Source organism: Salmo salar, chromosome ssa07 (genome assembly GCF_905237065.1).
Source record: "Salmo salar chromosome ssa07, Ssal_v3.1, whole genome shotgun sequence".
NCBI classification, from domain to species: Eukaryota; Metazoa; Chordata; class Actinopteri; order Salmoniformes; family Salmonidae; genus Salmo; species Salmo salar.
Window position 1 is genome coordinate 55,420,812 of NC_059448.1, and position 144,179 is coordinate 55,564,990.

Genomic DNA, 144,179 nt, shown 5'->3' on the forward strand with positions numbered 1-144,179 from the left:
GACGGACATGTATTTATTTACATGGGGTATTATTTACTGAGCAATATTACACAGAAACAGAAGACAAACTGGAGCTCAGTGGTTTATGGGTCAGGTCAGTTGGCTTACTTACCAACTTGTCAATGGGTCAAGTTGGGTGAGAATGGAGTTGAGCATCTTCTCTGTTTGCGCTAGCCGCTGCTCCAGCTCTGTAAGCTGATTCTCTATGGAAGGAGACAAAGCCACCATGTAAAACAAACAGCTGGTTCTCTATGGAAAGAGACAAAGCCACCATGTAAAACAAACAGCTGATTCTCTATGGAAAGAGACAAAGCCACCATGTAAAACAAACAGCTGATTCTCTATGGAAGGAGACAAAGCCACCATGTAAAACAAACAGCTGATTCTCTATGGAAGGAGACAAAGCCACCATGTAAAACAAACAGCTGATTCTCTATGGAAGGAGACAAAGCCACCATGTAAAACAAACAGCTGATTCTCTATGGAAGGAGACAAAGCCACCATGTAAAACAAACAGCTGATTCTCTATGGAAGGAGACAAAGCCACCATGTAAAACAAACAGCTGGTTCTCTATGGAAGGAGACAAAGCCACCATGTAAAACAAACAGCTGGTTCTCTATGGAAGGAGACAAAGCCACCATGTAAAACAAACAGCTGATTCTCTATGGAAGGAGACAAAGCCACCATGTAAAACAAACAGCTGGTTCTCTATGGAAGGAGACAAAGCCACCATGTAAAACAAACAGCTGATTCTCTATGGAAGGAGACAAAGCCACCATGTAAAACAAACAGCTGGTTCTCTATGGAAGGAGACAAAGCCACCATGTAAAACAAACAGCTGGTTCTCTATGGAAGGAGACAAAGCCACCATGTAAAACAAACAGCTGGTTCTCTATGGAAGGAGACAAAGCCACCATGTAAAACAAACAGCTGGTTCTCTATGGAAGGAGACAAAGCCACCATGTAAAACAAACAGCTGGTTCTCTATGGAAGGAGACAAAGCCACCATGTAAAACAAACAGCTGGTTCTCTATGGAAGGAGACAAAGCCACCATGTAAAACAAACAGCTGGTTCTCTATGGAAGGAGACAAAGCCACCATGTAAAACAAACAGCTGGTTCTCTATGGAAGGAGACAAAGCCACCATGTAAAACAAACAGCTGATTCTCTATGGAAGGAGACAAAGCCACCATGTAAAACAAACAGCTGGTTCTCTATGGAAGGAGACAAAGCCACCATGTAAAACAAACAGCTGGTTCTCTATGGAAGGAGACAAAGCCACCATGTAAAACAAACAGCTGGTTCTCTATGGAAAGAGACAAACCACCACCATGTAAAAAAGCATCTGCATGATGGGTAAGATAAACATAGGTATGCAAACAGACTCTTGTGGTACACCACATGGACACAGCACACACCTGTCTCCTCCGACTTCTTGGGACCTTTGGCATCCTTATTCTTTTGGGCTTGGGAGTCATCTGCAGACTTGATCTTAGAGATAGAAGGGAGATATCAAAAGTCTGAGCCGTATGTGTGTTTAGTCCACTCAGGCTCAGACTGACAGTATTACCATAGTTCACACAATCACGTTTGCTCTGATTAGCAATCAACTTTACTCCAATCCCGCTGTCTGTCTGTCTGTCTGTCTGTGTCTGCATGCATGCATGTTTAGATATCCCCAAGCAACCCCATCACAATCATCACTGCTACAACGTTTTTCGATGGTGGAATTCCTGCTCCAGCCTATACCTTCAGAAATTTGTACGCTGCAAAGAGGCCGACTCCGATGGCGTAGAGCGGCATCAGCGTGAACACGTAGCCCTTGTTGCTGTTGGTTTTGTATTTGTCACCCTTCATCTCCTGCTCCATCATCACCTTCATCTGCTGCATGTTCTCCAGGGTCTGAGCTTTGTTCATGGAGCCAGGCGTGTTCTTGTTGACCGGCTGCCCTCTCACTGCACCTGGTCCTGGTCCTGGTCCCGCTGAGAAATAACGTGACAGAATTAGACGATGGTGATGATTATGATGAACAGGCCTATTCATGACAGTTGTCTTATTGCTAAATCCTTAAGAGGCTACGATGTTGCACACTTTTGCAAATAGACAGATATCTTGTTTTAAATAAGTTTGACAATTTTGAACATAGTAAAACGTGAGGCTACTAAACAAATATGCCACGGCAGGAGCAACACATTGCATAGGCTAGGCCTACACAATATGACGGTGCAGTCACATTGCCAATTCAAATACTATTTTAAAATTCATGCTACCTTTTCTGTTGTAGCGAGCATCAAAACCTCTTGTTTCCTTCGCTCCGGATCCTACGCCGAACATTCTAGGGAACACCACAAACGCAAACAACACCGCCGTAAATGCGACAACCACTTGCTGGGACGATGAGAAAACCATATCCTTCTGCACCGTAAAGCACCAGAACAGCGACGAAATCAACCGGAGCCTTTGGTCCAGACGTGCAACACCGAATCTTTAGCGTTTCTAGGCTATTACGCAGAAGGGAAACTGACTCATTGCCACTTCAAGCTGAAAACCACGTAAATCCTGTGCTGACTATTGAGGTACATATGAACGGTGCTGACTGAAGATAAACAGCTGCTTCTTCTTCGTCATCTTCTTCAGGATTTGGTTGACGGATCGCATCCAACTTTTAGGTGTATACACCGCCTCCTATTGTACTGGAGTGTGAGGCCAGTCACGGCCTATCTATTCTGATACAAATATATATGCAACATGTAAAGTGTCGGTCCCATGTTTCATGAGCTGAATTAAAAGATCCCAGAAATGTTCCGTAAGCACAACAAGTTTCAACTTTTGTGCACACATTTGTTTAAATCCCTGTTAGTTAACAGAGGAGGGGTTTCTCCTTTGCCAAGATAATCCATCCACCTGACAGGTATGGCATGTCAATAAGCTGATTAAAAAACATGCTCAATACACCGGTGCACCTTGTGCTGGGGAAAATAAAAGGCCACTCTAAAATATGCAGTTTTGTCACACAAAACATGCCACAAATGTCTCAAACAAATGTCTCAAGTTTTGAGGGAGTGTGCAATTGGCATGCTGACTGCAGGAATGTCCACCAGCGATGTTGCCAGATAATTGAAAGTGAATTTCTCTACCATAAGTCGCCTCCAACATCGTTTTAGAGAATTTGGCAGTGTGTCCAACCGGCCTCACAACTGCAGACCATATGTATGGCGTCGTGTGGGTGAGGGGTTTGTGGATGTTAACAAAGTGCACCATGGTGGCGGTGGGGTTAAGGTATGGACAGGCTTAAGCAATTGCATTTTATCGATTGCAATTTCGATGCACAAAGGTACCGTGATGAGATCCTGAGGCCCAGTGGTGTAAAGTACTTAAGTAAGAATACTTAAAAGTATTACTCAAGTAGTTTACTATTTATATTTTTACTTAACTACATTTCTAAAGAAATGTACTTTTTACTCACATTTTCCCTGACACCCAAAAGTACTCGTTACATTATGAATGCTTAGCAGGACAGGAAAATGGTCCAATTCACGCGCTTATCAAGAGAACCTCCCTGGTCATCCCTACTGCTCTGATCTGGAGGACTCACTAAAGACACTTAATTTGTAAATTATGTCTGAGTGTTGGAGTGTGCCCCTGGCTTTCCAGTAAATAAAAATAACAATGAACGGTGCCATCTAGTATGCTTATTATAAGGAATTTGAAATTATTTGTACTTTTACTTTTGATAATTAAGTATATTTTAGCAATTACATTTACTTTTGATAGTTAAGTATATTTAAAACCAAATACTTTTAGACTTTTACTCAAGTAGTATTTTATTGGGTGACTCACTTTTACTTGAGTCATTTTCTATTAAGGTATCTTTACTCAAGTATGACAATTGGGTAGCTTTTCCACCAATGTATTATCATGCCATTCATCTGCCGCCATCACCTCGTCATCACAGCATCACACTGCATGGCCCCATGTCACAAGGATCAGCACATAATTCCTGGAAGCTGAACTTCACACAGCCATTGAAGAGGAGTTGGACTACATTCCACAGGCCACAATCAACATCCTGATCAACTCGATGCGAATGAGATGTGTTGCGCTGCGTGAGGCAAATTGTGGTCAGAACAGATCCTGACTGCTTCTCTGATCCACGCCCATGGCTTTTTTTTTTTTAAAGGTATCTGTGACCAACAGATGCATATCTGCATCCCCAGTCATGTGAAATCCATAGATTAGGGCCTAATTTATTTATTTCAATTGACTGATTTCCTTATGAACTGTAACTCAGTCAAATCTTGGAAATCGTTGCACGGTGCGTTTATATATTTTTTACATTATTACCTTCATTAGTCCTCTTCCTCTAAGGATGTGAAATCTAGCCCTAGACACCACCACCTACACTCATTAAAAACCCACTGCCCCATTCCACTACTTTCACCCTATCTGCTCCTGCACCATGCCAACGGCCTGGGAGGACGGGACACCAGCCCTCAACACACCCTGGAACTCTTCTGAAGTCACATTTCATATAGCCAAATATGTCTCTGCAGCTGCCACCACAACATCTATTTTCTGTGATTTACGTTTCATTTCTGTGGTACAGTTGATAACCATTGATATGAACGCTAAGAAGCCAACCTTACTGAAGCATAAATCACTCGTTGGCCTATCCCTCCCTCTGTGCTGGCACAAGTTTCCTACTCACCTCCTTCCTACACACTGCTGCAACATGACCATAAACGCAAGATTAACAGCTCTTATTGTGTGACTTCCTTGATTGAGAATATGTTTATTAATGCGGCTTCTTCAGTTACTGGAGTTGAGTTAACCTAGTGAATGTTACTGCCACCCATTGACCTGGAGTGAAAACACACACACACACACACACACACACACACACACACACACACACACACACACACACACACACACACACACACACACACACACACACACACACACACAAAACTAGTTCATCCACTTCTTTGTTAACAATAGTCCTAGATCGCACATTGTTTAATTATGATATCTTAGAACATTTTAACAGGATGATTTAATAATATTGAATTTCGCCCAAATCCAAATCCAGTCAGGATGTTCCCCTGCACTACTTGGCCAACTCACAATAGAAGTAAATACAAGAAAATCTGATAGCTGCTACTTGGAAGGATTAACTACAGAAAGGAATTTGAATGTAACCTGACTCTTTATCATCAAACCCACGGGCCCTTTGGAGAAGGTGATAGATAATTAGGGCTACAGACTGGTGACAGACATCTCTGGAATAGGTTGCTTACATACAGGTTTTTGATACCATTTATACTCTTTCAACTATAACCACGCTGAAATGTGCAGACTGACTGAACTTAGATTGCTTCAACACAGATTTTTGCAACCATTCATACTTTATACACTGTAACGCTTGTTGTATCCCCATTCATTTCAAAGATGGAATGCAGGCTTCAACATTCTTAACTGAAATCGCTGCCACAGAACTTACAGGTTGTTGAAACTAAAACATTTTGAGAGCTTAAAAAGACATTCTATGGCTTATAATGTTATAGTACTCACTCTAGCCTACAATACTACTCCATTATAACCCATTATAATAACTCCACACCTACAAACCACCCCAAAACAACTCACTTTAACTAACCCATAGCTAATGACAACCCTATTACTACCACTACTACTTTTAATTCACAACCTTCAATACTTCCCTGCATGTCAGGCACTGCTTCATGACACCAGCCAGTCATGTGGAAAACATAAAATAGCTTGAGGCAAGTCACAAAACCTATCCCGTGAGCACACACACACCTAGGTCAAACACCTGTTCCATGAGCATTCACACACACACACACACACACACACACACACACACACACACACACACACACACACACACACACACACACACACACACACACACACAGCTAGTACTAGTGCATAACTAACACCCCTATTGACCTTTTTGTCTTAATCTATTTCCTTTTACTTTGTGTCACAGTTATTATATACAGGCTATTTAATTCTTGAACAAAATGTTTTTCTCCTAAAGTACTTGATGTTAAAAGATGCTCTTGTTTCTGTTCATTTAAAAAAAAGAAGAAGAACATGTTTGTTCACTTTCTGGATTTCAAGATAATTTGTTACACAATGATGTCACTTTTGTATAGTAATACATTCAGATTCAGAAAACCTTAATGTCCCCAGAGGGGCAATTTATTTTGCAGCAGTCATAAAATATATCACATTTAAAACATTTTTAAAAAATATCAAAGGATATTTCCAAGCAATTAGGCAGGGTAAGTGCAGTTTCATAGTGCAAGTGCCAAGTGCAATTAATCCAATATTTTATTAAGTTGCAGAATTGCATTTGGAATAAAAGTACTTGGCCCTATTTTTTTTAACTTTCAGTAGTCTGTACCTGCATCCAGAGGGAAGGAGCTGGTATACGGAGTGGAATGGATGGGAAGAGTCAACCGCTATTTTATTAGCCTTCTGGAGGGCTCTGCCCAGGTAGAGAGATGACAGTTCCTGCTGTTGCTGCCCCATGATTTTCCTGCAAGTCCTGACTATCTTTCAGAACCTATTTTTCTATGCAACTTTGATATTCCCAAACCAGCAGGTCAAGTAGTAGGACAGAATGCTCTCAATGAATGATTTATAATAGAGAACCATGATGGTTAGATCAACATTAGAAAAGTACAGTTTCCGTATGAAATACAGTCTCTGTTGGCCTTTCTTCAAAATAGCGCCAGTACACTGATCCCAGGACAGCTTGTTGTCAGTGACTAGCCCAAGGTATTTGTACTCCTCCACTATTTCAATGGGCTCACAATGGATCAGCGATGGTGTGTGCATAGTCGTGTTCCTTTGAAAGTCAATCACCAAGTCCTTTGTTTTTTTTATGTATTTAATTTTAGATGGGATGACTCAAACCAAACATTAAAATCATTCAGAGCCGGCCGGGCTCTGTCTTATCCCCTTCAAGTAGAGTGAACAAAGTGTCGTCAGCATATTTGATCAGGTGGCGGCCTGGGAACTGGCTCCGGCAGCTGTCTGTATACAGTATGTATAGTACTGGTGAAAGAACACTGCCCTGGGGGGTTCTAACTGAAGCAGTGCGCACCTCAGAGAGTGTGTTGCCAACTCGTACCTGCTGAGACCTATCAGTTAGGAAGTTGGTGATCCATGTGATAAGCATTGCATCAAGTCCGAAGTCTCCTCTCAGTCTGTCCGCGAGGACCAATGGATTAATTGTGTTAAATGCTGAGGAGAAATCTGTGACCATGATACACACATGGGTTTTACTGCCCTCCAAATGCATGTTCACCAGATGTAAAAGCTAGAGGTTGGCATCATCTGTTCCTCTCACTGACCGGTGTGCAAATTGGAGGGGGTCAAGAAGGTGTCTGGTGGTGTTGATGATGTATGTCTTGATGATCTTTCTAAGAGATTTAATCAAGATAGAGGTAAGAGACACAGGTCTGTAGTCATTTGATGCAGATGGATGAGAGGTTTTTGAGACAGGTATAATAATAGATTTTTTTCCATAGAGATGGAATTTCCAATGTATCCAGGGACCGCTAGAAGAAGAGCAGAAGACACTGCAGAAGACACCTCTCAGCTGAGTGGAACAGTGTTTCAAGACACGACCACTTATGTTATCAGGCCCCGGGCTCTTTCGTGCTCCGGTGCTTTTGAACACTGGTCCTACTTCCTCATTGCTGACATGGGCGCTCTCGGTTGCCATGACATCCTCCTTCACACAGGAAGGGGGAGCGGGGCCGCCCCCTGCTTCAGGGCGGGTGAATAACTTGATTAGTTCATTGGCTGTAGAGAGGCACACCCTCTCATCCGGGCGGGGATCGATACGTTGCCTCCCTTTGAAGGGGGCATTTGCCATATTCTTAATGCCCATCCAGGCAGAGTCCCCCTGTGACATTATCTGTTGCACCTTATCCTTCTACTGGAGAGTCTCCCTGTGACATTATCTGTTGCACCTTATCCTTGTACTGGAGAGTCTCCCTGTGACATTATCTGTTGCACCTTATCCTTGTACTGGAGAGTCTCCCTGTGACATTATCTGTTGCACCTTATCCTTGTACTGGAGAGTCTCCCTGTGACATTATCTGTTGCACCTTATCCTTGTACTGGAGAGTCTCCCTGTGACATTATCTGTTGCACCTTATCCTTGTACTGGAGAGTCTCCCTGTGACATTATCTGTTGCACCTTATACTTGTACTGCAGAGTCTCCCTGTGACATTATCTGTTGCACCTTATCCTTGTACTGGCATCTCACCTTTTTTATCTCTTTCTTCATCTCTCTCTGTACCTCTTTTCTTTCGAGTGGATTTCCTGAGGCAAACACTTGTTTCTTCTTGTTAAGTACCAACAATTCGTTCACTGCTCAATGCAAATGCACAAAGAAAGACTCATCTGGGTCTAAACTTCAAATTCCAAAGTGTCAAGTCAACATGACAGTCTGCACAAGGTAATGCTCTTTATTATTTATGATTCTCTCTTAATATTTGCTATGTTGTGACTATTAAGAAATGTACAATGTTTAAAGGTGACAGACAATAGTTGTTTAACAGATAAATTCTTTGTAATATTGAATTTCATTTATTTCGCAACGAACATATACAGCGAGATGTACATTGTATTCCCAGAGGATAGCACTTAATAGCATTAAAACATTTAGCCAATTTATATATTTTGCTCATGGTAGTTTACACAAATTAAGCTCTGTGAACTCTGAAACTGTTAATTGAATTTCAAGTTTACAAGTTAACTTTGGATGAGTTTCAGTCATATGTGAAATAAAAAAAAAACTATGAATTGAGGATGATTGCTCTTACAACCAAAAAAATAGTCTCCTAATCAGACCCATGTTCAAATTTGAGGTATTTCAATAACTTTCAAAGACATTTCGAAGTAAGTACTTACTTGAAAATACAAGTAGTTGAATATTGGAATGTATTTGGAAATACACTTGAAAAGCATTTTTCTGCATTTGAAAATATTGAAATATAAAAATATTTAAATACTCTATGCATTTGAACCCACTTTCTGTTTGTTCCTAGAGTATTTGGAAGAATGTGTTTGGAAACAATATTTGAAAATATTTTTCAGATAGTAGGCTATTTGTAGGACATGTTAAAAGAGGTAGCGAATTTTGACCACATAATTCTCATATTCACACATAAAATAAGTATTTCAAATATAAATACGCATGTATTTGTACCCAGGTCTGCTCCCGATCCTGATAATTCCATGTAATATTTAGTTCCCAAAGTGTCACTGTACTCTAAGAGGAACTGACATTTGTTTGAATCTAGATTTTAGTCATTTGAACTAACCATGAACATGTAAATATAACGGTATAATGTTTGGTTCTTTCAATCTGTGCTATTGTCTAAAATGTAGGTTCAGGTCTCTTGCTCTTTCTCTCTCTATCATATTTTAAACAACTTGTAGAAAATACACTTTATGACACTGTCATAAAGAATTATGACCATCATAATCATATAAGCCAGATAGGCCTATCACGTACATGCCCTTATATCAGTCATCTGTCAAAAAGAGGATGTCTTGTCCTGCATCTGCTCTTGCACAGAAAAAAAATGTATGAAATGTATGCATTCACTACTTTAAGTCGCTCTGGATAAGAGCGTCTGCTAAATGACTAAAATGTAAATGTAAAATGCATTCATCCCAGTCATCAGCAACAGAGCATTGGGGTAAGTGCATGTCTGACATCATTTTGTGCGCAATTACAATGATAATTTAATATGGTCAATTTTAAAAAAATACTATGGACATGTAGGCTATGGTGTAATGGAATGTTTTGCCTTGAGTGGTAGGTTTTGTGGGTTTTGAAACTCTTATGTGTCATAACCACCCATAAAATATCGTATTATATGTCACAACAAGTCTAAACATATGTAACAGTGTTATGAGCATATTATGACTGGTTATGTCAGCTGTTATGACATAGTATGACATGGTTATGACCGTGTCATAATGTGTTATGACACTAGGTGTCAAGCAAAGTGTTACCTTATATTCATATATTTCCCCTTTCTGTAATACACGATTTCCAGTGTTTTGTTTGGGATACTCGGGTTGATGGTCACTAGCCTCGATGCTGTATATTATGGAATAAACTCATATCTGTTGATAGTGTTTGATGCCAGACTGGAGATACAAGGACCGAGGACACACTGATTATTATTGTATTGTCTGAACACTGTGATTCTGTAGCAATGTCACTTACTTGTTTGGACTTCCCACAAGCCTCGTGGGCTGATGTTTACAGAACAGTTGTCTGCTGATTAGGATATAAGGCCAGACATTTTCTCTGGTTCTGTGCTGGAAGTATCTCCCTGTTGCAACTTGTAATAAACTGGATAGATTTTTTTGTTGCCTTTATCTATTACTTCTGTTTTGTTCACCTGTAAATTCTTCTTACGAGTACCATCCACGTATACTCCTCTACTTTTCTCATCAGCACTTCAATTTAACCACTCAAATGACAGCCCAGTCTTCAAAGACAGTGCTGTCCCTGAACTCTGAGGCGGTGTTCTCACTCAAAGATGGCATCAACTTTAAGAAAATGGAGAGCTGAAGGCCTGCAAGAACCAATGCAAACACCAAGGAGGCCTGTTCATCAAAGACATAGAGGACTTAGATGGAAGGTAAGTAGACTTAAAGGGGAAGTTCAGGACTCTACAACTAAAGATAGCTGGAGTTTGTAGTGGCTGTTTAGAGAATACCGAACCATGGATTACAGTTTCTCCTGGCCCATAGACTACTTTCAGGCTGAGGAACCATCTAACATCAACATGGTAAAATCATGAACTTCCTCTTTAATACCGAGGCTTAGATATAACATATCTATTCAATGGGACTTAAAGGTTTTTCTGATACAGGACGGTCCGATGTACAAAACACTACTGGAAGCTGAACGTCTCAACTATGCAGTATGTGAACCCTCCCAACAGCTTCACACAGGATGAGCTGGGTAAGTTGAGCTGCCATTTCCTCAACCTGAAAGGTTATTGAATGGCTTTTGAATTAGTCTATTTGCCATTTTAGCTCTATTTGCACATCTGTAGGCCTAGGCATCTGTTTCATGGCTGTCACTTTTCCTGGGTCCTCTTTTAACCCCTCTGATGTTAGCAGGTGGACAATGTAGGGCACTTCCTTCTGCCTGAGCTGCAGCTTTTTCGGATTCAGCTTGATATTGAGCTTCCTGCATCTGTCCAGGAGCATTTTCAGGTTTTTGTCATGGTCCAGAGTCGCCGCTTCATCGTTGTCTCCTTCTCCCACAATCAGGATGTCCTCTGCAATGATTTTGACTACTGGAAGACCTTCCATTGCCTGGTTCAACTTCCTCTGAAAGATCTCTGGGGCTGGACTGATTCCCATTGGCATGCACAGCCACCTGTAGCGTCCCGTGGGAGTAGAGAACGTGGTGAGATAGCTGGATTTCTCCTCCAGTTCCACATGCCAAAATCCGTTTTTTACATCACAGAGAACACGCGTGCTCTGTTCAGATCTGACAGCACGTCTTCAATTGTCTCCTCTTGAGCACCTTGTTGAGAGGTTTCGGATCAATACACACTGTTAGTTTTCCAGATGGTTTCTTCACTAAGATCAGGCTGCTAATCAAATCTGTGCATTTTTCAACTGCTTTTATCATCCTTCTTTTCTCAAAAAATAAATAAATAAAATAGACCACTGAGCTCCTCTTTGAGTGGTTTATATAGTGCTACTGGCACTCTTCTCTTTGGCAGCTGGACGGGCTCCACTCGCTCATCCACTTCCAGCTTCAGTTTGCCGGGTAAGCATCCATCTCCCTGAAATACATCAGAGTACTCCTGTTTAATTTGCTCTTTAGTCCAGGATCCTGTTGTTTTCTCGATGGCCAGGATGTTGTGATGCTGCACATTAATCAACTCCATTGCCTGGATAGCCTTACTGCCTAGAATGGGCCTGTGCACATTCTTGTTGAATACGATGAACTCAACTCGGTAGGTTTTCTTATTGCGTGGATTGATCACTTTAAGTGTGCACTTCCCCAGTGGCGTCAGAGTACTCTTGTTATACATCAACAATACCTGACTGCAGGGTTCAAGGTGACTGGCTTTTATGGGGTTTGCAGGAATAACATTAGCACCACAATCTAGCTGAAATCTGACTGACTTTTTGTTGACCAGCATGATTGTAAAGAGAGCTGCATTAGGCACTGTGGTTTTCTCCTGCACCACGTTGATGCTCTCTGACTTTGGCCCTAATGTGATGCAGAGAACATCCTCACCGCTCTCTCAACAGAGAGATTGTCTTTTGTACTGACCACACATAGGGTCTCACAAATCTCTCTGCCTTTTTCCTCAATGAGATAATACAGTAGCTTCACTTTGTAATCCTCAGGTTTTTCTCTCATTGTAAGAGCCATGTACAAATTGAATTCCTCTTTCCATCTTTTCCAGGTCAGTGCTAAATTACAATCATCATAGTACATTTTTCACAGAGGTTTCAGTGCATTTTCCATGGTGATTTATTTGTAGAATGGAATGTTAGCTACTCACAAATCTTTTTGTATCCAATAGCCAGCTAGCTTTTAGCATAGAGTCACTCACGATAGCCAGCTAACGTTGACGTTCGGTGCGATGACTAGCCTGTAAATGCGGCACTTTTTCAAACTGCCGCCTGGGATGTATTCTTCACTGACATCGATGAGATCCAGGTTCTTTTAAGTACCGTTATCACCCTGTTTCAATATGCTTTGTGTTGTAGTCACGACAGACAAAGATATAAAGTTAAGCAAACTTTACTAGGCATGTTGTCAACAAGCACATTAATAAAGTAAGTAACAACTGGTTTCCGTTTCCTGTGTAACATCAATATTGCTACAATAACTACGAAGCAGCTCTCCAAACATACTCCCAGCAGAACCAAAAAAAGTCACTTTTGTTTCCCGGACAATGACCGGCCCGTCATGGGATCCTGTAACAGCTTGTCTGTTGTGTGGCGGAAAGAAGCGCAGGAAGCAGCGAACACTGTGTGGTAATTGTAATAAACCACAAGCACAAAATAAAAGGTTTCCCAACAACAGGGAAAATACACTCGACAAGCACAGTCGAACAAAACGCAGTCGACACACAGAAAGACAATCCCGCACAATAGGGAGCGGACCAGCTGAACTAAATAGCCCTCTTAATGACTAACTCAGGGCAGGTGAGAAAACATAAAAAAAGGGAAAAACAAAAAGGGAATCGGTTGTAGCTAATAGGCCGGTGACGACGACCGCCGAGCGCCACCCGAGCAGGAGGGGGCGCCACCGTCGGTAGGAATCGTGACAGTACCCCCCTCCTGACGCGCGGCTCCAGCAGCGCGCCGACACCGGCCTCGAGGCCGACCCGGAGGACGAGACGCAGGGCGATCCGGACGGTGGCGGTGGAACTCCTTCAACATGGATGGGTCCAAGACGTCCTCCGCCGGCACCCAGCACCTCTCCTCCGGACCGTACCCCTCCCAGTCCACGAGGTACTGCAGGCCCCCCGCCCAGCGTCTCGAGTCCAGAATGGCCCTTACGCTGTACGCCGGGGACCCCCCGATGTCCAGGGGGGGGGTGGAGGGACCTCCGGCACCTCATCTTCTTGTAGGGGACCAGCCACCACCGGCCTGAGGAGAGACACATGAAACGAGGGGTTAATACGGTAATAGGAAGGGAGTTGCAACCGATAACACACCTCGTTTATCCTCCTCAGGACTTTGAAGGGCCCCACACACTGCGGCCCCAGCTTCCGGCAGGGCACGCGGAGGGACAGGTTCCGGGTCGAGAGCCAGACCCTGTCACCCGGTGCGAACACCGGCGCCTCACCGCGGTGGCGGTCAGCACTCCTTTTCTGCCTAGCACTGGCCTCCTTCAGTGAGTCCTGTACTGCTTTCCAGGTCTCCTTGTAGTGCTGAACCCAGTCCTCCACCGCAGGAGCCTCGGTCTGGCTCTGGTGCCATGGGGCCAGGACTGGCTGGTACCCTAACACACACTGGAAGGGTGACATGTTAGTAGAGGAGTGGCGAAGTGAGTTCTGGGCTAACTCCTGCCCAGGGAATATACCTCGCCCACTCCCCTGGCCGGTCCCGGCAATACAACCTCAGGAACCTGCCCACCTCCTGGTTCACCCTCTCCGCCTGCCCATTGCTCTCGGGGTGATAACCGGAGGTTAAACTGACCGAGACCCCCAGCCGCTCCATAAACGCCTTCCAGACCCTGAATGTGAACTGGGAACCCCGATCAGAGACAATATCCTCCGGCACCCCGTAGTGCCGGAAGACGTGGGTAAATAGGGCCTCCGCAGTCTGCAGGGCCGTAGGGAGACCGGGCAAGGGGAGGAGACGGCAGGACTTAGAAAACCGATCCACAACCAGCAGAATCGCAGTGTTCCCCTGAGAGGGGGGAAGATCTGTCAGGAAGTCGATAGACAGGTGCGACCATGGCCGTTGCGGAACGGGGAGGGGCTGTAACTTCCCTCTCGGTAAATGCCTAGGAGCCTTACTCTGGGCACACACCGAACAGGAAGAGACATATGACCTCACGTCCTTAGCCAAGGTGGGCCACCAATACTTCCCCCTTAGACTCCGCACTGTCCTCTCTACACCAGGATGACCCGCCGCAGGTAGCGTGTGCGCCCACCGAATCAACCGATCGCGAACATCGAGCGGCACATACATGCGCCCCACAGGCACCTGCGCAGGCGCAGGTTCCAACACCAGTGCCCGCTCGATGTCCGCGTCCACCTCCCACACCCCTGGTGCCACCAGCCTAGACGCTGGAATGATGGGAGTTGGATCGATGGGTCGGTCATCCGTGTCATACAGACAGGAAAGCGCGTCGGCTTTAGTATTAAGGGAACCCGGTCTATATGAGATGGTAAACCTAAACCGGGCGAAGAACATGGCCCACCTTGCCTGACGTGGATTCAGTCTCCTCGCTGCCCGGATGTACTCCAGGTTTCGGTGGTCGGTCCAGATGAGAAAGGGGTGCTTAGCCCCCTCAAGCCAGTGTCGCCACACCCTCAAGGCTTTGACTACCGCTAGCAACTCCCTGTCCCCCACATCGTAGTTACGCTCCGCCGAACTGAGCTTCCTTGAGAAGAAAGCGCAGGGGCGGAGTTTCGGTGGCGCACCCGAGCGCTGTGATAGCACGGCACCCACCCCAGCCTCAGATGCGTCCACCTCTACTACGAACGCTAAATACGGGTCCGGGTGCGCCAACACGGGCGCGTCGGTGAACAGTGTCTTCAACTTCTTGAAGGCTCCGTCCGCCTCCGTCGACCATCTTAAACGCGCCGGCCCCCCCTTCAGCAGTGAGGTAATGGGAGCCGCTACCTGGCCAAATCCCCGGATAAACCTCCGGTAGTAGTTGGCAAAGCCCAAGAACCGCTGCACTTCCTTCACCGTGGTTGGAGTCGGCCAATTACGCACGGCCTTAACGCGGTCACACTCCATCACCACCCCCGTGGTGGAAATGCGATAACCCAGAAAGGAGACGGCTCGTTTGAAAAACTCACACTTCTCAGCCTTAACGTATAGGTCATGCTCCAGCAGTCTACCAAGCACCTTGCGCACCATGGACACATGCGTGGAGCGGGTGGCGGAATATATCAGAATGTCATCGATATAGACAATCACGCCCTGCCCGTGCAGGTCCCTGAGAATCTCGTCAACAAAGGATTGAAAGACGGCAGGAGCATTTTTCAACCCATACGGCATGACGAGGTACTCATAATGGTCTGATGTGGTACTAAAGGCGGTTTTCCACTCATCTCCCTTCTTGATACGCACCAGGTTATACGCGCTCCTGAGATCCAATTTTGTGAAGAACTGTGCTCCGTGAAATGATTCCACCGCCGTAGCGATAAGAGGTAGTGGGTAACTAAACCCCACCGTGATCGCGTTTAGACCTCTATAATCAATGCACGGACGCAGACCTCCCTCCTTTTTCTTAAAAAAAAAGAAACTTGAGGAAGCGGGTGAGATGGAGGGCCGAATGTACCCCTGTCCCAAGGACTCCATAGCCGCCGTCTCCTCTTGTGACAAGGGGTACACGTGACTCCTGGGAAGCGCAGCGTTAACCTGGAGATCTATCGCAAAATCCCCTTGTCGATGAGGTGGTAATTTAGTCGCTCTCTTTTTACAAAAAGCGATCGCCAAATCGGCGTATTCAGGGGGAATGCGCACGGTGGACACCTGGTCTGGACTCTCCACCGACGTGGCACCTATGGAAACTCCTAGACACCTCCCTGAACACTCCTCCGACCACCCCTGGAGAACCCCCTGTTTCCACGAAATGAGGGGATTGTGACCAGCCAGCCAGGGGACCCCCAGCACCACCGGAAACGCAGGTGAATCAATAAGAAAAAAGTTAATGCTTTCCTTATGATTCCCCAGCGTTACCATGTCCAGCGGCACCGTAGACTCCCTGACTAGCCCTGACCCTAATGGTCGGCTATCTAAGGAGTGCACGGGGAAGGGGGAATCTATCGGCACCCGTGGAATGCCCAGCTTAATGGCAAGTCCACGGTCCATAAAGTTCCCAGCTGCGCCTGAATCGACTAGCGCCCTATGCTGGGAAGAGGGAAAACATTTAGAAAATGAAACAGGCAAAAACACATGACCAACAGGGGGTTCTGGGCGAATCTGGTGCTGACTCACCTGAGGTGACCGAGAAGTGTTCTACATGCCTTCTCGACTCCCAGACTGGCTCCTCCAGCACCGGTCGGCCGTGTGTCCTCTCCGACCACAGCTGGTGCAGGAGGAGCCACCTCCTCCGGTGCCCGTTGGCACGGCCCCCCCTACCTCCATAGGGGTAGGGGCGGGGGTGCACAGGGGTGGAACGGGCAGGACCCTCTCCGAACGCCCGCGGGCAGCCAGCAAATTGTCCAACCGTATGGACATATCAATGAGTTCGTCCAGGGATAGATTGGTGTCCCTACAGGCCAGCTCCCTGCGGACGTCCGCCCGGAGACTACACCGGTAGTGGTCTATGAGGGCCCTGTCATTGCACCCCGCTCCAGCAGCCAAGGTCCTAAACTCCAGCGCGAAGTCTTGAGCGCTCCTCGTCTCCTGCCTGAGGTGGAACAGCCGTTCAACCGCCGCTCTACCTTCGGGGGGGTGGTCGAAAACAGCCCGAAAGCGGCGGGTGAACTCTGGGTAGTGGTCCCTCGCCGAGTCTGGAGCGTTCCAGACCGCATTAGCCCACTCCAGAGCTCGGCCCATCAGGCAGGAAACGAGGGCACTCACGCTCTCCTCTCCTGTAGGAGCAGGTCTGACGGTGGCCAGGTACAACTCTAACTGGAGAAGAAACCCCTTGCACCCAGCCGCCGTCCCATCGCACTCCCTCGGGAGTGCCAGGCGAAGCGCGCCAGAGCCAGACGTCGTAGGAGGAGGAGATGGTTGTATCGGGGGGGGGGGATGTAGGTGGAGAGAGGATACCACTCCTCTCCCATCGGTCCATCCTCTCCATCATCTGGTCCATGGCGGATCCGATGCGATGCAGGACCGATGTATTATGAAGGACACGTTCCTCCATCGAGGGTAGTGGAGTGCCCGCTGCTCCCGCTGATTCCATGCTCTTTGTGGTGCGGGATTCTGTAACGGCTTGTCTGTTGTGTGGCGGAAAGAAGCGCAGGAAGCAGCGAACACTGTGTGGTAATTTTTAATAAACCACAAGCACAAAATAAAAGGTTTCCCAACAACAGGGAAAATACACTCGACAAGCACAGTCGAACAAAACGCAGTCGACACACAGAAAGACAATCCCGCACAATAGGGAGCGGGCCAGCTGAACTAAATAGCCCTCTTAATGACTAACTCAGGGCAGGTGAGAAAACATAAAAAAAGGGAAAAAACAAAAAGGGAATCGGTGGTAGCTAATAGGCCGGTGACAACGACCGCCGAGCGCCTCCCGAGCAGGAGGGGGCGCCACCGTCGGTAGGAATCGTGACAGATCCTCAACGGTTCTCTAACCTCCCAGAGACCACAGCAAAAATCAAGCCTCTCAGAAACTGTAGACCTTCCGCTGCTTCCTAAAATGATGGGCAGTGAAGGAACAGAACCCCAAGATAACGTTATATCAAAGCTTATTATCCAAATGTCAATCATATGATTAAGCATCTCTCTTTATGTTACTATCTAAACTTCAGATTAAGACTCATTTCCACATTCACACAACTCTCATATCACAGTCACACAATGCTATTCCCAAACATACCGAATCAATTATATGTTTTTCGACAATATTTCAACCTGCAGGAATATTTTCTCATTTCTATCTCATGGTTAGTTCCTAGTTCCTCTAAAATGGGGTACAGGTTTAAAACAATTACAGGTGTACATTCCCATCTTATACTATATCATAAATGGTCTTAACTAGTTCACACAGATTCAGGATGTTTTAACGTTAAATGGCAAAAACTAGTTCACACAGATTCTAGATATTTAACGCTAAATTACCAAACCCATGGCATACCTGGCTAGCACATTTAAAATAATTGGAATTCACCACTTCTGAGGGTCACTTAGACGGTCACACAGATACTTTTCAGAATGAGGTCCTTATTCCAATAGGGTTTCACCAGGTACCGTGCTTCACACAGAACCCACAGTCACCCTGGCCCCTGGCCCCCACAGACCACACCAATCCCCACTGTGATCAATTCAGTGTCAGGACGGCTCTAGGTCGTCCACAACCGACCACTGATGGGTGTCTTTGAGTCGACATCCTCCACTGACTCGGCCCTGTTTACGCCTCCAAGGTGCCCCCCTCACACAGGAATTCACACTCAGAGCCTACGTAACAAAGACTTTTCTTAACCACTTCGTGTGTGTCGCTCACCTCTTTATTTATTTTTTAACTAAGTTGGAGATGTGGTATCCACTCGGCTCGCTGCCTCTCAGATCTTAGGTTGGTCCATCTGCTTCGTTCCCGAAGTGTGGTCTCCCTGAGATCCCAAGTTTGAGGGATCCCTCATGCACCATTTACCCAGGTCATCAGGAGCAGTCACCAAGTGAAGATTGACATCCCCATTGCCAGATAATCTATAAGTGTGTGTCATATTCTATAAATGGTATATAAAGGGTGGTGTATAAATGGTGTATAAACTATGTATGTTTATACACCATTTATAGAGTATGAGATAGGTTTATAGATGATATGTGAAGCATTTATGTAAGATATATTAAGCCATTATAAGTTGTACTTAGTTTAAAGTGGGACCCTAATTACGGAAGTAAGCAGAAATGTAGATTCCAATTTAGATTCCAATTTCCTCATGAGGATGAGTATACAGAAAGACAGGAAGTTTTAAGATAATTCCTGAAAAATCTATTTTCAGCTACCCAACCATAAAATCCCTCTCTGCGACGAGATCGGATGTTCCTATTTATGTTGGCGACACATCAAGGCCAGTGTTCTGGTAAGGGTTATGTATATATATACATACATATATATACACATACATACATTATACATACATTATATATATATATATATATATATATATATATATATATATATATATATACACATACAATATATATACATACAATATATATATATACATACAATATATATACAATATATATATATATGTCACACATTAATATGGTTTTACAACCATAAAACAAATGAGGGTGTCAACTTTGTGGGTTTATGCTGTCCTCGTTTGAATAATGTTACAGGATGCTGGAGAAAAGTCAGGTGCAGCTGACAAATATCAATGTAGTTCCCTTTGGCATTTGGCAAAACGTAAGCATAAACAGCTCACTTTGTATGAACAGTTTATACGATACAGGAACCTCTGTCAAAAGGCTCTTCTTTAATGCCCTTCTCCTGTTGTTATCTCCGTCAGATTGATGAGCACCTCAGATTCATGATTCTGAAGGATGAAGTGCACCCCGAAATGGACACCTGTATCATTGTTGAATATAAAGGTAGTCTTCATGTCCTTTGAAAGAGCACATGGTGCTAGCTTCACCAGAGTCCTGGGTTCAATTCCTGCAGTCACTGGAAGTCACTTTTTTCATAAAAGGGTCTGCTAAGTGGTATATACGCCGGGTGTACGAAACATTTGGAACACCTTTCTAATATTGAGTTGCACCCTCCTTTGCCATCAGAACAACCTCAATGCGACTCTATTGGCATGGACTCTACAAGATATCGAAAGCGTTCCACAGGGATGCTATGCTGGCCCATGTTGACTCCAATGCTTCCCACAGTTGTGTCAAGTTGGATGGATTTATTTTGGGTGTTGATCCATTCTTGATACACACGGGAAACTGTTGAGCATGAAAAACCCAGCAGGGCTGCAGTTCTTGACACACTCAAACCGGTGTGCCTGGTACTTACTACCATACCCCCTTAAAGGCACTTAAATATTCTGCCCCATAATGTAGATGTCACGTTCGTTGGAATAATCGGACCAAGACGCAGCGTGAGTAGCGTTCCACATCTTTATTAATATAAAGTTGTATTTTTTTTAATTTCATTTCACCTTTATTTAACCAGGTAGGCAAGTTGAGAACAAGTTCTCATTTACAATTGCGACCTGGCCACGATAAAGCAAAGCAGTTCGACACATACAACAACACAGTTACACATGGAGTAATACAAACATAGTCAATAATACAGTAGAAAAAAAAGTCTATATACAATGTGAGCAAATGAGGTGAGATAAGGGAGATAAAGGCAAAAAAGGCCATGGTGGCAAAGTAAATACAATATAGCAAGTAAAACACTGGAATGGTAGATTTGTAGTTGTCACAGTTGTCGTACTGGAGAGAAGACCAAGGCGCAGCGGGAATGTGAATACTCATACTTTTAATAAACTCAAGTAAGGCATCCACAGGAAAAAACAAACACGACAACAGGAACAGTTTTGCAGGCTCACAAAACGCAGTGCAAAAACAACTACCCACAAACCCAGAGAAAAACACACACTACTATATAGGACTCCCAATCAAAGGCAACGCAACACACCTGCCTTCAATTGGGAGTCCAATCACCAACACAACACTTAACACACAAAAACCCTGCCACGTCCTGACCAAAACTAATACAATTGCTCCCTCTGCTGGTCAGGACGTGACAGTAGTGGAAGAAAGTGCAAAGTAGAAATAGAAATAATGGGGTGCAAAGGAGCTAAATAAATAAATACAGTAAGGTAAGAGGTAGTTGTTTGGGCTAAATTATAGATGGGCTATGTACAGGTGCAGTGATCTGTGAGCTGCTCTGACAGCTGGTGATTAAAGCTAGTGAGGGAGATAAGTGTTTCCAGTTTCAGAGATTTTTGTAGTTCGTTCCAGTCATTGGCAGCAGAGAACTGGAAGGAGAGACGGCCAAAGGAGGAATTGGCTTTGGGGGTGACCAGAGAGATATACCTGCTGGAGCGCGTGCTACAGGTGGGTGCTTCTATGGTGACCAGTGAGCTGAGATAAGGGGGGACTTTACCTAGCAGGGTCTTGTAGATGACCTGGAGCCAGTGGGTTTGGCGACGAGTATGAAGTGAGGGCCAGCCAACAAGAGCATACATGTTGCAGTGGTGGGTAGTATATGGGGCTTTGGTGACAAAACGGATGGCACTGTGATAGACTGCATCCAGTTTATTGAGTAGGGTCTTGGAGGCTATTTTGTAAATGACATCGCCGAAGTCGAGGATCGGTAGGATGGTCAGTTTTACGAGGGTATGTTTGGCAGCATGAGTGAAGGATGCTTTGTTGCGAAATAGGAAGCCAAATCTATATTTAACTTTGGATTGGAGATGTTTGATGTGAGTCTGGAAGGAGAGCTTACAGTCTAACCAGACACCTAGGTATTTGTAGTTGTCCACATATTCTAAGTAAGAACCGTCCAGAGTAGTGATGCTGGACGGGCGGGCAGCGATCGGTTGAAGAGCATGCATTTAGTTTTACTTGTATTTAAGAGCAGTTGGAGGTCACGGAAGGAGAGTTGTATGGCATTGAAGCTCGTCTGGAGGGTTGTTAACACAGTGTCCAAAGAAGGGCCAGAAGTATACAGAATGGTGTCGTCTGCGTAGAGATGGATCAGAGACTCACCAGCAGCAAGAGTGACATCATTGATGTATACAGAGAAAAGAGTTGGCCCAAGAATTGAACCCTGTGGCACCCCCATAGAGACTACCAGAGGCCCGAACAACAGGCCATCCGATTTGACACATTGAACTCTATCAGAGAAGTAGTTGGTGAACCAGGAGAGGCAATCATTTGAGAAACCAAGGCAAAGGAGAAACCAAACCAAAGTGAAAGTAAGCAACATACAAAAACAAAGAATAAACGAAACGTGATGACAATTAAACTACACATGAACACAATATCCCATAACCCACAGGTGGAAAACATACTACTTAAAACCTGTTAGGACCAGACGTTCCGCTAGCGGAACGCCTCACCAATATCCAATGGTAGAGCGTGGCGTGAAATACAAATACCTTAAAAATGCTATAACTTCAATTTCTCAAACATATGACTATTTTACACCATTTTAAACACAAGACTCTCGTTAATCTAACCACATTGTCCGATTTCAAAAAGGCTTTACAGCGAAAGCAAAACATTAGATTATGTCAGGAGAGTACCCTGCCAAAAAATAATCACACAGCCATTTTCCAAGCAAGCATATATGTCACAAAAACCAAAACCACAGCTAAATGCAGCACTAACCTTTGATGACCTTCATCAGATGACACTCCTAGGACATTATGTTATACAATACATGCATGTTTTGTTCAATCAAGTTCATATTTATATCAAAAAAACAGTTTTTACATTGGCATGTGATGTTCAGAACTAGCATACCCACCGCAAACTCCCGGGGAATTTACTAAATTACTCACGATAAACATTTACAAAAAACAAATTATTTTAAGAATTATAGATACAGAACTCCTTTATGCAATCGCGGTGTCAGATTTTAAAATAGCTTTTCGGCGAAAGCACATTTTGCAATATTCTGAGTAGATAGTTCGGCCATCACAGGCTAGCTAATTTGACACCCACCAAGTTTGGTGCTCACTAAACTCAGAATTACTATAAGAAAAACTGGATTACCTTTCCTGTTCTTCGTCAGAATGCACTCCCAGGACTTCTACTTCAACAACAAATGTTGTTTTGGTTTGAAATAATCCATAGTTATATTGAAATAGCTACGTTTTGTTCGTGCGTTGAGGTCACTATCCGAAGGGTGACGCGCGAGCGCATTTCGTGACAAAAAAATTCTAAATATTCCATTACCGTACTTCGAAGCATGTCAAACGCTGTTTAAAATCAATTTTTATGCTATTTTTCTCAAAATAGCGATAATATTCCAACCGGGCGACGTTATATTCATTCATAGACTGAAAGAAAAACATGGAGTCGTCTCGTGCATGCGCACTCCAGTGTTATTGTTCCCTGCCTGACCACTCAAAAACTCCTGCTGTTTTTCACCCAGAGACTGCAGAAACGTCATTCCACTATCCGGCTCCTAGTGGGTAGTGATAATCAGTTTGTTTTGCTAATTTGTCCCCAAATACTGTTGTTGAACTAAGATTCAGTTAGCACAAACTCTTGACGAGGCACAGGAAGCGGTCACAGAGGCCTCCGAACAACTGGTCATGTTGTGTTCAGTACGATACATTCGTACATTGGAGGAGGGATGCCCTGGTGGAGTCAGCAACAAAGTTCTACTTAGAAAGCAGGCTACGGGATTCTCTTGGGCAGTGATTTTCCATATATCTAAGGAATCTCAAGTTTAGTTATATTCTTCAGGGCAAATTCATTGTGACTTTACTTTATAGATTCAAAGAGGGTCTGGAGTGTCAAGGTCTCCTGCCTTACATGAATAGACACTCACGCCTCTTCAGAGAGGTTTTCATCTATGCTGAGAAGCCTCTTTTGGCAGCGTCTCTCTTCAAAGCAGAGCGCTCCCCCCTGTACCAATCAAGGAGTAATAGAAAGCAGAGTCATATGTTTCTGGAGGGACTGGATGCTGGAGGTGGAAGGTTAGATGCAAAACCATGATCATTGAAGAAACACAGCCCAGATCAGTAAAATATATCACCTAATCACTCTCATAACTGTGGGAGAGCATTTTATAGCCTTATTATTCCATCTAAGATCCTAATAGATCAGTTAAATCCCAAACTACTTTCACTTAGAGTATCGTGTTCTCCAATAAGTGTTACTTATGGACTTTAATGTTCCCCCTTCCCTTTTTTCAGAGGGGAACGCATACCCTTTAACCCTGGAGAAGGTTTTCATTTTCACTTCGGGGGCTTCAGCATTCCTAGGCTGGGATAGCCAGTGGAGCCACAGTTCTTACACAAACAAGATAATGAGGCTGCCAGGATCTTCCCAGAAGCAAATACATGCAGCATTGTTTTAAGGCTGCCACTACATCCAATTTACGCAGCCTTCAGGAAGAAAATGGAGAGTGGAATTCTACAGTCACCAATATTTGGTGTCATTGTCAAAAACTCCAGCCACCCTAGTCATAGACTGTTCTCTCTGTCTAGGTCCAAGAGGCTTCTAAACAGCTTCTACCCCCAATCCATAAGACTCCTGAACATCTAATCAAATGTCTACCCAGACTATTTGCATTGCTACTACTCTGTTATCATCTATCTATGCATAGTCACTTTAATATCTACCTACATGTAATATTACCTCGACTAACCGGTGCCCCGGCACATTGACTCTGTACCGTTACCCCTGTATATAGCCTCGCTATTGTTATTTTACTGCTGCTCTTTAATTGTTACTTTTATTTCTTTTTTTAACTGCATTGTTGGTTAAGGGCTTGTAAGTAAGCATTTCACTGTAAGGTCTACTACACCTGTTGTATTCGGCGCATGTGTAACAGTTGTTAAAGTACTGTGTGAATTTCACCAGGTTCATATATTAATATGGCATGTTGATGTGTTATGCATGCCTGCATCCTGGGAGTAGGGGAGTGTGTACTTACGTTTTGCCCTGCGTGCTCAGATCATTTTGATGCACTATGAGAGGCAAGCTCGCGTTTTCTGTCATCTTCAAAAAAGTTTGATTATTTTAAGCACAAAGTCATACACAGTGTTTTGTTCATGAATAATGTTTTGTATTTAGAGGTTACTCATAAGTGGATGGTATTGTTAGGATGCACTTGTAACTGTACTTTTTAGGATGATATTAACATTCTGAATTCAACATGTGGTTAATAGCTAGCTAAGGTATTAGCAGGCTATTGTATGTGTGAACGATGGCTAGCTCCTCGAATGATCCCAGTCCCTTGTATTGTGCATCTGCTGTAGAAAGAGGCGACGATTCGCAGAACATATGTGCTCTACAAATGTTTTATTTTCTTTTGGATGCAGGATGCAGAGTGAATTCTGCTTAATTAAAACTACCTGATCTCCAAAGTCCACGTCTATAGTCTCAATCAACCACACACACAACGCAGAGTTACAGCGGTGCAGTACAGCACCGGTTACACATGTGACAAATAACATTTGATTTAAAGGGAATTCATTTAAGGGGAATTATCCAAGATGTTTATTGCATGACTACCTAGTAAGTTCGGAATACTGCAGCCAATGTTAATTGGTGATGTGTCCCAAAAGGACTGATATTATGATAGTTTCTGATATTTTTAAATGTAAGCCTGTCTAACTATACAAATACTTTTTGAGATCAACTGACACTAACCAAAGTTTATCAAATTGAACAACTCCTGTTTAAAATAATCAGCTAAATAAAGTTGTGAAGTGCAAGTTTTCAAAAACATTACAACCAACCAGAATCAATTGGACACAGTAATACATAATGTTGGGTTTTATTTCACTTATTAGATGTGATGCATTACCATTTACAGTAGATGTAGGCCTAAGTATGAACGGACTGTAATGCACTAATAGGTTTATATTGTAATAACATAGATTGAGCAACATATAATAGACATGACTAACTGGAGGGTTGCTGGCTAGTAGGAGTGTAGGCTGAGTAGACTCGTGACACACACACACACACACACACACAATGCCTGGTTGTGGGGCCGCTCATGGACAGGTGTATGTGAGGAACTGATAGAGGGGAGAATGGCTGTGGCACAAGAACAGGCACTGTCCTTGGGTGTCTGACTCTGGGGTACACACATGAAGATAAGCTAGAAGACAACTATGCTTGGCAACAAAGATGCGTCTAGAGGCTGGGACCAGCCTGCACGCCAACGATAGGATGAGTAAGTTTAAACCACGCTCATCCTCCCTCTGACAGGCCAGCAGTGAGCGGGAACTATCTCTGTCAGAGTATTTAATGAAGAACTTATGTCATTTTCAGTTCTCTGTTTGCCCTGCGAGGTGTTACAGTGAACCCGTATATACGAAGATTGCATTTACCATTTATTCTGCTTGACTAATTCTATTAATAAACAGCTGAAAATATATTCAGTAGCCTAGTGTTAAATTTTGTTCTGATACCAGAATTGAATTGACTCAGCCCTAACAATAATGCAGCTTTAATAAATGTATGATTTCTTAGTGGGTAAATGAGCATTATGCAGAGTAGTTTAGTCATGTATGTCAAGGGACTATAATGTTACCATAAATAAATCTTACAGTAAATATGGACATTTTATTTACATGTGTTATGTCAATAAAAACAGACGCTGTAGTTTGTACATAAGTCGTGGTGCAGCAAGTTGATGTGGGTAGTGGAGAAGCACTGGTGGGACATTTTGAGTGAAGTGACTGAGGGCAGAAAAGGATATCAGGGTGCCCAGGAACGTGAAGCTGCTGATCATCTCCATGTCAATGTACAGTAGATGGGAGAATGGTCAAGTACCACCATCTTTGTTTTGCTTACGCCGAGACTGTTGTCCTATCACCATTATGTTAGGTCCCACAGCTCCATCAAATCAAAGTGTATTTGTCACGTGCGCCGAATACAACAGGTGTAGACCTTACAGTGAAATGCTTGCTTACAGGCTCTAACCAACAGTGCAAAAAAGGTATTAGGTGAACAATAGGTAAGTAAAGAAATAAAAACAACAGTAAAAAAAAGAGTGAAAAATAACAGTAGCAAGGCTATTTACAGGCACCAGTTAGTCAGGCTGATTGAGGTAGTATGTACATGTAGATATGGTTAAAGTGACTATGCATATATGATAAACAGGGTAGAAGCAGCGTAAAAGAGGGGTTGGGGGGGGGCACACAATGCAAATAGTCCGGGTAGCCATTTGATTACCTGTTCATAGTGTACTATGGTAGTGTTGTCAGCATGTTTAGTTGTTGGGTCCATTCTGGGGATACACCTTCTTGTGAATGTAAAAAATAGAATTTGTTATTACAGGTTTTACACCCAGAGGCCTGAGTCTAACCAGTTTGTGGGTCAGGATGGTGTGGAAAGCAGAGCTATAAAAGAAAATGCACTCGGACGTATCTAAAATGTATAATTGACAAATTTGTTGGGACAATAGGCAAACTGGAGTGGGTCCAGTGAATTTTTGCTACACGATATCTATTGTTCCAGTTTTTAAAATCGATATCGACTGCGCTGCGGTGGCGATGGTAAGAAACTTCTAACGTTCTTTCCTGGTGGACCTAACTTCTAACGTTCTTTCCTGGTGGACCTAACTTCTAACGTTCTTTCCTGGTGGACCTAACTTCTAACGTTCTTTCCTGGTGGACCTAACTTCTAACGTTCTTTCCTGGTGGACCTAACTTCTAACGTTCTTTCCTGGTGGACCTAACTTCTAACGTTCTTTCCTGGTGGACCCACACAGACACTGCAGTCAAAAACGCCAACCAGCGGCTCTCCATCCTACGGTGGCTGAAGACGTTCTGCCTGACGTCAAACATTAACAAGAGTGTCGGATTGAAGTGTCTGAAAAAATGTAAACAGAACCATAAGAGCAGATTCCTTTTTTTGTCATCTTTACTGGCACAGTGGTTTTAAAATCATTTCTAATTGTAGTCACTCTCAATTGATTCACTGACTCCAAGGATTGTTTATAGTTCATAACACACACCTGACATTAAACATTGCTTGACCGTAGATTGGGTTATATGTTTTAATAACATTGGATATTTGATTGGGCTTAATGTTGCATACATTGCCATGTTGTAAATGCCAACCAGGTGAGAATCACCAGAATTAACCGTCATACTTGATAAATCAGGTCTTCTCTGCTGCTTTATCAACCTCCCCCTTGCCCACTCCAAGCTCCTCTTCATGGTTCCCTTCTGCAAGACACAATTGTTTGAAAATAAAGCAGAAGGAATGGGAACCCTATTCCTTTGAAGCAGTACTATATAGCAATAGGTATATTCCTTATTTTACCCTAATAGGCTTCGATGGAATGTAAATATTCCTAAAACAAAGTAATCGTGAACATTAGTCTACTCTGTTCGAAAGCTGATATGTTGTAGATGTTAGCAAAGGTTTTACAAGGTTTTCACTGGAAAAATGTGCTTTGTGAGCTTTTCAGTGTCTTCATGCTAATCGCGAGCTAGCGCAGCTAACGCTAGCATTGAAATGACAGCCAGTCGGGCTGAAGAAGTTGCCTACAGCAGTGCTGTTGTTTTGCTTAAATACAAGGCTTTGGGCTAAAAACGTAACTCAAAAACATGTCCTGCTTCAGTACTATCCGATAAGTCACATTTAGGTAGCTTGTCTTCCTTTAGTCAATGATAAAGTATAATAGAGACAACATAGTCCAAAAATCGCCAACTACCAGGATTTTGAGCGGGATGATTTTGGAGTATCTCTGTTGTCTAATCTATGTATGCCTGGCCATGCATTCAAGCAACAATCTTGCTAGTATGTAATTTACCTTGATAGTACTAACATAGTCCAATGTGTTTCCGTGGCTGTTGTAGTTGACATGTTTTTTCAGCAGGGCTTTTAATAAAACAAGACAGCGCTGTTCACTGCGGCTAGCAGTATGGCCGGGCAGGCTAACTATATGATATAATATGGCCAGGGTTCAAGGCTATCGACGTTAGCTAGATTAACTAGCCAGTATCTGATTTAGTTTATGCTAAGCACTGCTGATCCTGGTGCATGATTAATGTTAGCTGAATTTTATAGCCAGTGATGAGAAACATATCCTTCCACTGTAAACTCGCGGATAAACTTTATGATTCAGTAACAACAATGTTCAAAGACAAAACCGTTACCTTGTGAGGGTTCCTACTCTGCTTGCAGTGGAAAAGGAAGTTCCTTTAAACAGCGAAATCTGGTTAAAAGGAGGAGCTAGGGAAATTGGCTAGTAAAATTAACATTTTAAAGAATGTGTTAAGTTAGCGTGTGTAAGTGTATATTTAGCAGATGTAGGCGTTAATTGGATGTGTGCAGGACCGATGGCAGACGTTTATTTAGCACATGTTGGACCGCCGGCAAACACATTTGCACGTGATTATTTGACGCGTTTAGGCGTTAACTTAAGCACCTGCACCTGCTTACTTTACACGCTTAGCATTAAAAAGATTGCGTTTTGACCATGTGCTTTAAGACCCAATCGGCGTTTCATACATAACCAGCGTTCTAATCACCTGTAAATGCACATTGAACAGGTGTAATGAACGCATGTAAAATTGCCCATAACAAGTGTTCAAATCGCCTGTAAACACACACTGGATAGGTGAAAAAATCTTGTGTACAAAAAATGACATTTGACACATGAAAAAAGCAAGTGAAAAATGATAATTACAAGTGTTAAGACGAGTTCCGGGCAAGACAATTGGAAATTCTTGGCCTTCCATAGTTTAGAGGCACACCCTCTCATCACCCTCTCATCAACAATTCGTTCACGGATCAATGCAATTGCACAAAGAAAGACTCATCTGGGTCTAAACTTCAAATTCTAAAGTGTCAAGTCAACATGACAGTCTGCACAAGGTAATGCTCTTTATTATTTATGATTCTCTCTTAATATTTGCTATGTTGTGACTATTAAGAAATGTACATTGTTTAAAGGTGACAGGCAAAAGTTGTTTAACAGATAAATACATTATATTGAATTTCATTTATTTCGCTACAAAGATATACAGTGAGATGTACATTGTATTCCCAGAGGATAGCACTTAATAGCATTAAAACATTTAGCTAATTTATATATTTTGCTTATGGTAGTTTACATAAAATAAGCTCTGAACTCTACAAAGATTAAAATGCAGAAGAATTACATCGAATTACAATGACAGTTCAAAAGATGAATGTAAAACAAAATTGACTGAAAAACATTATTTTGTGCTTTACTTATTTGTCCTTGAATCATATTTACCACTTTCTGCCGGTATCGGTGTGCTGTACACCAAATATTTATGTGTTATCCGGGATCATTACAATTTCCCTACCCCATAGAAGTTCAGGTTAAGGAATAGGGTCGAGGTTAAGGTTGGGGGTTATGGTTAGGATTTAGGGTAGGGACATCCCAAGGATCCCGGATATCATTGACCATACCAAATATCATCTTCAACTCTACATTGTTTTATTTGTCAAGTCCTGAAAGAAATGGTTTGCTTAAACTGATAATTGCATTTCAAGTTTACAAGTTAACTTTGGATGAATTTCAGTCATATGAGCTGAAATAAAAAAAAAAGATGAATTGAGGATGATTGCTCTTACAACCAAAAAAATAGTCTCCTAATCAGACCCATGTTCAAATTTGGGGTATTTCAATAACTTTCAAAGACATTTTGAAGTATTTACTTAAATACAAGTAGTTGAATATTGGAATGTGTTTGGAAATACACTTGGAAAGCATTTTTCTGCATTTGAAAATATTTAAATATAAAAATATTTAAATACTCTATGCATTTGAACCCACTTTCTGTTTGTTCCTAGGGTATTTGGAAGAATGTGTTTGGAAACAATATTTGAAAATAGTTTTCAGATAGTAGGCTATTTGTAGGAAATGTTAAAAGAGGTAGCGGATTTTGACCACATAATTCTCACATTCACACATAAAATAAGTATTTCAAATCTAAATATGCATGTATTTGTACCCAGGTCAGCTCCTGATAATTCCATACATTGCAATGTAATATTTAGTTCCCAAAGTGTTACTGTACTCTAAGAGGAACTGACATTTGTTTGAATCTAGATATTAGTCATTTGAACTAACCATGAACATGTAAATATAACGGTATAATGTTTGGTTCTTTCAATCTGTGCTATTGTCTAAAATGTAGGTTCAGGTCTCTTGCTCTTTCTCTCTCTATCATATTTTAAACAACTTGTAGAAAATACACTTTATGACACTGTCATAAAGAATTATGACCATCATAATCATATAAGCCAGATAGGCCTATCACGTACATGCCCTTATATCAGTCATCTGTCAAAAAGAGGATGTCTTGTCCTGCTTCTGCTCTTGCACAGAAAAATAATGTATGAAATGTATGCATTCACTACTGTAAGTCGCTCTGGATAAGAGCGTCTGCTAAATGACTAAAATGTAAATGTAAAATGCATTCACCCCAGTCATCAGCAACAGAGCATTGGGGTAAGTGCATGTCTGACATCATTTTGTGCGCAATTACAATGATAATTTAATATGGTCAATTTTAAAAAAAATACTATGGACATGTAGGCTATGGTGTAATGGAATGTTTTGCCTTGAGTGGTAGGTTTTGTGGGTTTTGAAACTCTTATGTGTCATAACCACCCATAAAATATCGTATTATATGTCACAACAAGTCTAAACATATGTAACAGTGTTATGAGCATATTATGACTGGTTATGTCAGCTGTTATGACATAGTATGACATGGTTATGACCGTGTCATAATGTGTTATGACACTAGGTGTCAAGCAAAGTGTTTACTTATATTCATATATTTCCCCTTTCTGTAATACACGATTTCCAGTGTTTTGTTTGGGATACTCGGGTTGATGGTCACTAGCCTCGATGCTGTATATTATGGAATAAACTTATATCTGTTGATAGTGTTTGATGCCAGACTGGAGATACAAGGACCGAGGACACACTGATTATTATTGTATTGTCTGACCACTGTGATTCTGTAGCAATGTCACTTACTTGTTTGGACTTCCCACAAGCCTCGTGGGCTGATGTTTACAGAACAGTTGTCTGCTGATTAGGATATAAGGCCAGACATTTTCTCTGGTTCTGTGCTGGAAGTATCTCCCTGTTGCAACTTGTAATAAACTGGATAGATTTTTTTGTTGCCTTTATCTATTACTTCTGTTTTGTTCACCTGTAAATTCTTCTTACGAGTACCATCCACGTATACTCCTCTACTTTTCTCATCAGCACTTCAATTTAACCACTCAAATGACAGCCCAGTCTTCAAAGACAGTGCTGTCCCTGAACTCTGAGGCGGTGTTCTCACTCAAAGATGGCATCAACTTTAAGAAGAGCCCAGATGATGGCAAGTGCTACATCATATACAAAGAAAATGGAGAGCTGAAGGCCTGCAAGAACCAATGCAAACACCAAGGAGGCCTGTTCATCAAAGACATAGAGGACTTAGATGGAAGGTAAGTAGACTTAAAGGGGAAGTTCAGGACTCTACAACTAAAGATAGCTGGAGTTTGTAGTGGCTGTTTAGAGAATACCGAACCATGGATTACAGTTTCTCCTGGCCCATAGACTACTTTCAGGCTGAGGAACCATCTAACATCAACATGGTAAAATCATGAACTTCCTCTTTAATACCGAGGCTTAGATATAACATATCTATTCAATGGGACTTAAAGGTTTTTCTGATACAGGACGGTCCGATGTACAAAACACTACTGGAAGCTGAACGTCTCAACTATGCAGTATGTGAACCCTCCCGACAGCTTCACACAGGATGAGCTGGGTAAGTTGAGCTGCCATTTCCTCAACCTGAAAGGTTATTGAATGGCTTTTGAATTAATCTATTTGCCATTTTAGGTCATATGTAAGGGTATGTCTAATCTTTTGTGTTCTCTGACAACTTGTGTATATTTGTACACATTGTGTGATACTGATCATCAAATGTTATGTCACATGCTTCGTAAACAACAGATGTAGACTAACAGTGAAATGCTTACTTACGGGCCTTCCCAACAATGCAGAGAGAAAAAATGGAAATAATAGAGAAATAATAACAGAAGGAATAAATAAACAATGAGTAAAGATAACTTGGCTATATAACGTTACACGCGGTACCAGTACCGAGTAGATGTGCAGGGGTATGAGGTAATTGAGGTAGATATGTTCATATAGGTGAGATAAAGTGACAAGGCAACAGGATAGATAATAAACAGTAACAGCAGCGTATGTTTTATATATTTATTTTATTTCACCTTTATAGTTGAGAACAAGTTCTCATTTACAATTGCGACCTGGCCAAGATAAAGCAAAGCAGTTCGACACATACAACAACACAGAGTTACACATGGAGTAAAACAAACATACAGTCAACAATACAGTACAAAATAAGTCTATATACAATGTGAGCAAATGAGGTGAGATAAGGGAGGTAAAGGCAAAAAAGGCCATGGTGGTGAAGTAAATACAATATAGCAAGTAAAACACTGGACTGGTAGATTTGTAGTGGAAGAAAGTGCAAAGTAGAAATAATGGGGTGCAAAGGAGCAAAATAAATAAATAAATAAATACAGTAAGGGAAGAGGTAGTTGTTTGGGCTAAATTATAGATGGGCTATGTACAGGTGCAGTGATCTGTGAGCTGCTCTGACAGCTGGTGCTTAAAGCTAGTGAGGGAGATAAGTGTTTCCAGTTTCAGAGATTATTGTAGTTCGTTCCAGTCATTGGCAGCAGAGAACTGGATGGAGAGTGATGAGTCAAAAGAGTTAGTCCAAAAAGGGTCAATGCAGATAGTCCGGGTCGCTATTGGCTAACTAACTATTTAGCAGTCTTATGACTTGGAGGTAGAAGCTGTTCAGCGTCCTGTTGGTTGAGTGCCCAGCTCCAGCTGTCCATTCCTTTGGCCGTCTAAAAATGACATGAGGAACACAGTGTAAATAATAAGTCAGATGTTTAATGTGTCTATATGTACATTAAGATAGTCAAATAGAAGTAATTAATTTGATTACTCATCGGAAGAGTTTTGACTTTGGCTTGATTTTGCTAATGCAGACGTCGTGATGACAGACGAGGGTGGTCTTCAGCTCGTGGAGGTGATCGTCTGGGACCCCTGGTTGGCAGACCCCCAGGATCCACAGGAACTGCAGGAGGGAGAGGTGACTGTGAGTACAGCGCATCACACACACCACACACCCACGGCTGGAGAGATCTGAGGCCTTTCCCAGTGGGCAAAACTGATTGCAATTACATTATGACATCTTACATGACGTCATGGTCAGGATGGATACTGGTTGTATAAAGATGTTTTGTTATGGTCAGAAAAATATGTCTTGATCTGGTTGTGATCTTGGTCTCGTCATGAAAAAGATGTCTTCACCAGGCTGGTTGAAACTAATCTGGAACACATTCCCATGTTGTTTAGTCACAAATGTGTGACAAGAACACAAACACTAGCTATGATTCAAGGCTAGTTAGTAATTACCCGGAGTGAATCAAATATTAGCCTTAAAATGATAACCGAGAGTTGTGTGTCTACAAAATCTTTGACTCATCTTTGATCTCATCACCACTTTAATAATGTGAGATCTGAGGGTGTGTTCTCACCTGAAAGGCTGCAGTGCCAAACTTAAGCCTTTCAACCTTTGCCCATAAGGGAGATGGGCAAAGGTTGAAAGCTTTCACCAACCGCCATCCAAGATTGTAGATGACGTATCGGGATAGACCTCCAATCACAGCCATGCCCAACAACAGTGCAGGACACATTGCTGGGACTCTGAGCGACAGTTGGTCACAGATGACTTTTGACCATCTCCCCTATGTGTTCATTTAAATTCCAGAGACACAGAAACGACATTCCCAACTCCGACACCTCTGAGTCTTTCCCATATGGCCGACAGGCTATTTAAATCGGTGTGATTGATGGTCAACCGCGCCGCACGCAAATCTAAAATGATAGCACGTCGGGCGACAAGATTCTCCACTCCAAACTCGACCTTCATGTTCCTCCAGGTGACCTACCTCACCCATGCATGCATGGAGCTCCAGCTAGGGGGGAAGAAGATGATATTCGACCCCTGGCTGACGGGTCCGGCCTTCGCCAGGGGCTGGTGGCTGCTCCACGAGCCCCCTGCTGACTCCATGGAGAGGCTGTGCATGGCCGACCTCATCTACATCAGCCACATGCACTCTGACCACCTCAGGTATGTAGAGATGGTGCCTGTATGGAGTATGGTACAGGTATATAGAGATGGTACCTGTATGGTACAGGTATGTAGAGATGGTACCTGTATGGTGGATGGTACAGGTATGGAGGATGGTACAGGTATGTAGAGATGGTACCTGAATGGAGTATGGTAGAATGAAATGGATTGATATAGAAGGATGGGCTCAGTGAAACTGGAAGGGAATTGATTGAAAGTATCAAACACAACCATTACATTGAGCCCGTCCTCCGCAATCTCCACCCACAAGCCACCACTGATTTCAATGTATTTGTAATTTTGGTCCCACTTTAAACTAAGTATAAAGGCGTTATATAGCATGCATGAAGTTTCTTAAGCACTACACAAATGCTTCACAGATAATCTATAAGCGTGTGTCATATTCTATAAATGGTATATAAAGGGTGGTGTATAAATGGTGTATAAACTATGTATGTTTATACACCATTTATAGAGTATGAGATTTATAGATGATATGTGAAGCATTTATGTAAGCTATATTAAGCCATTATAAGTTGTACTTAGTTTAAAGTGGGACCCTAATTATGGAAGTAAGCAGACATTTTTCTCATGAGGATGAGCATACAGAAAGACAGGAAGTTTTAAGATAATTCCTGAAAAATCAATTTTCAGCTACCCAACCTTAAAATCCCTCTCTGCGACGAGACCGGATGTTCCTATTTATGTTGGCGACACATCAAGGCCAGTGTTCTGGTAAGGGTTATCTATATCATATAATATGTCACACATTAACATGGTTTTACAACCATAAAACAAATGAGGGTGTCAACTTTGTGGGTTTATGCTGTCCTCGTTTGAATCATGTTACAGGATGCTGGAGAAAAGTCAGGTGCAGCTGACAAATATCAACATAGTTCCCTTTGGCATTTGGCAAAACGTAAGCATAAACAGCTCACTTTGTATGAACAGTTTATACGATACAGGAACCTCTGTCAAAAGGCTCTTCTTTAATGCCCTTCTCCTGTTGTTATCTCCGTCAGATTGATGAGCACCTCAGATTCATGATTCTGAAGGATGAAGTGCACCCCGAAATGGACACCTGTATCATTGTTGAATATAAAGGTAGTCTTCATGTCCTTTGAAAGAGCACATGGTGCTAGCTTCACCAGAGTCCTGGGTTCAATTCCTGCAGTCACTGGAAGTCACTTTTTTCATAAAAGGGTCTGCTAAGTGGTATATACGCCGGGTGTACGAAACATTTGGAACACCTTCCTAATATTGAGTTGCACCCTCCTTTGCCATCAGAACAACCTCAATTGGACTCTATTGGCATGGACTCTACAAGGTATCGAAAGCGTTCCACAGGGATGCTGGCCCATGTTGACTCCAATGCTTCCCACAGTTGTGTCAAGTTGGATGGATTTATTTTGGGTGTTGATCCATTCTTGATACACACGGGAAACTGTTGAGCATGAAAAACCCAGCAGGGCTGCAGTTCTTGACACACTCAAACCGGTGTGCCTGGTACCTACTACCATACCCCCTTCAAAGGCACTTAAATATTTTGTCTTGCCCATTCCCCCTCTGAATGGCACACATACACAATCCATGTCTGAAGGTTTAAAAATCCTTCTTTAACCTGTCTCCTTCCCTTCATCTACACTGATTGAAGTGACTTTAACAAGTGACATCAATAAGTGATCATAGCCTTCACCTGGATTCACCTGGTCAGTCTATTTCACGGAAAGAGCATGTGTTCCTAACGTTTTGTACAGTCAGTGTACAATCACAAGCAGGTCACACATTCTGACTTTCATCCCACTTTATCCACCTACAGATTATACATCCATATAAAGATGGGTTCCATCAGGATAATTAAGCCTCATTGTTTTATTGAACATGCACATCCTGTCAGATTCAGGTCATTGTCAGATCAGTAATAAAAAGTATCTGCCGGTGCCACCTGGTAAGCATACCTTATCTCATTTGACGGGTGCATCTGATCCTGGTTGTCCCACTCAGGTCATATGATCCTCAACACGGTGGACTGCACCAGGCCAAACTACGGCCGACTGCCCCACAATGTAGACCTGATGATGAGTGACTTTGCTGGGGGGGCGTCTGGCTTCCCCATGACCTTCAGTGGAGGAAAATACACAGGTGAGGTGGGCAGGTATACAGCGTCCAAGTGTACAGCCAGACAAATAACAGAGAAATGAATTGCTCCCTTGGGTTTCCCTTGCTATTTCCTGCACATGGAGTGAATCTCAATTGTATTTCCTCCCTCCTTATCTCCTCCTCAAAGCACATCGGAACAGATATGAGGTTCCTTCCCTCGGATGTTCTCCTCCAATGCATTTTGAGGAGGAGGCAAGGGGAGAGGAAGCGAGGAATCAAGGAAACACAACTGAGATTCACTCATTGACTAGTGTCGCTTTCTCCCTGCAGAGAGCTGGAAAGCCGATTTCATCAAGAATGAAAGGAAGAAGCTCATGAACTACAAGGCCCAGCTGGTAAAGTCCTTGCAGCCCAAGATCTACTGCCCGTTTGCCGGTTACTTTGTCGAAGCACATCCCTCAGACAGGTATTACGAAACTTTTACTCTTTGTGTACAAATTCCGTTCTAGGTTCAGGTAGGTTTTGACCCCTCTTATTGCTTCAATTTCAGTCACTCAGTATAATATGCATCCCTACTTGACATTGACAACTGACATACATTACCTGAAAGGTACATTAAGGAAACTAACACGAAAAACAACGCGGAGCAGCTCAATGCCCTGATCAAGAAGAGCGCTCCAGGCATAACAACATGGACACCCAAGCCAGGCGCTGTGCTCGATCTGGCCCTGGCTCTGATGAGCCCCAGCCGGTAGGATTGCTCATCAATCAGCAAATCGTGTGTGTCCATGTCTGTCATATCAGTCCATACTCCATAGAAATGCCAACAATCATCAATCACATTTTGATGGTTGATGTTTCCCTCTGTTGTCAATACCTTTATTACCCCACTTCCCTACATTGTCTACCTTTATTACCCCACTTCCCTACATTGTCTACCTTTATTACCCCACTTCCCTACATTGTCTACCTTTATGTTCTCTTTCTACATTGTTTTTTCCTACATTATTTCATTCATTTTTAATGTTGTTACCCAGGTAAAATGCACTTTTAATCATGTATGACTTGACTATAACCACAGGAAAGCCATCACCGACCCTCCGTCCGGGACAAACATCTATAAGGACAGTTGGGACTTTGATTTGTACGTGGATGAACTGAACAGGGCCATCACCGCTGAGATATTTAAACATAAAAGCTGGATCCAATTTTATTACATCTGGGCAGGGTTTAAAAACTACGATCTAGTTGTCCGGGTAAATATTGTAGTCCATATAAAAGTCCTCACAGCTCTTAGTGCACTACTGCACATCTACAAGCTGACTCCTGGGGTGGATTCATTAGTTGTTGACTGTTGCAAACAGTTGGTCTGTTGCAAAATGTTTTTCAACAGGAACCAATTACCGTTTACTCTTGGAACCAAACGGAAGCCTGAATTTGTCCAATAGAAACTCTCGTTTTCATTGCAAAATGTTTTCCGTTTGGACTAAACGGTCTAGACCTAACTTTTTGCAACAGTCTGCAATTTAAGAATACACTCCTGGTTACTCCTGACTCGCATTCAGTAGGCAGTAAAAACATGCAAGGAAAATTATAGTTATTATTGGACAATCTATCAGTAGACGATATCCATTTTAAAACGTTTCTCGGTTTTGTACCGACTGAACGCGACCCCTTCCATTCACTTCCTCTCTCTGTAGATCTCTGAAATGTTTAAAACATGTACGGACGCTCCCACGGACACAGACTAAGCCTATTCCTGAATTTAAACAAATTAAACGCTCAATGGAGAATCTGTCGATTTAAAAATAAAGACATTTTAAAATGTTTTTTATTTTAATTTTTTTGGGGGGGGGGGCCAGGACTAGGCTTAATCTATATCCAGGAAACTGCCCTTGGAGCAGCTGATTTTGGCTGCTTGGATTGCCAGATGGACAGGGTTGACACTTTAGGGACTATGACCCTTGGTTCCATTGTGCCAGGCAAGTTCAATCATTTTGAAAAATAAAAATACATTTTTAACCCAAATCTGGTGGGTTCGAGGGTTAAAATTAGAAGACATCTTTTCCAATTCTTCTCATGCTTATGCTACATTCTTTTTAGACTCTGGTAATTCTATAGACTCTGGTAATTCTTTAGCTCCTGTATATTTATTCTGGTTATTCATATTCTAGTTATCTGGTATTTATCATAACTACAGGTCAGTGAATAATCCAAATTGTTTGAATTCCAACTAAACATTGCCTAACTGTTGTTTGTAATATGTATTTAAGGTCATTGAGACAGATGAGGACTTCATTCCGATAGACAATGGCTACAACTATCTAGTGGACTTCATGGATCTCTCCTTCCCTACTCAGAGGCCCACTAGAGAGCACCCTTATGAGGAGGTGAGCATGGCTACAACACCTGCTCACCTATATATTATTAAGTACACTGCACTCCACTTGAGAAGGATCAAAACAAACATTGTGGAGCAGGAACATAGCATGTTACAAATCTGTCATAAGGGTGGCAGGTAGCCTAACAGTTAAGAGCACTGGGCCAGTTACCGAAAGGTTGCTGGTTGAAATCCCTGAGCTTACTATGTGAAAAATAATTTGTTCCCTTGAGCAAGGCACTTACAGTGCATTCAGAAAGTATTCAGACCCCTTGACCTTTTCTTTTTCCTTGTTACAGCCTTATTCTAAAATTGATTACATTTTAAAAAATCTCATCAGTCTACACAAAACCCCATAATGACAAAGCGAAAAGAGGTTAATAGAATTTTTTTTGCAAATGTAAAGAAATTATAAAATGCCTTTTTTACACAAGTATTCAGACCCTTGCTATGAGACTCAAAATTGAGCTCAGGTGAATCCTGTTTCCATTGATCATCCTTGAGATGTTTCTACAACTTGATTGGAGTCCACCTTTGGTAAATTCAATTGATTGGACATGATTTGGAAAGGCACACACCTGTCTATATCAAATTTCAAATCAAATCAAATTTATTTTTATATAGCCCTTCGTACATCAGCTGATATTCTCAAAGTGCTGTACAGAAACCCAGCCTAAAACCCCAAACAGCAAGCAAAGCATGTGAAAGAAGCACGGTGGCTAGGAAAAACTCCCTAGGAAAAACTCCCTAGAAAGGCCAAAAACCTAGGAAGAAACCTAGAGAGGAACCAGGCTATGAGGGGTGGCCAGTCCTCTTCTGGCTGTGCAGGGTGGATATTATAACAGAACATGGTCAAAATGTTAAAATGTTAAAATGTTCATAAATGACCAGCATGGTCAAATAATAATAATCATAGTAGTTGTCGAGGGTGCAACAAGCACGTCCGGTGAACAGGTCAGGGTTCCATAGCCGCAGGCAGAACAGTTGAAACTGGAGCAGCAGCACGGCCAGGTGGACTGGGGACAGCAAGGAGTCATCATACCAGGTAGTCCTGAGGCATGGTCCTAGGGCTCAGGTCCTCCGAGAGAAAGATAGAAAGAGAGAATTAGAGAGAGCATATTTAAATACACACAGGTCACCGGATAAGACAAGAGAAATACTCCAGATGTAACAGACTGACCCTAGCCCCCCGACACATAAACTACTGCAGCATAAATACTGGAGGCTGAGACAGGAGGGATCAGAAGACACTGTGGCCCCATCCGATGATACCCCCGGACAGGGCCAAACAGGCAGGATATAACCCCACCCACTTTGCCAAAGCACAGCCCCCACACCACTAGAGGGATGTCTCCAACCACCAACTTACCGTCCTAAGACAAGGCCGAGTATAGCCCACAACGATCTCCGCCATGGCACAACCCAAGGGGGGGGGCGCCAACCCAGACAGGAAGACCACGTCAGTGACTCAACCCACTCAAGTGACGCACCCCTCCCATGGACGGCATGGAAGAACACCAGTAGGCCAGTGACTCAGCCTCTGTAAAAGGGTTAGAGGCAGAGAATCCCAGTGGAAAGAGGGGAACCGGCAAGGCAGAGACAGCAAGGGCGGTTCGTTGCTCCAGCCTTTCCGTTCACCTTCACACTCCTGGGCCAGACTATACTTAATCATAGGACCTACTGAAGAGATAAGTCTTCAGTAAAGACTTAAAGGTTGAGACTGAGTCTGCGTCTCTCACATTGGTAGGCAGACCATTCCATAAAAATGGAGCTCTATAGGAGAAAGCCCTACCTCCAGCCGTTTGCTTAGAAATTCTAGGGACAATTAGGAGGCCTGCGTCTTGTGACCGTAGCGTACGTGTAGGTATGTACGGCAGGACCAAATCGGAAAGATAGGTAGGAGCAAGCCCATGTAATGCTTTGTAGGTTAGCAGTATAGCAGTATATAAGCAGTATATAAGGTCCCACAGTTGTCAGTGCATGTCAAAGCAAAACCAAGCCATGAGGTCAAAGGAATTGTGCGTAGAGCTCCGAGACAGGATTATGTCGAGGCACAGATCTGGAGAAGGGTACCAAAACATTTCTGCAGCATTGAAGGTCCCCTAGAACACAGTGGCCTCCATCATTCTTAAATGGAAGACATTTGCAACCAGCAAGACTCTTCCTAGAGCTGAGGCACCTAAAGGACTCTCAGATCATGACAAACAACATTCTCTGGTCTGATGAAACCAAGATTGAACTCTTTGGCTTGAATGCCAAGCGTCACGCCTGGAGGAAACCTGGCTTTGGGACAAGTCTCTGAATGTCCTTGAATGGCCCAGCCAGAGCCCGGACTTGAACCCGATCGAACATCTCTGGAGAGACCTGAAATAGCTGTGCAGCAACACTCCCCATCCAACCTGACAAGAGAAGAATGGGAGAAACTCCCCAAATACAGGCGTGCCAAGCTTGTAGTATAATACTCAAGGCAGTAATCGCTGCCAAAGGTGCTTCAACAAAGGGTCTGAATACTTATGTAAATGTGACATACATTTTTTAATTTTTTTATATATGTTTACAAAAATGTCTAAAAAGCTGTTTTTGCTTTGTCATCATGGGGTATTGTTTTAGTTTTTTTGTCAATATTAGAATAAGGCTGTAACGTAACAAAATGTGGAAAAAGTCAAGGTGTCTGAATACTTTCCGAATGCACTGTAACCCTAATTGCTACTGTAAGTCGCTCTGGACAAGAGCGTCTAGTAAAATGTAAATAAGAACTTTTCCCTGGACTCATGTCATTCTCATGAGGTGAAGTCTGTACAAGGCACAGACACAGATGACAGGCTACTATGCATAACTTCAGGACTTTGAATGTGTTGTTGGCAGATGCAAAGCTGTTTTCAGTTGAAGATAATTGTTGCTGGATTAAATGCAGTGCTTGATAAGTACAGTGCTTTCAGTATTGGTTTGGGGATGCTTTGCTGGCTCAGGACCTGGACGACTTGCCTTAATAGAAGGAACCATGATTTCTGCTCTGTATCAGAATTCTACAGTAGAATGTCAGGACATCCATCTGTGAGCTGAAGCGCAGCTGTTTCATGCAGCAAGACAATGATACAAAACACACAATCAAGTCTACATGAAAATGGCTAAAAAGCAACAAATTTGAAGTTTTGGAATGGCCTAGTCAAAGTCCAGCCCTAATCCCAATTGAAATGTTGCAGCAGGACTTGAAACGAGCAGTTCATGCTTGAAAACACACAAATGTTGCTGAGTTAAAGCAGTTATGCATGCAAGAGTGGGCCAAAATTCCTCCACAGAGATGTAAGTCTGATCAACAACTACAGGAAGAATTTGGTTGCAGTCATTGCAGCTAAAGGTGGCACAACCAGTTATTGAGTGTCAGGAGGCAATTACTTTTTCCCTCAGGGGAATTAGGTGTTGCATAACTTTGTTAATTAAATAAATAAAATAAATATAATTTTTTTGTCATTTCTAAACTTAGGTGCCCTTTATCTAATATTAGGTTTGGTTGAAGATCTGATAACACTCAGAAACAAAAATAGAGAAAATCAGAAAGGGGCAAATACTTCTTCACGGCACTGTACATGGGTAAGTCTCTTTGCGCACCTGGATTGTACAATATTTGCCCATTTATTTTTAATTCGTCAAGCTGTCGAATTGATTGTTTATTATTGCTAGACAGCCATGCCATAGATTTTCAAGCTGATTTAAGTTAAAACTTTAACCAGGCCAATCAGGAACATTCAATGTCGTCTTGGTAAGCAACTCCAGTGTATATTCGGCCTGTTTTTTAAAGTCACCTTTGGCCTCATGGGGAAATCTGAGTGGTTTCCTTCCTCTCTGGCAACTGATTTAAGAAGGGCGCTTCTATCTTTGTAATGACTGTGTATTGATACAGCTTTCAAAGTGTAATTATAACTTCATTATGCTCAAAGGGATATTCAATGTCTACTCCCCCCCTCTACCAATAGGTGCTAGTCCGCTGGTCTTTGTGGTTGACTCTGTGCTTGAAATTCACTGTTCGACTGAGGGAACTTACAGCTAATTATATGTGTGGGGTACAGAGATGGGGTCATCATTTAAAATAATCATGTTAAACACTTATTGCACACAGAGTCAAATACAACTTATTATGTGACTTGTTAAGCACATTTTTACTCCTGAACTTATTTAGGCTTGCCATAACAAAGGGGTTGAATACTTATTGATTGATTATTTTTTATTAATTTGCAAACATTTCTAAAAACATAATTACACTTTGACATTATGGGGTATTGTGTGTAGATCAGTGACACAAAAATGAAATGTAATCCATTTGTAATTCAGGCTGTAACACAACAAAATGTGGAAAAAGTCAAAGGGTGTGAATACTTTCTAAAGGCATTGTACACTGCAATCCACTTATGGGAAGGATCAATAAAAAATCCAACTGCTTCTAGGGGTCAAACATTATGGGGCAGAAACATACCATGTTACAAATCTGTCATAAGAATAACGTTTCTCTGGACTCATGTCATTCTCATAAGAGGTGAATGCTGTACGAGGCACAGACACACGGAGATGGCAGGCTACTATGCATAACTTCAGGGGTTCGAATGTGTTGTGGTTGGCAGATACAAATCTGATGCCAAGCTGTTTTCAGTTGAAGAAAGTTGTTAATGGCTCAGTTCTCACTACTGCCGAAGTGTAAGGACGGATTACCGAACGGGCATACAGGGCAAAATGTGTAGAATAGCAGGAAATTCGATTTAACATGGCAAAATGTTCTCTCATAAGAGCCAAATGTGTAGAATATAATTAAATTAACTGTAAAACAGCACATTTTTCTCTCTGCCCCATGGCAAAATGTGTTGAAATGCAAGAAGTTAGCTGTTTGGCTGGTGGTAGGTGCCCCGGGGTCAAAAATGCTGTAGCCCTGCTTAAATGCCAACATGCTTTTAAAGGAACTGCCATTAATCTGCAAGTGAATCATTTCTTTGTTTTCCATTTCATGTAACTTGATTGGACTGAGAGATAGACAGTGTACTACTTTCTCTTCTGTAAAGATCAAGAACAGGATCGGAGTCATGAGGCACGTGGTGAAGAACGGCCTTCTTTGGGACAACCTGTATATTGGCTTCCAGAACCGTCTGAGCAGAGAGCCAGACGTCTACCACCACCAGTAAGCCCTCGTCTCCTTTGCTTCCTTCCTCCCTTACCAGATGTCTACCACCACCGGTAAGCCCTCGTCTCCTCACCTTCCCTCCTTTGCTTCCTTACTCCCTTACCAGACGTCTACCACCACCGGTAAGCCCTCGTCTCCTCACCTTCCCTCCTTTGCTTCCTTCCTTCCTCCCTTACAAGACATCTACCACGAGCGGTAAGCCCTCGTCTCCTCACCTTCCCTCCTTTGCTTCTTTCTTCCCTTACCAAACGTCTACCACCACCGGTAAGCCCTCGTTTCCTAACTTACCAGACCCAGGCGTCTACCACTACCAGTAAGCTCTCGTACCGTTATGAAGTCTATTGTATTGCGTTTCTGTACACTAGAGCAACGATTCTCAACTGGTGGGTCGGGACACTAATATTGTACCTGTCTTGGTTATTTGTCCAGGTTCTGGAACCACTTCCAGACAGAGTTGCCAGTCACTGGGCCGGACTGGGACTTGTTCCTGCAGCAGGTGCCATCACACCAGAGGTCTGCTGAACCCCAGGGAATCCAAACAGAAAGTGGCTCTGCTTCTACATTGTCTTAGAAAAAGCAGGCTATACTGTCACATCAGAACCAAGCTTTGTGTATCCAATAATGAATAAGAAGGGCTGCTCTCCCTGTCACTGTAGGCACCACCAACCTCCCTGTGCTACTGAAACAGGGAAAAAGGGACGAGGCTGACGATATTTAATTTCCAAATTGGTTCATTTACGGTTCATTTTTTGTATTTTTTTCATGTAATGGTGAAATCTATTAGCATAGCGTCTATTGTTGTTTGGCAGGTCTGTATGTAGGGGACTAGTACCGAAAGGTAGGAAAATATATGCACTCACTACTATGTCACTCTGGATAAGAACATCTGCTAAATGACTAACATGTAGAATGTAAATGTGAATAAACTTTGTATCATTGATTATCATGTGTATTATTATGTGATTTTGGACGTGTGTTGACAATGCATTTGTTATTTGTCCAATATCTATTATTTGAACATAATTGTGTTCTTTTATAAAAAAAAAAAAATAGGTTAGGGTTAAGGGTTTGGTTAACTTCTTAGGTTCTAGGGGGCAGTATTCGGCAGTTTGGATGACTGAGGTGTCCAAAGTAAACTGCCTGTTACTCCGGCCCAGAAGCTAGGATATGCATATGCATGGTAGTATTGGATAGAAAACACTCTAAAGTTTCCAAAACTGTTAAAATAATGTCTGTGTATAACAGAACTGATATGGCGTCTGCTAAATGTCTAACATGTAGAACATGTTAGTAAACCTTATCATGTGTATTATGTGATTTTGGACGTGTGCTGACAATGCATTTGTTATTCGTCCAATATCTATTAATTGAACACAATTTAGTTTTTGTTTTTTCATAACCCAAATCTTTTTTTTTAAGCGTAAGATAACGTTAGGGTTAATGTTAGGGGTTTGGTTAATGTTAAGGTAAAGCTAGTTTTAGATTGTGGCTAGTAGGGCTGTGAATGGGATGCTGGTCAGAGAAGTCAGCTTAGTCATTTATGAAAGTACCGTTATTAAGTATATTGTATTAGGCTGCTGTACACTGTGGCTCAACTAGAATTTGTCAACTTTAAATGTTATGAACTGTTATGTGTGATTTCAATGTACCTGACAACCAAGTTCCTCTGGGAGAAATCTAGTTATTCTAAGTTATGAGTAAGGCCCGATACATGGAATATATATAGCTTCTCAAAAGTAACTTAGTCCTCCAGAAATTATTTTTAAAAACAAATACTTTATCTGTTGCATTGATTGATAGAAATGTAAGATACTGTGACAAAGCTACCCAGAGTTACTGTGTGCCTGAAGAGTGATGAGAAGTTCACAGAACTGACTCAATAGGAGAAGTTCAGAAAACCACAGCCTTGCTGAAGTCACGCACACACACGTAACAGTACAGCTTCCGTCCCTCTCCTCGCCCCAACCTGGGCTTGAACCAGGTTACACACATCAACAACAGTCACCCACGAAGCATCGTTACACATTTTTTTTGTATCTTTTATTATGAAAAAACACATATTTACAACATTCAATCAATAATAAAAAAGGAACAATTCATCCTTTTATAAAAATCAAAAAATCAAATAAAAACCAATTGAAAAAACAATCATCCACTAAAACCATTTAATAATTAAAAACAAGTTTTCCATTCGGCTCAATTTCAATAAAAGTGCAAGCATCGTTACACATCGCGCCACAGAAGCCGCGGCTCTTGCAGTACAAGCGGAACAACTTCAGGTCTCAGAGCGAGTGACGTCACCCGATTCAACCGCTATTAGCGCGCACCACCGCTAACTAACTAGCCCTTTCACATCGGTTACACACGCACACACACGCTCCAGTAGATTCAAACAGAACTGCTGAATTCTCTCGTTCACACACATGAATAAGGGAAGTTAAGCTAAGCACAATACCACAGTTCTTCCTAGCCTTACAGGATCCTAGAGAGACCGTAACACTCTCTAGTTATCGCTCTAGATAAGTCTCGCCCTGTATCGTCCTCTCTGTCTCTCCCTTTTCAAGAATGATATGAAATTACCCTAATCTCCTTGATGAGTTGGATGCCACGATCACCAAGGCTTTCCCACTGGCCACAGACGTCAGGATTTAGGTTAAAAAAGTTTGGTGGAAAAAAATATGAAATGTGGTTATGTTGACTTTTTGCAAATCCTATCAGTTTTCATTACATTACATTTACATTTACAGTTTTCCACGTTGATTCAACATCACATGGATTTTTTTGGGTAGAAATGACGTGGAAACATCGTTGATTCAACCAGTAGGTTACCTCCATCTTTTGCCAGTTTATTACACTACAGACTCACTAGTACACAACATTTCACACCAACTTCCTTCCTCATCACCATCCAGCAGTAAAATCTGCAGACGGCTCAGTTCCTGTTTGACACAAGCTGCTTTACTGAGAAAGGAGATGTGATGTGAGACGTTTGTGTCCTGTCCTGGTTCAATCATCTGTACCTGAAGCATGGGGCAGCTACTGCTGCAGGGATTGCTGTGGGCTGCGATTTTCCTGGGCTCATCTGTCCCTAATATCGAGTCCTCAGAGTACAACCCATTTCCTGGCATCACCGACAAGAAGTTCATCGACGACTGTGTGAGGATACACAACGACAACCGATCCTCTGTGAATCCACCAGCCAGAAATATGCTCTACATGGTAAGCTGTGAGGCAATGAGAGCATGCAACACTGTGAATTCTCAAGTCAAAACTCAGCAATACCATAATATAGCTGATACTGGTTCCATGTAAATCATTCAGAATTGGATTGTTTTTGCAGATAGAAATGCGACAATTACGAATATGCAATACGTGAATAGTGCTTCAACGCTTCCTAAAGCAACAACAATGCTTATAAACATTGCCTTGGAGTAGGCTATAGTTGAATAAGACAGGGCTCTACACTGTCCTTTTTTACAAGGAGCATGTGTGCGCCTAAGTTGAAAAATGTAGGCGCACACAAAGAAATGTAGGAGCACAATGAAAAATTTGAGGTAAGGTAATAAAGCTAGAATCCTACATTTTTCGAGGCGCACCGGTGCTCCTAAATAAAAATTCCGTGTCACAGACAAAATATGTAGGCGCATAGGAAAGTAAAATGGTCGCACTGTAGAGCCCTGTAAAACAATGTTAGCATGAAAGGAGGACAGGCCACTCAGATCCATAGAGGTGTGTAATCAGTTTCACATCACATATTTTTTAGACACCCACTAATTTGGTTGTATTTTTTTTCTCAAGACGTGGGATGAGGGCTTGGCCATCACTGCAAGGGCCTGGGCAAGACACTGTGATTTCCAGCACAACATCTACCTGAAAGAGGTCAGACGGGTCCACCCTGTCTTCTCCTCCGTGGGAGAGAACATCTGGGCAGGATACCCGCCCTCCACATTCTCCGTCATGCGCGCCATGGATTTATGGGTCAAAGAAGTGAAAGATTACTCATACCAAAGCAATGGGTGTAGACAAGGAAAAATGTGTGGCCACTATACACAGGTACGTGTCCTCTACTGTAGCATCACTGCTAAAAACCATCAAAACGACAAAATGCAGTTTTAGCATTGGGCCAGTAACCAAACGGTTGCTAGTTCAAATCCCCGAGCCAACTAGGTGAAAAATCTATTGATCTGTCCTTGAGCATGGCACTTAACCCTAATTGCACCAGGGGCGCCGTCAATAACGGCTGATCCCTGGCCTTGACCGCACTCTCCGAAGCTGTCTCAGGGAGCGTGGGATATGCAAAAAACACCTATTTCACACCACACAGGTTACACACAAATAAGCACCCACTATTTGACCTATTGTAAAAAAGGGAAACTCAATATTTCATCATCTTTGCCGACTGTATGTTTGCTTGCATTCCCAGGTTGTATGGGCGACGAGCTACAAGGTTGGTTGCGCCGTCCAAATATGCCCGAATGGTGTCGACAGGACTTCGTTTTCTGATAAAGAGGGAGCCATATTTGTTTGTAACTATGCCGAAGCGTAAGTCAGACTGAATACACATTCAATTTACGAAGCATAAGGCAGGCTGATTTAATTTCGTATATCTGTGTATTCAAATTGTATTGGTCACATACACATATTTAGAAGATGTTATTTGCACGTGTAGCGAAATGCTTGTGTTCCTAGCTCCAACAATGCAGTAATATCTAATAATTCATGTACACTTAAAGGAAAATTTCACCTAAAAACTACTTTGGTAATTGTTTCATTAGTCCATTGTATATGTAGACCCAAAAAGTGTTACATGTCAGCAATTTCAAGACACAGTTGGAAGTTTACATACACCTTAGCCAAATACATTTAAACTTGGTTTTTCACAATTCCTGACATTTAATCCTAGTAAAAATTCCCTGTCTTAGGTCAGTTAGGATCACCACTTTATTTTAAGAATTTGAAATGTCAGAATAATAGTAGAGAGAATGATTTATTTCAGCTTTAATTTATTTCATCACATTCCCAGTGGGTCAGAAGTTTACATACACTCAATTAGTATTTGGTAGCATTGCCTTTAAATTGTTTCACTTGGGTCAAACGTTTCAGGTAGCATTCCACAAGCTTCCCACAATAAGTTGGGTGAATTTTGGCCCATTCCTCCTGACAGAGGTGGTGTAACTAAATCAGGTTTGTAGGCCTCCTTGCTCGCACACACTTTTTCAGTTCTGCCCACAACTTTTCTCTGGGAATGAGGTCATGGCTTTGTGATGGCTACTCCAATACCTTGACATTGTTGTCCTTAAGCCATAACTTTGGAAGTATGCTTGGGGTCATTGTCCATTTGGAAGACCCATTTGCGACCAAGCTTTAACTTCCTATCGGATGTCTTGAGATGTTACTTCAATATATCCACATAATTTTCTTACCTCATGATGCCATCTATTTTGTGAAGTGCAGCAGTCCCTCCTGCAGCAAAGCACCCCCCAAAACATGATGCTGCTACCCCCGTGCTTCACGGTTGGGATGGTGTTCTTCGGCTTGCAAGCCTCCCCCTTTCTCCTCCAGACATAACGATGGTCATTATGGCCAAACAGTTCTATTTTTGTTTCATCAGACCAGAGGACATTTCTCCAAAAAGTACGATCTTTGTCCCCATGTGCAGTTGCAAACCATAGTCTGGCATTTTTCTGGCGGTTTTGGAGCAGTGGCTTTTTCCTTGCTGAGCGGCCTTTCAGGTTATGACGACGTAGGACTCGTTTTAATGTGGATATAGATACTTTTGTACCTGTTTACTCCAGCATCTTCACAAGGTCCTTTGCTGTTGTTCTGGGATTGATTTGCACTTTTTGCACCAAAGTACGTTCATCTCTAGGAGACAGAACGCGTCCCCTTCCTGAGCGGTATGACGGCTGCGCGGTCCCATGGTGTTTATACTTGCATACTATTGTTTGTACAGATGAACGTGGTACCTTCAGGCGTTTGGAAATTGCTCCCAAGGATGAACCAGACTTGTGGAGGTCTACAATTTTTTTTCTGAGGTCTTGGCTGATTTCTTTTGATTTTCTCATGATGTCAAGCAAAAAGGCACTGAGTTTGAAGGTAGGCCTTGAAATACATCCACAGGTACACCTCCAATTGCCTCAAATTATGTCAATTAGCCTATCAAAAGCTTCTAAAGCCATGACATAATTTTCTGGAATTTTCCAAGCTGTTTAAAGGCACAGTCAACTTAGTGTATTGTTAAAGTTGCGTCAATTCGATCTGGTATCGGAACAAAATAGTCAGCACATAGTAACTTCTGATTTCTTTGTACTTTAATTAATGCAAACCCTTGAAGGGTAAATAGGTGGTTCGTATATACGGGCTCCCTGTAACACCTCGCAGGACAAAACAGAGAACTGAAATGACTTAAGTTCTTCCTTAAATACTTCTTGACAGACGTAGTTCCCTCTCCCTGAGGGCCTGTCATAGTAGAGGCTTGGGTGTGGTTTAGACTTACTCCAGCCTATCGTTGGCGTGCAGGCTGGTCCCAGCCTCTAGACGCATCTTTGTTGCCAGGCATAGTTGTCTTCTAGCTTATCTTCGTGTGTGTAACCGAGAGTCAGACACTCAAGGACAGTGCCTGTTTTTATGCTACAGCTATCTTCCATTCTACCAGCCCCTCCCGTACACCTGTCCTTGAGCGGCCCCACAACCAGGCATTGTGTGCGTGTGTCACGAGTCTACTCAGCCTACACTACTAGCCAGCAACCCTCCAGTTAGTCATGTCTATTATATGTCGCTCAATCTATGTTAATACAATATAAACCTCTTATGTTTAGCATTAGTATTCATAAGTTATGCACCACAACTAATTTTATTATATAGGTTATGCAAACAAATAGTTGGTTAAACCCTAACAATCCCCCTTTTCACACCTGATAGGTGTGAATACATAAGTTCTTAAAATTTCAGGGAAATTTTGAGATTCCCCTTTTGACACCCCCTAGGGTGTCACTCAACACAATTTTAAATTCCCATTTTAATGATTAAATGATTAGTTTAAAAAACCTCAAGTCCTTCCGGCTACACCTCACTTGTACTAGGTTGACTACCAGCCACCCAGGAACTTCAAACCTTCACATAAGGAAAGACAAATAGTACACAGGATAAATTCAAAACATATTATTTAAAAAACGTATAAAAAGAAGACCTTTTTGCGACAGTGGCTACACCTAACATGTGTGGGACGGACTCTTTGTCCCTGAACTTAAAACCTTCACATCCACCTGTCACTACATTCAATACATATGAGAACATTTTAGATAAGCTTTATTCAACCACTTCCCCAACAGCAAACCAAGGATCGTCCTCAGACAGACCCGTCTTTTGCCCAGAGGTTGATTCAGTATCCACTGGGGTCACTTCCATCAAAGGCATCATTCCGGTTGCTCTGACAACATCTGTAAGATATTTTCTCAAGCAAGGGATTATACACAACACATCAATAATAAGAACACAAGCACTAGGGTCAGAAATCCAGTAACCACCATAGATGTGTACTTACCAAAAAAGATATTCATCCAATTCCCCTCGCCTACCCCCGCTACACCCTTCATCTCAGCAGATAGCTCGTCAAGTCTCAGTAGGGCTTTTGTAATGCTACCATAGGGCTGGTGTTATTAGGGAAAAAAGTACAGCATTGTTCACCAAACGTTTTATACACCCCCCATTATTAGCCAATATCATACCCAACTCCAATCTATTTTGTCTAGCGGTTCTAGTGGTAGCCTCTAGTTGCTCAGCCATACCTGTCAGTGCAGTGCGAGTATAGTTAACAAATCTCTGTTGGTTATAATATATCCTTCTATATTAACACACGCACACATCAATAGAGAACTCAACCCAGCTTTAGGTGGCTGTATTTTTCCCACAGTACACATACATTCCTTATCAACCTTGCCACCTGTCTTCTAATCTCCTGCCCACTAGCCGTTCCCAGGCCGTTGTTACTCTCCCTAACTTAAGGAGGCTTCTTCTCCTGTTCCCTTCCCAAGGTCGTCTTATCAACTCTGCCCTGCTCATTCTGGTAACAGTGTCTTACTCACACAGTATTGGAATATAGTTTTTAACCCATTATTATAGCCTTATTTTGAATACATTTCAACAGGTTATAAGGTTTCTGAGTGAAATCTTTTAGTCAAACCTTTCATTACATCCACCCGATTGGCTAAATATTTCACATACATTATAACACATCTATTTTTATTGGATTCAGCAATTTCACACAAAATCAAACTAATTCAGGAAACTCTAAAGATGGTCTCATCTAACATGGGCTCCTCATAACTGAATGAATCCTCCACTAGGCTCGGCGGTAGGTATTTGTCGTCCCACTGATCTGAACTTTGACTCGGTCCGTATCTCACCATCTGCTCCGTTATCGATCTCTCTAGAGTTCTGGAAATGAGACCTCTCGCACAAGGGACCAAACAACAACCACACAACCACACTCATACAGGTGAAATCTGCCCATAATACAGTTCTTACAACACTTTTCCATTTCCCAAACATGAGCTGTGTTATCAGGAATGTACGTACAGCAATGAACCTAATCATTCTACCTACACCATCCTCTTTTGCCAGTAACATATCGAGAGTCAGTCTATTTTACCAGGTCATGAGGGAGGTGGCGGATAATTGGTCAGAGAACCTCTTTACTGCATCCCCGGTTTCATTCATGAATCTCTGTTGAATATAAAAGATGTCATTAATCCCATCCACATTTTTTATTTATTGTCAACCACCAAAATAATGTAGTGTTAAAGCGTTCACATATTTGATTCATAGCTTTGTATTCATCTGGAACTTCCCTGAGGATGCCAATAGCATCCATCTAGACAAAGCTACTCCCATCCTGGTCAAAACTCCTCCTGTGCCTACTTTAGCCTCCTATAACTGGCCTCTGATGACTAACTCGAACTGGTTGGACCAATAACCCCGGGCGCAAGTTCTTAACCACCCTTTGTGGTAATTTCTGTCGTATGCGTCCTTTGCTGGTACTAGCCCACCCTACATCAGTTATAGGTGCTATGAGGTTAAGAATTTTCTATTCATCTTTCAAACCTAAGTCAGTCACATTCACGATTACTTTCAGCCGTTAACCTGTTGGGGGTAGGGGACAGTATTTACACGGCCGGATAAAAAACGTACCCGATTTAATCTGGTTATTACTACTGCCCAGAAACTAGAATATGCATATAATTATTGGCTTTGGATAGAAAACACCCTAACGTTTCTAAAACTGTTTGAATGGTGTCTGTGAGTATAACAGAACTCATATGGCAGGCAAAAACCTGAGAAGATTCTGAACAGGAAGTGGCCTGTCTGACAAGTTCTTGTTCATCTTGGCTCTTTTTATTGAAGACTGAGGATCTTTGCTGTAACGTGACACTTCCTACGGCTCCCATAGGCTCTCAGAACCCGGGAAAAAGCTGAATGATATCGAGGCAGCCCCGGGCTGAAACACATTATCGCCTTTGGCAAGTGGCCGATCAGAGGACAATGGGCTTAGGCGCGTGCACGAGTCGACCCCATGCTTTATTTTCTTTCATCTTTTTACCTAAACGCAGATTCCCGGTCGGAATATTATCGCTTTTTTACGAGAAAAATTGCATAAAAATTGATTTTAAACAGCGGTTGACATGCTTCGAAGTACGGTAATGGAATATTTAGATTTTTTTGGTCACGAAATGCGTCGTGCTCGTCACCCTTCTTTACCCTTTCGGATAGTGTCTTGAACACACGAACAAAACGCCGCTGTTTGGATATAACTATGGATTATTTGGGACCAAACCAACATTTGTTATTGAAGTAGAAGTCCTGGGAGTGCATTCTGACGAAGAACACCAAAGGTAATAACATTTTTCTTATAGTAAATCTGACTTTGGTGAGTGCTAAACTTGCTGGGTGTCTAAATAGCTAGCCCTGTGATGCCGGGCTATCTACTTAGAATATTGCAAAATATGCTTTCACCGAAAAGCTATTTTAAAATCGGACATATCGAGTGCATAGAGGAGTTCTGTATCTATAATTCTTAAAATAATTGTTATGCTTTTTGTGAACGTTTATTGTGAGTAATTTAGTAAATTTTTAGTAAATTCACCGGAAGTTTGCGGGGGGTATGCTAGTTCTGAACGTCACATGCTAATGTAAAAAGCTGGTTTTTGATATAAATAAGAACTTGATTGAACAAAACATGCATATATTGTATAACATAATGTCCTAGGTGTGTCATCTGATGAAGATCATCAAAGGTTAGTGCTGCATTTAGCTGTCTTCTGGGTTTTTGTGACATTATATGCTAGCTTGAAAAATGGGTGTCTGATTATTTCTGTCTGGGTACTCTGCTGACATAATCTAATGTTTTGCTTTCGTTGTAAAGCCTTTTTGAAATCGGACAGTGTGGTTAGATTAACGAGAGTCTTGTCTTTAAAATGCTGTAAAATAGTCATATGTTTGAGAAATTACTCACGATAAACATTCACAAAAAGCATAACAATTATTTTAAGAATTATAGATACAGAACTCCTCTATGCACTCGATATGTCCGATTTTAAAATAGCTTTTTGGTGAAAGCACATTTTGCAATATTCTAAGTACATAGCCCAGCATCACAGGCTAGCTATTTAGACACCCGGCAAGTTTAGCACTCACCAATATCAGATTTACTATTATAAAAGTTTGATTACCTTTTGTTGTCTTCGTCAGAATGCACTCCCAGGACTGCTACTTCAATAACAAATGTTGGTTTGGTCCAAAATAATCCATCGTTATATCCGAATTGCGGCGTTTTGTTCGTGTGTCCCAGACACTATCCGAAATGGTAAATCAGGGTCGCGCATGGCGCAATTCGTGACAAAAAATTCTAAATATTCCATTACTGTACTTCGAAGCATGTCAACCGCTGTTTAAAATCAATTTTTATGCAATTTATTTCGTAAAAAAGCGATAATATTCCGACCGGGAATCTCCTTTTCGGCAAACAGAGGAAAAAAAAAATCACAAAGACGGGGGCGGCCAGGGCACGCGCCTAAGCCCACAGTCCCTTGATCGGCCACTTGAGAAAGGCGATAATGTGTTTCAGCCTGGGGCTGGGATGACGACATTCTGTTTTTTCCCGGGCTCTGAGCGCCCATGGAAGACGTAGGAAGTGTCACGTTAGAGCAGAGATCCTTTGTAAAAGATAGAGATGGCAAAGAAGTTCAAGAAATGGTCAGACAGGCCACTTCCTGTAAAGGAATCTCTCAGGTTTTGACCTGCCATTTGAGTTCTGTTATACTCACAGACACCATTCAAACAGTTTTAGAAACTTTGGAGTGTTTCTCTATCCAAAGCCAATAATTATATGCATATTCTAGTTACTGGGCAGGAGTAGTAACCAGATTAAATCGGGTACGTTTTTTATCCAGCCGTGAAAATACTGCCCCCTAGCCATAACAGGTTAAATCCTACATCTTGATCTTCTTTGACTCCTTATTCTGTAAGTCACTCATCAGTGTATTATATAGTTTATCTTCTACTTCTTCTCAATGACAACGGTATCGTATGATTAGTGCCAGAAGGTGGTGGATCTGAATGTATCAGAAAGATTAGACTATGATGCAGCTCAGAGTCTCTACTCTTCCCAAAAACCGCCAACCCTCTCCTGCCCTTAGTCTCTCTGCTAGGTACCACCCCATACTCACACCTCTAGGAGCACACACCCCCGGACCCTGTTGGTACTCGGTTCTTCTCCTAACTCTGTGTGTGATCAGCAGTGCTCATATGTGTACATACCTTCTTGCAGTGGGTAACGTGGACCCAAGTGACTCTCTCAGCTTTTCTAATGGCAAAAGCAGTGGTTTAACAGAACCTGGTATGGGCCTTCCCAACGGTGTTGCTTCCAGTTTTTTCTCCTCAGGGACTGGATCCACACCCAGTCTCCTGGTTGTACTGAATGAATCACCTTCTCCTGTAATTCACCTGTTGGACACAAAATCTTGGACATACGGGTTTGGTTAACAAACAGTCTTCTCATGTGTTCTGTTAGTATTTCTTCAACTTCTATGTCTACCTGTTCTGGTATCTCTAACTCTGGCATTCTATAGGCTCTACCTGATTAGCTAAACTGTCATCCATCATTTAAAGAGATGGCTCCTAGTAAACCAACTCTAGGGATAATATCTTGACTTAATATTTTAGCTACCATAATCATGTCCACCAAGTAAGTTGGGAACGCTTCTACCCATTTGCTATACTTATCTGTTATTGTTAAACACCCCTTCTTCCCCTCAATTCGGAATAGTTCAATAAGTCCATTTCCAAATGTTGGAAAGGATATTCTACAAAAATTGTGTTAAGTAATTATCCTAACCTGTTCTATCGTCTGCCCTACCATACGCCCCTATTTATACATGGCTCAAGCCATGTATCAATATTGCTGCATATCTAAACAAATCATTATAGGAGTTCAACTATCATAATCAGATCAAAAATGACTAATCTGAACCACTCCACAAAGAAAGATTATTGTACCCTTATCGTCATTCAGTCTTCTCATTGGTTCAAATTATCAACTGTGTCTAAGAACTTTAACTCCATCATAATTATCAGTTCTACAAATTTCCTTAAAGTCAGTATCACAAATGACCTTAAATTCACCATCCAAATGGCTTTTCATTGCGGCTGATCAGACCACAAAAGGAAAAGTCACCAGAGGGGTCAAAAGTCATACCACCCTTTCAGAACCGTGTTTCTTACTACTTTAGATAAATGAAGGCTAAGAACTTCATCCACATTTTTGTATCTCAAGTTCCCAGAACATTCCCTATCAAACGAATTTCACGTGTTTAATTAAAACTCAGAAAACAAAACTTCAAAATGCCATGTGTGTCTACCCCTTTAAGATATCCTGTCCCTAGGTATTTTCCAAAGAGAGCTAAGCGCTCCTTTTTCCATAAAGTAACCACAAACATTTGGTCATCATTCCTTATACTACACCGATTCAGAAACCCAAACGTTAGCTACAAACAAAACCTAATAATAACTCCACTGTACTTCCTCAAATCATTAATAATTTGTTTTAAACTTCCTCAACGGTTCTGTGTACTTTAATTGAACATACACTACCCTTGGATAAAATATTTTACTTCCAATCTATAAAACTCCATATTTTAACGTACTATTTGACTAATTTGACCCAAGATTGCTTAAAACCTTAAAACCCCTTCAGTTTGTCTGCAAACCAGCCCATTCTGTTTGCTAGGAATACCCTGCCATTATAAACAACTGAGTTTAATGTGCACCGTCCCTGTAAATATAAAATGAACTCCACCTGTAATTCACTTTAATGACTTGACATTTTTCCATGCAATGTTCAATTCACTGGTATTACTAAACAATCAATACCACAAATCAATAACCAGAATTTATCACATCACAAAATGCTTCCTTCCAGCCAAACATAGCCCAGCGCTCACACCCCACTCTCCTCTTTTCACCCGTAGGGAAAAACATTACCTCTTTTCAAACAGCGTTCTGCCTTTCCTCTATCGCAAGATTAAAACCAATGTTCCAACTGTATCTCTCTTTCGGCTCCACATACCTTATGCATCTTTCTTACCATTAGTCCCAACTTTAACCCATCCAAACTTCCATCAAATTCAAACTTCCTTCTCCACCTTGGACCGAAATAAATATTTATTTTATATCATTTAACTCCATGTATCGCTCATCTCCCGTTAATTCCTGCACCTCCTTTAAGGTGTTTGTTTGTTAAATTACTATCGTAGTTATTCTGCTCCTTTTCCCACTCTAGAATTTTAAGAAGGAGTATTCGTATGAATCTTAAATTACACTGCTAAAAAAAATTAAGGGAACACTTAAACAACACATCCTAGATCTGAATGAAATAAATAATGTTATTTCTTTACATAGTTGAATGTGCTGACAACAAAATCACACAAAAATAATCAATGTAAATCCAATTTATCAACCCATGCAGGTCTGGATTTGGAGTCACACTCAAAATTAAAGTGGAAAACCACACTACAGGCTGATCCAACTTTGATGTAATGTCCTTAAAACAAGTCAAAATGAGGCTCAGTAGTGTGTGTGGCCTCCACGTGCCTGTATGACCTCCCTACAACGCCTGGGCATGCTCCTGATGAGGTGGCGGATGGTCTCCTGAGGGATCTCCTCCCAGACCTGGACTAAAGCATCCGCCAACTCCTGGACAGTCTGTGGTGCAACTTGGCGTTGGTGGATGGAGCGAGACATGATGTCCCAGATGTGCTCAATTGGATTCAGGTCTGGGGAATGGGCGGGCCAGTCCATAGCATCAATGCCTTCCTCTTGCAGGAACTGCTGACACACTCCAGCCACATGAGGTCTAGCATTGTCTTGCATTAGGAGGAACCCAGGGCCAACCGCACCAGCATATGGTCTCACAGGGGGTCTGAGGATCTCATCTCGGTACCTAATGGCAGTCAGGCTACCTCTGGCGAGCACATGGAGGGCTGTGCGGCCCCCCAAAGAAATGCCACCCCACACCATGACTGACCCACTGCCAAACCGGTCATGCTGGAGGATGTTGCAGGCAGCAGAACGTTCTCCAGACTCACGTCTGTCACGTGCTCAGTGTGAACCTGCTTTCATCTGTGAAGAGCACAGGGCGCCAGTGGCAAATTTGCCAATCTTGGTGTTCTCTGGCAAATGCCAAACATCCTGCACGGTGTTGGGCTGTAAGCACAACCCCCACTTGTGTACGTCGGGCCCTCATACCACCCTCATGGAGTCTGTTTCTGACCATTTGAGCAGACACATGCACATTTGTGGCCTGCTGGAGGTCATTTTGCAGGGCTCTGGCAGTGCTCCTCCTGCTCCTCCTTGCACAAAGGCGGAGGTAGCGGTCCTGCTGCTGGGTTGTTGCCCTCCTACGGCCTCCTCCACGTCTCCTGATGTACTGGCCTGTCTCCTGGTAGCGCCTCCATGCTCTGGACACTACGCTGACAGACACAGCAAACCTTCTTGCCACAGCTCGCATTGATGTGCCATCCTGGATGAGCTGCACTACCTGAGCCACTTGTGTGGGTTGTAGACTCCGTCTCATGCTACCACTAGAGTGAAAGCACCGCCAGCATTCAAAAGTGAACAAAACATCAGACAGGAAGCATAGGAACTGAGAAGTGGTCTGTGGTCTCCACCTGCACAACCACTCCTTTATTGGGGATGTCTTGCTAATTGCCTATAACTTCCACCTGATGTCTATTCCATTTGCACAACAGCATGTGAAATGTATTGTCAATCAGTGTTGCTTCCTAAGTGGACAGTTTGATTTCACAAAAGTGTGATTGACTTGGAGTTACATTGTGTTGTTTAAGTGTTCCCTTTATTTTTTTGAGCAGTATATATTTTATTCTATGTGTTTTTTAATTTTTTTTAAACTCTGATTCAATTACAATCTGTGTGTACTTGCTATTGATCTCTATGTGTGTGCTGTATTTTCCTTTGTCCATGTCCTATTGGTAATTTCCTCTAGGGTCCCAGAATAATTTCTTTCATGACTTTTGATAGATCCATTAGGTCTCACATGTATATGGCTTTTGACCCTCTTATCTATCTCACACGCAATTATCCTCTTACCCCTGTGGAAACTTCCCAATGTGTCTATGTGTTGTACAATCTATGTGTATCTCTTTCTTGAAACTTTATCTATAGAGGTGACTTTTAATCGGACATTAGGTCGCATATGTATGCAACTATCTGTTGCTCCTTGTAACTTTTGACAATAATATCTGTATCTCACTCCGCCATATTAGGTTTCCCTTCTTCAATGGATAATCAGACCTAGATTTGCTCCTCCGGAAGATCTGACCATCCCCTCCTTTTCCACTCTCTCTTCTTTTGATGCCATTTTGTTAATAAATTCAATCAGTTCAATATCTCCTTTATTCTACACCTAATTTGGACATATAATTTTATCTCCAGCCTTTTTATTGTCCTATTACTATTTTATCTTTAACCTTCTAGTTTACTAAATTCAACCAGCTAAATATCTAATTTTATTTTACACCTAAAGTAGGCATATAATCTTAACTTTAACTGCTATTATGTTATCCTTCCCTTGCCTTTAATTTCCTCATTTATTAGCCCCCTTTTATCACGCCTACAACCTCACCTCCTTTCCCAAGAATGACTCCGCCGTCTCGCCGGTCACCCAGTATTCTTATCTAAAATTTTCCGACCCCAGTCGTACCTATATCCCCGGGTCGCACCCTACAAGTTACGATCCCAGCCGAGATTTCAGTACAAACCTCGCCGGCAGCAATTGCTATTTCAATTATTCCCTATATCCCCGGGTCGCACCCTACAAGTTACGATCCCAGCCGGAGATTTCAGTATACTTATCTAGTTCTATATCCCCGGGTCGCACCCTACAAGTTACGATCCCAGCCGGAGATTTCAGTATTTTCTAGTTCTATATCCCCGGGTCGCACCCTACACGTTACGATCCCAGCTGGAGATTTCAGTATTTTCTAGTTCTATATCCCCGGGTCGCACCCTACAAGTTACGATCCCAGCCGGAGATTTCAGTATACTTATCTAGTTCTATATCCCCGGGTCGCACCCTACAAGTGACGATCCCAGCCGGAGATTTCAGTATTTTCTAGTTCTATATCCCCGGGTCGCACCCTACAAGTTACGATCCCAGCCGGAGATTTCAGTATCCAATTAGTCCCTATATCCCCGGGTCGCACCCTTCAAGTGACGATCCCAGCCGGAGATTTCAGTATTTTCTACGGTCTTAATCGTGCCCTACAGTGTCACGGATCTTGCCGGTAGAACAATACTCAAAGTTACCAAGGTAATAACAACACATTCACCATGGGTTTGCATGCCATAATAATGACTCTATAATATTTCTTATCTACTCATAATAATTCATAATTTGGTTCACTTACATCGAACAGGTGCTTCACAAAATTAATTTGGTTAAAGCCAATATGCAGATCTTTAGTTATTATAACAATAGGTGTCTGCTTACCTGTTTTTAGTTGTCCGGACTCTTTGTGAAACACACCGTTCCCCGAGAGCGAAGTCCAATTGGCTGATCAATACTCAGCGAAGTCGTCCCTCTACCAGAACGTCGGGGTTACCATGTTAAAGTTGCGTTAATTCGAATCTGGTATCGGAACAAAATAGTCAGCTCATAGTAACTTCTGATTTCTTTGTACTTTAATTAATGCAAACCCTTGAAGGGTAAATAGGTGGTTCGTATATACGGGCTCCCTGTAACACCTCGCAGGGCAAAACAGAGAACTGAAATGACATCATAAGTTCTTCCTTAAATACTTCTTGACAGACGTAGTTCCCTCTCCCTGAGGGCCTGTCATAGTAGAGGCTTGGGTGTGGTTTAGACTTACTCCAGCCTATCGTTGTCGTGCATGCTGGTCCCAGCCTCTAGACGCATCTTTGTTGCCAGGCATAGTTGTCTTCTAGCTTATCTTCGTGTGTGTAACCGAGAGTCAGACACTCAAGGACAGTGCCTGTTTTTATGCTAGAGCTATCTTCCATTCTACCAGCCCCTCCCGTACACCTGTCCTTGAGCGGCCCCACAACCAGGCATTGTGTGCGTGTGTCACAAGTCTACTCAGCCTACACTACTAGCCAGCAACCCTCCAGTTAGTCATGTCTATTATATGTCGCTCAATCTATGTTAATACAATATAAACCTCTTATGTTTAGCATTAGTATTCATAAGTTATGCACCACAACTAATTTTATTATATAGGTTATGCAAACAAATGGTTGGTTAAACCCTAACAGTATGTAAACTTCTGACCCACTGGAATTGTGATACAGTGAATTTTATAAGTTAAATAATCTGTCTGTAAACAATTGTTGGAAAAATTACTTGTGTCATGCACAAAGCGGATGTCCTAACCGACTTGCCAAAACTATAGTTTGTTAACAAGAAATTTGTGGAGTGGTTGAAAAACGAGTTTTAATGACTAACCTAAGTGCATGTAAACTTCTGACTTCAACTGTATATAACTTCCAAAATACAGAAATGCAGCCGATATGATGCATTTTGCATCATAAGATTCTGCGTTGTGCATCATATGATGCAAAATGAATAATTTCTGGAACACCTGGGGATTTTTGAAAGGTTATTGGAATTATGCAACCTTGCACACATTTTATTTTTTTTGCCCAAGAGAAAGTACAAAGTCTAAGATGCTCTGATTTTAGAATTATGGAAACATTTTGGATAAATTAAAAGGATGTGCATTGCTTTCTCCAGGGGAAACGTGGTTGGGATGTTACCATACCAGGACGGGTTGGAAGAATGCAGCTCTTGTGAGGGTGCAAACAATCAATGCCAGGCCAAGCTCTGCCGTGAGTCTGTCAGCTACCATTTCCCACACCCAATAAAATAAGATGCAGGACAACCCTGCGATAGTCTGAATGTTCAACATATTCCTTCACAACACCACCAATACTCTTTCCCTTGTGCATGCTACACATTCAACAACACCCAATACCATTTTCCATTCGTGACATAACAAAGCTGCCATATTGTCTTTCCTCTTTACAGACAATCCAAAACGAGATGAACAGAAAAGTACGTTTTGAATTCGCAACCCTTAATTTAAATGATCTTCCTAAGCCACAATGGCAGAATGTGTTCTTTGTGACCTACAGCAGCCTTTACTTTACTCATGTGTACAGGTTACAGATGGACCCCCGACTGGGACCCCACCCTGGCCACATGTGGCCCCTGCTGCATGGCCATATTGGCCATCCGACCCTTGGCCCTTCTCCTCACCTTTGTCGCCGCATTTGGAGTACACAAATTGTACCCAAGCATATTTTTTTACGAATAGCTGAGAGGTTTAGATTGATTGACCTGCACTGACGTTCTCATTGTTGTCATGCCTTTCTCAATGTGGTCCTGTCTTTTTTAAATTCCTACAGAGCCTCAAACCAAATTCCCATTGTGGTACAATAAAGTGAACTACTACTAAAATGTATATGCTGCTTTTGCTGCTTCCATTAATGTGTTAAAGGGAAAGTTTACCCCAAAACGTAACCAAAACTATATTTACTGACCTCAAGGAGTTATGCAGCAGTCTTTAATACCAACTCCACGGCAAGCCCTCTAAAGTAAACAATGCCTAAAATAAGAGTAGGAAAAATAGGTCTCAAATAACATAAATTTGACAATCTGTGTTTCTGTTAAGTTACATTTTTGAAAATAACTGTTTCTCCCCCAAAAATCATGTTTGCTTAACAATGAGCAATGGTGTTGGCAAAAGCACAAACAAGTCTGGGACCAGGCTCACCAACCACTGACAGCAGAACTCATAACACAAGAGCTTATGAAGGTTGAAGAGCGGTGTCTAAAATCATTTTATTTAGCCTAACAGGAAAAGCAATTCTACAAATACAGAATGAGAGATTATCATATACTTGTTTTATTGAGTCTTTAGAAGTAGCAACACCAAATGACAAAGAATGCAGCCCAACACACAGTTCTCCTAAACATCACAATGCCATTTCACTGTTCAGCAGTCCTCTAGGCCCATTTCTGCTACACTTGACGCCTGTAGCGGCACACGACAACAATGTTCATTTAATCATGAACTAAAACTTTCAATGCCTTTTCTCAAAGCCTGCAGGTATATAGCTTTATACCTTCTTAATCATTTATAATAAAGACTATAAAAAAAGCTCAACAGTATGCATGTTATTTTTTATAAGTATACATTTTCAACAGACTAAGTCAGCATCATTATGAAACATTACTAGTCTTCCAATGCATTAACTGCATCATAAGCCATTATACTTGCAGGCTTCATAATATTAACATCGACAGGTGTTGGTTGAAAGCAGTACAAGTTGTTCTGAGGATTAGGACAAGAGGAGGAATCTGTGGCGTTGGGATAAACCAGGTGAACCACATTCTGTGCACGTCTTACAAACAGTTGGTAAACAATATTGAAGAATGGGCCTAGGTAACACTCAGATGCATTGGGTGTCACATATAGGGATTTACTGTATACTGTCTCCTCTACTGCGGACAGAGGCATTCAATATTCATTTCATCAAAACTATGAGGAAGATTCATCTCTGTGAGGAATTGGGGATATTCTATTAATATCCCAAATACATCTTTAGACAAACCCATGTTCCGTCACGCCAGTGATCTGCATACCTCGTTTGAATGCAGCAATAGTAAATATTGTCCAAGCTTTTCCAAGGTTAGCCCTTGTTCTTTTTCTTCTTGTCATAGGCGGGTGTGGTCTGTGGGACAGGGTTTACAGCGGGGGCTCCTAGCTTCTTGGTCTTGGCTTTCCTTACCTTAGCCTTGATGGCCTCAATGTCGATTTTGGCTTCTGAGGGAGCTAGAAAAAAACATGGTAAAAGAAAAATAACATATTAAACAGCTAGGTGTGACTGTGTGGGAGTATGTAGTCAGGCAATGCTTCATTTAACTAGGTGAGTCAGTTAATGTTAATAATTACATTTGTAAAGTGCTTTTCATTATAGAAGAATAATTTCAAAGTGCATAAAACCATTTTATTATAAATGAGAATAGAATGTTTCTAAACACCTCTACATTCATATGGAGTATAATATTTGTGTGCCTAACTTTTTCACTCATTATTATTCACGATTCATTCAGGGTTATCCGTAATCACGGTAGCATCCACATTATCCATATCATGAAAGCAACAACCAAAGTCTAGGAGGAAGGATAGGCCAGCTGATCTAGATGAGTCTTGAGGCCTGCTTTAAAAAGCCCCAAGAATGTCAGGAAGAGAGTTTCAAAAGATCTGTGAGCGGGAGGAAAAGGCCTGGTTGCCTGACTGGTGTGGGGCATGAAGCAGTCTGGCATGGCTTGAAGGAAGTGAGTGGAAAGGTTAGGTGGAGAGAGGGTAGTTAAAAACCTAATTATTCAAATGATTCATTTTACCTTTGTTGGTCTTCTTCATAACAGGTTTCTCCTTAGGAGGAATAAAGGCCCTGTTTCGCTCCTCTTGCCTCTTAGTCAACACCTCGGCTTGTTTCACCTTGGAAACACAGACACAATCAGACATAGGACAAATGGATTTGGCACAGTAAATCCTATTATGTCTTTTGAAGGTCATTAGTTTCTCATGCAATGCTATACAAATAGTAACTGGTGCATAGCTATCAAGTCAAGTGATGGTTGCGACACCTAAGGACAAAGCTGTGTCAAGTAACATCCACGTTTACCACACCCCAGGGTGAAGAGGTGTCAAGTAACATCCATGGTTACCACACCCCAGGGTGAAGAGGTGTCAAGTAACATCCACAGTTACCACACCCCAGGGTGAAGAGGTGTCAAGTAACATCCATGGTTACCACACCCCAGGGTGAAGAGGTGTCAAGTGATATCCATGGTTACCACACCCCAGGGTGAAGAGGTGTCAAGTGATATCCATGGTTACCACACCCCAGGGTGAAGAGGTGTCAAGTGATATCCATGGTTACCACACCCCAGGGTGAAGAGGTGTCAAGTGATATCCATGGTTACCACACCCCAGGGTGAAGAGGTGTCAAGTGATATCCATGGTTACCACACCCCAGGGTGAAGAGGTGTCAAGTGATATCCATGGTTACCACACCCCAGGGTGAAGAGGTGTCAAGTGATATCCATGGTTACCACACCCCAGGGTGAAGAGGTGTCAAGTGATATCCATGGTTACCACACCCCAGGGTGAAGAGGTGTCAAGTGATATCCATGGTTACCACACCCCAGGGTGAAGCGGTGTCAAGTGATATCCATGGTTACCACACCCCAGGGTGAAGCGGTGTCAAGTGATATCCATGGTTACCACACCCCAGGGTGAAGAGGTGTCAAGTGATATCCATGGTTACCACACCCCAGGGTGAAGAGGTGTCAAGTGATATCCATGGTTACCTTTATCTCTTCCATCTTCTTCCTCTTCTTAACGCTCTCTCGAAGGAAGAACTCTCCCGTTGCCAGTTCCTTGTCAATCTAGACAACCAGGAAACACAACAAAACAGTGAATAAAAAATAAATAATGTATTTTACCTTTATTTAACTAGGCAAGTCAGTTAAGAACAAATTCTTATTTTCAATGACGGCCTAGGAACAGTGGGTTAACTGCCTTGTTCAGGGGCAGAACGACAGATTTGTACCTTGTCAGTTCGGGGATTTGAACTTGCAACCTTTCGGTTACTAGTCCAACGCACTAACCACTAGGCTACGCTGCCGCCCCTTCCTGAACAAGCCTAGTGATAGGTTTAGTGATGGATGGGTTATATCAAGTAGTGATAGACCAAGTCATCTGTTGATGTTAGGCTCTATGGCTGTTGTATGTTATAGTACAAGGATGAGTAAAAAAGAAGATTGGGAACTTTAAGCAATTTGCGGGCTGGAAAAAGGGCAGTTCTAAAATATATTCATAAGACGTTCAAGAGTGGCCTGGAGTAATAATTTCCAGGCCACTCTTGAACTTCTAAAACTAAATAGAAATTACGTAGAAATTATAATGGACTTATATTTATTGTTTTATAAGTCCCCCCTTTCCAGCAAATTGCTTTGACTCACAAATCGGTTTGAAAAAAAATCTATGCCCTCCGCTCAATTTTGTAATCCCAATGTGGGCCTGGAGCCAAAATTATTACACACCCGTTACAGTATGTGGAAGAGGACTTGTCAATATCCTGTGTTGTTATCTTGAAACTGAACTTTAAAAATATATATATTTTTTTTATTATACTGTGCTTGCACTTTGTATGCTACGTTTGATGTGCCATCTACGTGAAGATTTGTATACTGGGCTGGCATGTTGTATGACACAGGAACCGATAGAAATAAATACATTATGCCTGCGTGATGGTTCTGACCCACTAACCTGGCTCTCAGGCAGCTGCAGGGGCAGGTGGTTCTGACCCACTAACCTGGCTCTCAGGCTGCTGCGGGGTCAGGAAGTTCTGACCCACTAACCTTGCTCTCAGGCTGCTGCGGAGGCAGGCGGTTCTGATCAACTAACCTGGCTCTCAGGCAGCTGCGGGGGGAGGCGGTTCTGACCCACTAACCTGGTTCTCAGGCTGCTGCGGGGTCAGGAAGTTCTGACCCACTAACCTGGCTCTCAGGCTGCTGCGGGGGGAGGCGGTTCTGACCCACTAACCTGGCTCTCAGGCTGCTGCGGGGGAGGCGGTTCTGACCCACTAACCTGGCTCTCAGGCTGCTGCGGGGGGAGGCGGTTCTGACCCACTAACCTGGCTCTCAGGCTGCTGCGGGGGGAGGCGGTTCTGACCCACTAACCTGACTCTCAGGCTGCTGCGGGGGGCGGTTCTGACCCACTAACCTGGCTCTCAGGCTGCTGCGGGGGGAGGCGGTTCTGACCCACTAACCTGACTCTCAGGCTGCTGCGGGGGGAGGCGGTTCTGACCCACTAACCTGGCTCTCAGGCTGCTGCGGGGGGAGGCGGTTCTGACCCACTAACCTGGCTCTCAGGCTGCTGCGGGGCGAGGTGGTTCTGACCCACTAACCTGGCTCTCAGGCTGCTGCGGGGGGAAAGGTGTGTACTCCTTCTTTGTCGTCTTTTTCTTAGGCTCCTTGCGCTTGGTCAGGTTCTTGTGTCGGAAGTTGGGCAGGAATCGCTCCCAGCTCTGCAGCCGCAGCTCGGGGTCCTTGGACAGCTCGCGCTTGATCATGAGCGTCTGCGGTCGACCCCAATCGAACAGTCGCCAGAGTAAAAAGGGAGAAACGTGTTGGAAGAGTTAACTTGGATTATTGAAACTGAGGGCGGTTGAAGTCAGACTACATGCTGGTAACTACATGACAAAGCTCCAGAAAGGATGCAGTAGTTCAAGCCAGTTGCTTCATTAAAAGGGCAATCAGCAATTGCTACATCCATTTTTGTACATTTAAACAGGATGAAGGAAAAAGGAAACCGCACACTGTTCTTTATTTGCATCACTGATATTAAATAAGCTTACGTATCGGCCTCACGGCCTTCGTCAGAGCTTTTGTGAATTTTCTGAAAACAGCACCTCTATGTTGACCTAGCCCCACCCACATCCGTTCCACACATGGAAAGGGGTTGGAGGCAAAGGAAAAATAAATAAGTGCTACCAAACATAACAATATGCATTTCACAAACACTACAAACGTGTATAAATAAGACGCATAAACACGTCCATAAAACCACAATGAGGACATAGCAAGTTTTCATTAATCATTGGGTACATCATACGAAAAACATCAGAGTAATCTTAAATAGGCACATAATTAATATTCAAATTCACAACATAACATACATAGGCATTTCATCATTAAGTCCTTTAGGAAATAATGTCTGGAGGGTGAAAATCCCAAAACATTCTCTTCTCTCAGAGTATTATTAATATCACCTCCCCTGTCTGATATCTTGACTTTCTCTATACCACAAAATCTAAAAGGTAGAAATGTCATGTTTTAGGTCATTAAAATGTACTGCGACTGGATAATCCCTGTCGTTTCTCCTGATTTAATTTTTATGTTCACTAATTCTCTGTTTGAGAGAGCGGGAGGTTTTACCGACATAGCAAAGCCCACATTGACATTTAATAATGTAGATAACATGGGTGGTGGAGCACGTAATGATATCATTTATTTGAAACCGTTTTCCTGTGTGTGGGTGGCAGAAATATTCACACTTCATATTGTTGCACTGTGCGCATCCTCTGCATTTATAGCTACCATTTGGTAGAGGGCGTAAAAGAGCCTGGCTGATTTTCTTTTGTGGCTGGCAAAAGTTCACAAAAGCTCTGACGAAGGCCGTGAGGCCGATACGTTAGCTTATTAAATATCAGTGATACTATCAAGAGCAGTGTGCGGTTTCCTTTTTCCTTCATCCTGTTTCAACTGTTGCCATGCACCTGCAATACGATTGCTCAGATGTGCGAGTGCCTTTTGAATTATGTACGTTTAAATAAAAAAATGTATACATACACACATATATATATACATATATATATACATATATACATATATATATATATACACACACACACACAGATTCGTGAAGAGTATAATTCATCAGAACCCAAAATATAAGCTTGTTTTATTACATTGTTTACGAACAATGTCATTGTAAACAAACACGGTGTAGCCTCCAAAAAAAATCTTTAAACTATCATTTTGATATCTTGGATCATCAGTCCTTGCATCCATAGCCGTCTATGAATTTGAGTGGTTACATTTCTCAAAGGCCCATCCCTCAGCCTTTTACCAAAAGAGAGGCGTGGGATCTGTTTTGTTATTGTTTCAACTATGAGTTGCCCCTTTAAATCCCTTGAGCCACAGCATTAAAGGAGCAACACCTCACATTTTAGATTTCTTTGACTGCTTAGAAACGCCTAAAATAGCTAAAGTACAGCTTCCTTCCTGACAATATAAAAAAGAAGGACAACTAACAAGTTTTGCATTGCTAAGATTTTGGCTATTGTTGACAACCTCATGTACGAGAGCCAATCAGAATAAAGGAATTTGTAAACACAACTGGCCAAACACGATAAAAAAACTTGAAAATAAAGTTATGACGGATAGAATAAGTCGGTCTGGAGCATGTTGTTCTCAGCTGTCAAGGAACTTCAAACTTCCCCTTTTGGTAACATGGTAAGTTCAAGTCCTCCATTCTAAAGGACTCCAGTTTGTTTTGGTGACTTCCTCTGTGGCGTCAACAAAAACCCCACATCCTCTTACATAGAACAGTGTTGGTTACTTTAAGTTTACCATGAACCATGACAAAGTACCACAGAGACCACCTCTCATTGGATGTGGAGGAGAAAGCTATCAATTACCTTGATGTTGTAGATGGGGTGGATGTTCTTCATGGTATCCAACACCACTTTCCGTACCTACATATGGAAAAAAATATTTGACCAGATAATAATTGAGTCCCTCAGAGAGAGAGCACAGAAAAAATACAATTGTTGCTCACTCCAGGGAAGTTTTTTAATGTACTTTTTTGCCCCATTTTCTCCCCAATTTCGTGATATCCAATTGGTAGTTAGTCTTGTCCCATCGCCGCAACTCCCCTATGGACTCGGGAGAGGCGAAGGTCAAGAGCCATGCGTCCTCCAAAACACGACCCTGCCAAGCCGCACTGCTTCTTGACACACTGCTCGCTTAATCCCGGAAGCCAGCCGCACCAATGTGTCAGAGGAAACACAGTACAGCTGGTGACCGAAGTCAGCTTGCAGGCGCCCGGCCCGCCACAAGGAGTTGTAGAGCGCGATGGGAAAACGAAATCCTGGCCGTCCAAACCCTCCCCTAACCCGGATGACGCTGGGCCAATTGAGCGCTGCCCGGTCACGGCTGGCTGTGACACAGCCTGGGATCGAACCCAGGTCTGTAGACCGCTGTGCCACTCGGGAGGCCCAGCTCCAGGTAAGTTGACTGAGAACACATTCTCATTTACAGCAACAACCAACGGAATAGTAACAGGGGAGAGAAATGAGTCAATTGTAAACTGGGGATGATTAGGGGGCCATGATGGTATGAGGGCCAGATTGGGAATTTAGCCAGGACACCAGGGTTAACACCCCTACTCTTACGATAACTGCCATGGGATCTTTAGTGACCACAGAGAGTCAGGACACCCGTTTTATGTCACAAACCAAAAGACTGCACCCTACACAGGGAAATGTCCCCAATCACTGCCCTGGGGCATTGGGATAATAAAAATGTAAGCCAGAGAAAAGAGTGCCTCCTACTGGCCTTCCAACACCACTTCCAGCAGAATCTGGTCTCCCATCCAGGGACAGACCAGGACAAACCCTGCTTAGCTTCCGAGGCAATAGTATGCATCCGAAAGGGATTTATTACCATCAATTGCAACATTTGTACGGCCTAATCTCCCTATGGAGAGGTAGGCCTAAGTCAATTCAATAAATGATTTGTTTCCATTGCAGAAATGGGCACCTGATGAATTCAACAGGCTTATTTCAGTGGATCCAGTGCGTGGTTAAGGGAGAGAGCAGGGTAGTGTTCAGTAAGGAGAAAGCATTTAGAAACGGAATGAAATGGAGAGGTACTACCTAAAAACGTATTTTTGCCTTACAAAATGTTTTGCTATGGTGTACCCTACTGAACATGGCCCTGATTGAGGAAATCAGTTCTCACCTCTTTGAGGCCATTGAAGGGTCCCAGGGCTGACACAGTGTTCCCCTGCACCATGACGTAGCAATTGGTGAGCAGCTCCAACGCCTGAGGGGGAAACAGGTTAGACAAATGCCTGTAAGAGGGAGGTTGAATGTGTTCCATAGAGAGCAATCTCCATCCACTCACACTCCATGACTGCCGCTAATGCCACCAGTACTACTACTACTGCTGACAGTGCTGCTACGGCTACGACTGCTGACAGTGCTGCTGCTGCTACGACTGCTGACAGTGCTGCTGCTGCTACGACTGCTGACAGTGCTGCTACTGCTATGACTGCTGACAGTGCTGCTGCTGCTACGACTGCTGACAGTGCTGCTGCTGCTACGACTGCTGACAGTGCTGCTGCTGACAGTGCTGCTGCTGACAGTGCTGCTGCTGACAGTGCTGCTGCTGACAGTGCTGCTGCTGACAGTGCTGCTGCTGCTGCTACGACTGCTGACAGTGCTGCTGCGACTGCTGACAGTGCTGCTGCTACGACTGCTGACAGTGCTGCTGCTGCTGCGACTGCTGACAGTGCTGCTGCTGCTGCGACTGCTGACAGTGCTGCTGCGACTGCTGACAGTGCTGCTGCTGCTGCTGCGACTGCTGACAGTGCTGCTCTTGCTGCGACTGCTGACAGTGCTGCTCTTGCTGCGACTGCTGACAGTGCTGCTGCGACTGCTGACAGTGCTGCTGCGACTGCTGACAGTGCTGCTGCTGCTGCGACTGCTGACAGTGCTGCTGCTGCTGCGACTGCTGACAGTGCTGCTGCTGCTGCGACTGCTGACAGTGCTGCTGCTGCTACGACTGCTGACAGTGCTGCTGCTGCTACGACTGCTGACAGTGCTGCTGCTGCTACGACTGCTGACAGTGCTGCTGCTGCTACGACTGCTGACAGTGCTGCTGCTGACAGTGCAGCTGCTGCTACGACTGCTGACAGTACTGCTGCTGCTGCGACTGCTGACAGTACTGCTGCTGCTGCGACTGCTGACAGTGCTGCTGCTGCTGCGACTGCTGACAGTGCTGCTGCTGCTGCGACTGCTGACAGTGCTGCTGCTGCTACGACTGCTGACAGTGCTGCTGCTGCTACGACTGCTGACAGTGCTGCTGCTGCTACGACTGCTGACAGTGCTGCTGCTGCTACGACTGCTGACAGTGCTGCTGCTGCTACGACTGCTGACAGTACTGCTGCTGACAGTGCAGCTGCTGCTACGACTGCTGACAGTGCAGCTGCTGCTACGACTGCTGACAGTACTGCTGCTGCTACGACTGCTGACAGTGCTGCTGCTGCTGCGACTGCTGACAGTGCTGCTGCTGCTGCGACTGCTGACAGTGCTGCTGCGACTGCTGACAGTGCTGCTGCTGCTGCTACGACTGCTGACAGTGCTGCTGCTGCTGCCGACTGCTGACAGTGCAGCTGCTGCTACGACTGCTGACAGTACTGCTGCTGCTACGACTGCTGACAGTGCTGCTGCTGCTGCGACTGCTGACAGTGCTGCTGCTGCTGCGACTGCTGACAGTGCTGCTGCTGCTACGACTGCTGACAGTGCTGCTGCTGCTGCGACTGCTGACAGTGCTGCTGCTGCTGCGACTGCTGACAGTGCTGCTGCTGCTACGACTGCTGACAGTGCTGCTGCTGCTGCGACTGCTGACAGTGCTGCTGCTGCTACGACTGCTGACAGTACTGCTGCTGCTACGACTGCTGACAGTACTGCTGCTGCTACGACTGCTGACAGTACTGCTGCTGCTACGACTGGTGACAGTACTGCTGCTGCTACGACTGCTGACAGTACTGCTGCTGCTACGACTGCTGACAGTGCTGCTGCTGCTACGACTGCTGACAGTGTTGCTGCTACTACTGACAGTGCTGCTGCGACGACCGCCGACAGTGTTGCTGCTACTACTGACAGTGCTGCTGCGACGACCGCTGACAGTACTGCTACTACTACTACTACACACTTGAACTGACCACCTGCACTGCCTCTCCGCACCTTAGCACACAGACATACTTGCTGATAGCAGACTTACTTACTACTGCACAATTGAAGCACTTGCCTTTCAATCCCCCTTTCTGATACATGTGTAAATATTTGACTATAAATTGTGCCTTCCTGTATTATACTTACGCTAAAATGTTTATTCTATTCTACTGAGCCATTTACATTGTTTGTATTCTGATCTTTTATTATTGTTGTTGTTGGAATCTGCAAGCAAGTAAGCATTTCATTGGACGCTGTATACCATGTGTATCCTGTGCTGTATACCATGTGCTGTATACCATGTGTATCCTGTGCTGTATACCATGTGCTGTATACCATGTGTATCCTGTGCTGTATACCATGTGTATCCTGTACAGAAGACTAACAAAACTTTAAACTTCTTACTGCACAATGCAAAATCATTTCATACTCTCCATATCCCCGTACAAGAGTAAATATACTTACTTTGAATAAGTGCTTTTACTTTTATATTTTTTTAGCAAATTTTCTCCAGCTATATACTGTTGTCATTTTTTCTCCTACTTATTTTAATTCAATATTTTGTTGTAGCACTGTTGAGAGGAGATCTTGCAAGTAAATGTATACACCCTGTGCATATGACAAATAAACTGATTTGATTAGCTGACTGATTCTGAAACGTTGGGAGGTGTTAATAACACTATGCTGCCACCTAGTGATGCTAACATCTAAACACAAAACTACCATGTATCCATTTGAACGCTCTCCCTGGCTGCATGGTTGAACAAGACGCACCTTGAGTGTAGACCCTTTAGGTCCGATGAGTCTCTGCCTCCTCTTCACAAACCGTTCTCTGGTTCTGACCAGCGTGCCAATTTTGATGATGTCACACGCCATGTCATCCTCCAAAATACGCACGGCCTAAAGGTGGAAGACAGAAGAAAACATCAACCAAATGAAGATACTTGTACTGGTTTCTTTCTTTGTGGTAAGTATAGAGTTGACTATTCTTCCACACTATCAGGATTATTGTTGGAAGTTCAACTATGAATTGATGAACAAGAGAGCATGTCTACCTGCTCAAATGGCACACTTCTGGCCAACAGCTTGATGAGGTCCCGTGCCCTTACAACGGCATATGGGTCAAAGGTCTTTTTGGTGGTGCAAACCGTGATGCTGCCCTCGATCAAATCCAGGGTGGCCTTGATGTGCTGTTGATGAGGAAGAAAAGCATTGCATTAATGTTTTGGACAATTTAAAGGCCTGTGCCTGAATCTAGGAGAGGATCATTCATCCTCACATGGCTACATATTTGCATGTTCACAAACACCTATACATGGGCTGATAAGAATGGATCAACTCTTGTCAACATGTAACATTATTCTTAAACCTGGCACCCTTAATGGTGAAACTACCTCGTCACTTTGTGATCTTACAACAAAGTTACTGCAAACAACAAAAATGTCCCCGAGACATCATTGCACGGTCCAGTGGAGGCTGCTGAGGGGAGGACAGCTCATAATAATGGCTGGAACAGAGTGAATGGAATGGCATCAAACACATGGTTTCCATGTGCTTTGATACTATTCCAATCCAGCCATTACCACGAGCCCATTCTCCCCAATTAAGAAGCCACCAACCTCCTGTGTTGCACACGCTATAGAACAGCAGAATACGTTCTGCCATTTTTAATTTTTTACCACCGCTCGACACACCTCTCCTCTGTTTCATCCACAAAACAAAAACAATAACATAACTGCTGGTCCAGACAGTGGCACCACAGACAGAATAATGAGCCAGATATTTCACCAGATGTATAAATGTGAAGCATCCGGTCTAGGGCTGGGCGGTATACCATATTTCATGATATACCGGTATTGATGCAGGGACCGGTTTGGGTTTTTACTTTTACTTTCTATACCGAATGTTTGTTTTTTAAATGTGATACGCCATGTGTAATGTCAATTTTTATAATTTACTTCGCTACTTGAGTCATCTCTCTCCACTTTCTCGCCGTGCCACTTTCCACAGTGACCTAGCCACGCCCCATGTCACTCAAGGAGAGCATTTGATGTTCCTCAACCACAGACACTTGCTTTCAGTCTGCATGGTCAATGCAGCACATGCAACAATGTTGATGACAACAATGCTGTTTTCACTTTGCTTCTTAATATAAATCCACTAGCGTTCTATAATGACACTATTAGTTTGTGTTTCTTACATCAGCAAACAACTAGTTTGTCTTTTCTTAGCAAGTTGCCCTAAATCTTGTGAGACAGTAATTGTTAGCCACTAATGCTAATAGCTAGCTAATAAAGGTACTGAGTATTTTATTTTACCAGGAAAGTTGACTGAGAACACGTTCTCATTTACAGCAACAACCTGGGGAATAGTTACAGGGGAGAGGAGGGGGATGAATGAGCCAATTGTAAGCTGGGATGATTAGGTGACCATGATGGTATGAGGGAGAGCTTAGGAATTTAGCCAGGACACCGGGGTTAACACCCCTACACTTACGATAAGTGCCATTGGATCTTTAATGACCTCAGAGAGTCAGGACACCCGTTTTAACATCCCATCCAAAAGACAGAACCCTACACAGGGCAGTGTCCCAGGGCTATGGGGGCATTGGGATATTTTTCTTTGACCAGAGGAAAGTGCACCTCCTACTGGCCATCCAACACCACTTCCAGCAGCATCTGGTCTCCCATCCAGGGACTGACCAGGACCAACCCTGCTTAGCTTCAGAAGCAAGCCTGCAGTGGGACGCAGGGTGGTATGCCGTCGCATGAGCGAAAGTAGCTACCTAATACAGCCTGATAACACCAGTGATGGTGTAGACCTAAATCAGCATGTTGTCTGTGCAACAGTATCTTCTAAATCAAAGAGTTTTACTTAAGTAAAAATACTTTCAAGTACTACTTAAGTCGTTTTTTAGTATCTGTCCTTTATTTTTATTTTTGACAACTTTTACTTTACTACATTCCTAAACAAATTACTGTACTTTTTACTCCATACATTATCCCTGCCACCTAAAAGTACTCAATACATTTTGAATGCTTAACAGGACAGGAAAATGGTCTAATTCACACACTTGTCAAGAGAACATCCCTGGTCATCTACTGCCTCTGATCTGGAGGACTCACTAAACACAAATGCTTTGTTTGTAAATGAGTGTTGGAGTGTGCCCCTGGCTTTCCATTTTTAAAAAAATCTAAAGAAAATGGTGCCATCTGGTTTGCTTAATATAAGGAATTTGAAACTATTTATACTTTTACTTTTGATACTTAAGTACATTTTATCAATTACATTTCCTTTTGATACTTAAGTATATTTAAAACCAAATACTTTTAGACTTTCACTTAAGTAGTATTTTACTGGGTGACTTTCACTTTAACTTGAGTAATTTTCTATTAACGTATCTTTACTTTTACTCAAGTATGACAATTGTGTGTTTTTTCCACCACTGCAATTGAGTGGTAGGAAATGCAGAAATTATAAAAGTGCTGAAAATTGTTTTGGTTGACTTGAACAGTATAAACCAATCAGAATGGAGAAAGACTCATTGAAATCACTTATAATGTATGTGTTGCCACCCTAGGATCACTCACCACAAAGCAAATGTACAACTTTTATTAGTAAAAAACTAAAAACACCGTCACATACTGTCATACCGTCCATTATTTTTATTTAAATACCGTGATATAATATTTTGGCCATATTGCCCAGCCCTAGTTGCTACTCATTACCAAATATGGTGATGAGAGGAAGCCCACTGCCTGGGAGACGATGGAGCGAGATGGATTCTGGACTACATTCTGCTAATTTTCTACTATTCCTACATCATTTTTTTAACTTTTAAATTATATATAGCCATTGACTCTGGAATAGACCATATAACTGCCTCATGGGCTTAGTTCAACTGCCCATCAGAGCCCAAAATACGTTTTTTTTACTCCAATAAACAATGGAAACACTAGCCTCGAGACATTGTTAAAGCTATAACTTTTATCTCATGGATGGTTAAGTCCTTGCATTCATAGCTCTGTCTATGAATTTGAATGGCTACATTTCTCCAGCAAGGTCCCTCAGCTTTTAACCAATCCCATATCAGGGTGGCCGCTTTGTTATTATTTCAACTGCATATTTCCCCTTCAACTGGCTGAACTTACTGAATCGCCTAATGCTTTTTGCACCAGTGGCCAGCATTCTTTCAGGTATGCCTCTCTGTACTTGGGAAAGAGAGTGGCGAAACTGCTCTCCTCCAGTAGACCTTTGGGGTTGTCCTCTTTTGTGAATGCTGGCTCCTTCCATCCATCGGGAACAGTGAAGAGTTGGGATTCATCCACTGAAAATACAACAAGATTAGAAGCTAGGATAACACACCTAGCGTTATAGCTAGCTACCTAACTAGGTAGGTAAATTAGCCACATTGCATGCACGTTTTCCCATATAACAAACGTTCTTTCACTGAGAACAAATTGGTAGCCGTCTTCAAGCAGTGCTCATACTAGCACCATAAATAAGCATGAGGCCGGGCGCGAGCTACAAATCAAGGGGTATCAGGCTTCTGCTCAGATACATGTATCCAGAAACGTGGACCATTATTAAGAAATAATGACATTTGTTTCTGATACTAGACAATATCGTTGTAATACCTTGGTTTGTATTCTTTTTCGACTTCTTCCCCGACTGCGTTTCACTCACGCTTCCTTCGTTAGTGGAGGATGCCATTTTTGTTGTACCGGAAATACAGACCGGAACTGCGTAGTTTGGAACTAAGATGAGGGTTGCATTCAAAATTGGAGCGTTGCATTAAGTGCTAAGAGCGTTCTTTGAAACTATATTCCAATGTGTAAGAGTCTTTGCAACATTGTGCCACAACAACCTTTTCGATCCTTATATTTGCTATTATTTATCTATCCTTCATATTGATTTGTCGTTCCTATCACTACATTATTGGAGCGGCAGGTAGCCTAGAGCGTTGGGCCAGTAACCGAAAGGTTGCTGGATCGAATCCCCGAGCTGACAAGGTAAACATCTGTCTTCCTAGGCCTTCATTTTAAATAATTACTTGTTCTTAGCTGACTTGCCTAGTTAAATTACAACAATTTATAATAAACACCCTTATCACTACATTATATAAATAACAATTTATTTGTGTATTTCATGTGCAGGTGGCATGGTAATGTTGGGTTGCGTCAATTCAATCTGGTATCAGAACAGAATTTAACACTAGGCTACTGAATATATTTTCAGCTGTTTATTAATATAATTAGTCAAGCAGAATAAATGGTAAATGCAATCTTCGTATATACGGGTTCACTGTAACACCTCGCAGGGCAAACAGAGAACTGAGTGACACATCCTTTGCTTTTCATTAAATACTCTGACAGAGATAGTTCCCGCTCACTGCTGGCCTGTCAGAGGGAGGATGAGCGTGGTTTAAACTTACTCATCCTATCGTTGGCGTGCAGGCTGGTCCCAGCCTCTAGACGCATCTTTGTTGCCAAGCATAGTTGTCTTCTAGTTTATCTTCATGTGTGTACCCCAGAGTCAGACACCCAAGGACAGTGCCTGTTTTTATACTACAGTTAGGACAGTTTCTGCTTTTGTGCTACAGCTATCTTCCATTCTACCAGCCCCTCCCGTACACCTGTCCTTGAGCGGCCCCACAACCAGGCATTGTGTGTGTGTGTGTGTCACGAGTCTACTCAGCCTACACTCCTACTAGCCAGCAACCCTCCAGTTAGTCATGTCTATTATATTGTAGCGACCCGCACAGACAGTTGTGGGTTATGTGTTAGGCTATTAGTGGGTTGTGTCGTACTTACCAGTGTTCGCGGGGTCATGCCAATCAACCTGCTATCTGCCAATCACGGGAATGCCTGGAATGTTCTGATACCGGGCAGCCTGGTGGTTGGCGGAGTGGCGTGGAGGGGGGTTGGGCAGGGGGATGGAGCATTGGAAGTTAAGACCGGGTTTAGCCATTGTTCTCTCTCTTACGTCTGGGCTTCACAAGAGAAGGTCACGGTTGGTTTGTAGTGTACCTTTCATTTATTTGGCGTGGGCTACGGCCAAACAGTAGCCTGTGTTAAGTTGGGTTAATAAACCGTCCATTCGTTAACTCCATCCTCTGTCTGGACAATTGTTCCTTCATGATCTAGTCAGGTCATTACAATATGTTGCTCAACCTATGCTAATACAATATAAACCTCTTAGTGCATTAGAGTCCGTTCATACTTAATGCTAGATAGCAACTTCCTTAACTGCATATTTATTGGAGTTGCGGCAGTGCGCCTCTGCTAAACGAATATAGGGGAAACACTTCAGTATAATTCATTAAATTGGCAAAAATATAATCCAACAATTTCAAAGATTTTACCGAGTTAGTTCATTTAAGGAAATCAGTCAATTGAAATAAATGAATTAGACCCCTTATCTATGGATTTCACATGACTGGGTAGGGGTGCAGCCATGCCTTGGAGGGCATAGGCCCAATCATCATGAGTTTTTCCCCACAGGCATTATTAGACAGAAATACTTCCCAGCTCGGTATGGTCTACACTTGTATTCGGCGCATGTGACGAATACAATTTGATTTGATGTCGGAGTGTTGCAGTGTGCCCCTGGCTATCAGTAAAAATATATATTTTTTAAAAGTGCCGTTGGGTTAATAAGGAATTTAAATTATTTATACTTGTACATTTTGGCAATTACATCTACTTTTGATACTTAAGTATATTTTAAAGCAAATACTTTTAGACTTTTACTCAAGTAGTATTTCACTGGGTGACTTTCACTTGAGTCATTTTCTATAAAATGTATCTCTACTTTTCCTCAAGTATGACAATTAGGTACTTTTTCCACCACGGCACACCGTTCAGGTGGATGTATTATCTTGGCAATGGAGAAGTGCTCACTAACAGGGACATACACACATTTGTACACAGCATTTGAGAGAAATAAGCTTTGTGTGTATGGACAATGTGATTTTTTTTATTTCACCTCTTGAAACATGGGACCAACAGTTTACATGTTACATTTATATTTTGGTTCAGTGTAGTTAGTCATTTGATATATTGGTAAGTGGTTTGGGTGTGCCCGTCACAATTTGTCGACTGAGGTAGCCTACCACCAACAGCATTAGTAGCCACCGTACACCAACTGGTGGCATTTAATGTTAATCGTTCATTTTGGCAATATTTACTTAGTGAAGACATCTGCACAAAATATATTTAATGAATCCCTGATAATACTCAGGACAAGAGGAAAAAGATGTGGTTCCAAGTGTTTATTGAAGCCATGCTCTCTCATAATAATTCATTATAGCCTTTGTTGCGCTCACACCAAGCATCGTCAACATCAAGACACCCATGGTTCCTCCCACGATGTAGATCATTGTCAAAGCCTCATTCCCTGCAAGGAAACAGACACATACTGAATTATAGCTACACTTTGTAAGGGTGATGTGTATGCTTCCATACAGCCGTCACGCCTTAAGCTAGCGTAAAACAGAGGCAGCAATTTTTTAAATAACCTTTAAAATGTTGATACATCCTTACATTTTCAACTTGGAACTTGCCGGGTCTTCTCAACTCCCATCTCTACTTGCTGGTGAAACGTTGGAATTTAGAAAATGCTCCGTTATCCGTAATGGAACAGGATACCTTTTGCATCTCTGATATTTTAAGTAGAAATTGTGCACCAATATTTAAATTTTAAAAGACGAAGTTCCCATTAATATTGACCACATGGAAAATGTAAGTAAATCTGATTTCTAATAAAAATAATTGCTATTGCAAAAATTCAGCTTTTTGACATGCCCCTTCTAGGAAGATTTTACCCGACTTAGGACCAACATTTTGCCAAGTTATTTTTGCTGCTTTGACAAAGTAATTTCTGAAGAGTTATTTGTTTCATGTGATTAGTGATACATTAAAACTTGTCCCTCATTTTAAGGTCAAACCTGTTATGTGAATTGAACTCACGTTTTAATATGATGAAACTACTCCATTTAAAAAAAAAAAAATTCAAAAGACATCTTGCTCTTCCTCCCGGGGAAGGACTGCCCGTTCCATGATCTCGCCATCACGGTTGACAACTCCCTTGTGTCCTCCTCCCAGAGTGCTAAGAACCTTGGCGTGATCCTGGACAACACCCTGTCGTTCTCCACTAACATCAAGTCGGTGACCCGATCCTGTAGGTTCATGCTCTACAACATTCGCAGAGTACGACCCTGCCTCACACAGGAAGCGGCGCGGGTCCTAATCCAGGCACTTGTCATCTCCCGTCTAGATTACTGCAACTCGCTGTTGGCTGGGCTCCCTGCCTGTGCCATTAAACCCCTACAACTCATCCAGAAAGCCGCAGCCCGTCTGGTGTTCAACCTTCCCAAGTTCTCTCACGTCACCCCGCTCCTCCGCTCTCTCCACTGGCTTCCAGTTGAAGCTCGCATCTGCTACAAGACCATGGTGATTGCCTACGGAGCTGTGAAGGGAACGGCACCTCCATACCTTCAGGCTCTGATCAGGCCCTACACCCAAACAAGGGCACTGCGTTCATCCACCTCTGGCCTGCTCGCCTCCCTACCTCTGAGGAAGCACAGTTCCCGCTCAGCCCAGTCAAAACTGTTCGCTGCTCTGGCACCCCAATGGTGGAACAAGCTCCCTCACGACGCCAGGACAGCGGAGTCAATCACCACCTTCCGGAGACACCTGAAACCCCACCTCTTTAAGGAATACCTGGGATAGGATAAAGTAATCCTTCTAACCCCCCCCCTTAAAAGATTTAGATGCACTATTGTAAAGTGGTTGTTCCACTGGATATCATAAGGTGAATGCACCAATTTGTAAGTCGCTCTGGATAAGAGCATCTGCTAAATGACTTAAATGTAGTGTAAATGTAATGTAGTCAAATCATAATGTAAAAGCTGGTTCTACTCTTTTTGGCCATTTTCTGGTGTTTCGTGGGGGAAAACTGAGCGGGTTGAGCATAACATGTTAATAACCTGTTAGCCATATACAGGCTAGAAATGTTTTATCGGTTACAATTTTTTGTTGTTGTAAAGCTTGCATTCAATTGTCCCTCCCTGTTGCATACAAACTTCCATCCCCCTGTCACGAGGATTTAGGGCTGATTTAAGATGAAATCGTCAACCCTGTTACTTTAATTGGCACTTAAAATTATTATAGTCAGTGCCTATTATTTAACCTTGATGAGGGAAAAAAATAAGTATTATGTTGAACATGTGTTTGTTATGACAAAATCAGGTGAAAGAAAAAAAAAAAGTTAACACCCAAAAGGGACATTTCCTGGAACGACCCAACAATTATACACAATCTTAGTCATCTCTCATTGACTGGGACAGGCGGGTGTCAGTCAAAGCGATGCCATTTACAAAATAGCCGCCAACACTCTACTCAGCAAACTGGATGCAGTCTAGGACAGTGCCATCCGTTTCATCATCAAAGCCCCATATACTACCCACCACTGGCCCTCGCTACATATTCGTCGCCAGACCCACTGGCTCCAGGTCATCTATAAGTCTTTGCTAGGTAAAGCTCCGCCTTCTCAGCACACTGGTCACCATAACATCCGCCCGTAGCACGCGCTCCAGCAGGTATATCTCACTAGTCATCCCCAAAGCCAACACCCCCTTTGGCCACCTTTCCTTCCAGTTCTCTGCTGTCAATGACTGGAACGAACTGCAAAAATATATATATCTTTTTTTTAAACATTTAAAAAGAAATATATAAATAAATATTTTTTTTAAAAAGTTGGACATCTCCCTCACTAACTTTAAGCATCAGCTATCTGAGCAGCTAACCGATCGCTGCAGCTGTACACAGACCATCTATAAATAGCCCATCCAACTACCTACCTTATCCCCATATTGTTTTTATTTACTTTTTTTGCTCTTTTGCACACCAGTATTTATACTTGCACATTATCATCATCTGCACATCTATCACTCCAGTGTTAATTTGCTAAATTGTAATTACTTCACTATGGCCTATTTATTGCCTTACCTCCTTAGCCATTTGCACACACTGTATATAGACTTTTTCCTATTGTGTTATTGACTGTACGTTTTACACATGGTATAAACACTGTTGTTGTTTGGGTCGCACTGCTTTTCTTTATCTTGGCTAGGTCGCAGTTGTAAACGAGAACTTGTTCTCAACTGGCCTACCTGGTTAAATAAATGTGAAATAAAAACGCAACGCTTGATTTCTGAGTTGCGGTCATGACATGAAACTTCGGCGTGGACACCTAAGTGTCTCGATCGATCTGGAAGATCGGAAACAGACAATATGGCGGCGTTAGATCACCTCATTGAGCAAAAATGTATTTCATTTTATTAACGGAGCATTTTCTAAGTTCCAACGCTCCACGACAGCAGTTGAATACACCGTTCCAATTATGGAAGTATCGCCATGTAACAGTTTGTTGAAAAATTGCTGCTAGTGCTTTACACGAGTTAAGGTGTAACGGCTGCATGGAAGCATTCATATATCACTGATACAAACTGAATTGGTATCCAAGACATCATTTGGGGCATCCCCAGATACCATAGGCCTGTTCAAGAATGTTACAGAAGTTTCAGAAATAAATGTATAGATTAAAACGATATCGGCAACGCTCAAAACGTTTCACATCACACCAACTCACAGTTGGAGAGTTTGGTCCCTGGTGCCGCCTCGGGGATGACCATCAGTGGTCCTGCAGACACGACCACAGCTACTTTGATGTATGGATCCCATTTAGCTGTTGATCTCTTTGAAAGTCTCTGGGTGGTACAGTTCTACAGAGAATCATAGGAAAAGATGTTTAAAAAAAATGATCACCAAGTTACTAACAAAATGTGCATAACTGTTTGTTCAATCAATACAGATTTGTTTGTTGAGCAAAGCTGAATATCAGCTTTAAAAAGATGCACTATGCAGAAATCTCCACCATTTCCTGGTTGCTAAAATTCTAGTTTGCCTAATTTCAGTTTGTGACTAAACAAGTAAGTATAGTGTAAGAATCATTATACCATCTAAACTGCTGTGAAATATATTTTCCACAACCCAAAATACTGTATTTTCAGCCGTTGGAAGCTGGTGTACAAAAAATAAAGATAGACGCAAAAATGAAACTTATGAATGGAAAGCATAGAAATAGCTCATATAGAAAGATCTACCGCTTCTTAGAGACTTACTTTCAATTAAAATGACTACTCTATAAACACATTTCTATGTGTATTTGTAAGGTTTAATACATATGTCCTAATCATTCTTACCATTTTTAAATTGAACTGTATCTACTAAGACTTCCAAAATATTTATAATGGCAAATAGACTTGAACTTGTTAAAAATGTACCGTAGTACAGTCCTCATCGTGACTGCATATCCGGGCCAGGCAGTGCATGTAGATGGGTAACTCCTTGGGCATAGTGAACATGTGAATGGAGAATCTGCTCCTCTGTGACACACCGTTCACAGAGAGCCAATGAAAGGTGCTGTCAACAGGGCAGCTGAGGATGAGAGAATAGGGCATGACCCTGGATTTTCAAGACTTAAAAAAAGCAGTTTGGGGTCATGCCCAGTAGGTTTGAAACAGAAGATAACGTTTGAAAACCTGGAGGTACCATCTTGTCCAAAAACAATAATATTTTATACCTCAACAAAATAACCCTATACTCTAATAACCTATCCCCCTCCCCATCACATAATGCCTCTACATGACATTTTATATTGTTCAATTGAACGCAGCCCAGAGTTTAGAATACCATATTTCACACCGGGGTCATATTCACTAGAAATTAAACAGAAGAAAATTGACTAAAACAGGAGAAGCTACCTGAACTTCTTAAATAACAAACTCTTGTTTTTTGCGTGCACAAATGAATATGACCCAGGACAGTAACCCACCCATCTAGAAGAAAGAAGCCTTTGGTTTCGTCCTGTGGATCCGGGCTCTCTGTGGCCCAGCAGGAAATCACTTCTAGCAGGACCTCCGAGGCGAACGTGTTGTTTGTCAGGAGGGCCACCTCGAAGAAGAGTACGTCGCTGAGGTGGAGGGCGATGGAGTCTCTGTAGCCGTAGGAGAAGGAGTCGTCGCTGTACATGGTCATGCCCAGCCCCAGCTCATGGGAGGAGTTGTACTCCACCACAGAGTGGGAGGTGATCCTGGAGGGGTAGAGAGGGGATTGGTCAAAACACAGTTTTATGACTCTGATCCATTGTATGAATCAAAAGACTACTTGTACATTTCAAAAGGTACCGGTAATATTCCCTCCATTTGCAAGCCTTGCCCTTGCCAGGCTACAGGACCAGTTTTTCCTTGTAGTTCACATAATCAGGAACATCTCCTGGCCCCAGAATTACTCCGATCTGTCTTTTCTTACCACTCCATATCTACGTTTATCTGGGTGTTGCGGACATAGTTCCGGGGGTAGATGCACTTCCAGATAACCTTGAGATCTCGTCGTGTGATGGTCCGCTCTTTGCTCAAGGTCACTGTCAGAGTGTTCCGGAACTCGATGTGTGTTCTGTTCACCTGGACACACACAAGCATACGCATGCACAAACACACAATCCCATTTAATCCACAGAGTGCTGTGCACAATGGCATAATCACATTACATTAGTGCTTGGCAGGTATCCAGTGTGACCTGTTGTATAGATCCCATTATAACCCCTTTGCACATCTGAATGCATGGTCACTCACCAACCGTATCGTTCCACACTGCGAGGGTTTGCGCAACACGCGGAAGTGGTAGAGCGTCTCGCTCTCCTCGATGGCGCAACGGCCTTCATTCAAGACAACCATCACGTCGCCACCGAAGTAGCCAATCAGGAAGGCTTTGGCGATACCGCCGGCCATCGATCTATCCAGGCACTGGGTGAACATCCCCTTTTCTTTACCCCCAAAAGGAATCAGCGTTGTATTCATTAGGCACAGAACGGAAGAACGGAAGAAACCAGACTAAAAAGGAGGGACTGCCGGAACTTCTCCAATAAAAATGCTTGTTTTCCATTGCAACACATTTAAAACATTTTCAGTTGTGTGCCCTATTGAACATGACCCATCAGTGAACAGGAGTGGTGTAGAGAATACAAAAAAGGTACACCAACAGACATATTGCACGATAACAAGCAGCTAACTGACCATAACAGACAGGATGTGAGGCAGGGGTAGGAGGGGGAACGAAGGCAGGCCCGACATCATAGAAGCCATGTTGACACACACAGGTGTAGGAGTTCAGAGTGTTGACGCACAAAGAGTTGGCGTCACACCTGTTCAGGTCAGGGGTCGCACACTCATCTGGGTCTGTCCAAAAGGGAGGGTAAAGTTATCCCTATGCACTGCTCATGGGTCAGTTTGGCATTTCCCCCACTAATGGTTAAGGTTAGAATTGGGAGAGGGGAAGCTGACTTCACCCTGGAGCGTAAAAAAAACATCAGCAGCATTCTCTGTAATGCACAGAGGGTACATTATTTCAGTGATAGTGTGCCAAGCAATGTACAAACTGCACATTTGGGACAGGTAACCGCCTAGGTAAGCAAGAATTATAGTTTTAAATTTGTGTGATGCATTCAAAGACATGAAATGTTGATAGAAATCTGACAATACTCCACGTGATGCTGTTGTTGGTGGTTCTCTCTTACCATCCCAGTAGATGATCCCATCCTTGACTGTGATATTGGGCGGCTGGAGGGACTGGATATGGTCCAGTTGCTCGCCAGGTGGTAGCGGTAAGTCTGCATCGGTTATGGAAGCATCAAAGCCTTGAAAGGTAATCTTAGTTTTGGATTCGCCTTCCAGCTCCTTGAATGCAACCAACTCCACCCTGGTCTTAATCGGGTACTCTTTCAAAAGCTCCTCCAGCTACAGACATGAAGAAATGTCAGTGAGAGGGAGGCCAGGGTTGTGTTCATAAGGCCACACGACAGAAAACTTGATTAAACATATTACAAAAAATAAAAATTAACGTTTGTCGTCAAGTCCAAGTAGTCCCTCTCGGTTTCAGTCAGTTTTATTCCATTTGGTGCCCAAAGACACTCACTAGTTTTTCGTAGATGCGCTTCAGCTCAGACCAGGGCTCAGTCTTTGGGTCCAACACCATTAACCAAGGCACAACGAAGGCTAGAACTGAGAAAGCAAAACGTCACTTCATAAGTAATAGCATAACAATGCACGAGAAGACAATTAACAAAGCACTAGTTTAAAGAAAATGCTACCTGATCATATCAAGTGCATGTAGAATAGCAAATCTGTTCCTGCAACAACATTCAGTTCTACTCCTTAACATACCCAACAATATAAACAACATCTGGCGTACGTTCAGTAGGCAAACGTTGTGGAACACTGGGGATCGAAATGTCGTGAATAGAGATTACGTGCTTCCTTACTCTATGTTTGATACATGCATATACACTACCAGTCAAAAGCTTGGACACATTCAAGGGTTTTTCTTTATATTTACTATTTTCTACATCTTAGAATAGTGAAGAAATCAAAACTATGAAATAACACATATGGAATCATGTAGTAACCAAACAAGTGTTAAACATATCAAAATATATTTTAGATTCTTCAAAGTAGCCACCCTTTGCCTTGACAGCTTTACACTCTCTTGGCATTCTCTCAACCAGCTTCACGAGGTTGTCACCTGGAATGCATATCAATTAACAGGTGTGCCTGAAGTTAATTTGTGGAATTTCTTTCCTTCTTAATGCGTTTGAGCCAATCAGTTGTGTTGTGACAAGGTAGGGGTGGTATACAGAAGATAGTCTTTTACCAAATAGGGCTGAGTCCATATTATGGCAAGAATAGCTCAAATAAGCAAAGAGACAACAGTCCAACATTACTTCAAGAGATGAAGGTCAATCAATGTGAAAAATGTCAAGAACTTTGAAAGTTCCTTCAAGTGCAGTTGCAAAAACTGCTAAAAAGTGCTATGAAACTAGCTCTCATGACGACGGCCACAGAAGATGAATACCTAGAGTTACCTCTGCTGCAGAGGATAAGTTCATTATAGTTACCAGCCTCAGAAATTGCATCCCAAATAAATGTGTCAGAGTTCAAGTAACAGACATCTCAACATCAACTGTTCAGAGGAGACTGCGTGAGTCAGGCCTTCATGGTCGAATTGCTGCAAAGAAACCACCAATAAGAAGAATACTTGCTTGGGGCAAGAAACACGAGCAATGGACATTAAACTGATGGAAATCTGTCCTTTGGTCTGATGAGTCCAAATTTGAGATTTTTGGTTCCAACCACCGTGTCTTTGTGAGACGCAAAGTAGGTGAACGTATGATCTCCGCATGTGTGATTCCCACCGTGAAGCATGGAGGTGGTGTGATGGTGCTTTGCTGGTGACACTGTCAGAATTTAGGCACACTTAGCAAAGCATGGCTACCACAGCATTCTGCAGCGAGACACTATCCCATCTGGTTTGCGCTTAGTGGGACTATCATTTGTTTTTCAACAGGGCAATGACCCAAAACACCTCCAGGCTGTATAAGGGCTATTTGACCAAGGAGGAGAGTGGTGGAGTGACGCATCAGACAACCTGGCCTCCACAATCACCGACTCAACCCAATTGAGATGGTTTGGGATGAGTTGGACCACAGAGTGAAGGAAAAGCAGCCAACAAGTGCTCAGCAAATGTGGGAAGACTGTTGGAAAAGCATTCCAGGTGACTACCTCATGAAGTTGGTTGAGAGAATGCGAAGAGTGTGCAAAGCTGTCATCAAGGCAAAGGGTGGCTACTTTGAAGAATTTCAAATATATTTTATATATTTAAATAGTTTTTGGTTACTACATGATTCCATGTGTTATTTCATAGTTTTGATGTCTTCACTATTATTCTACAATGTAGAAAATAGTAAAACATTAAGTAAAACCCTTGAATGAGTAGGTGTGTCCAAACCTTTGACTGGTACTGTATTTATGATCATTCCACAACGTTGTGCCCTACTGAACACAGCCCAGATGACACCAACCTTGGTCTTCATTCGGCTTCAGGGTGGACGCCACCGGCAGCACGTGAGCGTTGACGGAAACGTCGACTCCATCGAAACACACCAGGGCCGGGTCAGCGCTCCACTCGCCGTCACACTCTTCCCACACGTCCAGGGCATAGCGTGCACCCTCAATGAGCCCCGGGAGGCGGAGCAAAGCCTCCATCAGCCGGCCTTGCTGGATGGTCGAGCCGTTGTCATAAGACAGCTGGTACTGAAAGGCCACGCCCTGTCCGGTACCACCAATCCACAGCGCCGTAGAGTCCTCAGGGCGGTAGCGCAGTTCTGATACACCTCTAGGTCCTAGGAGAGAGAAGACAGGAGTAGGGTGAAGTTCACCCTAGATGCTGATCTTGGGTCAGTTTAGCATTTCCCCTCTGATGGTTAAAGTTAGGATTGGGGGAAGGGAATCAGATCCTAGATCTGTGCCTAGGGGAAACTTCACCACTGAGCAGAGAGAGGAGAAAGCAGAGACCCCCACCCAACATGGCAGATACAGGCTGTTGTAGTGGTCTTCAATACAAGTTCTATAGACCCCACAGCGTGGGCAAGCTTTTGTTCCAACCCAGTACTGCTGCCATACGGTGTTTACTAAACTAATCATCAATCAGGTGTTGGATTAGTGTTGGATTGGAACAAAAGCATGCACATCTAAGCATGTGACTGCACTTTCTTTAATCACCAATCAAGCTGATTAAATAAACAATTTAATTTAAATAAACAATTTAATCAAGCTGATTAACCCATTAATATTTCTCTCCATTCAATCCCCCACTAAATTAATCTCCAACCGAGTCAAAAATAAACATGAGAGCTACCCAAACATTTATCCCGCAACCGCTCAACATGAGCCTCAAGGTCTGGACTCCGTAGTTTACCTGTGCGAGTGCGTACGGTCTTGGAGCTCATGACCACGCTGTCTCCGCATAGCGCCTCTACTCTGGCAGAGTACTGGCTGCAGGGCAGCAGGCTGGCCACCGTGTGGCTGGTGAGCAGGGTGGTGTAGTGGAGCGCCCCCTGGTGGTAGATCCTGAACACGGAGATAGAAGAAGTGTTCCTCACCACCCAGCTCAGGGTGTAGTTGTCCGGCCCTGAGGAGGTCTGCCAAAGTTTCTCGATTTCTGAGTGGACTAAAGAGAGGGCCGATAGTCACTTCCAGAAGTGTCCACCGTAAGCAAAGTAGGAAAAAGGCAACTGAAGATTGTGTGAAAACAGTGCCTTGGATGAACAGATGTCATGGGTTTACTTTGGCTGCATATCAATAGAAGTGACTTCCTCTTTTCTCCTTCCCCTCATGTGCAATTATCAGAGAACTCTGTTAGAATAGGTGAACGCACCGGCCCTACCTCCTCAGAACACACCGGCCCTACCTCCTCAGAACACACCGGCCCTACCTCCTCAGAACACACCGGCCCTACCTCCTCAGAACACACCGGCCCTACCTCCTCAGAACACACCGGCCCTACCTCCTCAGATTTGCGCATATAAAGGGAAGGAGACAAGGAGGGAAAGAAACTTAAGACTATTGACACTCAGCCTAGCAAAGCATCAACTAGGTGGATCTTACCAGTATTCCCGTTGATGAGGACCATTCTGCTGTGGCGAGCCTCCGTTCCCGCCTGGCACACCGTCTGCAGGCCAAACTTCACCCTGCTACAGGGTGGCAGGTCAGACTGAGAGAACACAAAGGTGTCCAGTGTGTGCCTGAAGGACCTCTCCTCCAGGACATGGTTGGTGCCATTGAGGTAGAGGACCGTGACAAGGAAGAAGGAGAACTTGCGGTTGTCGGGACAGTCCCAGGACACCGTGACACTGCTGCTGTTCCACAACGTCACCTGGAAATGTCTTGGGACTTCTGGGTCTGGATATGAATATAAATTATACAGCAAAATGTAACAAACAAATTAATTACTTCATAAATATCAATACAACACAGTGCTGCTCATATCAGTACCGAGCTCATGGGACAGGACATAAGTTATTTTCCTCAAATCTATACTTTATATCAACAAAAAGGCCTGTAAATAACACTTTGAAACTTTAAGATTGGTGCGATTACACAGGGTGACAACAACTAGAGAGCTACCAAGGGTGTATTCACTAGGAACCAGTGTATTAGTTTTGCTACAGTGTGCACTAATGAATACACCCCAACTGTACCTGTGATAGTGGAGAGACAGGTAAGCGAGTGGCTGCCTGCCATCTCCACACAGGCAGCATAGGAACTGCAGGATTCCAGGGCTGTGAAGCGGTAGTGGTTGGAGTGGGTACTGTCCACACTAAGGGCAGCGTAGGCCTTCATCTCAGAGTGGTATAGGGACACAGAATGGACGGGGACAGGGGCAGTCGGGGACTGCATCTTCTCTTTCCAGGACACCAGTAACATGGAGGTACTCCTGGACTCCAGCGTCAAGGGGTAGCGCACGGTGTGACCTAGGAGAGGAGATGGGAGTCATGACAACATTTATGACCTGCACACCACTGGTATAGTGGGCATATTCCCAGATCGTCACCTGAATTCTGTCTCCATCTTGATTTCAGTTTTGCTCTCACTCCCTTTTGAGTCGCTCTCTCATGTCTGTCTGCCTTTCTGACGATCCATCTGTGTCTGTCTACCTACCTTCATCTCTCTCCTTCCCTCTCTCTCTCGAACAAAGATGTAACAACGTTACCGAGCATGAGGATGAAGTCTGGGTCCTGATAGAGGTACAGAGTGCTGTTTTCACACGCAAACACCTCATTGGTGGAGAACAACTCCAGGGCTTCCTAAGAGCGATAACATGAGAATGGACAAACATTAAAAGGGACATTATGGTGACACCAGATAAGAGGAGAATGTCATCACTTATATTACAGGTCTACCCACCAGAGTGCTATTGATGGGCTGTTGGTCAGGTTTATGTATACTTCTGAACTCAATGGAATGTGACCCTTCAAGTGAAGAAAAAAAAATTATACTGTAGAATGATCTAATGAACGCCAATGGTAATCTCAGAATCCCAGAACTAAAATAATGCATAATTTGTTTAGATCAATGGATACAGGACAGTGTTTGTACTTAAGTCTTAACAATGAGCGGAAGACCTATACTTACCTGGGAAGATGGAGAAAATCCACTTCCGAACCATGACACCATATTGAAGTGTCAATTTGTGCTCCACAGTAGTGGCAACTGTCAAAGATGAAAATGTGTCCTCTCTCCAAATGGATTTCAATTTGGTGGCGTTCAACCATAAATGTCCTTCTGACCAACTGTAGAGAATCAAAGTGAACAAAACACAGGTATAAGTTAGTGCAAAGTGCATGGTTCAGAAGTTTGGCGTGATTATGTGTTTATTTAATACTGGACTTACCTGCCAAACAAGGAATTGTTGCTTATTTTCCAACATATGGAGAAAGTAAAACTACTGCAGCTTCCTGCAGATTGTAAGAAGCTAACGTTACATGTCACAATTAACTCATGAAAATCAACCAAACCCCGCGTCCCGGGAGGAAAATAAGCTAAATACATGTTTGTGTGTAACTCATAATTGATGTGGAAACAGCATAGCCACTCAGTATCAATTACAAACACAACAATAACGCACTTAGCACGCACAGGCTACTTACCGAGAGATATCGTGTGAGGTACAAGAATGAACAATATAAATGGAAACGCGAAACAGGTCCTGCAAAAGGAAAATCGGTGTTCTTTATCAATAATCATAGCCACCTTAATTCACCATTCAATTAATAATACAAGAACGAAATTAAGCATTTTTTAAGCCTACATGTTTCTTGCGACTGTTATTTTGGGCTCAGGTATGGATAAGCGTGATTGAGTTCACGAAAACAAACGACTGACCTGACGTCATCGACTAATAATGATTGACAGGTGTAGGTCAATCTGATTGGGCCCACTGTCTTGGTGCAGGTTTGATCACAAATTATTTGCACAATATCATGTATTATGATGATTAAGAAATTAGAAAATAGAGAGAGCTGGTAGTGTCAATGATCAGATAAATTGTGATGAACTTTCATATCTTTTGTGGAATATTGATTTCAAGCAACATGGTAGACTCATGCCAATTTTGTTCCAAATAATTAGGTTTACTATTTGGAGGGAGGCTATGAATTAAATCAAATCAAATGTTATTAGTCACGTGCCAAATACAACAGGTGTAGACCTTACAGTGAAATGCTTACTTACAAGCCCCCAACCAACAATGCAGTTTAAAAAATATGAAGAAGAATAAGAAATAAAAGGAACAAGTAAATAAAGAGCAGCAGTAAAATAACAATAGCGAGACTATATACAGGGGGTACCGTTACAAAGTCAATGTGCAGGGGCATCGGTTAGTCGAGGTAATATGTACATGTAGGTAGAGTTATTAAAGTGACTATGCATAGATGATAACAGAGAGTAGCAGCGGCATAAAAGAGGGGGTGGGCAATGCAAATAGTCTGGGTAGCCATTTGATTAGATGTTCAGGAGTCTTATGGATTGGGGGTAGAATCTGTTTAGAAGCCTCTTGGACCTCTGACACAGCCTGGTATAGAGGTTCTGGATGGCAGGAAGCTTAGCCCCAGTGATGTACTGGGCCGTACGCACTACCCTCTGTAGCGCCTTACGGTCAGATGCCGAACAGTTGCCATACCAGGCGGTGATGCAACCAGTCAGGATGCTCTCGATTGTGCAGCTGTAGAACCTTTTGAGGATCTGAGGACCCATGCCAAATCTTTTCAGTCCCCTGAGGGGGAATAGGTTTTTTCCTGCCCTGTTCACGACTGTCTTGGTGTGCTTGGACCATGTTAGTTTGTTGGTGATTTCAATCTGCTCCACTACAGCCCCGTCGAGGAGAATATCAATGTGCAAAGGGCAAGAATGTTAGCCTTCCGAAGTCTGTATGTCATTTCAATTTTATTTTTGATTAACCACATGTACAAAGACAAATGATGCATTCATAACCAGTTGGAAACTCGGAACATAAAATAAACGTAAATAATTTGCATAATGCTTCTTGTTGGTTAATTCTGATACTCGGGTATCATCTTTCTACAAGTTTCCAAGTCTGAAATGTCTGAGTTTCCTAGTTCTGACATGAATGTAGCACTAGTTGAGGTTCTCTACATGAACAAAAGTATGTGGACACATGCTCATTGGACATCTCATTCCAAAATCACAGACATTAATATGGAGTTGGTCTCCATTTGCTGCTATAACAGCCTCCACTCTTCTGGGAAGGCTTTCCACTAGATGTTGGAACATTGCTGCAGGGACTTGCTTCCATTCAGCCTCAAGAGGTCGGGCACTGATTTTGGACGATTAGGCCTGGCTCGCAGTCGATGTTCCAATTCATCCTAAAGGGGTTCGATGGGTTTGAGGTCAGGGCTCTGTGCAGGCCCGTCAAGTTCTTCCACACTGATCTCAACAAACCATTTCTGTATGGACCACAATGCATTCGGGCAGGTAGCTTTCTCATGGCATCCGCCAAACCTAGATTCGTCTGTCAGACTGCCAGATGGTGAAGCATGATTCATCACGCCAGAGAACACATTTCCACTGCTCCAGAGTCCAATGGTGGCGAACTTTACACAACTCCAGCTGCCGCTTGGATTTGCACCTGGTGATCTTAGGCTTGTGTGCTCAGCCATGGAAACCCATTTCATGAAGCTCCCGATGAACAGTTATTATGCTGAAGTTGCTTCCAGAGGCAGTTTGGAACTCGGTAGTGAGTGTTGCAACCGAGGACAGACGATTTTTACTCACTACAGCACTTGGCGGTCCCGTTCTGTGAGCTTGTGTGGCCTACTACTTCGCGGCTGAGCCGTTGTTGCTACTAGACGTTTCCACTTCAATAACAGCACTTACAGTTACAGCATCATATGACGGTGCCACGTTGAAAGTCACTGAGCTCTTCAGTAAGGTCATTCTACTGCCAATGTTTGTCTATGGAGATCGCATGGCTGTGTGCTCGATTTTATACAGCTGTCAGCAACGGGTGTGGCTGAAATAGCCGAATCCACTAATTTGAAGGGGTGTCCACATACTTTTGTATATATAGTGTATGTTCCCTTTATTCCTTGTAATTACATATTGTCAGGAATATGCTCCTAAATACCTTTTTATAGACTGCATAACAGATATGAATTCTAATTTACAAAACATACGTTTGTACTAAGTGTTTTATTGTTTATGTAGGTGTAGTAGTGATTACTTTATGAAAGTTGTTATGCAACCTTCAAAGAAAGTGTGACCATAAATTAACTAATGTTACAGATCTGGATTGGGGGGAGGGGAATCTGATCCTAGATCTGTACCTAGGGGAAACTTCACACAGAGCGATATTGTGAGCACCCAAGAATGAGCTGAGCTTCACATCATGGGAACCTATTATCTCGTTAGGTAAAGGAAAGACCACCTGCCTCCCATTACTGGAAGTGCATCACATGGTCCGGGCTATCCCAAGTATATCAGTCATGAGTCTAATCCACAGTTGTCTGACAAGGGAAGTTCTGTCTGAGAACTGTCCATGATTCTCCAATTGGCCAAATTGGTGTCACAAGTATCCACAGTATCCACACAGGCCACTGTAAGAACCAAAGATTCTTATTGTTAAACCCAAGATCGTTCACATGGGGCTTTTACATGGGAATCATTTTCACACTGTGAGCACTCAATCAAGGAGGTGGGCAGAGCCAAGCGCGAGCTAGAAATATATTATTGGTGCATTTTAGTGTTCATTTGCATATTTCTGTTACTTTTCTAGGAAGTTTAGGAAGTCAATCTACAAAAAAAAAAGAAAGGTTTTGGGAACAGAAAACTGTATTGGATGTTTAATCTGAGAAAATAAGTAGAATGTAGAACCAGTTTTGTCTTGATTGATATAGTCCCTCTGACCTGCCACTGGACTTCCTCTCTTTACCAAATATGGTATGAAAAGAAAATCCGTTAGGGGAAGTGAAAGCGTTTTCCCCCTTATTAATCTGTGTAGGAGTTTAGGCTTCAATTTCCTGCCCCAGCTACGACGCAACTGGAGAATGATATGACCTGACTGAGAGACCCTGGCTAATACTTTCTAATAATTCATTCAGGAAAGATGGAGAGTTATCACTGTTTCTTGCTGCTTTGCTCCCTGGTCTTTGCGCTGTCTTTTGCAGAGGAGACAACGTTTGAGAATGAGATCGACCTTAAAGAGTTTATTAGAAGGATTTCTTCCTCTGGACTACTGGTCAGGGATCAGCCTCTGGCTATCAACAGAGACCTTCGCTTTGAAACAAACTCACTGGAGGAGCTTGGAGATCCAGAGGATTCCATTCCCATCTGGACTGATGAAGAACCAGTCATCCAGAATACACTCAACACCGGGACTACCATCCCTGATATTCCTGACTATGGCCCCATAGTGTTGACCAACAATGGGGTGATCAAGGGACTCACAGTGGAAAAGTCACACATATTTTATGGGATCCCGTACGCGGACCCACCTGTGGCCGCGTACCGCTGGAAGCCCCCCAGACCGGTGACCCCGTGGCCGGGGGTTCACGACGCCACGTACCCGAGGGACGCGTGTATGCAAGGCTGCAGTGGCCGTAAATCTGACGAGTGCCCCCAGAAGGTAGGGGACTAACACAGATGGGTTTGATAATTATGTTGTTATGATTTAGCACAATGTTCTACCAGTATGTCATGTTGACAGTGAAACATGAAATTAACAAAGTCCTGAATAATCTCCCGATAACATCCAGGAATGTCTTTGATTCATCAATAATGTGAGTATTTTATTTGCCGTGTGAAATGGCGTCTGAAATGTGAATATTTGGTTTCTGAAATGAAATGTGATCGTCCCATAGGTGAGTGAGAACTGCCTCTACCTCAACATATTTGTACCTCTGGATGTGAACTTCAGTTCCCCTTTACTGACAACCCTGCCAGTGATGGTGTGGATCCACGGGGGGGATTTCATTGCTGGCTCAGCCTCCAAGCCCCTGTACGATGGGAGGTTCATCAGTAACTTCACTCACACTGTGGTGGTGAGCATGGGGTATCGGCTAGGTAAGACAGGTCTTCTTTAGCTCCGGGGTGGAGTTTCTCTAGGTACATATCTAGGATCAGTTTCCCTAAACCTAACCTAACGTTAATCCTTAGTGGGGAAAATGCCTAACTGACCAGGGTCCGTATTTCAAGGGAACATCACCCTACACCTCTTCACTATACAACCTTTATCTATTTATCCAGGCTAGTTTCCTTGAGATCAAATAGTTTCTTTCATAAGAGACCTGGAACAGGGCAGAGACTGTGTGTGTGTGTGTGTGTGTGTGTGTGTGTGTGTGGTGGAGGGCGGCAGCATAGGGGGGAAGTGCATTGAGTTTGCTGATTACATTACCCTACACAGTCCCAAAAATAGGATGGTGATTCCAAACATTTCTGAACAGAGAGCTTGTCTGACTTAGCAGAAGACCCTGGGTATATCAAGTTGCCGTATATGTAATATACTTTTCTTAAGTGGACTTAGACTCTTCCCATCCTCTCCTCAATAAATACCATTTGGTGGGTCTAGCGAGTTGTGACCCTGTGGTGGCCTGATCAATATGGGTGTGTGAGACCATTGAGAAAAGGCCATTATCTGTGTGGGTGTCAGAAGAGGCTGGTGGGCAGAGATGGGAGGATGGGTTAATTGTAATGGCTGGAATGGCATAAATAGAACCATATCAAAACACCATGTGTTGATGTGTTTGAATCTGAGGGGTGTGTTTTGTGTATAGTTTTTCATGGTCCATGGAATTTGCTGTATCATTGCAGGGGCGTTTGGTTTCCTCGTCTCGGGATTAGACCCCAAAACCTCAGCAACCGGGAATTATGGGATCCTGGATCAGCAGGTTGCTCTTCTCTGGGTTCAACAAAACATTGCTCTGTTCGGAGGCGACCCCAGCAAGGCAAGCACGTACACATTATCCTGGGTCATGTTCATTAGAGCATGCAAGGGAAAATATTTACAAATGTTTCCCAATGGAAAACGAATTTGAGTGTTTCTGAGACTAGCCCTCGTAGTTCCTGCCTTTTTATGTCTGTTTTTTATCTATTTAACACCTAATGATCCACGGTCACACAGTCGTACAAAATTACAACATCTGATTTTCTGCCACCACCTCAAGTCCTTGATGATCTCAACGGGCTCAAACTGATCTTTTTGTTTTGGTGCAGAATTGGAGGTCACTTCTTTTTGTGCAGAGTTGGGGTCCAGGTGCAGGGTTGGGGTCCAGGTGCAGGGTTGGGGTCAATTCCATTTAAATTCAGTCAATTCAGGAAGTAAATATACATTTCAATTCCAATTGTTGTCATTGAACAGTGAATTGGAATTTCTGTCTACTTCCTGAATGGACTGAATTGAAATGGAATTGATCCCAACTCTGGTCAGGAAAAACTCCAGATACACTGACCTAGATATTCACATAATGACCATGTATAGAAATACCTTGTTGACAAGGTTGTATTTCAGCAGTGGTTGTTGTTGAATGACCTCTATATATCCCGTGGTGCTGTCGTGACTGATTTCTCCCACACTACTGGGAGAATAACAGCCTCTGTGAGGCATAGCGAAGAGCTCCTCCAGCCCTGATGAAATTTCTCTGAGTGGTTATCGAGTGGGGAAAGATGCTGTTCGGAGATATGGCTATGCTGCAGAGTAGGGTTGCAAAAATCCAGGAACTTTCAATAAATTCTCTGGTTTTCCAGAAGCCCTAGTTGTGCCCTACTGCGGAGACAGACCCAACACAAACACATTCGTTGGATCATGCAGAAAGAGAAATTGCTGGCATCTCATACAAACAGCTAGTACCACACACTGGTTGGTTCAGTAAAAGTGATGTTGAAAGCCGTTCAGTTCTGTATACCAACTCCATCAAACAAAGATAAACAGCTTTATCATTCTGAATTATATCTAAATGAGGCATAAAACCATCAGGATTATGTGTGTTTGTGTACATTGTTATTTTCTCTGTCTGTGGATATACAACACAACCCTGATTATGGCCCATTAAAACATCCAACACAGGTGACCATATTTGGGGAGAGTGCAGGAGCCCAGTCAGTGAGCCTCCATCTGATGGTCCAGAGCAGTAAGCCACTGTTCAAACAGGCTGTGTTCCAGAGCCTACCCTTCTCCATCCCTCTCAAGACCAGGTCGGTGACCTCTAACGCCTAACATCTGGGTAGTGTTCATTAGGGCACACTGCAGCAAAAACAAGCATTTCTCATTGGACAGATCCACATTTATTTTCCTGTTTCAGTCCGTTTCCTTCCGTTGACCGAATGTACACATGACTCAGCTGGTGGTCTTGATCGCTAACTCCTTAAAAGATGAAATCTGCCGAGTTGGAAACGGCGCCACTGTCCGCCCCACCGCCGTTGTTTTTGTTTTGTTGACGAAGCTGAGCGTCGTGCAACATTACAAAAAAATGGCAGTACGTATTCTACTGTTCTATCGCGCGTGCGATGATGGCAAAGGGAAAAATACAGTGTTCATTGCTTCCAGTAACTTCTTCGTTGTTATAATATCCCAAACAGACGTGGCGGTTTCACCATTAAAGATTTCAGAGACCTGTTATGGGTGTAAGATGGCACAGTGATGTTATCTGTTGGTAAATGTTAATTACTGCAACTCCAGTGTTTTACTGGTCTGCTTGAGATACCCGGATGTGTTGCAATATACTGAACAAGACTGGTTACTCGCATCAATGCCTCTGTCTCGTCATTTAACATTCAAACAAGACCCTCACTTTGCTTCTATCATCTATATAGATCAACTTATCCTTCCCACATTTTGAATGAGTAATCCTTACCATATGTGAAATTGACTACAGAAGTGAATCGCCCACCTTCCTGATAAGTGTTATACGGCCTGCCTAGCTACAAGGAGTAAATGGGATTAATTGAATAAAATGTAATTCAATCAATTAAATTCAGTGTTACTTGTCCCCTCAGGGTTACAGTTTAGATATGCTAATTTATCCAAGGAGACGAGGTAACGTTAAGTTCCTGTCTATGTCCTAGTAAAACAGTCATTCTATCTCCAGCTGTCGTTACTCTCCTGGTGGCACTACCTAATGTTCACATTGAGCAGGGAGAGACTATCTGTGGTCTGTTTTCTTTGTTCCAGACATGATGCCCTGAAGCTGGGGAGGGACTTTGCCAGACAGGCCAACTGCTCTGTGAGCGACATCGTGTGCCTGCTGTCCCTCAGTCCTCAGGCTGTCCTCGCTGCCCAGATGAAGTCAAGTAGGAGACCAGTCTTCTTCTGTGTCTCTGTCTGTCTCTGACTGACTGTTTTTAGACAGAGTTGTGTCCCAAATGGCCCCCTATCCCCCAAATGGCCCCCTATAGGGCTCGGGTCAAAAATAAGGAACAATTTGGGACACAACAAAAGTTGATCCTCTACCCATCTGCTGTTGACCTATCTGAGTTGACCCTTATTCATGACAAAATCAACATCTCAGAGTTGCTTAAGTGTGTTTCACTACAGAGCTAGTTGTTTAGCATTTTGAGTGGAGTCATTTTATGTATATTTGCAGGATGTATTTTGGTAAGTTGCTAATTGTTGTTCTCTCTTTCTTTCTTCCCCCTCCTCATCTCACTTCTCTCTCTCTGTCTCAGGTTCCAAAGTGGTGAATCCCTTCAGGTTCCTGGAGATCTTTGAGACCTGGGGGCCCTACATGGACGGAGAGCTGATCAAGGAGCAGGCTGTGACTGCCTTCCAGAAGGGCCACTGGCAGAAGGAGAAACCAGTCCTCCTTGGTATGGACCACTTGAAATACACTCACATTTAACCAGAACAGATTTTAACGGCTGGCCCCATAACACTTAATAATATATTTAATTTGGCATATGTCTTTCAGGACACTCAAGGACAACTTACAGTATATTAAAAGTAGGTACTCTGTACTAGTGAAGACATCTGTTCCACACTTAAGGTTACAGAGGTGGTTCGGTGCATGTGTGATGACGAGTAACCATTGCCAGAGACCTGAAGAGTTGCATTGGCTCCCCAAGTCAATGCCTGGACTTTGGCTAAGATGGCTAATGCTGTGACTTAATTAGATTGAGTAGTTAGTTGAATGTTAGACAGTGAAGTGCAATTGGTTCCCTCTCAGCTGGCCACTCGACATAACACATCTGTAGGAGAGATTCTTCATCCCTGATGTGTTCTGTGTCCTTCCCTTCTACAGGATCCATGGTTAAATTCATACCAGGGTTGTGTTCATTAGGGCACGCAATGAAAAATGTTTTAAAACATTATATAGAAAATGTAAATGATTCCAGATAGTCCCTCCCTCCCTGTTTCATCCCGATTTCTTCTGTTTTGTGCCTAATGAACACAACCAAGATTATACCAGAACATTTGGACCAAAATTTTGAAGGCATGTTGTTGACGTACAACAATCTTGCAGGGACCACTTCAGAGGAGGGGGTGATCTTTGTGTACGGGGTCTTCACCAAGCCTGTGTCTGCAGTGGAGAGCACCGTCTACACCGCGGCCATCTTCAAACGGCACGCCCTCAGGATCCTACGCAAGTACCTGCCCCTGTACAAGGACATTGACCGACGGGACATGCTGGCTCAGGTAAAATCTGACTTTCACAGAGGGTTCGTCCCAATAATCTCTCCTTTCTCCCGAAGTGTGCACTTGTTCACTTCCCTTAATGGATTTGGCAAGAAATTACTGGTATGGAAACTCCAGCCTATGCCTACACCAATCCAATGCTTTTAAATGAGTAGTGAACGGGTCCAGACATCAGGAAGACGAGATCATTGGGACGTAGCCAGGGAGAAACTCAGTGTTGTCCATGCATACATGTTAGATAAAAAAAGACAAATCGAATGTAAAAAGGACACTGATCAATCATCCCAAAAAGTAATGTTTTAAATTTAAAGTCAACAAAAGTTTTGGAAATGTTCATTGTCAGGCTCCAGATCAATGGTTGTAGGGCTAGACGGTCACGTCTGCAGCCAGTGGACTGTAGAGAGAGACCTCGGAGCGCGATGAGGACACATCTGCCCATCTCCTCGCTTCGTCTCACCGCATCTAGATGAGCCTTGTTGAGCTCTGGGGAGACGGTTTCAGTAGGTACAGATCTAGGATCAGCTTCCCCTCACCCAATCATAACCAACAAAAAATGCTAAACTGACCCAAGATAAGCATCTACTCTAGCGGTACCTTGACCCTACTCCCCATGCTGAAAATCTCTTACTCAATTCTCTGTGGGAATGCTCTGTCCAAGCCATCAAAAAAATAAGGACGGACTTAATCATTATAATTATAGGCTACCAAATTTGTATTAGGTTCCGATTTTTTGTTTGATTAACCAAACTATCACAATAACCCAGAGCTAGGTTTCTAACTGCCCGAATTATTTTAGAGGTAAACGCTTTGAATATTCTGATTTTAATCTGTGTAGAGATGGGTTACTTCTGATAGTTTGGTTCTTCATAGTGCAACTCCACATGATTACCAGCAGAGGGGGATAAAATACTACTTTCTGTTTAGGCTCCACCCATGGCCATCTTCCTGAAAGAATCATTATTAGTGCCATCTGGAGCAGAGTGCCATTGTTTCTTTGAGATGTATACCACACAGTGGAAGCAGATCTTCAGGAAATAAGAGACACAGAGGAAGACTACCCAATCACAGTTTCCCCAAGCTACAGATCTAGGATCAGCTTCCCCTCCCCCCATCCTAACCTTAACCATTATTGGGGGAAATGCAAAACTGACCAAAGATCAGTGTCTAGGGGCAACTTCACCCAATCACAGCCAGGGAGCTGACATCAGATAGCCTGGGCTGCATACTGAATATGGCTCTACTTCACTACCAGCTCAGGCTAGATGATGTTCAGTGTGGATTACAGGATAAACTGACTCCAACCACACTAGAGACAACAACAGACGATGAATACATAAGCTGCATCAGTAGAATACATGCATTCACTGTAGTGAGGGAAACGCTCTCATTTCCAAGTCTACATCCAAAATGTGAAACAGAGAGCTTGGATGGTAAATAGCCTCAGGCACTCTCTCTGAAGGTTTTGAATCTAAAGTGAGAGATGAGTGTGCTGAGAGAGGCAGGGGGCAGAAGGTGACACTCCCATACCTGTTTGGTATTCATATACAGTTCTGTGTGTGTGTGTGTGTGTGTGCGCGCAGTGAAGAGGAGCAGAATAGAAGGACCCCCCCCCGAATGGACATGTCTCAGGGGAGGGTCATGACAAATGTCAGCTATTGCACTGAGGCCACATGGCTCAGCCTGGGAGGGGGAGAAGGAGAGGTAAAGGGGAAGAGAGAGAGGGGTAGAGAAAATGAACTGGGGAAAAGGAAAGGGGGAGATAAAATGAGCTGTTGAGAGAGCGAGGGGCATGTATCTGTGACCAATAGATGCATATCTGTATTCCCATTCCTGTGAAATCCATAGATTAGGGCCTTATGAATGTATTTCAAATGACTGATTTCCTTATATGAACCGTAACTCAGTAAAATCTTTGAAATTGTTGCATGTTGCGTTTTTATATTTTTGTTCAGTGTATATCCTGAGGACACTGAGGGTTACAGGTGTTCTAGATGATTCTGTGCCGCGTAGGCAGCTGCCCTGAGTGTATTCCTGAGTATAGCTTCCAGGTAACAAGCGAGACAAAAGGCTTTGAGCGGCAGTTCTGTAGCACACACACTAGCCACTAGGGACTCTTTTCTCTGTTTGTTGAACTCAATGACCTCTCTGTTTACCCCTAGATTGTATTGATCTTAACGACTTCTTTGTTTACCCCCAGATCATATTGAACTCAATGACCTCTTTGTTTAACCTCAGATTCTATTGAACTCAATGACCTCTCTGTTTAACCTCAGATTCTATTGAACTCAATGGCCTCTTTGTTTAACCTCAGATTCTATTGAACTCAATGACCTCTTTGTTTAACCTCAGATTCTATTGAACTCAATGACCTCTTTGTTTACCCACAGATTGTATTGACCTCAATGACCTCTCTACTTACCTCCAGATTGTGACAGACTACGTCTTCCTTTGCCCCTCCCGCAAGGCAGCCCGGGCGGGCACCAAAGTGGGCAGCGCCGTGTGGATGTACGTCTTCGACCATGTGACGTCGGACCACAGTGTGTGGTCCGGTCTGTCGTTCTGCTACGAGCACGTGTGTCACGGCGCTGAGCTGCCCTTCCTCTTCGACACGGCCACCGTGGCCAACTTCACGCTGGCCCCACCCGAGCGGCTGCTGTCCAATCGGATGCTGTGTTACTGGGGGACATTCGCCCACACCGGAGACCCGGCCTCACGGATGAAACAGAGCAGCTTCTGTAGACAGCAGCGCCTGCCGGCCTGGCCCCGCTACTCGGACACCAGCTCCTGGTTGGTCATGAACTTTACTGTCCGCTCCCATGCCCAGGTGGGCACCAGGGACCATATCTGTGACTTCTGGGACAAGCTGGGCATCTATTAGGGCATAGGGGTGGGCATGGGGCGGGCAAAGCTGTTGGTGTTGGCTATGTATGCATACATAATGTTATGTCACATTTGACAATTCACCCTACAGTGGGAATGGTTGTCACCCTGTACACATAATTTATAGTGTATGACTTCCACTTACAGATGATTTGTGAAGGACGTATGTAGTCCTTATGAAGCCTGTATGTATGCTATATAAAGCCTTTATAAGGTGTACTTGTTTAAAGTGTGACCAAAGCTGATTGTGTTTGTTATAACTGTGTGAAGTCTGTTGACATTCAGTGACTTGACCTCCTTATAGAAGATGATTCCATTTAGTTCATAAACAATGGAAGTTTGTCGTTTACACATCTCATTCTCCCTGGGGGACATGCACATACACATAGAGGGTTTGGGGCTAGAGCCAGGGTCAGACACAGGTATGTTTATGACTATATTACGATGGTGTTAGAACATAGTTAAACTATGACAGTGTTAACAGTGACTTGTGACAGTTCTAACAGTTTGGCAATATTATGACTGTTATCGCATACAGTTTGACTGACTGTTATAACACAGTTTATGACTTATTACATCCAGTTTGGCTATATTATGACTGTTATAACATAATTTTTGACTTATGACTTATAGTTTGTAAAACAACATGAGCTGGCGCACACCCAGAATAATAGTTTGTGTGGAGGTGCTGACTAACGGCAAATAAATGATCGTTTGACTTATGACATACAGTTTGACTATATTAGGACATTATAAAATAGTTTGACTATATATTGACTATATTATGACTGTTATAACATACCGTTTATGACTGTTATAACATATAGTTTGACTAAATGATGACTGTTACAGTTTGACTGTCATAACATAGTTTGACTGATATTATAACGTACAATTTATGACTATGGCGTTATAACATAGTTTATGACTGTTACTAAAATAGTTTGACTTTATTATGACTGTTATAACACAGTTTATGACTATATTATGACTTATAAAATACAGTTTGGCTATATTATGACTGTTGTAACATTGTTTATGACTTATGACTGTTATAAAATACAGTTTGACTATTATGACTTATGACAATTTGACTGACTGTTATAACAGTTTTTGACTTATAACATACACTTTGACTATATTATGATATAACATACACTTTGACTATATTATGATATAACATACAGTTTGACTATATTATGATATAACATGCAGTTTATATTATGACGTTATAACATAGTATATGACTATGACTTAAAGCAATATTATCACTGTATATTATAACCATTGTTTATGACTAAACTGACTTATAAAATACAGTTTGACTATTATGACTACATTAGGACTTCTAAAATAGTTTGACTATTATGACTACATTAGGACTTATAAAATAGTTTGACTATTATGACTACATTAGGACTTATAAAATAGTTTGACTATTATGACTACATTAAGACTTCTAAAATACAGTTTGACTTTATTATGACTGTTATACCATACAGTTTGTGAAAGAGAAGACGACGCTGGGAAGAGAAGACGACGAGGGGAAGAGAAGACGACGCTGGGAAGAGAAGACGACGAGGGGAAGAGAAGAAGACGAGGGGAAGAGAAGACGACGAGGGGAAGAGAAGACGACGCTGGGAAGAGAAGACGACGAAGGGAAGAGAAGAAGACGAGGGGAAGAGAAGAAGACGAGGTGAAGGAGGGGAAGAGAAGACGACGAGGGGAAGGAGGGGAAGAGAAGAAGACGAGGGGAAGGAGGGGATGAAAAGGTGCAGTCATCCTTCTCTCCCCTGACGTATGAAGCATATCTGTGTATCTACGTTGGAAGGATTGCATGTTTTTATTTTTCTAACCCTTTCTCGTCCCCAGCTGCTTCATTTGCTGTGATTTGTTGGCTACGTACTTGAGAACCCCTACATGAATACCCCACTGTCGCTGTACATGTGAATCATTTTGGATAATGTTTTTTCTATGACAAATAAATCACAGTGAGAAATACTCAATGTCATCTTCGTAAAAAAGCACGGCCATTGGGTTGAGCACTGTGTAGGGTGCACATGGTAGATTGGTCATTCAGATGCATGCTGGGTCAGAATGACCTGAAAACATACATACTGATGAGTGACATCTAGTAGGTCTCCCTAGCTTACTCGTTCCCCCCGCTTCTCTCTAGCTCTCTCTGTCATCCCCCTCTTCTCTCTAGCTCTGTTTCCATACCCTCCTCTTCTCTAGCTCTCTGTTTCCATCCCCCATCTTCTCTCTCTGTTTCCATTCCCCCCTCTTCTCTAGCTCTCTTTCCACCCCCTCTTCTCTCTAGCTCTCTCATTCCATCCCCCCTCTTCTCTCTCTCTGTATCCAACCCCCTCTTCTCTATTGCTCTCTTTCCATCCCCCTTCTCTATCTAGCTCTCTCTTTCCATCCCTCTCTTTCTCATTCCATCCCCCTCTTCTCTCTAGCTCTCTTTCCACCCCCCTCTTCTCTCTTGCGCTCTTTCCATTCCCCCTCTTCCCTCTAGCTCTCTTTCCATTCCCCCTCTTCTCTCTAGCTCTCTGTTTCCATCCCTCTCTTCCCTCTAGCTCTCTTTCCATTCCCCCTCTTCCCTCTAGCTCTCTTTCCATTCCCCCTCTTCCCTCTAGCTCTCTTTCCATTCCCCCTCTTCTCTCTAGCTCTCTGTTTCCATCCCTCTCTTCTCTCTAGCTCTCTCCCTCCACCCCCCCTTCTCTCTAGCTCTCTTCCCATCCCCCCTCTTCTCTCTTGATCTCTTTCCATTCCCTCTCTTCCCTCTAGCTCTCTTTCCATCCCCCTTCTCTCTCTTTCTCATTCTATCCCCCTCTTCTCTCTAGCTCTCTTTCACCCCCTCTTCTCTCTAGCTCTCTCTTTCCACCCCCCTCTTCTCTCTAGCTATTTCTCTCCCTCCCCTTCCTACCAACCCACATCCTCACAGAGGTATAACATAACATTTTCACAGCAGTAAGTCCAGATCAATAGAAAAGGGAATCTCTCTAGAATCTCAAAACGGCCCTAAAGGCAACTGAGGCCATGTGGGTTATTCCCTCTTGAACATGTCTACTTCCTTGTTAAACAGCAGGGCTACAGATTACAATGCATTCTTGATAGTGGTGTTGGGTGAATTTGCCCCTAGACGCTGATCTTGGGTCAGTTTTGCATTTTCCCCACTAATGATTAAAGTTAGGATTGAGGGAGGGGAAGCTGGTCCTAGATCTGTACCTTGGGGAAACTTCACCACAGAGCCTCAATAGACTACAAAGGATGGCTCATGTTATCCTATCCATAATCCACTATAAAATAGCGTGCATCAAATTATTAATTCACCTGTAATTTATGTAATCTTGAACTGTATTCATCACCACCCGGAGGGTAGGTATAAAGCTCTGAGAACAAATGTTATGGTATTATATCATTGAATTGTAATATCATATGGAAATAAGCCTAGGGGAAATGTAATTAATTTTTTCAGGCACGATGTTCTGACTCTGTATTTCAATATATCATAACTTTCCCCCTTTTTTGGAGTTTTCCCGCCGCGTTGCTAGCATTCAGGTTTTGGGTTAGAAATAGGCATAGCCACGACATTGATTCAGTGTATTTACACTGCATATCTGGAGCACATGGTTCTGTCCCAAATGGCACCCTATTCCCTTTACGGTGCATGGGCCCTGGTTAAATGTAGTGTGCTATGTAGGGAATAGGGCACCATTTGGGAAGCAGTCCTGGAGTACATGGCTCTCAATGTCAACGGAAGCCACTGTGATGTGTCCCTATTTTCCTGTCTTATGGTGGCCTCTCTTCTAGATGCCAAACTCACTGCAGTCTCTGACCTTTTCCCTCTACAGTGCCAGCCTATGCCACACACACACACACCTACTTGCATGTGTGCATGTAAGCACACACACACACACATAAGCACAGACAGACACATACACAGACTGCCTGTACAGTCCCACACTGATTGCGAGATGTGCTGACACCAAAAGACAGAGCCAAATCAACCTCATTAACCGTGAGCTCTACTGGACGTTCCCTGCCCGTATACAGTTGTCCAATACCAACATGAACTGCATATCAACCTCATTAACACGTGAGCTCTACTGGACGTTCCCTGCCCGTATACAGTTGTCCAATACCAACATCAACTGCATATCAACCTCATTAACACTGAGCTCTACTGGACGTTCCCCTGCCCGTATACAGTTGTCCAATACCAACATCAACTGCATTACAATGCCATCTATTGAGTGATCAGAGATGGCTGGATGTCCAATCAATGGCAGCTAATCATAGCACCACACTAATGGCTAGTTCATGACTGGGCTTCTCTCTCTCTCTTTCCAAATCTTATGATCATCAGTGAGAACGAGAAAACTCAGAGAGACTATCCACCTCATCCACTTATAATGAGGGAATGGCCTGAGTCAGTGGCTGATTGTCACTAGGATTTAAATTATCTCTGGCACTCTTTGCGAGCAGAGGCTTTGCATGGACGCATTCCAAAAATATCTGATTATGGCCACGATGGCGGCAATTAAAAATCAGATGACAGCGACGCTCTGCACATCGGCCATGCAGCAAGCCAGGATGCAGCAGTGTGAAGTGGTGTTGTCGTTGACGGTGGAGACTTTGAATGCAGCCTTCACATGGAAGAGAGACTAAATTAGTTTTTTAAATTCTGGCCGTGAAAAACCCTTGTAATTAAAAATGGGACACTATGTAAAATCCCACAAACACATACTGTGATTTTAAAAGTTTTATGATTACATCAGGCAGCTGTGTGACAATTAGACAAGCTATTACAATTAGATAGGGAGGAAAAGGATACAGAGGATCACATTTTTTGAAGATTACATTCTGACTGATTGACTCCTTTGGCATCAGAGGCAACAGATGGAATAAGAGGCTACAACCCAACCAGTATTCATCCTCTGAAATTGCCTCAACGTGAAGTCTCAAGGGCAACTGTGAGTGGAGATGAAATTAGTCCTCTTGTCGTTGTGAATTCAAAATGAGTCATAAAAGCCCCTAGCAGTTGTTTCTTGAGCTCTGTGTAAAAGTTTAGTTGTTTTCCAAATGGCACCCTATTCCCTACATAGTGCACTACTTTTGATCAAAGCCCTATGGGTCCTGGTCAAAAGTAGTGCACTATATAGAGAATAGGGTGCCATTTGGGACGTAATCCTTTGAGTTGCTGTTTTCGTGTTCTGGCTAAAGTCCAGCTGTTGTCTTACATCTCAATAAGAGAACATTGTTTTGTCTTGTGTGCTAGGGGCATGTACCAGGGAGTACAAAGTCCTGTCTTGTCTGAAATCGAGCAGATATTATTCCTCTCTTTGGTACTCAAATAACAGTCTTTGATACATTTCATTTCTGAAGACTTTTGGACACAAAATAGCTACCAATGAGTTGTTGTGAACGCAGATAAGATAAGTGCGTTAGAGATGTGTGTTATCACGAGTTGAATTGAGGGGTACTGCAACAACACCACGGAGTCTGCATGTACAGTTGAAGTCGGAAGTTTACATACACTGTAGCCAAATACATTTAAACTCAGTTTTTCACAATTCCTAACATTTAATCCCAGTAAAAAATCCCTGTTTTAGGTCCGTTAGGATCATCACTTTATTTTAAGAATGTGAAATGTCAGAATAATAGTAGAGAGAATGATTTATTTCAGCTTTTATTTATTTCATCACATTCCCAGTGGGTCAGAAGTTTACATACACTCAATTAGTATTTGGTAGCATTGCCTTTAAATTGTTTCACTTGGGTCAAACGTTTCAGGTAGCCTTCCACAAGCTTCCCACAATAAGTTGGGTGAATTTTGGCCCATTCCTCCTGACAGAGGTGGTGTAACTAAATCAGGTTTGTAGGCCTCCTTGCTCGCACACACTTTTTCAGTTTTGCCCACAACTTTTCTCTGGGAATGAGGTCATGGCTTTGTGATGGCTACTCCAATACCTTGACATTGTTGTCCTTAAGCCATAACTTTGGAAGTATGCTTGGGGTCATTGTCCATTTGGAAGACCCATTTGCGGCCAAGCTTTAACTTCCTGTCTGATGTCTTGAGATGTTGCTTCAATATATCCACAAAATTTTCTTCCCTCATGATGCCATCTATTTTGTGAAATGCACCAGTCCCTCCTGCAGCAAAGCACCCCCACAACATGATGCTGCCACCCCCGTGCTTCAAGGTTGGGATGGTGTTCTTCGGCTTGCAAGCCTCCCTCTTTTTCCTCCAAACATAACGATGGTCATTATGGCCAAACAGTTCTATTTTTGTTTCATCAGACCAGAGGACATTTCTTGAAAAAGTACAATCTTTGTTCCATGTGCAGTTGCAAACCGTAGTCTGGCTTTTTTATGGCAGTTTTGGAGCAGTGGCTTCTTCCTTGCTGAGCGGCCTTTCAGGTTATGTCGATATAGGACTCGTTTTACTGTGGATATAGATACGTTTATACCTGTTCACTCCAGCATCTTCTTAAGTTCCTTTGCTGTTGTTCTGGGATTGATTTGCACTTTTCGCACCAAAGTACACTCATCTCTAGGCGACAGAACGCGTCTCCTTCCTGAGCGGTATGACGGCTGCGTGGTCCCATGGTGTTTATACTTGCATACTATTGTTTGTACAGATGAACGTGGTACCTTCAGGCATTTGGAAATTGCTCCCAAGGATGAATCAGACTTGTGGAGGTCTACAATTTTTTTTCTGAGGTCTTGGCTGATTTATTTTGATTTTCCAATGATGTCAAGCAAAGAGGTACTGAGTCTGAAGGTAGGCCTTGAAATACATCCACAGGTACACATCCAATTGACTCAAATGATGTCAATTAGCCCATCAGAAGCTTCTAAAGTCATGACATCATTTTCTGGAATTTTCCAAGCTGTTTAAAGGCACAGTCAACTTAGTGTATGTAAACTTCTGGCCCAATGGAATTGTGATACAGTGAATTATAAGTGAAATAATCTGTCTGTAAACAATTGTTGGGAAAATTACTTGTGTCATGCACAAAGTAGATGTCCTAACCGACTTGACAAAACTATAGTTTGTTAGCAAGAAATTTGTGGAATGGTTGAAAAACGAGTTTTAATGACTCCAACCTAAGTGTATGTAAACGTCCGACTTCAACTGTATAATGACTACACAAATCGTAGGTCTACTGAGCAATATACACTGAGAATACCAAACATTAGGAACACCTTCCTGATATTGAGTTCCCCCCCTTTTGCCCTCAGGGTACTGTAGAGTGTACTGTAGTGGGTACCGTAGTGGGTACTCATTGGGTACTGTAGTGGGTACTGTAGCGGGTACTCTATTGGGTACTGTAGTGGGTACTGTATTGGGTATAGTGGGTACTGTAGTGGGTACTGTATTGGGTATAGTGGGTACTGTAGTGGGTACTCTATTGGGTACTGTAGTGGGTACTGTATTGGGTATAGTGGGTACTGTAGTGGGTACTGTATTGGGTATAGTGGGTACTGTAGTGGGTACTCTATTGGGTACTGTAGTGGGTACTGTATTGGGTATAGTGGGTACTGTAGTGGGTACTCTATTGGGTACTGTAGTGGGTACTGTATTGGGTATAGTGGGTACTGTAGTGGGTACTGTATTGGGTGTAGTGGGTACTGTAGTGGGTACTCTATTGGGTACTGTAGTGGGTACTGTATTGGGTATAGTGGGTACTGTAGTGGGTACTCTATTGGGTACTGTAGTGGGTACTGTATTGGGTACTGTAACAGATACTGTAGTCCTTATTCCAGCCTCCCTCAATGTCACCCTCTCCATAGGGACACTGGCTCAGAGGTCCTGCAGGCATAAATTCCCATTCAAATGGCAATTATAATTGAGAAATTCAGTTGATCAGCTTTTATTACTTTGTAGAACGGAAACAACGTGAATGTAAATTGCTATTTTCGGAAGGCCCTAGGACCGGGTTCCGCTGAGTCGCATAGTTGTACCCTATTCTCCGAAGGTTTTGCCATGTAATAGAGAAGCCTTGAGAGATTTGTGCTACAATTGCATTGGTCTCCAGAGCTCCAGAGAGCAACTTCAAAAGTGATTGTGCAACTAGCAATTTGCCCAACACAAAAAGTAATAATTCTGTCTATCCAGCAGATTTAGGAGGGAAATAGAAAATGTGGAAAACAGTAGATTCATATTGTTTAACATTGCGTTGTGTACAGTTAACTCTTCCAGTGACATAGCATCATGTCAGGGCTATTGTGACATTATAAATCACAGTTCATTCAGTTTGTTTGTGTATGTGTAATACAACCGGCAAACAAACACACAGAAACGTCTTTTGCCCAACCTGGATTTCAGTGAGGCCAGTAAAACCACACCCCAAGCCACTGATCCTTCCATATTGTAAGAGTGAAGCTACCTTTTATTTTGCTGTGCACAAACATACAGAATTAAACACAATTATTATCAGATGACTATTAAGTTTTGCTTGCAAGATTTCTCAGTGGCCATTGGAAACAAAGCTGGGGTTTGTTAGACTCTGCACTGACAGCTCCCTGATCTCTGCCCACAAAATGTCCGCCATGCTAATGCTACACTAATGCAGTAATGTAATGTGAATAGCGAAATAGATTAACCCAAACATATAACTCTATGTATAGGTATATTGATTTCATAGCATGGAAATAAAAGTGTAGCTATGCATACTCGCCCTGGAGGAGAGGGGGGGGTAGATCAATTATTTGTTAGGCCCTGTAATTGATTTGTGTTGCTGTTGAGATGCTAGCATGCGCTACACAACCTCTCAGCCAGAGGGGAGGCCCAAAGGTCCTCTTCACCAGCGTGTGGGATACAGGCGCTAACGCTAATGACAGTTTCCCTCATGTCACACCGCTGGTAGAGTGGAGGGTGGTGGGGGGAGGAAGTGTGTGTGTGGGCGAGGGGTAGGGGCGCAGGACAAAGATATCTCTGTCAAGGCTTTACCATCACAGTTGATTAGTGATGTTCCGTCAACTGCCATTAGCGGCTAATTAAACTAGAGTGCAGAGAGGCTAACGGCCAGCGGCCCGGCACGCTGGGCGGAGGGCAGGACATAGGGGACAGGTTCAGCTGTGTTGGGAATATTAATGTGCCTGGAGGGGGAAACAGTGGTCAGGCCCGGCGTGCCGTTGACAGAGAGAAGGCACAGGGGGGCATTACTCTCTTCCTTGAGTTAACTGTGTAGCTTATCAGACTCAGCCCCACAGGCTGTCGCTTTTATGGGCCTTGAAATAAAGTGCAGTTCTCCCTTTATGTGGAATAATTATGTGGCGACACTCTCGGAGCTGCATGGAATTCTAATACGGTCACCCTCTTCCGAGCCACTAAGGCATCTTCCTCCAGATTCTATGAAAATCACACAGGAGTGATTGCACAATCTGTCAACACATATTATTAGCCTCCGGCGCTCCATCTCTACAGTCATGTTATTCTCCCAAAAGGAGAGTGTATCAGTGAAACACACAACATAAACCCTACATAAATACAGGGTGGCAGGTAGCCTAGCAGTTAAGAGTGTTGAGCCAGTAAACGAAAGTTGTCTGGTTCCAATCCTCAAGCCGACTGGGTGAAAAATTGGTCAATGTACCCTAATTGCTCCTGTAAATTGCTCTGGATAAAAGTGTCGACTAAAATGTAAAATTTTGCACTTGGGGTCAGATTCAATCTTGAATGTATTTGCTCAACTAGTGGCTGAGAATTGAGATTAAGAGACCAATAACAAATCCTATATGAAATACATAGGTGACTTTGAATTTGTTCACCTCGTACGAACCATCCTGATCTCTTGAGCTTACATTCTATTTCGCTACAGAATGTAAGCTCAGGAGATCAGGATGGTTTGTACGAGGCGAACAAATGCTAGTTGGGACCACCCTTGCCCCTAGGACAAGCTACAGAATGGTTTACACACTATAATTGTGTTCAAAATGGCACCCTATTTCCTATAGGGGAATAGTGTGGAATAGTGTGCCAGTTAGGGAATAGCGTGCCTGTTCAGACTATTATCAACCTCAGGAACACATAGGAAGATGGGAGAGAGATGAGATTAAGAATATCAGTGACTAGTCATTATGAACAAGAAAATCATCAACATCAATAATACTAACTATCAAGTAGTGGACCATAACACACATTACATTTCCCAAAACGCAATTAGACATACCCTAAACGGCCAGTCAAGGTTGTCAATTACAAAATGTGTGGATACAGTGAGTAAATGAGCTCTGACTCAGCCAATGTATCCTGAATGAGCGCCTTGCCTTCATGTCGAACACCCTGAGAGAAACACCAGTCACATTGTACTTTGGACCGAAATGCAGCCACCTTCCATTCTTTATAGTCTGCCTTTGAGGCTTTGAAGCTACCATAAAAAGCCCACAGTGTCACGCCCTGACAGTAGAGAGCCTTTTTATTTCTCTATTTGGTTAGGTCAGGGTGTGATTTGGGTGGGCATTCTAGATTATGTATATCTATGTTTGTATTTCTATGTTGGCCTGATATGGTTCCCAATCAGAGGCAGCTGTCATTCGTTGTCTCTGATTGGGGATCATATTTAGGCAGCCTTTTCCCACTGGGTTTTTGTGGGATCTTGTTTTTGTATAGTTGCCTTGTGTACTGCATTACTGCACGTTTGTTATATTCTTTGTTGTTTTGGTTGTAAGTTTCACTATTAAAGAGAATGTGGAACTCTACGCACGCTGCGCCTTGGTCTCCTTCATACGACGAACGTGACACACAGCTTGTCTGCCAACTATTTCCCTCAGGTATCACTACTAATGCCAACTATTTCCCTCAGGTACCACAACTAATGCTAACTATTTCCCTCAGGTACCACTACTAATGCTAACTATTTCCCTCAGGAACTACTACTAATGCTAACTATTTCCCTCGGGTATTACTACTAATGCTAACTATTTCCCTCAGGTATTACTACTAATGCTAACTATTTCCCTCAGGTATTACTACTAATGCTAACTATTTCCTTCAGGTATCACTACTAATGCTAACTATTTCCCTCAGGTATCACTACTAATGCTAACTATTTCCCTCAGGTATCACTACTAATGCTAACTATTTCCCTCAGGTATCACTACTAATGCTAACTATTTCCCTCAGGTATCACTACTAATGCTAACTATTTCCCTTAGGTATCACTACTAATGCTAGCTATTTCCCTCAGGAACTATTACTAATGCTAGCTATTTCCCTCAGGAACTATTACTAATGTTAGCTATTTCCCTCAGGAACTATTACTAATGTTAGCTATTTCCCTCAGGAACTATTACTAATGTTAGCTATTTCCCTCAGGAACTATTACTAATGTTAACTATTTATATCATTAACTCTGATACACTTCAGCAGGCGTATTCCAATCTGAGCCTGGAGGTCCGGAGTACTGCTGGTTTTCCAGGCTGGTTCTTTTACCTGTTGTACCTGATAATGAATTGCACCCACCTGGTGTCCCAGGTCTAAATGAGCAGTGGGACTGGCTTTGAGGTCCAGATTTGAATTTGCCTGTATTACATGTTAGACTTGTAGCTTGGTGCTGCTGTATTCAGGTACAAAGGTTTGATTCTTGACATAGCTCATACTGTCAACATACTGTCAATTTTCTGGCGTGACCAGCTAAAAAGAGTGAATCTTACTCTCTGCAGAGTTACAGAGTTAGATTATGCTCTGAGCTACAGCTCACGTGTAATATTTAAACTTCCTGTAGACAGCGACCAAATTCTTCAACCCATCAGACTGCTTCTCCTCAAAGAGACTAAATGGAAAGCAAACATCAACATACAGTTTCCCAGACCCAGATTAAGATTAGTTCTGGACAGCAACAACAAAAAAATTGTGAAGGCGTGTGGGAGGTCCATAATGGATTGAGGGGGGAGGTCCTGTCTACACTCCCAAGGGGGGCGCAGGGGGACCCTGTCTCATACATGACCCCCATCCCCCCTCCACACTTCTACTTGAGGACGTTAAAGAGCATGTGACTTCATGATGTATGTCTACACTGAAATGAAAGAGACGCAGTGGAAAAACTAAAGAGACAAGTAGATTTCATGGCATGTTTTGATATAGTGGTGCAGGAAAGATTTATAGTAGTTTTCACATGTACTACAGAATACACCCTTTTTGCCTGCTTTCTCATATTCCCCTCAGATTTCTCCTTTCACCAAAATAAACAGTAGCAGCAGCATAACCTTTCCTACTTCTTAACGGTATCCTAATCCAGTGTTACGTCCCAAATAGCACCCTACTTCCTATCAAGTGCGCTACTTTTGACCAAAGCCCAAAGTAATGCAGTATATGTGTGTGTGTGTGTGTGTGTGTGTGTGTGTGTGTGTGTGTGTGTGTGTGTTGACACAGCACGTTATCCTACTCCCCCACCACATAGACAGGCGTGCGTGCACACACACAGGCACATGCACACACAGGCACACACACTTAGACACGCTGGTGGAGTATTTGGTGGAGCCATGTTGATCGCCAGAACTCCCTGGTTCTGCTGTGGTCTCCTGTTGAGCTGCTTAGTAGCTTCCTGTTGAGCTGCTGTGGTCTCCTGTTGAGCTGCTGTGGTCTCCTGTTGATCTGCTGTGTAGCTTCCTGTTGAGCTGCTGTGGTCTCCTGTTGAGCTGCTTAGTAGCTTCCTGTTGAGCTGCTGTGGTCTCCTGTTGAGCTGCTGTGGTCTCCTGTTGATCTGCTGTGTAGCTTCCTGTTGAGCTGCTGTGGTCTCCTGTTGAGCTGCTGTGGTCTCCTGTTGAGCTGCTGTGGTCTCCTGTTGATCTGCTGTGTAGCTTCCTGTTGAGCTGCTGTGGTCTCCTGTTGATCTGCTGTGTAGCTTCCTGTTGAGCTGCTGTGGTCTCCTGTTGAGCTGCTGTGGTCTCCTGTTGAGCTGCTTAGTAGCTTCCTGTTGAGCTGCTGTGGTCTCCTGTTGAGCTGCTGTGGTCTCCTGTTGATCTGCTGTGTAGCTTCCTGTTGAGCTGCTGTGGTCTCCTGTTGAGCTGCTTAGTAGCTTCCTGTTGAGCTGCTGTGGTCTCCTGTTGAGCTGCTGTGGTCTCCTGTTGATCTGCTGTGTAGCTTCCTGTTGAGCTGCTGTGGTCTCCTGTTGAGCTGCTGTGGTCTCCTGTTGAGCTGCTGTGGTCTCCTGTTGATCTGCTGTGTAGCTTCCTGTTGAGCTGCTGTGGTCTCCTGTTGATCTGCTGTGTAGCTTCCTGTTGAGCTGCTGTGGTCTCCTGTTGAGCTGCTGTGGTCTCCTGTTGAGCTGCTTAGTAGCTTCCTGTTGAGCTGCTGTGGTCTCCTGTTGAGCTGCTGTGGTCTCCTGTTGAGCTGCTGTGTAGCTTCCTGTTGAGCTGCTGTGGTCTCCTGTTGAGCTGCTGTGGTCTCCTGTTGAGCTGCTGTGGTCTCCTGTTGAGCTGCTGTGTAGCTTCCTGTTGAGCTGCTGTGGTCTCCTGTTGATCTGCTGTGTAGCTTCCTGTTGAGCTGCTGTGGTCTCCTGTTGAGCTGCTGTGGTCTCCTGTTGATCTGCTGTGTAGCTTACTGTTGAGCTGCTGTGGTCTCCTGTTGATCTGCTGTGTAGCTTCCTGTTGAGCTGCTGTGGTCTCCTGTTGAGCTGCTGTGGTCTCCTGTTGAGCTGCTTAGTAGCTTCCTGTTGAGCTGCTTAGTAGCTTCCTGTTGAGCTGCTGTGGTCTCCTGTTGAGCTGCTGTGGTCTCCTGTTGAGCTGCTGTGGTCTCCTGTTGAGCTGCTGTGGTCTCCTGTTGAGCTGCTGTGGTCTCCTGTTGATCTGCTGTGGTCTCCTGTTGATCTGCTGTGGTCTCCTGTTGAGCTGCTGTGGTCTCCTGTTGAGCTGCTGTGTGGTCTCCTGTTGATCTGCTGTGGTCTCCTGTTGAGCTGCTGTGGTCTCCTGTTGATCTGCTGTGGTCTCCTGTTGATCTGCTGTGGTCTCCTGTTGAGCTGCTGTGGTCTCCTGTTGATCTGCTGTGTAAACACAAGAAGCAGAGAGCTGCAGCTCAGACAGTGCCTGTGTCTGACATGGCACCACCATATTCCCTCTACGGTGCACTACTTTTGACCAGAGCCCTAATGACGGGAATAGGGTGCCATTTGGGACACAAAGAATCATTGTACCGTCTAAACAGCTGTGAAATATATGCTGCTCAAGAAAATAAAGGGAACACTTAAACAACACATCCTAGATCTGAATGAATGAAATAATCTTATTAAATACTTTTTTCTTTATATAGTTGAATGTGCTGACAACAAAATCACACAAAAATAATCAATGGAAATCCAATTTATCAACCCATGAAGGTCTGGATTTGGAGTCACAGTCAAAATTAATGTGGAAAACCACACTACAGGCTGATCCAACTTTGATGTAATGTCCTTAAAACAAGTCAAAATGAGGCTCAGTAGTGTGTGTTGCCTCCACGTGCCTGTATGACCTCCCTACAATGCCTGGGCATGCTCCTGATGAGGTGGCGGATGGTCTCCTGAGGGATCTCCTCCCAGACCTGGACTAAAGCATCCGCCAACTCCTGGACAGTCTGTGGTGCAACGTGGCGTTGGTGGATGGAGCGAGACATGATGTCCCAGATGTGCTCAATTGGATTCAGGTCTGGGGAACGCGCGGGCCAGTCCATAGCATCAATGCCTTTCTCTTGCAGGAACTGCTGACACACTCCAGCCACATGAGGTCTAGCATTGTCTTGCATTAGGAGGAACCCAGGGCCAACCGCACCAGCATATGGTCTCACAAGGGGTCTGAGGATCTCATCTCGGTACCTAATGGCAGTCAGGCTACCTCTGGCGAGCACATGGAGGGCTGTGCGGCCCCCCAAAGAAATGCCACCCCACACCATGACTGACCCACCGCCAAACCGGTCATGCTGGAGGATGTTGCAGGCGGCAGAACGTTCTCCACGGCGTCTCCAGACTCTGTCACGTCTGTCACATGTGCTCAGTGTGAACCTGCTTTCATCTGTGAAGAGCACAGGGCGCCAGTGGCGAATTTGCCAATCTTGGTGTTCTCTGGCAAATGCCAAACGTCCTGCACGGTGTTGGGCTGTAAGCACAACCCCCACCTGTGGATGTCGGGCCCTCATACCACCCTCATGGAGTCTGTTTCTGACCGTTTGAGCAGACACATGCACATTTGTGGCCTGCTGGAGGTCATTTTGCAGGGCTCTGGCAGTGCTCCTCCTGCTCCTCCTTGCACAAAGGCGGAGGTAGCAGTCCTGCTGCTGGGTTGTTGCCCTCCTACGGCCTCCTCCACGTCTCCTGATGTACTGGCCTGTCTCCTGGTAGCGCCTCCATGCTCTGGACACTACGCTGACAGACACAGCAAACCTTCTTGCCACAGCTCGCATTGATGTGCCATCCTGGATGAGCTGCACTACCTGAGCCACTTGTGTGGGTTGTAGACTCCGTCTCATGCTACCACTAGAGTGAAAGCACCGCCAGCATTCAAAAGTGACCAAAACATCAGCCAGGAAGCATAGGAACTGAGAAGTGGTCTGTGGTCTCCACCTGCAGAACCACTCCTTTATTGGGGGTGTCTTGCTAATTGCCTATAATTTCCACCTGTTGTCTATTCCATTTGCACAACAGCATGTGAAATTTATTGTCAATCATTGTTGCTTCCTAAGTGGACAGTTTGATTTCACAGAAGTGTGATTGACTTGGAGTTACATTGTGTTGTTTAAGTGTTCCCTTTATTTTTTTGAGCAGTGTATTTTCCATAAGCAAAAAATATAGTATTTTCAGCTGTTTGAAGCTGGTGTACAAAACTGAAAGTAAAACAATTGGAAGCATAGAAATAGCACACATAGAACATATCTACCGCTTCTTAGACTTGCTTTCAATGAGAATGACAGATCTATAAATTAGGTTGGGTCACCCAAAACTTACATATTACAGCTTTAAGAGTCAAATATAAACCGACTTCAGCTTAATGTCTGTCACCTACTTCCTTCCCTGTCACTCATTTACATTACATTTACATTTACGTTATTTAGCAGACGCTCTTATCCACTCAATTCCAGTTTACAGGATTCTTTCAATATCCCTTTAATGGCATTTTGGCTATCTAGTTTCCCTTCAGTTTTTTTTTACATAATCTCTTCTCACTCAATGCCCTCCTTTTACCCCTCTCTGTGGGCGCGTCCCAAATGGCATCCTATTCTCTACAGTGCACTGCTTTTGACCAGTGCCCATAGGGTGCCATTTGAGATGCACCCTCCTGTGTCCTACCTTCCTCCCCTGACTCACAGTAGGGCTGCTTAGGGAGAGATAGCACCTGCGGACACACACTACCTCCTTTAACAGCCCCTCACCTGGTAACCCGAGTACGCCCTCCGCGCCAACCTCTTAAAGCTAACTTAAAGTAAAGAATATAGCCTCCGCTGTAACCTGATGCTCTGACTCTTCTTTCCCCTCTCCTGACCCACAGATACATTTTTATATTTAACCTTTATTTAACTAGGCAAGTCATTGAAGAACAAATTCTTATTTACAATGACGGCCTACCCCAGCCAAACCCAGTCGACGATGGGCCAATTGTGCGCCGCCCTATCTGACTCCCAATCACAGCCGGATGTGATTCAGCCTGGATTCGAACCAGGGATTGAGTGACGCCTCTTGCACTGACATGCATTGCCTTAGACCAATGCACCACTCGGGAGCGGTCTAATCTAATGGCTGTAGATAAAAACAGTGAGCCCCTACACACAGACCAGCACCCACTCAACTCACCTGGTCACCCGATCCCTCTGCCCACGCCAACCAAACAGCCTTGCCAGGAACTGATACCTTATACGGGTGGGAACCAGAGAGTGCTTCTGTAGAGACAGCTGCCCCACCACACCGTAGCGTTCTGCTCTTTCACCTTTTCAATCCTTTCAGTCTTTCAGTCTACCTTTCCTCTTCCGCTCCCCCCTTCTCCATCCTCTCCCCCTCTCCCCCCTCTTCCTCCCCCCCTCTCTTCCTCCCCCCTCTCTCGGACCGTGCTGCTTCCCAGGTGGACGGGTCAGCTGCCTCTATTACTCCTTCCCTACTACCTTCCTCTCCTCCCGCTCCTCACTCTCCACCCTTTATTCACTCTCCTCCCTATACTCCTCCTCCCCTTACTCTCCTCACTCCCCTTCCTCTCCTCACTCCCCTTCCACTCCTCCTCCCTTTACTCCTCCTCCCTTTACTCTTCACTCCTCCTCCCTCTCTCCTCACTCCACCTCCCTTTACTCCTCCACCCCCTCCCTTTACTCCCCCCCCTTCTCCCTTCGTGGTCCCAGCCAGTAGCTCAGTTCCAGTGTTTATTTATCCAGAGGGAGGGGGTTGGGGAAGGACACAGTGGGAGGAGGTGGCCCTCCCTCCCTCCCTCACCCTGCTATTTCAAATGGGGTCACACCTCATTGTGTGAAAGAGAGTGAAAAGAAAAAACACACAAGTACCTCCTCCTCCTCCTCCTCCTAGGAGGACTCGATAATGTAGAACGACTAAATAATGTAGGAGGACTAGATAAATGCGGTGGCAGCCTCCTAACTGTCAAACTATGTTTCCGGGGCAACAACTCAGGACTGATGAACAGCCAACACCCTTACAGTAGGGATACTGACTGCATGGCCACAGTGTATTTGTATGGCAGGGAGTATGGATTTCCACAATGCTGTATACTGTGGATCATTTTTCATTTCAAATGCATTATTAAAGGGATACTTTGGGATTTTGGCAATGAGGCCCTTGATCTACTTCCCCACAGTCAGATGAACTTGTGGATACCATTTTTATGTCTCTGTGTCCAGTATGAAGGAAGTTAGAGGTAGTTTCTCGAGCCGATGTTAACTAGTGTTAGCGCAATGACTGGAAGTCTGTGGGTATCTACTAGCATGCAAGCAAATACCCAAAGACTTCCAGTAATTGTGCTAATGCTAGGGAGCATTGGCTGGCAAACCTAACTTCCTGGTATTTTTTGCTCAGAAAACTTGGGGAGGCCAAAATAAAAACACCGCGGCTGCCAGTTGGGGAACCCTGCCATAATATACTGTATATTTCCATATTCATCACAGGCATCCTCTATAATGTGCTATCCTGTGAGGAATAAACCAGATCAAAGTCGACAGAGTGCATTCATCACAAGTGGAGACATATAGCATGTAACAGTGACAGCCCAGTAATTGCATTCAGTGGATCATAAAATTGCACGATTTACAGCATCCTTGCTATGATGAGGCGGGGAGAGATGCATTGTGTTCCGGGTTTGGATGTGCGGCTCGTTAATTAAAAATCAACAGGGCATTGTGACACATCAACCCTACTGGACACCGGTAAGAGAGGAGAGAGCAAGGGGGATTTCAGGCCTGGTCGAAAGTAGTGCACTACCTAGGGAATATGGTACCATTGAGAACTTGGCTTGGTGTTTTGAAACGGATGCTTACTCTCCCACCCACTTGGTGAGACCTCATTAATTACCAACGCTCACATCTGTTTAAATAAGGTGGACACACCCGAAGGTTATGGTGGTTTACTCTGAGGATTATTTGAAGAGGGAAAGCTAAAATAGAATCAACCATTTCTGTAAATGTGTTTCTTTACTTGTTCAACAGTGGAGTCATCTCTACAGGATGGATTTCAACTGACTAAGGAAATATATTCCACACCACACAGGACATTTACATTTACGTCATTTAGCAGACGCTCTTATCCAAAGCAATTTACAAATTGGTGCATTCACCTTATGATATCCAGTGGAACAACCACTTTACAATAGTGCATCTAAATCTTTTAAGGGGGGGGGTTAGAAGGATTACTTAATCCTATCCCAGGTATTCCTTAAAGAGGTGGGGTTTCAGGTGTCTCCGGAAGGTGGTGATTGACTCCGCTGTCCTGGCGTCGTGAGGGAGCTTGTTCCACCATTGGGGTGCCAGAGCAGCGAACAGTTTTGACTGGGCTGAGCGGGAACTGTGCTTCCTCAGAGGTAGGGAGGCGAGCAGGCCATTGAAAACAAGCAGGCATGGAATGGACGACATTGATTATCATGGTCATATTTACCCAATCAGTACTCTCCGGAAGGAAGTTTCCCGTACGTAATGTAAAGCTCTAAGATCAGCTTCCCCAATCGTAACCATAATCATTAGTGGAGATCAGCTTCCCCTTCCCCAATCCTAACCTTAATCATTAGTGGAGATCAGCTTCCCCTTCCCCAATCCTACCCTTAATCATTAATGGTAATCAGCGTCTAGGGGCAAATTCACCGTACTTCAACCAATAAGGATGGATTGTTACTGCTCATTGCGGTACTATGTGGATTATCAAATGATACGGATCCAAACCAAAGCATACATGTCTTTTACTAAAACCTTTTTTTTCTTCAACAAAAATAAATGAATAAATGACTAGTCATTTACCATGCAGACAGCCATTTATACATCAATGAGTCTATATCCCACGTAAACCACTGACATTGATATTTTGTCTGCGTATAAATAAATGCATTTCTAGTCATTGACCATACAGAGTGAGCCATTTATAGATACAGTATATTTAGGATATATATTCATTTATCAAGTATGTTTTCCTTTTTTTTTCAGGATATGCAGAGTCGGGCAGGCCTAATGAGTTAGCTGGTGTCCCTCCTTTGCCCCACGCAGCGCAGCTCTGAACTGTCATTCTCCAGCTTGCCTTGCATGTTTTATTAATAAATCCTGTTAGGGCTAGGGGGCAGTATTGACACGGCTGGATAAAAAACATACCCGATTTAATCTGGTTACCACTCCTACCCAGTAACTAGAATATGCATATACTTATTACATATGGATAGAAAACACCCTAAAGTTTCTAAAACTGTTTGAATGGTGTCTGTGAGTATAACAGAACTCAAATGGCAGGTCAAAACCTGAGAGATTCCTTTACAGGAAGTGGCCTGTCTGACCATTTCTTGAACTTCTTTTCCATCTCTATCTTTTACTAAGGATCTCTGCTCTAACGTGACACTTCCTACGTCGTCCATAGGCGCTCAGAGCCCGGGAAAAAACAGAATGTCGTCATCCCAGCCCCAGGCTGAAACACATTATCGCCTTTCTCAAGTGGCCGATCAAGGGACACTGGGTTTAGGCGCGTGACCCGACCGCCCCCGCCTTTGTGATTTTTTCCTCTGTTTGCCGAAAAGGAGATTCCCTGTCGGAATATTATCGCTTTTCTACGAGAAAAATGGCGTAAAAATTGATTTTAAACAGCGGTTGACATGCTTCGAAGTACGGTAATGGAATATTTAGAATTTTATTGTCACGAATTGCGCCATGCGCGCGACCCTTCTTTACCATTTCGGATAGTGTCTGGAACGCACGAACAAAACGCCGCTATTCGGATATAACGATGGATTATTTTGGACCAAACCAACATTTGTTATTGAAGTAGAAGTCCTGGGTGTGCATTCTGACGAAGACAACAAAAGGTAATCAAACTTTTATAATAGTAAATATGATTATGGTGAGTGCTAAACTTGCCGGGTGTCTAAATAGCGAGCCCGTGATGCCTGGGCTATGTACTTAGAATATTGCAAAATGTGCTTTCACCAAAAAGCTATTTTAAAATCGGACATATCGAGTGCATAGAGGAGGTCTGTATCTATAATTCTTAAAATAATTGTTATGCTTTTTGTGAACGTTTATCGTGAGTAATTTAGTAAAATGTTAGCGAATTCCCCGGAAGTTTGCGGGGGGTATGCTAGTTCTGAACGTCACATGCTAATGTAAAAAGCTGGTTTTTGATATAAATATGAACTTGATTGAACAAAACATGCATGTATTGTATAACATAATGTCCTAGGGTTGTCATCTGATGAAGATCATCAAAGGTGAGTGCTGCATTTAGCTGTCTTCTGGGTTTTGGTGATATTATATGCTGGCTTGAAAAATGGGTGTCTGATTATTTCTGGCTTGGTACTCTGCTGACATAATCTAATGTTTTGCTTTCGTTGTAAAGCCTTTTTGAAATCGGACAGTGTGGTTAGATTAACGAGAGTCTTGTCTTTAAATAGCTGTAAAATAGTAATATCTTTGAGAAATTGAAGTAATAGGATTTTTAAGGTTTTGAAAATCGCGCCACAGGCTTAAAGTGGCTGTTACGTAGGTGGGACGAATTCGTCCCGCCTAGCCCAGAGTTAATGGGCAACTCTGAGACAGGGTTTGTGTCCCAAATGACACACTATTCCCTATATAGTGCACTGCTTTTGAACAGAGTCCTATGGGTAGTGCTCTATAAAGGGAATAAGGTGCCATTTGGGACACATCCACGGATATGGCCCTCCTTTTTTATAAACTTTTCTCCGTTAGCATGATCCTCCGACTGAGGCGTAAACAGTTTCATGGATTCAGTTCTAAGCAATTCTTGGCTCAGGATTGTTTTTATTATTACGCCAATGAGCACATCAGATTCATTCATGATTTATGTGAGAGATTCATGCATGTATATTTAGAAATGTGCTTGAATGAAAGGATGGTTAATAATTAATATTGATTTGGATTGGTTGGCGGGAACTCTACGCCATAAGGAGTTGTTTTGATCTTCATACCCAAACTCTGCATAGATGACATCATACAAATTATATAGAAGGCATCATACACATCACATAGATGACATCATACACATAACATAGATGACATCATACACATTACATAGATGACATCATACACATCACATCGATGACATCATACACATTACATAGATGACATCATACACATCACATAGATGACATCATACCCATTCTATACAGTGCATTCGGAAAGTATTCAGACACCTTGACTTTTTCCACATTTTGTTACTTTACAGCCTTTTCTAAAACTGATTCAACCATTTTTCCCCTCGTCAATCTACACACAATACCCCATAATTACAAAATAAAAAACGGAAATATCACATTAGATAACTATTCAGACCCTTTACTCAGTACTTTGTTAAAGCACCTTTGGCAGCGATTACAGCCTCAAGTCTTCTTGGGTATGATGCTATAAGGTTGGATACACCTGTATTTGGGGAGTTATTCCCATTCTTCTTTGCAGATCCTCTCAAGCTCTGTCAGGTTGGATGGGGAGCATCCCTGCACAGATATTTTCAGGTCTCTCCAGAGATGTTCGATTGGGCTTCAAGTCAAGGACATTCAGAGACTTGTCCCGAAGCCACACCTGCATTGTCTTGGCTGTGTGCTTAGGGTCGTTGTCCGGTTGGAAGGTGAACCTTCGCTCCAGTCTGAAGTCCTGAGCGCTCTGGAGCAGGTTTTAATCAAGGATCTCTCTGTACTTTGCTCCGTTCATGCCAGGTTTCCTCCAGACATGACTTTTGTCATTCAGGCCAAGGAGTTCAATCTTGGTTTTATCAGACCAGAGAATCCTGTTTCTAATGGTCTGCGAGTCCTTTAGGTGCCTTTTGGCAAACTCCAAGCGGGCTGTCATGTGCCTTTTCCTGAGGAGTAGCTTCGGTCTGGCCACTCTACCATAAAGGCCTGATTGGTGGAGTACTGCAGAGATTATTGTCCTTCTGGAAGGTTCTCCCATCTCCACAAAGGAAATATGGAGCTCTGTCAGAGTGACCATCGGGTTCTTGGTCATCTCCCTGACGAAGGCCCTTCTCCCCCGATTGCACAGTTAGGCCGGGCGGCCAGCTCTAGGAAGAGTCTTGGTGGTTCCAAACTTCTTTCATTTAAGAATACTGGAGGCCACTGTATTCTTGGGGACCTTCAATGCTGAAGAAATGTTTTGGTACCTTTCCCTAGATCTGTGCCTCTTGGCAAACTCCAAGGGGGCTGTCATGTGCCTTTTCCTGAGGAGTGGCTTCCGTTTGGCCACTCTACCACAAAGGCCTGATTGGTGGAGTGCTGCAGAGATGATTGTCCAAGTTATAGAAACATCTCAAGGATGATCAATGGAAACAGGATGCACCTGAGCTCAATTTCGAGTCTCATAGCAAAGGGTCTGAATACTTATGTAAAGAAGGATTTTCTGTTTTTTATTTGTAATAAATTTGCTAACATTTCTAAAAAACATTTTTTTCACTTTGTCATTATGGGGTATTGTGTGTAGATAGATGAGGGAAAAAAATTATTTCATCCATTTTAGAATAAGGCGTAACAAAATGTGGAAAAAGGGAAAGGGTCTGAATACTTTCCAAATGCACTGTAGATGACATCATATCCATCATATAGATGACATCATATCCATCATATAGATGACATCATACACAAACAAATGTACAGTGAACATACTGGCCTAATTCAGAAACGGTAATTTAGGTAGCAATTTACATGACTTTGTCCTTACAGTGTAATTACATTTTCAAGTACAGTGTTCTAACAACAGTACTTGTAAAACAATACTCCATGGTAATTGGGATCTGTAATTACATACTTGCACTGCTACAGATTTTCTAGTGATAATCGACCACAGCCAATGTAAGTCAACTTGTGAATGGAGTTGATTTTGTCCATAGAAAACAGGTCACTGATCTGTGGGTAAAGTAGTAATACGTTTTTACCCTTCTAGCTACCATACCCAATGTGTTTAACCACAACTTCTGACTAAACATCAACTCGGAGCCATTTGTCTTCATTACTAAATGCCTTGACACATGCACTGTGAATAAATCAAAATCCAATCCAACGTCCTTCCTGCCAGACGCCCACTTGTTTCTTTGTCATTTTTTACTAGACATTTAATAAAACAAAGGCTTCTCAGCAACCTTTGAGTGTTGCAATTTCCATGGCAACTGCATGGATTGTGGCACCGCTGAATCCCATATTTCCTAATGAAGAGAGCCAAACGCATAGTTGGCCTTGATAAATACTAAGTCTCGCACAATGGGAAGAGCACAATGGAATTTAGCACCCATGCACATCCCACAGTACAATGTATCATGCACCTACAGGTGTAGGATCTTAATTTGATCACTCTTTTGTTGCTGAGAATTTTCCTGCCTCGCAGGAAATGCAGATGAGCTTCGTGATTTACATACATTTACTGAAAACCTATGTTTAACACATGGTTATATTAACAGTATTGCACTTCATGCAGCCTACTTTTGGCCAGCTAATAGCATAACCACCGATTAAACAACCTTATGGAATACATGTTCAAATCCTGTTGCTGCAGGATTATTTTTGCTGTGACAATATAGATCAAATTCAGATCCTACATCTGTACAATGTGCATCTTATAGTTTTTTTCTGTGGCCCAAAATTCCAAGCTATGATACATGGATAAAATTCAACTGCTGACAAACAAAGCATTGAGTGAAAGTGTGTGGTAGAATAATAGCAGCGTTCAGAGTGCTAGACGACGTCAAACTGTAGACTGGCCATCTTTGTGCACTTCCACGATTCAAATTGTAGTCATTTAAAAGCAAAGGCAGCGAGATGGGAGTATTTCATATCTTCAAGCACTATAGAAAGTTGATACAAATAACCCTTATTGCGTTTGAGGCAATGAGTAGTGTAGCTCAGCAAAACGTTGTTTTGCCTCGTGACAAGGCTGCCGACCATCGGTCTATTGCTTTTACATTGCTAGTCTAGCTGGAGGATGATTTGAAGAGGTAAGTAATGACTGGTTTTAACAGTCAACTCTATGCTCAGGGGTTCTGTTTAGTCGATGAAGGAAATGAAAATGACCCTGCTTTACAGTCTGTTAGCATCTCTATGTAGAACTTAATGTAAGGGGTGCGTAACCGGTGGCAGGGAAGTCAGACGCAGGAGAGCAGAACTTGGTAATAGCCGGAGCAGTTTAATAGCAAAACCAACGGCATAAACATAACGAGATATGGGTGCAAAAACCCGTCACGCACCAATCAACACGTGCACAAGCAATTACAATAAACAATCCCACACAAAGACATGGGGGAACAGAGGGTTAAATACACAACAAGTGATTGAGGGAATTGAAACCAGGTGTGAGGAAAAACAAGACAAAACACATGGAAAATGGATCGATGATGGTTAGAAGACCAGCGACGCCGACCGCCGAGCGCCGCCCGAACAAGGAGAGGACCCGACTTCGGCGGAAGTCATGACACTTAAACCTAAAGGAATTACGGGACCTGATTAATGACACTACTTTACCTTGTAAAGGTGCCATTCACAGCTGTCAAACAATCGCTGCTGATTCCCCCCCCCACACCCCACCCTGGTTGCACATTTTAGTTTTTCCCCCTAGCACTAACTGATTCAAATAACCAACTCATCATCAAGCTTTGATCATTTGAATCAGCTGTGTAGTGCTACAGTAGGGCACAACTAAAACGTGCACCCAGGGGGGGCCCAGGACCGCTTCAATGGATACTAGTCTTTTGGACCAAATTCTATTTTTTGTATTACATTTTTCTTGTCCAAAATAATAGCAATAATCTACAAGGCATTCTTATATTCAATCACGGGATACCAGGTTAAGTCCAAACATATAAGTTATTATGTAATTGAGTTTAACACTGCAATCATTGTGGTGTCAAGTACATTTTTTGAATGATGGATTTAATTTATCCTTGAATCTCAGTTGATGAATAGGTTCCCTTAGCATATTACATTCTACATCAGAGAGTGGTTTCCAAATGGTGCATCTATTCACTATATATTGTAGTCTACTACTTTTGACTCCTATGGGCCCTGGTCAAAAATAAAACACTATACATGCAAAGGGAAAAGGGTACCATTTGGAACTCAACCAAACTGGTAAGGAGGCAATCCAGCAATTAAAAGATCAAATCTGTCGCCATGGATACCTGGCAGAGATCAACCGCTGTCTCAAAAGAGTGAGGATGTTTCTAGTTTCCATTAGGTATGATGATGTACAGTATCATCAACCATTCTATTACGAGGCATGCCTGCATCTCAGGAGCTTATTAGAAATGAACAAGGCCTACTATGAGCTCAGCCCAAGAACGCAGTGAACACACAGCACATTAATTGAGGCAGGACGTTGTTCACCATCTAGGCCTAATATTCCCCATATGCACTGTGTCACAAAACTGCTACAATGCACCAGAAGCACCAAATGCACCAACTGAAGCACTTTCACTTTTGTTTCATAATTAAATCTCTAGATAACATGTAAAAAAAAACGGAAATCCATATCTGGAGCTGTGTATCTAAATGGATTGAAGTATGGTTCGGTATCCAAACTCTGATTTCCCCCTTCAAACAGGATTACCTGCCAATCAGTGCTGTGTGAAGTCATCCTATTTCATTTTTAGTAGAGATGAAAAGTATTGAACATGGAAGATTAAGGTCAGATGGGGTTTAGACTGGCAGAGAAGCACTGTTGTATTTTCTACATGGCTAGGCCTATTTTCTCTTGTAATGTGTCCATGAGACAGTTTTGCCATGTGACTACATTCTAAAAGCATTCTGCCATTTGAAGTGTTGAATCATTACTCATGTTCCAGGGGTGGACTGGGACCAGGAAACAACCGGGGCATGTCTAACACACCGGACCATTTTTCCCTTGAGGTCCCCCACACCAGCCAATTTTTTTTCTTGAGGACCCTATTAATAGCCAAACAAACAAACAATTTCAACCAGCCTATCTGACATTTGCCAGAGTTGCTCTATGGCCAGTCCGTCTCTGGCATGTGGCCTATATATATTGTGGCAAAGAAGGGGGTCGAGTGATAAATGGCAGATATGTGAGGGCAGAACTAATAAACGGGCTCTGCCCGATCACTAAAATGGCCACCCCGATCAGCAGATCTGGCAGGGTCCATGACTAATTTTGGGACGGCCCAACACCAGGATCCAACCCTGCAGCAAGCCAGAGCAGACGTGCAGGTCGTAGATGGTACTCCCATAAATGATAGGATGATGCCTAATAGTTTTCCCCACTTCATCATGAAAAATGGTTTGGTGTACAGAGTCTCAAAAATAGGGGTTGATGTGGTGGAACAGTTGTTGGTCCCCACCCGGTACAGGAAGACAGTACTGGATCTAGCTCATGGGCACATTCTGGGTGGACACCTTGGTATCGATAAAACCCGAGACCGGATTGTAAGGAGGTTTTACTGGCCAGGAATTAAGGCTGAAGTGGCTCGGCATTGTGGAGAGTGCCCGGAGTGCCAGGTAACAGCTCCCCGACCAGCGTTTAGAAGCCTGTTAGTGCCACTCCCCATAATCGAAATGCCATTTGAGAGGATAGCGATGGTTATAGTGGGCCCACTACCCAAATCTGCCAGAGGGCACCAATACATTCTGTTCATTCTAGATTATGCCACTCGCTACCCAGAAGCCATTCCCCTTCGGACAATGCCTTCCAAAAATATCGCCAAGGAACTAGTGCTATTGTTCACCAGGGTCGGGGTCCCAAAGGAGATCCTTACTGACCAGGGGACCCCCTTTATGTCCCGCCTTATGGCGGACCTTTGTAAATTGTGGCAGGTGAAACAGTTGAGGACATCGGTTTACCATCCACAGACGGACGAGCTGGTTGAGAGATTGAACCGGACCCTGAAGTCAATGCTCAGGAAGGTAATCGACAAGGATGGGAAAAACTGGGATTGCATGTTGCCATATCTGATGTTTGCCATTAGAGAGGTTCCTCAAGCCTCGCTGGGGTTTTCTCCCTTCGAGCTGGTATATGGGAGGCACCCCCTGGGAATCTTAGACATCGCCCGGGAAACCTGGGAACACCAATCCACCCCGTATACTAATGTCATAGAGCACGTCACGGCAATGCAAAACAGGATAGCAACAGTCATGCCCATCGTCAGAGAGCACATGAGACAAGCACAAGAGCACCAGCGGCACACTTATAACCGGCAGGCTACCCTGAGGGAATTTCAACCGGGAGATAAGGTGTTAGTGCTGATCCCCACGGTAGAGTGCAAACTACTAGCCACATGGAAAGGACCATATGAAGTACTGGAGAGAATAGGAGAAGTTAATTATCGGATCCGACAGCCAGGTCGACAGCCCCAGGAACAGATATATCACATAAACCTGTTAAAAGCATGGAGAGAGAGAGAAACACTAATGGTCACGTACCCCACACACACTCAGGAGACAGCCGAAGTAAATATTTCACCTACTTTGTCCCCAGCACAAGTACAGGAAGTAAAGACCCTGATCCAGAAAAACAGATGTGTTTTCAGAGGTACCCGGCCGAACTGAGGTTACAGCTCATGATATCGTTTCCCTACCAGGGAGAAAAATGAGCATGAGGCCATATCGGGTACCCGAGGCTCGACAGGCAGCGATTAGAGCAGAGACGGAGAAAATGTTGACAGCTGGAGTGATCGAAGAGTCACATAGTGAGTGGTCTAGCCCAATTGTGATGGTCTCCAAGCCCGATGGGTCTTTGCGGTTCTGTAACGACTTTCGGAAGGTAAATGAAATCTCCAAGTTTGATGCCTACCCCATGCCCAGAGTAGACGAACTACTGGAGAAAATTGGTAAAGCTCGGTACATTACGACCCTGGACCTGACAAAAGGGTACTGGCAAATTCCTCTGACCCCCAGGGCCAAAGAAAAGACAGCCTTTGCAACCCCTGACGGTTTGTTTCAATACACCGTCATGCCATTCGGCCTACACGGGGCCCCAGCCACCTTTCAACGGCTCATGGACAAGGTCCTAAAACCGCACCAAGCATACGCCGCAGCTTATTTAGATGACGTGGGGATCTACAGCCCAGATTGGGAATCCCACTTACCCCGGGTACAGGCAGTGTTAGATGCCCTTAGAAAGGCAGGGCTCACAGCGAACCCTGCCAAGTGTTATGTGGGGTTAGAGGAAACTGAGTATCTGGGATACACAGTGGGAAGAGGATTAATCAAACCCCAACGTAAGAAGGTGGAGGCAATTAGAGAATGGCCGAAACCAGTAAATAAGAAGCAGGTTCGAGCCTTCATCCCAAGTTATGCCACAGTGGCCGCCCCACTCACCGACATGACTAGAGCCAGAGGGCCAAACATGGTCAAGTGGGATGAAAGGGCCACCAAAGCATTTAGGACATTACAGGAGGCCCTCTGCTGTAATCCAGTGCTGGTGGTACCAGACTTTGAGAGAGAGTTTGTGGTTCAGACGGATGCTTCAGAGGTCGGCTTGGGAGCAGTGCTGTCCCAAGAGGTAGAAGGGGTGGAACACCCCATCCTGTTTTTAAGCAGGAAGCTGGAACCACGGGAAACCAACTACTCAGTTGTTGAGAAAGAGGCGCTGGCAGTAAAGTGGGCTCTGGAAAGCCTGAAATACTACCTGCTGGGGCGCCACTTCACCCTCATCAGTGACCATGCACCACTCACCTGGATGCGTAGGGCTAAAGAGAAGAACGCTCGGGTGATGCGGTGGTTTTTGAGTCTCCAACCGTTTCACTTTGACTTGAAACACAGAGCAGGAAAGGAAATGGGAAATGTGAATGGGTTATCCCACATGCACGCATATTTTGCTGCGGTAGCCCGACCTAGGGGGTCGGATCTAGGGGGGGAGATGTGTGGCAAAGAAGGGGGTCGAGTGATAAATGGCAGATATGTGAGGGCAGAACTAATAAACGGGCTCTGCCCGATCACTAAAATGGCCACCCCGATCAGAACTACAGATCACAAAATGGCCGACTGCCAAAACTACAATTCCCAGAAGCAAGGGGAACCCTCAGAAGGTGGAGCCGACCCACAGATAAAAGGTCAAGAAAAAACAGGAAGAGGGAGAGAGGGCGGGAAGGATCTATGAACCATAGAGAAAGAGACAATCTACATTGGCTGGATTTACCGTGTACGAGCTGGACTGTTTTGGACTTACCTGTTGGCGTTTAGACCTGGACCTACCGAGAACCAGATTTGTGTACCGAACCCTGCTATCCTTGACCTTACCTGCGGCCTGGGTGGACCAGGACAGCGAAACAAACACACAGGTACTGTCATGTTCGAAAGAACTTTCATTCTGGGCTGACTTTGGTGACAGTTTCCCACTTAATTTGTGACAAACGCTCCTAACTTTGAAGAGGTTTGCCACAATATATATATATATTCCAATGTGACTTGTACATTCTTAAAAACATCTCTTCTAGGTGCCAGCAGTGAAAGTCCTAACTCTTTTATCGTCTTAATGCAATATCTGCATTGCTCATGTGAAAAGCTGTCTCCTAACATAAAATAATAACATCATAACCATGTATATTTTTTACTGCCCAGGTGGTTAGAAAAAAAGCTAAAGCCACAATTAGAGGGAATGGAGCAAGACCGTTTGTAGCTAAATTAGAGGGAATGGAGCAAGACCGTTTGTAGCTAAATTATAGGGAATGGAGCAAGACCCTTGGCAGCTAAATTAGAGGGAATGGAGCAAGACCGTTTGTAGCTCAATTAGAGGGAATGGAGCAAGACCGTTTGTAGCTAAATTAGAGGGAATGGAGCAAGACCGTTTGTAGCTAAATTAGAGGGAATGGAGCAAGACCCTTGGCAGCTAAATTAGAGAGAATGGAGCAAGACCCATGGCAGCTAAATTAGAGGGAATGGAGCAAGACCCTTGGCAGCTAAATTAGAGGGAATGGAGCAAGACCGTTTGTAGCTCAATTAGAGGGAATGGAGCAAGACCGTTTGTAGCTCAATTAGAGGGAATGGAGCAAGACCGTTTGTAGCTCAATTAGAGGGAATGGAGCAAGACCCTTGGCAGCTAAATTAGAGGGAATGGAGCAAGACCCTTGGCAGCTAAATTAGAGGGAATGGAGCAAGACCCTTGGCAGCTAAATTAGAGGGAATGGAGCAAGACCCTTGGCAGCTAAATTAGAGGGAATGGAGCAAGACCCTTGGCAGCTAAATTAGAGGGAATGGAGCAAGACCGTTTGTAGCTCAATTAGAGGGAATGGAGCAAGACCGTTTGTAGCTCAATTAGAGGGAATGGAGCAAGACCGTTTGTAGCTCAATTAGAGGGAATGGAGCAAGACCCTTGGCAGCTAAATTAGAGGGAATGGAGCAAGACCCTTGGCAGCTAAATTAGAGGGAAAAGTGAAAGCTCCATATGACATAGATAACTTTCCCACGTTAATAAGATGTGGGATCTGTTTCTGAACTCTCTTTGAGGAAATAATAGTGTGTAATTTGGCATGGCAGAGGGCCTCTTTGAACTCGAAGGAACCTTCTACAGTATATTCTGAAGGGCAGCAGAATCAAATGTCCTGAGGAAGCAGACTTTGCAATCAATGTAGCTCTATAACCGAACACAAAGAATAGTGCCTAAAGTAAACTGTATGCAGCCATAATTACAGGACAATAACAACACCCTGACCTGTTCTGATGGGTACGGCATCCATATTAGGACATTGTCAGTTGATGTGTCTGTCCATACATCCCATCTCCTGACAATTCATTATATCTCTTCAGCATTGGCATGGAGTAGAGCCATATCCACTGGCATAAACATCTGACCACAACAATAATAGTTGTAGCTGTACAACAGACCTGCATGCTTCAACTACATCAGTCAAATGGATGTGCTTGATATAGCTCTGCACTGTTTTAGAGGCTACTCCATTGGTTCTATTGTACTGGGCAAAGTAAATCAAGCACACCTCAAGTATTTGAAAGTATTTAATATTTGTTTTGTCCCAGGTCTAAGACTGTCCTCCTGTATCCTTAGCATTGGCTCATGTTGCGCACAGAGTGGAGACATTTCCGATGACGTCATGAAAATTTGACCACAACAATAACAGTTCATATTCTATTACATAGTCAACCCAGGTTCGTTCTCATGGGCAGATCAACTTTATTTGCTCAAGCTGAAAACAGCCACCGAGTTGCCTTGGCCTGCTTGCTGTCTCTGGCAGACTTTGACGCCCAGAACTTATTTTAGACACTGACCTAACGCATGCCAAAGGAGGAAGAGAGACCCACAAGTCTAAACTGTACCCTGCTATTTTGCAACTTTCTCTTCCTCGGTCCCAAGAATTATAGTAACAGCATCTGAGCCACTGGGGCACAGGGAATCTCACACCCCCTCTACCATTGGAGCACTTGCTTCCTGAGCTGCCTCCCAAATGGCCCCCTATTCCCTAGAAAGTGCACAACTTATGACCAAAGCCCTTGAGCCCATAGGGCCCTGGTCAAAAGTAGTGCACTATATAGGGAGTAGGGTGCCATTTGGTGTGGCACCCTACTGTGAGGCACCATAGGATATAGCCATTAGGTACAGCAGGAGTGTTGCTTCCTCATCCTCTATAAATACTATGTTACAGGCACAGCCGAGCATGGTGCTGACACCATCCACTTTCCCCAAGAGAGATTACACTTCCCTTCTAGGACACGCACATGCACACGCACAGAGGACTTCTGCCAGTAGAGTGAGTGGTAATCCTCACTGATCATGAAGGGCTGTGATGAATGCAGCCAGCTGCAGATGAATGGTCCAGTGGTTTCTCTAGCAGTTGAGTCATCATCTGGTGACTAAAGACTTGTACACACACTCAGAATATATTTGAACAGAATCAAAACACACACACGCACATATACACACACACACTAGAATATCACACATATTTGCACACTAGCAGCTCCATATCATGTGTCCCTGTTGTCATAGCTACATTTCAAAGGTTGAATGAGGGTACAGTGTGTAACACACACAAACCCTCTATCTGTCATACACACACACACACACACACACACACACACACACACACACACACACACACACACACACACACACACACACACACACACCTACTCCCAACTACTCCAACCAGTAGGTTGAAAACAAATTGTCGCAATTACAAAGTGGGGATTATTGTTAGGATCATGCTCAACGCAGTGGATATACAGTACCAGTCAAAAGTTTGGACACACCTACTCATTCCAGGGTTTCTTTATTTTTACTATTTTCTACATCGTAGAATAATAGTGTAGACATCAAAACTATGAAATAACACATACGGAATCATGTAGTAACCAAAACAGTGTTAAACAAGTCAAAATATATCTTATATTTGAGATTCTTCAAAGTAGTCACCCTTTGCCTTGATGACAGCTAAAAGACCAAGTCCATATTATGGCAAGAACTGCTCAAATTATATATATATATTTTAATTTAACTAGGCAAGTCAGTTAAGAACAAATTCTTATTTACAATGACAGCCTACCGGGGAACGGTAGGTTAACTGCCTTGTTCAGTGGCAGAACAACAGATTTTTACCTTGTCAGCTCGGGGATTCATCCAGCAACCTTTCGGTTACTGGCCCAATGTTTTAACCACTAGGCTACCTGCCACCCCAAATAAGCAAACAGAAACAACAGTCCATCATTACTTTAAGACATGAAGGTCAGAAAATCCGTAACATTTCAAGAACTTTAAAACTTTCTTCAAGTGCAGTTGCAAAAACCATAAAGCGCTATGATGAAACTGGCTCTCATGAGGACCACCAGAGGAAAGGAAGACCCAGAGTTACCTCTGCTGCAGAGGATACGTTCATTAGAGTTACCAGCCTCAGAAATTGCAGCCCAAATAAATGCTTCACAGAGTTCAAGTAACAGACACATCTCAACATCAACTGTTCAAAGCAGATTGCGTGAATCAGGCGTTCATGGTCGAATTGCTGCAAAGAAACCACTACTAAAGGACACCAATAATAAGAAGAGACTTGCTTGGGCCAAGAAACATGAGCAATGGACATTAGACCGGTGGAAATCTGTCATTTTGTCTGATGAGTCCAAATTTGAGATTTTTGGTTCCAACCGCTGTGTCTTTGTGAGACGCAGAGTAGGTGAACGAATGATCTCCGCATGTGTGGTTCCCACCGTGAAGCATGGAGGAGGGGGGTGATGGTGTGGGGGCAGGGTTGGGTAGGTTACTTTCTAAATGTAATCCGTCTCAGTTACTAGTTGCCTGTCCAGAATTGTAATCAGTAACGTAACTTTTGCATTACCCAAACTCAGTAGCGTAATCTGATTGCATTCCGTTACTCAGAATTCCAGTCATTCCAATAAATGTTACACCCCTTGATCTTCAAGAATAGGACTTGAAAATCTGGAAATATAGATTAGCAAAATTGTTTTACCTGAGCATGACCCCAAAACTAAGGACTAATTAGCCAGCCCTATTCTGTTGTTTATGATTTTGTTGTCATGAGGACTGATCAGGCTCATTGATTCAAGTTGGGGAAAAAATGCTGTGCTCATGGAATGGCATGCTTTGAGCACTACTGAAAGTGCAATTTACATGTGAAAAATGAATGACAAATGCTGCATTTGCCTATTGTTTACCTTTTTGTTGGTGACAGCTGTTTAAAGGGCAAATCCACAGATTAAAGGGCAAATCCACAAATCCACAAAACGTCCGCCTCCTCTGTTTTGGTAAAGATCTGAGGGATGGGCCTGGATAAATGTAACCACTCTCAGATTAATAGACAGAGCTATGGATGCAAGGACTGACCATCCATGATATCAAAATGATTGTTTTAACCATGATAAGAGGCTAAACAGTGTTTGTTTATATTTACAATGTTTACAAACATTGGAGAAAAACAAGATTATATTTTGGGTTCTCATGGAGTGTGACAGTTGAACTGTCACGCCCTGACCTGAGAGAACTGTTTTTCTCTGTTTAGTTAGGTCAGGGTGTGATATGGGGTGGGCATTCTATGTATTGTATTTCTTTGTTTTGGCCGAGTATGGTTCCTAATCAGAGGCAGCTGTCTATCGTTGTCTCTGATTAGGAATCATACTTAGGCAGCCTTTTCCTACCTGTGTTTGTGGGTAGTTGTTTTCTGTTACGTGACAGAACTGTTGGCTTGTTTTCGTTTTGTTATTTTGTTCAAGTGTTTCATAGTGAAATAAAATCATGAGCACTTATCACGCTGCGCTTTGGTCCCCTTCTCATTATGACAGCCGTTACAGAACTACCCACCAAAAACGGACCAAGCAGCGTGCCCAGGAGGAGCAGGGATCCTGGGCTCGGGAGAAGAGAGAAGGGAGGACGTCCTGGACCTGGGAGGAGGTAATGGCAGGGGATAAGACCCTGCCATGGAAGCAGGTGGAGACGGCGCAAGCGGAACGGCGACATTACAAGGAGCTAGCCCAACGACTGAAGCCCGAGAGGCATCCCCCCCCATTAAAAATTTGGGGGGGCAAACGGGGAGATTGGCAGAATTAGGGTGGAGACCTGAGCCAACTCCCCATGCTTACCGTGGGGAGCAGGTGAACAGTCAGTCATCATGTTATGCGGTGATGCGCATTCATAGCCCGGTGCGCTCTGTGCCTGCGCCCCGCATTTGCCGGGCTAAACTGAGCGTTCAGCCAGGAAGGATTGTACCGGCTCAGCGTTCCTGGCCTCCGGTGCGTCTCTTCGGTCCAGGATATCCTGCGTCAGCTCTACGCACTGTGTCGCCAGTGCGCCTGCACAGCCCAGTTCGTCCTGTGCCCGCGCCCCGCACTTGCCGGGCTAAAGTAAGCATACAGCCAGGACGGGTTGTGCCAGCCCCAAGCTCCAGACCTCCAGTGCGCCTCCACGGCCCAGTATACCCTGTCCCTGCTCTGCGCACCCAGTCTCCTGTGCGTCTCCCCAGTCCGGTGAGACCGGTTCCAGCTCCACGTAAGAAGCCTCCAGTGATGATCTATGGTCCGAAGCCTCCAGTGATGATCCATGGCACGAAGCCTCCAGTGATGATCCATGGCCCGAAGCTTCCAGTGATGATCCATGGCCCGAAGCTTCCAGTGATAATCCATGGCATGACGCCTCCAGTGATGATCCATGGCCCGGAGCCTGTAGGGATGATCCATGGCCCGAAGCCTCCAGTGATGATCCATGGCCCGGAGCCTGTAGGGATGATCCATGGCCCGGAGCCTCCAGTGAGAATCCATGGCCCGGAGCCTCCAGTGATGATCCATGGCAAGAAGCCTCCAGTGATGATCCATGGCGCGGAACCTGTAGTGACGATCCATGGCACGGAGCCTCCTGAGACGGTCTACAGTCCAGAACCTCCTGAGACGGTCCACAGTCCGGAACCTCCTGAGACGGTCCACAGTCCGGAACCACCTGAAATGACTCACAGTCCGGAATGGGTCTTCCAAATGGACAATGACCCCAAGAATACTTCCAAAGTTGTGGCAAAATGGCTTAAGGACAACAAAGTCAAGGTATTGGAGTGGCCATCTCAAAGCCATGACCTCAATCCTATAGAACATTTGTGGGCAGAACTGAAAAAGCATGTGTGAGCAAGGAGGCCTACAAACCTGACTCAGTTACACCAGCTCTGTCAGGAGGAATGGGCCAAAATTCCCCCAACTTATTGTGGGAAGCTTGTGGAAGGCTACCTGAAACATTTGACCCAAGTTAAACATTTTAAAGGCAATGCTATCAAATACTAATTGAGTGTATGTAGACTTCTGACTAACTGGGAATGTGATGAAATAAATAAAAGCTGAAATAAATCATTCTCTCTACTATTATTATGACATTTCACATTCTTAAAATAAAGTGGTGATCCTAACTGACCTAAGACAGGGAATTTTTACAATGTTTAAATGTCAGGAATTGTGAAACTGTCCATAGAGAGCCCTTGGTTCTCTGTGGTATAGTAGGTCAGTGCGTGACTGGGGGTGTTCTATGTTGTTTATTTCTATGTTGGTGTGCTTGTTATGGTTCCTAATCAGAGGCAGCTGTTTAGCGTTGTCTCTGATTGGGGATCATATTTAGGCGGCCTTTTCCCCACTGTGTTTTGTGGGATCTTGTTTTTGTGTAGGTGCCTATGTAACGATGTGAAATGGCTAGCTAGTTAGCGGTGGTGCGCGCTAATAGCGTTTCAATCGGTGACCTCACTCGCTCTGAGACCTGAAGTGCTTGTTCCCCTTGCTCTGCAAGGGCTGCGGCCTTTGTGGCGCGATGGATAACGATGCTTTGTGGGTGTCAGTTGTTGATGTGTGCAGAGGGTCCCTGGTTCAAGCCCAGGTTGGGGTGAGGTGAGGTACGGAAGCTATACTGTTACACCTATTTGCACTTCACTGTTGTCACGTTTCGTTTGATCATTTATTGTTTTTGTATTTTGCTGAAGTTTCACGTTATAATAAAGATGTGCAACGCTACTCACGCTGCACCTTGGTCCAATCATTACGACGAACGTGACAGAAGATCCCACCACAACAGGACCAAGCAACGTGCCCAAGAGGAGAGTGTATCCTGGACTTGGGAGGAGATCCTGGATGGGAAGGGATCCTGGACTTGGGAGGAAATCCTGGCAGGACAGGATCGCCTTCCTTGGCAGGAGCGGCAGACGGAATTTTATGATCGAGGACAGCGACGACGACGCGGCCACATAGAAAGGCCAAAACCAGCCCGAAAATATTGGAAGATGCACGACATTTGCCCTAAGGAGCGTGTAATCAGTTTAATGCCACCTGAGTCAGCTCCCCGTACTCGTCCTGAGGAGCGTGCTATTAGTCTGGTGAAATCTGTGCCGGCTCCACGCATCAGGTCTCCAGTGCGCATCCACAGCCCAGTAAGTCCTGTGCCAACTCTCCACACTCGTCTTGAGGAGCGTGTCATTTGTCCGGTGCCATGATGCCGTTTCTACACACCAGGTCTCCAGTGCGCCTCCACAACCCAGTACGTCCTGTGCCAGCTCCTCGCACTTGCCGTGCAAGGTGTGTCATCGAACCGGTACCATTGATGCCGGTTCTTCGCACCAGGTCTCCAGTGCAGCTCCACAGCCCAGTACGTCCTGTGCCAGTGAACCGGTACCATTGATGCCGGTTCTACACACCAGGTCTCCAGTGCGCCTCCACAGCCCAGTACGTCCTGTACCAGCTCCACGCACCAGGCCTCCAGTGCGCCTCCCCAGTCCGGTAAGTCATGTGCCGGCCCCACGCATCAGGCCTCCAGTGCGCCTTCACAGTCCAGAGCTTCCGGCCACGGTTCCCAGTCCGGAGCTTCCGGCCACGGTTCCCAGTCCGGAGCTTCCGGCGACTGTTCCCAGTCCGGAGCTTCCGGCGACTGTTCCCAGTCCGGAGCTTCCGGCGACGGTTCCCAGTCCGGAGCTTCCGGCGACGGTCCCCAGTCCGGAGCTTCCGGCGACGGCCCACAGTCCGGAACCTCCTGAGACGGTCCACAGTCCGAAATGTCCAGCGACGGTCAACGGTCCGGAACCTTCAGCGAGGGTCAACGGTCCAGAGCTTCCAAACACGGCGTCCAGTCCAGCTCCATGGCAGGAGCCCTCCTCGGCACCGATGCCCAGTCCAGACACGGCGTCCAGTCCCGCTCCATGGCAGGCGTCTTCCTCTGCACCAATATCCAGGCCAGGGCCGGTGTCCAGTCTCGCTCCATGGCAGGAGTCTTCCTTGGCATCGAGATCCAGTCCAGGCAAAGTGTTCAGTCTTGGTCCATGGCTGGATCCGCGGGATGAGCGGTTTCTTCGGCCCGCACCAGAGCCACCACCAAAGATGGTGGATCCGCGAGCTGAGCGGGTTCTTCGTTCCACACCAGAGCAGCCCCCGATGCTGGCGGATGAGCGGGTACTTCATCCCGCACCAGAGCCGCCACCGACACTAATCACCCCCCCTACCCTCCCTATTTGGTTTCAGGTTTTGCGGCCGGAGTCTGCACCTTGGGAGGGGGGGGTACTGTCA

At 43.6% G+C, this 144,179-nt stretch overlaps 6 protein-coding genes and 1 long non-coding RNA gene across 11 annotated transcripts in view; 4 read left to right on the forward strand and 3 right to left on the reverse strand.

Moving 5' to 3' along the window:
* The window catches only part of cc107 (Coiled-coil domain-containing protein 107), a 4,748-nt gene extending 2,155 nt beyond the window's left edge, over positions 1 to 2,593 (reverse strand). The window contains 4 exon segments of the mRNA NM_001146533.1: positions 113 to 203; positions 1,420 to 1,492; positions 1,751 to 1,983; positions 2,272 to 2,593. Of these exon segments, the coding sequence (NP_001140005.1) occupies positions 113 to 203; positions 1,420 to 1,492; positions 1,751 to 1,983; positions 2,272 to 2,410 (536 nt within the window). The 5' untranslated portion in view covers positions 2,411 to 2,593.
* A 5,879-nt stretch (positions 2,594 to 8,472) lies between these two features.
* Positions 8,473 to 11,033, forward strand: LOC106609790 (uncharacterized). Its single transcript, XR_001329756.2, has 3 exons — positions 8,473 to 8,505; positions 10,525 to 10,711; positions 10,946 to 11,033. It is a non-coding gene; the product is annotated as an uncharacterized lncRNA (long non-coding RNA).
* An 18,571-nt stretch (positions 11,034 to 29,604) lies between these two features.
* On the forward strand, positions 29,605 to 45,884 carry LOC106604887 (cytidine monophosphate-N-acetylneuraminic acid hydroxylase). 5 transcript variants are annotated; one of them, XR_006770681.1, is made up of 15 exons: positions 29,605 to 29,951; positions 32,332 to 32,558; positions 32,793 to 32,884; positions 34,149 to 34,258; positions 35,106 to 35,296; positions 35,951 to 36,031; positions 36,149 to 36,215; positions 36,319 to 36,400; positions 37,301 to 37,438; positions 37,727 to 37,862; positions 38,007 to 38,147; positions 38,478 to 38,652; positions 39,670 to 39,786; positions 44,825 to 45,065; positions 45,373 to 45,884. XR_006770681.1 is itself a non-coding variant. In XM_045722300.1 (15 exons), the coding sequence occupies exons 2-15, from the start codon at positions 32,353 to 32,355 to the stop codon at positions 45,512 to 45,514; spliced, it is 1,794 nt and encodes a 597-aa protein (XP_045578256.1). In that variant the 5' UTR covers positions 29,605 to 29,951; positions 32,332 to 32,352; the 3' UTR covers positions 45,515 to 45,884. The 5 variants fall into 5 exon arrangements, 3 of the variants coding, with proteins under 3 accessions (XP_045578256.1, XP_045578257.1, XP_045578258.1); XR_006770680.1 differs by having other exon boundaries at positions 44,825 to 44,996; XM_045722300.1 differs by having other exon boundaries at positions 44,825 to 44,940.
* A 2,035-nt stretch (positions 45,885 to 47,919) lies between these two features.
* glipr1a (GLI pathogenesis-related 1a) lies at positions 47,920 to 63,994 on the forward strand. The gene is given in 6 exon segments (NM_001141535.1): positions 47,920 to 48,162; positions 48,742 to 48,996; positions 49,367 to 49,485; positions 63,266 to 63,360; positions 63,560 to 63,586; positions 63,694 to 63,994. Coding segments are annotated over 6 exon segments (843 nt in total). The 5' UTR covers positions 47,920 to 47,970; the 3' UTR covers positions 63,849 to 63,994.
* Positions 63,995 to 64,416: 422 nt separating this feature from the next.
* On the reverse strand, positions 64,417 to 78,889 carry LOC106609767 (KRR1 small subunit processome component homolog). Its single transcript, XM_014208777.2, has 10 exons — positions 78,768 to 78,889; positions 78,282 to 78,457; positions 75,186 to 75,320; positions 74,905 to 75,030; positions 72,134 to 72,217; positions 70,810 to 70,866; positions 68,515 to 68,685; positions 66,914 to 66,991; positions 65,942 to 66,038; positions 64,417 to 65,369 (listed from the first exon to the last, which is right to left on the reverse strand). Exons 1-10 carry the CDS (start codon positions 78,841 to 78,843, stop codon positions 65,227 to 65,229), a joined length of 1,143 nt encoding a protein of 380 aa, XP_014064252.1. The 5' UTR covers positions 78,844 to 78,889; the 3' UTR covers positions 64,417 to 65,226.
* Positions 78,890 to 81,172: 2,283 nt separating this feature from the next.
* Positions 81,173 to 93,992, reverse strand: LOC106609789 (uncharacterized). The gene is made up of 19 exons (XM_014208806.2): positions 93,897 to 93,992; positions 93,736 to 93,794; positions 93,480 to 93,543; positions 93,221 to 93,378; positions 92,993 to 93,057; positions 92,799 to 92,892; positions 92,287 to 92,559; positions 91,694 to 91,987; positions 91,005 to 91,256; positions 90,109 to 90,429; positions 88,167 to 88,252; positions 87,769 to 87,988; positions 87,269 to 87,430; positions 86,828 to 87,018; positions 86,505 to 86,656; positions 86,029 to 86,286; positions 85,478 to 85,631; positions 84,784 to 84,916; positions 81,173 to 81,528 (listed from the first exon to the last, which is right to left on the reverse strand). Coding segments are annotated over exons 1-19 (3,063 nt in total). The 5' UTR covers positions 93,899 to 93,992; the 3' UTR covers positions 81,173 to 81,403.
* Positions 93,993 to 97,028: 3,036 nt separating this feature from the next.
* On the forward strand, positions 97,029 to 105,853 carry LOC106609689 (crystal protein). Its single transcript, XM_045722303.1, has 8 exons — positions 97,029 to 97,727; positions 97,963 to 98,164; positions 98,912 to 99,045; positions 100,164 to 100,291; positions 101,268 to 101,386; positions 101,762 to 101,902; positions 102,556 to 102,728; positions 105,154 to 105,853. The coding sequence occupies exons 1-8, from the start codon at positions 97,209 to 97,211 to the stop codon at positions 105,604 to 105,606; spliced, it is 1,869 nt and encodes a 622-aa protein (XP_045578259.1). The 5' UTR covers positions 97,029 to 97,208; the 3' UTR covers positions 105,607 to 105,853.
* Positions 105,854 to 144,179: the final 38,326 nt, after the last annotated feature.

What these genes read in the sequence shown, in the direction of transcription:
- LOC106604887 (XM_045722300.1), top strand. Translation starts at nt 32,353, where the DNA reads ATGACAGCCCAGTCTTCAAAGACAGTGCTGTCCCTGAACTCTGAGGCG. An exon ending in ATGCACTCTGACCACCTCAG is followed by an intron (nt 35,297 to 35,950) that starts GTATGTAGAGAT and finishes ATCAATTTTCAG; the next exon opens with CTACCCAACCTTAAAATCCC. An exon ending in CAGTGGAGGAAAATACACAG is followed by an intron (nt 37,439 to 37,726) that starts GTGAGGTGGGCA and finishes TTCTCCCTGCAG; the next exon opens with AGAGCTGGAAAGCCGATTTC.
- LOC106609767 (XM_014208777.2), bottom strand. Translation starts at nt 78,843, where the DNA reads ATGGCATCCTCCACTAACGAAGGAAGCGTGAGTGAAACGCAGTCGGGG. An exon ending in GAAAAAGAATACAAACCAAG is followed by an intron (nt 78,458 to 78,767) that starts GTATTACAACGA and finishes TTGTATTTTCAG; the next exon opens with TGGATGAATCCCAACTCTTC. An exon ending in GAAGTGTGCCATTTGAGCAG is followed by an intron (nt 75,031 to 75,185) that starts GTAGACATGCTC and finishes TTCCACCTTTAG; the next exon opens with GCCGTGCGTATTTTGGAGGA.
- LOC106609789 (XM_014208806.2), bottom strand. An exon ending in CCTCATCAACGGGAATACTG is followed by an intron (nt 91,257 to 91,693) that starts GTAAGATCCACC and finishes CCCTCTCTTTAG; the next exon opens with TCCACTCAGAAATCGAGAAA. An exon ending in GACCGTACGCACTCGCACAG is followed by an intron (nt 90,430 to 91,004) that starts GTAAACTACGGA and finishes TCTCTCTCCTAG; the next exon opens with GACCTAGAGGTGTATCAGAA.
- LOC106609689 (XM_045722303.1), top strand. Translation starts at nt 97,209, where the DNA reads ATGGAGAGTTATCACTGTTTCTTGCTGCTTTGCTCCCTGGTCTTTGCG. An exon ending in CTGACGAGTGCCCCCAGAAG is followed by an intron (nt 97,728 to 97,962) that starts GTAGGGGACTAA and finishes ATCGTCCCATAG; the next exon opens with GTGAGTGAGAACTGCCTCTA. An exon ending in GAGCATGGGGTATCGGCTAG is followed by an intron (nt 98,165 to 98,911) that starts GTAAGACAGGTC and finishes GTATCATTGCAG; the next exon opens with GGGCGTTTGGTTTCCTCGTC.